We start from the raw sequence: 110,516 nt of genomic DNA on the forward strand, positions 1-110,516 counted from the left end.
TGGAGACCACTTGCCTGAAGCCTCTTTGGCGGCCGAATCCAAGCTGCTAATCATCTGATCTTCGGATCATCTGCCTCCTCTGCCTGCTAGAGGATTTGGATTTCGACTCCACGGGGTAATTAATCCCTATTTTTTATATATATATATTAGCAAATGTACTTAAAAATCTATATATATGTATGTGTTTTTAAGCTTTACAGTTATAAAATAGAATACAATACATACGCACCTTGCAGTTAGCATTTTTCCTGTACTATGGGCCAAAATGGCAAATCCTTGCTAATTAACATTGATTGCAAGTAAAGTGTTGACATTTTATAGGCCAAATATATTGGAATAGTGCTCACTGTACGGGACGCACTCGCTGAATGCATTTGAGTGGCTGCAAGCTTTTTGACAGCCACTTTCCCCAAAATATCCACCCTGCAGCAACAGTGCAAAGTGAAAAGTGAGAAGAAAGTGGCTGCCAGGGCTGGGCAATCTACATTCAAGAAGTTTTGTAGTCAACTGGAGGACTAAGTCAACTGGAGGCTCTATATTCTGGTAAATTTGATTTGTGCGCATAAGAAATTATTCAAGCCGTGATATTAAAAAAATGTTTGGAGAATTTGTCAAATGCAGTTTTCTTATAAATTCCCATCAAAACGTTAATTAATTAATTAATTAATTAATTTGTTTAGAGCTTACACGTTTTCTTGGGAACATATAATTTCGGCATAAATAGTTCACAAAATAAGTGGAAATAGGTAAACGTATTCCAAAATTTGCTTTTAAAAAAATATCTGCGAAACAAACCATTTTGCAATTAATTAATTTAAATATGCTTTGTATAATGTATCCCTTCCGGTTATACTCTGCGGTTTGGTGCACTTAATCCAACCCAGAAGAATTTTTTTGAAAAAAAATGTTGTTTTGTGCGCAGTGACTGTGTATTACTCATACGTACCGTTGCCTTTAATAAAACAGTTACTTCACGGATTGAAATTCTGTTTTTGGAGAGCGTCACAAAAAAGATGATTTACAGATGATCGCGATAACTTATCGATACTATCGGCACTCGCCCCGACTGGTCAGCTGACCGATCTTGCTGACCAACACTGGCAACCCTTGTGCGCGCATATTTAAAAACTAAATGTATATTTGAGATCTACATAAGGTTTACGCTTCAGTGGCTGAGGTTAAGGTTCACGCCTTCAGTGGCTGAGATTAAGGTTTGTAAGAGAGAGTGAAAGAAGGTGAGGCACCTTAAGCGTCCTCACAATTCTTAAAGAACATGGTTCGGTGCCAATAATTGGTTCTTAAATATTTCTTTGAAAGCAGTTTTAAGATTTTATTTAATGGAGTTATGGGTGATTGAATTCAAGTACCTCATTTCCCATACAAATTTTGTTTGAACTACCTACATTTTCTTGTATTATCTCAAGTTGGTAACAAATTGGAAAAACATAAGTCCCTTCGCCTTATATTGAGGTTCAAAATTAACTCAAAACTGTTATTTTTCCTAAATTTCTTAGAAAAGTTTATTAATGTTAATTTTTGGTGTAAGATAGTGTAATAATTTTAGGTCACCGACTAAGGAAGAACTTATAAATGACTTGAAAAATTAAATTTAAAAAAGTGACTGATTGGCAGAGACTAGTTTTCATGCTTGATAAGCATGTATTGAAAATTTCAAGGAGAAGATTTATATTTGTAAATTTGGCGATTTCAAAAAAATGTTTATTGTTTCTGGTAATTTTTTTTTAAAATAAAGTAAACGTTTAAAATCTTGAAAAAATTAATTTTTTTATTTAATATCTTTATCTGACAAATAATAAATCATTTCTGAATTCGTAAAGAAATCACACAACAATTGGTTTTATCATAAGAGTAACCGTTTTAGGTATATATAACAAAATTAAAATATGAGATTTTCTTTAAGGAACCCCTAAAAAAGCTACAAGTGGCATATATATATATCATGTCAGTATCGACGATTACAATATATGAATTATATCTTTGGTTTCGGCCCTCATTCCTTTAAAGCCCGTAAATCCGGATAGAGTGCTCCTGCATTTATATAGTGAGATTCCGATCTACGCAAGTCCCGTTTGTAGTCGCTAACCACGGCTTCTCCTGTACGTTTGACCATTTTCTTGGCGATCCCCTTGGGAGTAATGTAGTTTACGTTCTGGCTAACCACAAAAACGTTTCCCACCGTGTCGAAGGTGCCACTGGCCAGATTTCCCGCCGGCTGTCCATATCTGCAATTAAACATGAACAGTTAAAAATTGTTTCAGGAAAATATTTTTAAGGAAAATAAAATATTCGGTATTATCTTCATTAATAATGTTAACAAGAAAGGAAAAAAAGCTTGAAACTTTCCCAAAAGTTGTCTTTCTATTGCAGGTAGTATAAAAGTCGGAACGAGCCGGATCGGGCGACTATATCATAAAGCTTTTTTAAAAAATTATAACTTTGTCGTTTTTAATTTTTTTTTGTTCTTTGAGATTTGGTAATATTTAAACATTATAAAATTACGGTTTTAATTAAATAAAAATCGGACAACAATGTCATATACCTGCCATGGCAAAATGCAGCCCAAAATTGACATAGCTTCATTGTTTTTAGTAATATTGAAATCGAAATGTAGTCGATTTGTAATAACTGCAGGGGTATATAAACTTCGGATTGCTGAAGTTTGCTTCCTTTCTTGTTTCTTCTTAACTAGATATTTATTATTTTCTTTAATATTTAAAGAATCACGACAGAAATCTGGATCTATACAGTAAAAGTCAATGCATCCTTTGAAAAACACTAGAAATTTGACATACTAACTTGGAAAAAATTCAATGGTTTTGCGTTTTTAAAAACTTAAGTCTCAGAGGGGAAAAATAATAACTTTTCTCTTATTTTCGATCGCTAGTTATCCTGCTCCGATTCAGCATAGAGACTCGACCACATATGTATGTAATACGATGTCATAGTTTGAACGAGTTCAAGTAAATAATTGTTTACCCCAAAAATAAATAAATTTTGCAACAGAAGTAAGCATTTCCTTGCCCTATATTATTACTGACTTCAGATAAACTTACTTGTGTTCAATTATCTTGACGGAGTTTTGGCTCAGGCTGCAACCGAGGATCTTGGCCGATGTCTCAAGGCCATCGAATACGGTGCTGACACCTTCGACGGCTCCGGCTGCGATGGTGAAGGCTCCCTCCATAGTGCTATTCGCCTCACTGCTGTCGTAGCCGAATCCTTTCTGCAGCAGCTTGGAGCCCTGCTCCTGGATGTGAGGCGCCAGGTAGCGACCCACTGCCATCGAAGCAGTGCCCACCTTTCCAGCTATCCAACCAGTCATTCCGGCTGCCGCATGCGTCACCTTCTGAGCCACTTCAACTACATAAATATGCAAATATTACAGTTGGAATTAGATCAGTTATTAGCAAATACTTTAAATAATTATAGTTTTTATTTGAAACTAGGGTCTTAAAGTTATGTTGAAACCATTTTTTTATCAACGCACTGCAATTTTGAGATTCTTAAAAAAGACTTTAAATAAAAAAACTAAGCTATATTCTTTAAATGTCATTAAATTAAAAATAAAAAGTGCAAAAATAAATTGTCTACGTGCTTCATTATAATTAGAGGTCTAAATACCATCGTTTCTATTCAATATTACAATTTGTTAGTGAAAGTTAATGTTTCTAAAAAAGGTAGTTAATATTTGTAATATTAAATCCTTTTCACTTAATGGTGAAAATATCAGTTATAAAGCGAATAAACTCGATACCTGTGCAAATACGTATTTTCTTGTTAAATAATATGTTAATATGTTTCTTTTATCTTTGGCACTTATGTTACCTGAAGTCTGGACAGAGCTGGGCACTTGGGTGGGAGCATCGGTGGCGGCTGGCGTCATCTTGGAAATAAGATACGGGGTACTCCTGAGCATGAGGCCTCCCGTCTTCTCGGCGCCCTTCACCAGATTTCGAGCAATGAAATCGGCCGCACCCACAATGTGTCTGGACACCTGCTCCGAACCGGAAGCGGAATCTGAAGCAAAACCAGCACGTTGGGAGGTCGGAGATTTCAACTGCTCCACCGTACCAGCCAGTACAGCCTCTAATAGGTCGAGGAAGAACTGTTGGAGGTCCTGCAAATCTTCCTCCGTTCTCAGCGAAGGCTGGCCCTCCTTCGTCAGCATTAAACCAAATGCATTTCCCGGTTGCTGGCACTCCATGTCAGGGAAGATGAAGGCTCCATACTCTGTGCGATAACAGTTGGTGATCGAGGGAACCAGAGGGTAGAGCCAAATCATTCCGGTCTCTTCATTCGGCATGGAGCATTGGATGAAGTAGATGCCACTGAGGTACTTCCACTCACCACCCACGGTGCACATAACCAGCGACATAGTGGACGCCCCACCTATAGATGTAACAGTTCCGCTGGCTTCAATTCGGTAGATTTTCACCTGGGCACTGAAGAGCTCATCCAGCAAGGCATGGGAATCCCGAACCGCCAAAAGCTCCCTCAATCCTGCAGCTAGCTCTCTGTAAGTTTTTGGTGTTCCGCTAGCATTGGCTATGTCGTAATGCGTGGAAGGGTTCTCCGCCAGCAAAGGTTTCTTTGCATCCACTTCCGTTCGATTTTCCTCTCTGGCCTCCAGGGCTGTGTCATCAATGGGTTGGTTCTGGGATCGCAAAACCTTTAGATGGTAGCTGACTTCCGTCTTTGCGCTCTTGAGTTTTTGTATAAGCGCACAGGCATCGTTCCACTCGGTCTGCACGGCATCAATCTCATCCGGAAGACCTACGGGAATGCCGAAAGTGTCTTCTATCATATTTAGGGCCAACTCATAGGCCTCGATGGCCTGTCCCTGGGATTCCTGCTCCTCATGGCTGACGGCCACCTCAACCTGGGTCATCGCCGCTTTGTAGGCTTCTTTGATGCCGGCATAGGCTTCCAGGAATTCCTTCTCCTCCGACATTACGGCTTTGAATATCTAGGGGATAAACATAAATTCTAAAACCTATTATTTCGTTTCGTTATTTCGTTATTTCTAACCGGAAAATCAAAATATTTATTAAATGCATGTCATCAACTGCAAACATTAAACCTCTTCTAAATCATTTTTATTCTGAGAAATGAGCAGAAAGCTTTAGTGGATATAAGCCCTGTTATGTTTTTGAGGTAAATTTAGTGACTCCTACCTCTAAAATTGTTTTAACAATTTTAAAGACATATTTCCATAAATAACTGATAACTTTCTTCGTAATGTAAAAATGCACATATTTGTATAAATACCTGATAACTTTCTTTGTAATGTAAGAATTCATAATCTTATTAAATTGTTTTAAAATGGGCGAAAAGCTACCGAAATCTCTAGAGATTTTAAATTACTTATTTATGAATTCATTGGATTTCAATAGTCCAAATGATATATGATGGAGACCACATTAAATGTTTCACAATATTCCTTTAATACATCTTGATTTTTCATGATTTTAATGGAAACCCACTTGCTGGCAGAGATTCATCCTGACGTGGCGGGAAACGAAAGTCAACTAAAAGGGCCAGTGATGTCCACCTTTTGTGGTCAAAATGCGTCATACAATCGGTCGGAAGACAGCCTCTTCATCTTCCTTCCTCCCAAATAGAGTGGGGCAGCTGCTCGAAATTGAATTGTGGCCAACGAAATTGCTTCCGCTTCTCCGCCTTCGCGCGGATTTTTCACGCCCACCTGTTGCACTCACCTTTGGGTTTTATGTCTGACTGAGAGGTGCTGCGAAAGTCTGTCCGATTGATACAGATCTATGCACTTTGCCCACTAAGTCATCACTAGATAAATCATCAAGTTAATGGACACGTTCTCTTCTAATAAGTATTTCGTCATCAATTTAATATGACGATTTCTTTGTTCCTGCTTATCAAATGAATTGATTTTTATGTCAACTTGTATTTAAATTCTTTTTATTCGAGCCATGGAATGTTAAGAGTTTTTTACACTTTTTGTTTTGATTCGCTTATTTTCCTTGAATATGCCATCAGCTGTTTAGAAGGCCTATACATGTTCAGGGTGACCAATGCATTATTTGTATGTCAGACAGTCGTACGACTCTTGTTCGAATTTAATATCATAAAAAAATCAAACATTGCAATTCGAATATTATTAAATGTTCCATTTGTTTTTTTTGAGATGGAGTCTAATAGCTTGGCAAATCTTTCTTATTTTTATATTCTCATCATCTAAGGTCCTCGCTTAGGAAAGCCAATCGTGCAGTTTTTCCTGCCGAACAGGTGCTATCCCCAAAATCAGAGGATGTCAAACAATTTCCCAAAGCCCTACCTAACATTCCCGCCAAGTTCAATTTTGTTATAAGTAGTGAAAAATTATTAAAGAAAGAACAGTAATTAAAAATCACCCAACCCCATATATATATTTTTTTTAACTTAAATGTTTAGGATCTAAGAAAGGTGGCTGTCCGTACCCAATAATTGTTCCAAAATTAAAAATTGAATTATAAACATTAATTTAACTCGCTTAAGACCTTTTTGGGTTTTGAGGATCAATTAATTCCGCCCACGTCAATTGAGTATAAGCATTGATTGAACAAAATATAAAAGTAACGTGTACGTGCCATGGATTTAACTAAGCGCATATTTATATGAAATGCTGGCGACTGGAAGAACATCAAAGGTCTGAGATATGTATTTATGATACGTGCGAAAGCAATTAAAAAACGCAGACTCGGTTTCAATTAAAATTTCGTTTTACGTGTTATTTATTTCGTTCTTTTTATCATTTTTAAAATACAATAAATGTTATTCCTTTAAATATTTTTGTGGACTCTGATTTGAATGCACAAAATTACATTTCGTTCGATTCGGACAAGGTTCACATCCTGTTTTTTTTTGCAGGGAGAGGGGCGGCCGTGTGGGCCGAATATACACACATATGTATAAACATATGAAAAATTGAGTAACGAAAATAATCTATTGGAATTTGTGTGTGGTTGCGATGGCATTGGGAACCGATTCATACAACATGTCAAATTCTAACGAGGGGCAGACTTTTGTCTTCGGGAGAAGATTTTTTGATTGAAATCACAATATATATAGAATTATATACCCGGATAACTCTATCGTACACATAAATATAAGTATGCGTGTATGTATGTTTTTAACGTATAGTTTATAATGCATTTGCGACGACAATTTCGGTCAGATGAAAAATAATGATAACGAGTAGCTGAAGCTTCCATCCTTCCTTCCTTGCCAAGGTCGCCGGGACTGGATTGGGTCTGGAGAGGCGTGGTATTCCGATCCCTTAGGCGTTCGGCACGTTTGCCAACTCCCGATAGGCATCCTGCAGGGCCTGTTGCTGCTCTGGGCTGAGGGTGCTAGCACAAGCGGCCATCACGTCCGGATTGGATTCCACCTGCTTGACGATGGTGAGCATGCGTGTGCCGGTGGCGCTCTGCGCATCCAACACTTTGGTGCAGAAGGCCTCAGCGATGATGGAGACGATGCGCGGCAGATTGCAGTTGTTGGCCCCAAGGATTACCGGGTGGTTGCCCTCGATCAGGTCGCACAGGTAGCCATAGATGTGGGCTGCCTCCTCCGGATCCTCAGACACCGGCAGCCAAGAGAACCATCCTGCGATCAGCTCGTCCACGTTGGTCAGCGCCGACTTGTTGTATTTGAGAATCTTGGCAAAGGCCGAGATCGCATTCTCTGTCGCATTGATGTTCTCAATTTCGCGGGACTTGGGATCGTTGATGACCTGCACCAGTAGTGGAATGATCTGGGCGCACGTGAGTGCGAATTGCTCGCCGGCGTACTGGCCGAGCACTCCGCATCCGTAGGCAGCGGCCTGGCGCACTTCCGGGGACTTATCGCCCACGTACTGCAGCAGAGCTGGCGTAAAAATCTGCTGGTAAGGAGCGCAAGCAGGTCCGCAAAATTCTGCCAAGAAACGAAGAAAGAGTTTGTTAATTTAAAGTCAACTCAAAATGTGTACAAAACAAATTTTGGGAAAAGCTTAAAAACACTCCACTATTACATATATGGTACAAAATACGAAGATTTTCAGATAACTATGCCAACCTACTTACCGATCAGATCATCGAATACGCAAACGCCCCACTGACGATCGGCGACAGGTCGGCTGGGCTCCAGAAGCTTGACAAAGTGCGGAGCCACCTGTTCAAAGGCGGGCAAGAACTGTGCCTTGTTCGTCTGGAAAAGAGCATGTGTGATGTCTACGATTTTGGAAAGGATGTAAACATCAGTATCGTCCTGCTCGGCGAGCTCCTCCTCAACGCCGTCGTCGTAGTCCTCCTCGTTGCGGGCCGCCAAACGTTTATCAGCCCGCTCGAAATGCTCCAAAACATACTTGTTAATAATCTCCAGAACCTGCTTCATGGCATCCTCGTTAAGGCAATTAGGTCCCAGGGTCTCAATGCATTTGGCCAACGAGTTCAGCAGCTCCGACTGCACTTCTGGCTCCGGTTCCGTGTTGATCACCTTTAGCAGCTCCGGGCAGATGAACAACCACATTCCCTCCAGATACTGCGGACCCTTGATCTTTGCACAGTCGAGAAGGTAAGGCAACGACTCAGCAGCCGCTGTGCGGACACCGTCGTGGAAGTAGAACTTAAGCATGGGCAGCATTTGACGCACCACCTCCTCGGCGTATTCGGCAAATCCTTCCTTCAGTTCCCTAGCATAACAGACCAGCATCTCACAGGCGGAAGCCTTATCATCCATGCCTGCGGTGCGAATAGCAAAGTTCTGCTGCTCTCCAAGATTAATGAAAGACCAGTCCACATCTCCCTCAATATCCTCCACCTCGTCGTTGTCCAGCATCGCTACCTCGGGCTTCATGGTGGCTGTTCGCATCACGGGACCCATAACGACGGGCAGATATTGCTCGAATTGCTTGCCAAGGATTTTGCACATGCGGGCCCAGGCAGTGATCAGGTAGGAGGTCTGCGGATCATCATCAGCTAGCTCTCCTCCCTCGGTATGGTTGACCAACAGCATGTCCATGATCTCGCCGGCATCGCCGATGAACTTTTCCCGGCCCACCGCTAATCCTATCAAGCTGACGCACTCGATAGTCTTGCCACGCAGCATGCGTAGATCGTCCGAGTTGGCATTCTGGATGATGAACTTGAGGCATGGCATAAGGCGATCGTAGTAGGCCACGAACTCTGCTTCGCAGGTATCCGCCACTGAAGCAATGGTGGTCACCACCTGCTCCAGAACCAACTTGTTCCCCTTCTCCACCAGCTCAGTGAATTTCGAGTTTAGAATAGTCTCCAGCTTGGACATAATCCCGTCCAGGTAGCGTGTCAGTATGTTTTTCGGGCAGTCCTCGCTGAAGTTTACCAGAGCGGCACCGGCGTGCGCTTGCACTCGGGGATTATCCACGTCATCCAAGAGGGACAACAAACCAGGAATCACCTGGAAAACAATGGGAAATATGCTTATAACTTTTTTACAAAAACTTTTACAGGCTAATTAAATATATAATATTAAAATTCTGAACCTTAAATAAATATTTCATTTTTTTTAATAAAAAAAAGTTTAATACGAAAAATAAACACATGTCTTGCATTTGAAATAGTAAGGCTCGTGTGAAAAAAGTAAATATTTTACAACAGTCTTGTTTATTTACACGTAATACCTTGTTTACATATTGTTCGTGTTGTCTGTTTGTAAATATCGCATTAAAGACACCAAACTGTAGACAGATTTCCAATTAACTTCTGCCAAATATATATCAAAACAATTAAATATACAAATAACACAAAGATCAGAAAATATGCTTAATGATCTAATAATACCATAATTTTTATACGAATATTGTATTGACGGGGATAAATTGGGGATTTCTTTTAATGTTAATTGTTAAACAAAAAACAATACATAAATTAGGTATATAACCCCCAACGGTTAATATTAAATAAATTAATTCTGGGATAATTCAAATAAAACTTACCTGGCTGTGGAACTTCTTCTCAAAGGTCGGTGCAAAGTCAGTGGACATTTGGCCGATGGCGTTGCAGGCGGCGTAGCGAACGCGGGCATGGGGATCTCTCAGGAAGTTCAAGACTGCGGACATGACCTCATCTAAAATGGCCTCCATCTGCTTGTGGCAGCCCTCACCGATAGCCGAAATGGCCATGAGGGCGGCGAAGCGATGCTTCCAATCAGCATGGCCCAACATAGCCGGCAGAGCGTTCATTACGTGCGGAAGAACCACCTTTCCTCCCAAACCGCAGGCGAGGCGATCTAGCGAGGACTCGGCGATTACGTTGTTGTCGCTGTGATCGTCTTCATCGACCACATCCGCGGTGGACCAGTTTTCGTCCTCGTCCAAATCGGTCATCATATGCAGTATCAGCGGAATCAGAGCCACGATGTATTTATCCGCCCGCTTGCGCACCATCGCAGGGGCGTTCTCAGCAAGCGAGACCATAACCTCCAGGACGAGGTGCCGCCAGCTGTCCTCGAAGTCCTGCGAGCTAAACACCTTCATGCAGACCTCAAAAATAAACTCCAACTGGGGGCGCAGGAACTTCGGGCAGTTCTCGGTCATCTCGATGAGGAGCTTCAGCAGACTCTGATCGTCCTGGGCCTCGATTGTCTCCCCAGTTATATGGATCATGCGAGGCAGCATATCCGCAAAGTGCTTGTAGATGGCCGTCTCCTTCTCTTTGTCATGGTAGAGAATGAAAGCTCCGACGGCTCGCACAGCCTGCACGCGGACTTCCGGGTCAGAACTAGCGTCCATGCTCTTGGCCAGCATCTGCTTGATCAGATCGATGTACTGAGTTTCCTGATTTCCAAATATCGAAGGCACACTGGAGAAGATCCGCAGTGCCGATTCCTGCAGTTGGGGCGTCGGCGAGTTGGCGCACTGAAAGAGGAACTGCAGGATGTCCGGCCATTGGTTGTTACACTCCTCGTCAATAAGATTCCTGGCAACCTCGGCCACCACCTCGCAGATCTTACGCCTTAACTGCGGAGTCACCTCCTGCTGCACGGCCAGAAGGATCTGCTGAAGCAGCTGGTTTTGCGACTCAGCGGGAATCTGAGAGGGGGGATTATTAGAAAGAGTTTCAGGCGGAGTTTTGAGGCTGTTTTTGCTTACCTCTTTGTAGAACTCCGCGAACTCGGTGGTGAACAGACGTCGCAGAAGCACGGCGGCCATCTGTCGCGCTTCCTCCGATTGCTGGCCATTTTGGATGTTGCCCAGGAGGTGCGTCACCTTCAGTTCCCTTGCAAGGTTGTTGTATGCTTCCTGGTATCGAAAAATACATAGAAATGGGACCCCCTTGAGTTAGTGGTTTGTGATTGAGTTTTTTTTCATATAAGAATAAGCCCAAAATGTATACGAGGTATCAAAACCTATGAACCACAGAAAATACAATTCAAGAGAAATATTTTACCGAAAATTCGTTATGTACGGGATTCTAGACTAATTATTAATTTTATTACTCACAATATCCGCAACGGAGAATTGCTTACAATATATACAGTATTGACAGTCTTGCACTCATCGAGCGATAAGATAAATTTGCCATATAACAAAAGTGTATATTTTATTTTATTTCACAGGTTATAAACTTACAAACAGAGTTTATACAGTCAATAAAGTCGAAATATATGTTCAGTGTAGCTAAAGTACAGAAATGTTCATATTTTAGTACTCTAGGTACATGTTATTTAATTAATTTAGTTTGAAGTTATTTTAATATTCTAAAAAAAAATTTTAATATAACTTCAGAAGCAGATCACTGTGAGGTGATTTTTATAGAAAATATTTATATGTCTTTTTTTAAGTTAATAAAAATTGAAATTTATTTATTTATGTGTTGGGAATAAGGTGTTATTTATATTGCACTTTGTATTGTAGAGTATTTTGGATGTTTATTATGGTTTTTGATTTGTGGTATTTTTACCTCTGAATAATTGTGAGTTTTAAATATCATTAGCACTGGGTACTGTTTTCTTTGATTTGATCACGATTAAATCGATGGTGAAAACAGGAGTGATAACCGTGAATATATGTATTTCATTGTATAAAATATTTAATGATGAATTTATTTATATAACTATAAATTGTAGGACTGATCAACTATATTGTATTTTCTCATAGGAGGATACAACTTTTTTAAAGAAAATCGAATTTGACTAAGGCTTCGGTAACGATGAAAAGTGAGTCCGCTTTGGGAACTGTTACCCCATCAGGGTAAGTGGAAGCGGCGGTACCATGCCTGCCATCTTCCCAAGGTCAGCGGAGTGGGTGGGGTGCGGTGGGTGGGGCGGTGCCATGTGGCGCCGGAACGAAACAACGGAATCCGACCGCCTTATCAACCGACAGACAGATTGCATTTCCCAGACCGTGTGTCATGGATTTCGCACCTGCTCTTTGTTTCCGTTTGGCGGCGGTGTTCCAGTGGAAAATCATGTGGCGGCCATGCAAATTGTACAATTTCGTTTCGATTTTGCCTCGTTTGCTTGCTTCCTCGCACTGTCCGTCGTATGTCGCTCTCCCTCGCACACATGCGAATGTCGACAGCAAAGCGGAGGGCGAAAACACGTTTTGTACGATGATTCAGATTCGTCAGAAATTTCGGCCAAAAGATTCGCATGCCTGGGTCTGGGGAAATATCTTATAGATGGCAGCTGGCCCCCGAAATCCGCCGTGTGTTCTATATGCACATTTGCGAATTGCGCATCGAAAATTCGAGGCAATATGTTTTACGGCGATCCCCCGCCCCACCCCAAGGCATAGAATAATGTGACTTACCTCCGCCTGCTGGCGCACGTCGTTGTCCGTGGACAAAAGAGACACCAGGAGCTGCTGGAACTGAGCCTGATCCGCTGCCATCTTATCCTGTCTGATTCCAAGTGAAACGAAACACAAGCGTTCGCGGAAACCACGATTTTCTCTTCAGTCTTCACGCGACGGCGGCCGCCTAAAAAAGAGCAGAACAACTGGCTGGGTTGCCAAAGGGTCGCAAATTCGCGCACTGCACTTTTAAATCCGCTTTCTCCGCGACTTTTTTTTTGGGGTCTGATCGATGTTGGGTGGTGGCGATTCAGTTAATTTTTTGATTTTTGCTTGGTTTATCCAAAGTTTTATGGAATTTTTGTGGCACGATGGAGGCTTGCTGAGGCGCCTGTGGCAACACTGCTCTGCTTTTATCTTTATCGATAGCTCCCGATTGCATTTGGCGCCCAAGCGACCGCCTAATAGAGGTGCAGCAACATCGATGAAAACATCGATGCATCGATGTTTTTGAAATTTTTCTAAATCATCGATGTTTTTTTTCAACCATCGATGTTTCAGTGACGTCACTATCAAGAGAAAAAGGCAAAGGAGAGGTACGTAAAACGGCAGAAAGAAGTGGCAAAAAAATTTCTATGTGTCCCTGCCACTTCCTGCGAGTCAGAAAGAGCCTTCAGCAAGGCGGGGCAAATTATTTCTGACCGCAGGACGCGCCTAAAGGCTGATGTTGTTGACCAACTTATGTTTATTAACAAAAACCACATTTTTTTAAAAAATGTTTAGCTTAATTTAAGAAATGATCTCCTTTTTTGAAACCAGTGAATAAATGTTTTGTTTTTCTATTTTTAATACAACCACAAGTGTGCATTTTAATAATTTAAAAAAATATTTTTTTAATTTTTAAAAACATCGATGTTTCATCGATGTTTTGGGTGAAAAACATCGAGAACATCGATGGGTCCATACATCGATGTTTTTGCACCTCTACCGCCTAAACTAGTGATGCCAGTTAATTATCGAACTTATCGAAATGGCTAAAAAAAAGCTATATTTAAAATTTGAATAGAAGAAGTTCGTGACAGTCAATTACCGCGTGCAGCAATCACTTAAAAAATCTAAGGATAAATAAAATTAAATCACTTTATTTTCATGTAAGACATATGAATATATATATTTAAATAAATAAACCGAATTTGGATTCTAATTGTTATGAATTTTCATCGTCCCATAAAAAGTTGCCTTCCTATTAAAGATATACACTTTTGTGTGGGCTTATAAGGCCTGAATAGTTACACTAATTTCTGAAATTAAATAGTCAATTTATTCCAGAAATAAATGTTTTGTTTTCCGCTATAACTGAATTAAAAAAAGTACGTAAAAAAGTAGGATTGTCGCCTGTTTTTTTATTATTGCCTATTTTTTTTTTATACCCTTGCAGAGGGTATTATAATTTTGGTCAAAAGTGTGCAACGCAGTGAAGGAGACCTCTCTGACCCTATAAAGTATACATATTCTTGATCAGGATCGCGTCCTGAGTTGATATAAGCATGTCTGTCTCTCAGTTTTAAAGATATCGAATTGAAACTATGCACACACCCTTCTTTCCTTTGCACGCAGTATATAAGTCGGAACGGCTGGGATCGGCCGACTTTATCCTATAGCCGCCATATAACTGATTGATCGGAAATGCCATAACTTTGGTGTTTGGGTTTCAACAAGCTATATATTCGATAATACATTTTTTTGAACTTAGCACCAATTTTACCTCAAAATGCACATCCTAACCTTTAAAATTCTTTTTTAGTTTTTTAAATACGATTAGAACTGTAAAGTTTCTGTAAATAACTATTCTTATTTTGGTTTGGGCGTTAAGGGGTTCCATTTTCACACTTTTAGGTTAGAATATATCTGGGTGCTGGAGCCATTTTGGCACCGGATTTGGATTCAGCGCGAAAAATTCCATGAGAAAAAGTGGGTCCAGTTTTTGGGTCCGGGATTTTCTAAAATTAGTTTGACTTGTGTTATTCATATGATGCACTCTTAATACTCATAAAAAATCCTAACTTCCTAACTTTAAAAACATCAAAAAGCTGGAGCAATTTTGGCACAGGATTTGGATTCAGCGCGAAAAATTGCATAAGAAAAAAAAAGTGTGTCCAGTTTTTGGGTCTAATAATTTACAGAATATTCTGCAAGGGTATATCAACTTCGGCTCCGCCCGAAGATAGCTTTCCTTTCTTGTTTATCTTCTGGTTAACAGATCTCGGTCATTAATATTTAATTTTCCTTAAAAGATAACCATTGTGAACTTTCCCATACACGCTTTAAAGATAGGTTCGTTAGAGATCGACCCAATTTGAACGAGTTGGTAAAACTGACCAATAAACTGTACTTTTAAAAATACACACATTAGTACACAATTAACGATCCCCCCGTAAATAAATTTTATACGGATTTTATAAACTTGGGAAAACGGTTATTATTAAGCAAAAAACGATTAAAAAAAGGGTACCATACAAAAATATTTAGTGTGATTGTCTTAATCAGAAAGCAGGGCCGTCGAGACCCACACCGGGCCCCGGGACATGAAATTTTATAGTTGATTTTCTTAAAAAATCAGAAATTGTTTCAATCGATATATCAAAATAAACAAAAATAGGATGCTCAGATCGAATGGGTCGGACTTTTTGTTTTATCTTTATCAATTTTTCTTAACATCTACATTTTCGAAAAAAAAATTCTCGCTGCCCTCCCCTCTCATCGGGACTGTCAGGAAGTTCAGAAAATTGAACTTTAATAACTGAAGTAAATTGTTGGTTTTATAATTGGTTAAATACGAAGTTCTTTTGGCCTTTTTTATTTCATCAGTAATAATAACTCCAGTCAAAAGTTTGCTAAGCAGGGAAGGAAAATTCAACGAAAAATCGAACTTAAAGGCTCGATGCTTAATCGATTGAAATAATTAATTTTTTAAGAGCTCCTTTTTGCCGTAGATAAAGTCCTAAATTGTAACACCTTTACTCTACAGTGTGTACTTTTTATACCCTTGCAGAGGGTATTATAATTTTGGTCAAAAGTGTGCAACGCAGTGAAGGAGACATCTCCGACCCTATAAAGTATATGTATATATTCTTGATCAGGATCACCTCCTGAGTTGATATAGCCATGTCCGTCTGTCTGTCCGTCTGTCTGTTTCTACGCAAACTAGTCTCTCAGTTTTAAAACTATCGAATTGAAACTTTGCACACAGCCTTCTTTCCTTTGCACGCAGTATATAAGTCGGAACGGCCGGGGTTTTATATTTGCCCAATCAATCCTACCTACCAAATTTCATAAGGATCGGCCGACTTTATCCTATAGCTGCCATATAACTGATTGATCGGAAATGCCATAACTTTGGTGTTTGTAACTAACTGATTGATCGGAAATGCCATAACTTTGGTGTTTGTTAAGCTAGGTTGGGATTTTCTATGGGTTTTATTTTTGGCCAATCAATCGGACCTACCAAATTTTATAAGGATCGGCCGACTATATCCTATAGCTGCCATATAACTGAACGATTGGAAATGGCATAAATTTGGTGTTTTTAAAGTTAGGAAGTTGAGATTTTTTATGAGTATCATATGCATCATATGAATAATTTTGGAGAATATAATTTACAGAGTATTCTGCAAGGGTATATCAACTTCGGCTCCGCCCGAAGTTAGCTTTCCTTTCTCGTTAAATATCTGAATGGAATTCCATTGAATAAAAATATTTAAATTGTAATATAATTTTTAATAAAATAAAAACTTATTTGCCGCTCAAAAAACAAGTATTAATTTACAAAAGCACGAACATCCAAAAACAACAAATGGGGCTCTCTTATTTATCCGACACCTTGACAAGGCGCTTCAGATTGGTGAAGAGCCGCAAAGTGAAATGGTAAATCATCTCCACCATGCTTAAGATGGAGAACCCCATAAACAAACCGAATATACCACCACAATTTGCCAAGAACTCGGTCATACCGTACAGTTCCGATCGCTTGGAAGTGATGAACTGGCTTTCTTTAAAATATATTGACAGGCGGGACATCTGCGAGCCGGGATACTCCTGAAGGAAGTCGGTGTCGCCCTCAGCCAACAGCATTTCCTCCAGATCGAAGTTGGCCTGTGAGATCTCCGTGTTGTACACAAGCGATGTGCAGGCGGGCATGCAATTACAGGCAGATTCAGTGCCCCGAGAATCCTCTCGACCGGCATTGAGAGATCTTACCCTTTTGAATTCCCTGACCAACAGCTGCCTTTCCGCCCGATCGTAGCAATGGATCTTATCCTCACTGCACACGGGCATATCCATGTTCCTTGGCATCGAGAACTTCACGCAACCGCACTTGGTCAAAGTGAAATTGGCCAGGCACTCCAGCTGGCAATTGGATTCGGTGTAAACCTTGAAGAAGCGCAGCGATCGCTCGTGGCTAAGGAAGCACTGCCTTCGAATCGGATGGTACTCGGCGATGCCCGTAGACATGGTGATCATGCTCGGCTTTACTGCGATCAACACCTCCTTGCCCATAGGAATGCGCACGAACTGCTTGGACACCTGCGGCACATCATCGGGAGCATGGAGCAGCACCTGGAGTACAAAAAAAAAAGCTATCATTCTACGTGTATTTGAATAGAAATTTAAATCTCGGCACAAGAACATTATCATTTTAAAACTGTTGGGAAAGGAAAACCCCCAAGAGAAATACGTTAATGGAGATTATAAATTTTAACCATTCTCACGAGTACATATTTTTTGAGCAGTGTATTGTTAGAGTAGTGGAAATAGTGGAAATACTAAAAAGTTTCCTATAATACCCGAAAAGAGCATGTGGCAGGTTGAATTAAACTTCCACTCGAACAGTCAAAAACTCATAATCTTTAAAGAATTGAAGAGTCAGTCTTTTCTAGGGTAAAATATATATTTGTTAATCAATAAACTTTGTGATAGAGAAAAAAAACTATTGACCTAGAATTTTAGAGGTCGGACCATACACAAGAGCGTGCAAATAATATTTTAAAAAAATATATATTTAATACAAAGATAAGATAATGATACGCCTTTATATCATCCATAAATTCTACCTTAAATCCTTGCACAGGTCCTCGGCAGGCATAGTCAACTTCCTGCCTAAAGCTTTGAAGAGCCAGAAAAATGCCAGATCGAGCTCCGGCACTCAGAACCCTTGCCGGAAAGGTTTCCACATCAGTACTGGGTGCATAGCCCGTTTCTAGAGTCCAGGGCGGGTGACGCAAGCTTATGTTTTCCATCTCCAAGGGCTCCCCGCTATGCCGGTGCTGATAGGTGCCCTCTCGATATATTTCGGAGGCACGCAGCCCATTGAAGGTAAAGCAGATGCCCTCCTCCGTAAGAGTCTTTCGGAAAAACTTCTCGCACTCACCGAAGCGACTCAGCCAGCGGCAGTAGAAGAAATACCGATCAAACTGGGGCAGCATCCTTTCCAAAACTTCGAAGTAGTCCAAGTCGGCGCCGGCAATCAAGGGCATGTCCTCGTCGATGATTTGGGTGTTGCACACGTGCAGGAGTGTACGGAACTCCTCCATCTCCAAGGCGGTAACATTTTGGGGCTTAAACACTCGCGAAGCTCGCTTTTCCTCGCTGAACTGGCTGTAGAGGTCCGCATACGTGGTTTCCTTACCTATTTAATAAATAATAATAATTAATAATAAAATAATTTGTATAATTTAATTAGACAAAGCTTTAGAAACGATTTTAATTGTTTACCTAAATTAAGACTAATTTTCTTACGGAAAACTTTCTCAACTAACCTTTCTGCTTTAAGACACGCTTGGTTTCCGAGCAAACAGTGACCGCCGGGAAAGGGATGCTCCACACGGGGGTCGATTTCTCTGCGAAACTGACGATGACGGGCTGTCAAGTGATAGAAGTCAATAATATTTTTTAATGGATTAAGCCAGCGAAAGCTTATTCGGACGGCTATTTATCCACTTTATTTTTATACCCATGCAGAGGGTATTTTAATTTTAGTAAAAAGTTTGCAACGCTGTAAAGGAGACATTTCCGACCCTATAGTAATATATTCTATATATATAGTATATATATTTCTTGATCAGCATCACCAGGAGAGTCGATCTAGCCATGTCCGTCTGTCCGTCCGTCTGTCCGTTCGTCCGTCTCTCCGCCCGTCCGTCCGTTCCTACACAAACTAGTCCCTCAGTTTAAAAGCTTTCTGCTTAAAACTTTCCCAAAAGTTGTCTTTCTATTGCAGGTAGTATATAGGTCGGAACGAGCCGGATCGGGCGTCTATATCATATAGCTCCCATAGGAACAATAGGAATAAAAATTCAAAACAAGAAAGGAAAGCTAACTTCGGGCGGAGCCGAATATACCCTTGCATGATATGCTGTAAATTTTATTCTCCAAAATTATTTATATGATGCATTCTTAATACTCGGCCGATCCTTATGAAATTTGGTATGTCGGATTGATTGGCCAAATATAAAACCCATAGAGAATCCCAACTTCCTAACTTTATAAACACCAAAGTTATGGCATTTCCGATCAATCAGTTATATGGCGGCTATAGGATATAGTCGGCCGATCCGACTTATATACTGCGTGCAAAGGAAAGAAGGGTGTGTGCAAAGTTTCAATTCGATTTCTTAAAAACTGAGAGACTATTTCGCGTAGAAACAGACAGCCGACAGACGGACATGCTTATATCAACTCAGGAGTATATAAACTTCTGCTTGCCGAAGTTAGCTTCCTTTCTTGTTTAGTTTTTACTTTCGATCAAAATGAGTTTAAAATTAACTCTGAAATCTCACCGTTTCGGTCCACTTTGTGTAGGCACTGACAATCAGCGTGGAGCAGCCATAAATCGAGATCAGAAACGCGAACAGCCAGAAGATCCGCTCGCGCATGGGCCGCTCCCGCTCACCCAGATATTGCACCCCGTGGATGGAGGTATTCTCGCAGTACTCGTGGTACGTGGTGATGAAACCCTCGCAGGAGGCGGAGCCCAGCTTTCTCTTCTTCTTGGCGGTCAGGTCGATGGACACACTTTTGCCCTCCAGATCGGACTCGGACATAGTCAGACTGGTGTGTATTCCACTCTTGACGCGCACAATTAACAAATTGGAAGCATGAAATAAATAGCACGAAGCAGAAAAAGTGCAAAGCACACAAAAAACGAATTCGAAGCGTGAAATAGGTCGAGGTAAAAAAGTGCAAAACAAACATTTTACCGTTAGTCGGTAAAGCTGCCAGACTGTCCGCTTTTTTTTATTTTATATCTTCGAAATTTCTTTCCTATTCCGTGTAACACACAAATATTTTCCTGATGAAAGGTTTTTGTTTTTTTTTTTGAAATAAAATCACAAAGAAATCCGATATTATAAAATTAAAAATTGGTTTTTTGATATGATGTATTTAAAAAATGTAAATATATAAATGCACAAATCGGAAGTAATCGTTTTATATCAATTTGATCTATTAAAATCTCAATTAAAACCCAGCTTTGAAGCCCTTTAGCCATATTACGATAAATACTAAAATACCTCGGCTGTTCTGCGTGAGTGTTTCCGTGCGTGACTTATTTTTGTACCGTTTTTGCCATCGCTAGAAACGACGCCAGAATTATATCAATATTATTAAAAATGGTTACGAGAACTTGCGCGTACAAAGATTGCGAATATTACTATGCCCTCCACGACAACGGGCACACCAAGCAAAGAACCCTGTTCGCCTTTCCCAAACAACCGGAAAGGGCTCGAGTGTGGCGGGTAAATGGGAGGGTGCATCCGAAGATTCCCCAGAACCAGCTGTTTATGTGCTCCAGTCACTTCGACCGCAAGTTCATATCCTCTTCGAAGCAGCGAACGCTCCTTGTGGGCGAGGCGCTGCCATTTCCGTACGAGGAAAGGGATCCCGTACCCGAAGCGGACCTCCAACAAGTAGCCTCAACGTCGCAGGAGAGCTACTATATAAATTTGAGCGATGATGAACTGAGCATTAATACCGTGGACACCACCTCAATCACCAAAACTGTTGATCCAGATCGTAAGTATAAACCTTTTCACACGCTATAGAAAAGGATCCACATAACAAAGCCTCAATAAGTTTTTGGGCCATAGGAGAATTGAAGTAGACTTTGGTTTTTAAACGAATACTTTTAAAAAGTATAAATGATATTAATCCTTTTTTAACCGGAAAAAATATTGTTTAATATTTTTTAAGTAGATATTGATTTTTGATATTAACGTTTATAATTTTCAGTTGACCTTGACATCGAACCGCCACCCGCCAAATGCCCCAAGATGCCGTCTATTGTCCTTTCTAAAAAGGACACTTCTAAGGCGCACCCCTGTCCGGCTGCGAAACCTGTTAGTATTGAAGAGGATAACATGGAGACCATCGATACCTCCGAAGTGACCGTATTTAATTTTAAGGGCGAAGAATTTGTGCAAATGTCCATGGAGTATTATATGAGTGAAAAGCGGAGAATGAACGATCTTCTAAAGAATTACAAAAACGCTCTAAGTAGCATTAAAAAACAATTGTCCGAGCTGGACCTTTAACCGAAATAATAGTAGAAAATTCCATCAACTCACTGACTGGATTTTATTTGGGATACGCACCTGATTAATTTATTTTATAGTACTTAAAGAACATACCAACTGATAAATATAAATACTAATTGTAAAAAGTAATTTCTAAATATATAAATTAATGTTCATTATAATTGATTTTAAAGTGGAATTAAAACCTTTTCCTCAACATCTTTGTATTTTGTATTCATGATTGTCTATATCCGTTTTCGTTGTATTTAGATGGAAGTATAAATATCAGAATCCATTCTTTGAATAAGATTTGAAACTTTTTAGTTTTATATGGACTTTCAATTATAACCATAAAGTGATTTTGTGTTTTTCGACCAAAAGCGAACAATTTGTGTTTCAGATTAATCACACATTTATAACTAAAAATAATTATTACTCAAGAAACATGGAATATAGGGCACTTTACTAAAGCTAAAATCATAATAGCGAACAGACTTAAAAATGATTTGTTTTATACGAAAACTAATGTAGTAGAATTACCAATCAATCGCTCAGTTCCGTGACATCTTCCACTTCGCTATCGACATCAATTCCATCGCTGAGATCCTCATCCTGATCCTGCAGTTCTTCGGGGATGCCTAACAAGAGGCGTTTGCGCTGAAGCAACGCTGCCCAGCTGAGACGGGTCTCGCAAAGCGGACACACTCCTCCAACTGGGATATAGTGACCTGGCTCATCGCTCAGCAGATAATTCGCTAGGCACAGCATGTGGCAGGTGAGCCGACAGGTAGGATTTGTACATCCCAGGCGGGATCGTTCCGGCTGCTCGATTCGCTGCATACACAGATGACACTCTAGGGCCCAAGCCACAGGAGCAGGAGCCACTGAATCATCACCTCTCTTACGTTGTGAGGCACTTATGGAGACCTTACCACTCACAATATCCATGTAGCTAGGGAGCGGCACATCAAATGCCCTCTCATAGTCCGTTTCTAGCCAGCGAACGGTGAGGGGCAATCTATTCCAAGGACCCACCCCCAGCATCCGGCTGAGGATCCTGAAGTTGTAGTCAAAGAACGTCTCCTTGGGCACTTTGCGCCTTAACTCAGGGTACATTTTAAGTCTGGTGGATAGCGAGGGCTGTTGCCAAGCCCACTCGAACTGGAGTGCTACTATGTTATTCGGGAATCCATGCACAATCATTACCATCTGCCAAGGCCCCTTGCGGCTGGTTTTCCTCGCGCCGCCAAAGTCGCACCCGAGATTATGCTGCCGAATCCGGCGTTTTGGGTTCACGGTAAAACCCACGTAGCACTTTCCCCGGTATCGAGAGTCCAAACTCTGACTGCAGAGCAAATAAACGCCGTAAAAGTGACCCTTGAAGGCGACGGCTTCCACCTGCTCTGAAACTGCATCCTGTGGGGCTGTGGATTCATGAACATGTAGGTGTATTAATGCAAGATCTTTAAAATCTGAAACATACATAGAATCAACCACAAAAGGAGTCGACAGCGAACCGAAGCAATGACATAATATTTTTATATTAAAACCCTTTCTAATTTAATTAGGGGCTTTGCATTACAGAAAACATAATAGTTGTTTTGGTTTCCTTTGTCACTAGGCGGTTGTGGAGATAAGGGCTAAGAAAATAACTTCATAGAATAATAAAACGGTGTAGGATGTTCCATCCAATTGGTAACTAGAAAGAAGACTATTTTCACGCCGTTTGAAAACCATCGATCACTTACTTTTTCTAGATCTTGCAGTTCTGGACGTTGAAACGGACAATTGATGGTCACGTAAAAATGTTCTTCATAAAGTCGAAAACGGCTTTTACTGTACGAGTAGCGGGTAAACAAATGTTATTTCAATCAAGTATTATAAAATACAAAAAAAAGGCTAAGCCTAGACCTTAGTGTCTGGAATAAAAACTATTTTATTCCTGGTTCTTAGACTATTTTATTGGTAAACTCTTAGTTGCCAGCGCTAGTTTAACTCTAGTTTTATGTTGGCCCCTGTGGAAAGGCCATTGATTTGTTGCTGCTGCTGTTGGGGGTTCCCCGCCTGAGCTTGAACTGGCTGCAATGCAGTGGCCGTCTGTTGGCAATCCGCCGTAGCTGCTGCTCCATTTACGTTGGGCGTGGCTGCCGCTGCTTCACCTCCCGTTGCAGCCTCGACCCCGTTAGCCTGCTGCTGTTGCTGCTGTTGTTGCTGCTGGGCGGCCGTCACATTCTCGATCAGTTTGATCCGCTTGCGAGTGTAGTGCTGCCACTGGAGAATGGCTTGGTCATCAATGAACTTGCAACACTGCGAATTGACGATCTCGCGGCGGAAGTGCTCGTACTGCAGCAAGTCGAGGAAGTAGAGGCACATTGGGTACATGAGGTATTTGGCATAATCCGGCTCCTTCCAGTACTGCAGATACTTCAGGTAGTTGATGAACGACTGGTCCTTGAAAAATCCGCGCTGGGCGAGGACTGGCAGAAGGAATTTCTAGGTTAGATAGGTCTTGCTTGAGAACTAAGGCAATGTTGAGGGCAAACACGGCACTAATAATATCTGATTGATCTATGTTAAAGTCAAATCAAAGCCATACTATAACGACTTCAGAAATTATAGAGACAAATAAAGTACGTATATGAGAAAGAAGCTAAAAATAAAGTTTGTACATATAATTTGTTGAAATGAAATAGAATATCTGCCTAAAACTAAATTTTTCCCAAAAATCAACACAATTATCTTTTCATGTAGTTAGAATCTGAAGTGAATTTGCATGCTGGAAGCAGAAAGGTGCCATCAACAAAAATAGCGGTAATTTTAAAATTATTAAAATGTTTCCCTACATTGGGAATACAATTTTAGAAGTTTAACTTAGACATTCCCTAAAACTTTTTTGAACTGAGAATTGGTAGTTGGTTTCGATTGAAAACACTTCCCCCAACTTCGAAGGTGTTATGAACATAAGGAACGTACAATTGAGATAGTTGGGGTTGGACAGGCACTGCACGAACTCCAGCTCGATCTGCCAGCGTCGCCTCTGCTGCTCCTCTGACTCGATCGCAGCTGCGGAATAGATATGGAAAGTATTAGTCCTGTAGGAATGCGCACATTACTCAGTAGCTCTAAGAAGATTTTTGCATGCCAAGCGGGTGTCAGTAGGTGTTAGGTTGCAATGCAATAGTGCGTGTGGATTGGCGTGTACTTACTCTTACCCTTTCCGTACATTTTGGCCATTTTGGACTTGTCTTTGGAAAGGGTCTCGTTGGTTCGGTATTTGCGTCTATTCAGTTTCGGTGTCGGGTTGGGTTTCTTGTTTTTCTTTCAGTGTGCTATATGGATGTGGCTGTGTGTACTGGTGCACCATCGAATTGGAAACGAAAAGTCACAGTAAACAATAACACACAAATAATAATAATAATAATAATAATAATATGCACTGGCTAAAGCAACAACAAAATGTATGGGACGCGCGGCAAATGACTGAGGCAGAAGAAAACAACGAAAATACGGATCAAAGGTAAACTCAGGGCACGAAAAATGGTCGACCAGATGGCTGGGCGCGGGCGGTAGGCTGTCGCTCCTTTTGTGTTTGTGATTTCTTGTGGGAAAGCAGTTAAATTCAGGTTTTAATTCTGTCTACAAACCGTAGGAGTTCATTTGGATTGCTGATGGCCGGCGACAACCCTACTTCTGCGGCTGTCAGAGTTGCCTATTAGCAGAAGTTCATTTAACATACTGAAATGTAGTATATTTTTATTTGGTATACTTCTTGATTTCGTGTAAATTTAGTATACATTTTTTGAAGAAACCTCCATCAGAATATGTTCCGAACTAAATTATGCAGTTCACAAAAATTCACTTCAAATCTCGAAATGCCTTAATAAAAAACTAGATAACTAATCAATGCACAATGTTGACTTGCTGTAAGCCGATGATGATTACTTTATTGTCAACAAAAAAATAAATTACAAAAAAACATTCTCTTTTAAAATTTAAATTTAAAGGAACAAATTTTATGTTTTGATTTCAACATAGCGCTATATCGCTAAGAATATAGTTAACCTTAGAAGCTTCACTATATCAACATAAATAGAATAAACGCCGATGCATGTCGTGATATTAATTATTAAAAGTAAAAATAAGGTATTATAAATTATGTAGAAAATCAACAAATCAATATTTGAGTTTTTTAAATATCTAGTATTTTAAAACTACCTAGCGACTACCCCTAATGTGATGCGCATTGAATATAGTATTTTTAGAAGCCACGACAATCGCATTCGTGAAAATCACTCCATGCCTGATTTCTTTGTCAGCCAGACGCTAGAAAAAAACTAAAAATTCGACTGATAAACATATCTCATCGGAACAAAACCACTAAAAAAACAATACTCGAAGAAAAACACATCTAAAGAGCAATAAAGTTTATTTAACAACTCTCTGCGCAGAAAAAGTACATGAATTACTCACGTCTGTTTTAAGGCCGAGGAAGAAACGAAGCTACGAATCTACGACGCAAAAGGCGTGAAAAATGTGAGTAGAAATGGAAATCTATTTTGGTTTATGTAATTAAGGTGCACATAAATAAAAATGACCCCGTTTTTAAGAAGTGATTCAACCTCCCACAGCAAAAATTTCATTATGGCGACTATAATTAGATTACAGTAGGATCTGTTAGAAAGCAACCCTAAATTTGAGTATGTATACAGCAGCCGTTGAAATAATAGAACCAAATATGGGTTTTTTGAAAGATGGCTATGGTGTAAGTTTATTATTTTGCTTATTGCATATTTCTATAACTACTATGTTTTTTATTCCTAGATACAAAAATGGTTAAAATATGTTTTATTTTATATACATATCTGCGTATGCATAAATAATATAAATTAGGGACCCTATGTTAAAATGTTTTGATCTGAGGGTTGTAACTATGGACACATCTGTGTTTAGGGGGAGGTTAAAGGTTTACCTACTGTTCGAACTGTTTTCCTGCAAGCAGCTGCAGATTTATTGGTGGATTTGGGAAATGGTTTGCTTGCGTGAGCTTAGCGTTAATGGATGTCAGCTGGCGTTACCTGTCCTTGGGCCACGCTTTGGTCCTTTTTTACTTACCTGCCTGCCTACAAAACTCATTGCATTTCTCTTTGTCCTTACAGTATCAAACCGGTTTTCGGAGAAGAAACACATCTACAGGACCGTTAAAGTGTCAAGCGGAAAACAGTGAAAACAGACAGATTTAAAGGATAAATTTATTGAAAGAATACCAAAGGAATTATGAACACTGGGATCTCCCTGAACGAACGCTTCACGCAGATGCAGTCGAAGCAGCAGCCGCAGGGACGCGGTCGCAGCCGCTCCCGGAGCAGGAGCCGCCGCATCGTGGACAGCGGCGCTGGGAATCCAGGAGTTTCGGCAGCCAACTCCCGCCTGCTGCAGGAGTTCAAGCGTCGTCACACCGTCCAGACGGCCCTCAAGCTGAAGCGCGTACGTGTCCCCCCAAAAAACCGAATATTACAAACAGACACCAGAGGAATCCGACCAGATCCGTAGGACAGGTCGAAGCCTGGCAGCAGTGGCTTGGAATAATCCGGAGGAGATGGAGTCGGAACCGGCTGTCGAGCCCAAGTGCGCCTTCTGCGTGGTCCCCCAACACCCTCCAGCCTCTCAGACTCTCTATCTCTATCTCCTTTGAACTTGAACTCCAACACTGTGCAGCAGCGTACTGAAACCAAAACTTCCTACACAACCTTATGCCTCCTTACAGAGAAGCTTACGGACCACCGGCGTGAGCGGACGTGGAGCCCGCGTTGGCGGCGTCAAGTCGCTGCGCCTGGCGCCCAACGGAAAGCCCATGCGGTCCAACAACGTGACCAGGGTAGCAACGTAAGCATCTCGTCTCTAATCGCGCTCAAGCTTTCCCAATCCACTGCAACATCTCTGTACTTCTTCGTTAATCGCCCAGGATGCGTGCCGATCTAGTGGCCAGCGCCAGTGTGGGCCGCAATCGCCGCAGCGGCAGCAGCACCCGCCGCTTTCCCGCTTCCGGCGGAGGCGGCGGTGGCCTTCGTCAGCGACTAGGGCAGCGCCGTTCCTCAGTAGGCGGTGCAGCCGAGCGCGTAGAACGCCGTCAGCGACAGCAGCAGCAGTATCAGCAGCATCAGCAGCAAGCCCCACGTGGACGTTCCCGCTCGCGATCCCGCTCGCGTCTCCCTCAACCGCAGCGTGTGGACAGAGGTCGCTCCCAGAGCCGTGGACGCAGCGTAGGGCGTTCCCAGAGCCGTAATCGCGATCGCTCCGCTCAAGGACGAGTCCCGGTGAAACAGCGCCTTTCGGTCAAGCATCGCCTCGGCGTGCGTCCCGGCCAGGGAAACAACCAGGGCAACCAGGCCAAGAACCCAAGACAGCGCCGTTCATCAAGCCAACTACGAGGCGTGGCTGGCGGGCGAGTCGAGAAGCGTCGTAACGCAAAGATTCCTCAAAAGAAGGGAGTCTCCGCCTCGATTGCCGGACGCCAGGGACGACCACGCGGAAGGTATGTGGAGTGCCTATTCTAAAATTACTACATGTTTACGGAGGACAGAATAACGAAACTATTGAAAAGTTAAAACAATCTATGAGATCACAAAGATGTGAAAAGGACAGTGTAGGCGAATGCGATATTTCACGCTGAAGTGAATAAATTTGCATGATTTAATGACAATTCTATATTGAGAAAAGGTTCTAACGGTCGATACGATACTTCTTGTAATAATTTTGGTTTAAAGCTCCAAGAATTCAGAATACATTTGGCCAAAGTGGCATTTTAAAACAATATAAGTTTAACTTGAATATTTATATGGGTAATCTTTTTCAGCTGAAGAAATACTCATCAATACATTTTATTTCAGATCTGCTCTTAGGAACGCTGCTGCTGGCGGAGGGGCTGCCAAAAACTCTGCTCCGGCGCGTCGCTCACGCTCGCGCAATCGCGCAGCCGTCGCTGCTGCTGCCGCTGCCACCGCTGCCGCTCCGGGCCGGGCTAATCCTCGCCAGCGACGTGGACGCAGTGCGGGCGCTGCCAAGGGCAACAACATCAGCAACAACAACAAAAATGGTAAAACCAACAAAAACGGAAAGGGCAAGGCGGCAAACGGTGGCAAACAGGCCCCGCAGCAACAGGCTCGAAGGGGACGCAGTCGTAGTCGTAACCCTGCAGGTAAAAGCGCGACAAGTGGCCAGGAGACCAACCGGACCGGATCTGGGCATCGGCACTTGAAAAACAAAATTGTTCATTTTTCCAATCCCCATTCCCTTTGAACTCTTATTTATAATGATGTATTTCTCTCACTATTAGGCAAACCACAGCGGTCTGAGGTGAAACGCGAGGATCTTGACATGGAATTGGATCAGTACATGTCCACCACTAAGTCTGAGATGGACTACTTGCTTAAGTAAAATCAAATAGAGTGGACCAAAATTTAAGCCAATAAGATGAATAGAAGGAAGAGGATAATTGAAAGCTACCACCGGCTATAGACAGAATATGTTTCTCTCATCGCACTAAGTTACCGCCTAGTTGATAGTTATTTTTAAGCCTTAAAACCGCATTATAAAAGCGCCCATAAAGCGTCTCTTAAACTTAAAAATGTTTTCGTGTACATATGGCAAGCTGTAAAACTCTAAGTAAATCTGGCCGATAAATGTAATGTTAATCGCATTTTCGAAATACAAATTAATTATTGCTCATCTTAAAAAGTAATGAAAAAAAGCGTTTTAATGGATACTGATATTTGTTGGTAAACAATTTGGTTTTGAAAATCGTATTTATAGTTTATGTAGTTGAATATCATATTTTTCATTCACGGCCAATGTTTATCGAATTAGTGTTACTGATTTATTTGCTTTGCAAACATAACAAGAGAGAACGCTATAGTCGGATGCCCCGACTATCAGATACCCGTTACTCAGGTAAAGGGAGTGCGAGGGAGATGGAGATAGAAACTTTGATCACGCATAACTTTTTAACGAATGGTCCGATTTGAAAAATTTCTTCTACATTTCGATAGGTATTGATAAATACAATAAAACTGCATTTTTACTTTTCCGAAATATTTAAATTTTTAAAATCGTATATAAGCGATTGTGGGCGTTAAAGGGGGCGTGGCACCATTTTGAAACAAACTTGCGCTGCGTAGGAACTTCTAAAATCTACATGCAAAATGTCAATCTTCTAGCTTTTATAGTTTCCGAGATCTCAGCGTTCATACGGACAGACAGACGGACAGACAGACGGACAGACGGACATGGCTAGATCGACTCGGCTAGTGATCCTGATCAAGAATATATATACTTTATAGGGTCGGAAACGCTTCCTTCTAGCTGTTACATACTTTTGCACGAATACAATATACCCTTTTACTCTACGAGTAACGGGTATAAAAATAATACACCATTCCAGCCACAATTTTCTTTATTGAATTTTTTAGAGATAGTCATAACTGTTACAACTTAAATAATATAGGTATATTTTTGTTTTTCAATTTTATTTCATAATTAACGATGACGGAAGCTAACTTCGGCAAGCCGAAGTTTTAATACCCTTGCAGACTTTGACGAAATTGCTAAAAGTGAAAAAGTAGCGAAAGGAATAAGGTATACATAAGTAAACTAGATTTGCATCGTTTCAAGTCAATTGCTTTTATACTGCAAAAATGTCATATACAAATAAAAAAAAAGGGATACTTTCGCAGCCTTTAACAATTTTTCCTATCTCCTTTAAGATATAGACTTCCGAGCGGCAAGCGCTTTTACCCTAATCAAGATATGCGTAAATAAATAAGAATTGGAAAATTTTATGTTAGTAGCTTACACACTGCGCGAAATATTCTGATAATCATCAAATTTGGACCGATTTCACCCTATTGTTCCTATGGGAGCTATAGGATATAGACGTCCGATCGGCACGCGCTTTCACCTTGATCAATGTATGCATAAAAAAATAGGATTTGGAAAGATTTATGTCAATAGCTTGTATACTGCGTGAAATATCCTAAAAATCATTAAATTTTAACCGATTTTACCCTTTTGTTCCTATGGGAGCTATAGGATATAGACGTCCGATCGTCACGCGCTTTTACTCTGATCAAGGTACGCATAAAAAAATAAGATTTGGAAAGATTTATGTCAATAGCTTTTACACTGCGCGAAATATCTTCCATTCTTGCAAGTTATATCCGATTGTTCCTATGGGAGCTATAGGATATAGACATCCGATCGGGGCGGTTTTCAAACTTGATCTGCGTACACTTGTTTTAGGACGACTGTTAAAGTTTCAGATCGCTAGCTTTTAAACTGAGCTCGCAAACGGTATTGAAACAGACGGACAGACGGACAGACGGACATGGCTATATCGACTCCCCTATTGATCCTGATCAAGAATATATATACTTTATAGGGTCGGAAACGTCTCCTTCACTGCGTTACAAACTTCTGACCAAAATTATAATACCCTCTGCAAGGGTATAAAAATCATTCCAATTATATGGGCCACTTAATTCAAAATATCGGCAATCACCAATTTTCTTATTCCTTTGGACCTGTGGGTGATAAAAAATAAACTTGGATCTTTACTCAGAAGTACCAAATATTATAGAAAATTATAATTGGTTCGTAAAATTGTTTGGCCGTATTTTTTTTTAATTTAAAAAAAATTCAACACACCTCAAGAATTTTTCATTGCTTGGTTTTATGATTAAGAAAGGTAATCTTTCCCAGTGTGCACTGGTATATATAAATGCGTGTAAGAAACATAGGGTATATACAACCTTGTGTACACAACCCTCCCACTTCCAATGATATTACCGATCTGCAATATTTAGAAACAAAAATTTTAATTCTACCCGTCAACATTCATAATAGAAATTAAGAAAGTTTTTTTTCAATCAGTGGTCGAATTGTTAATTTAATTCGGTGTCATAATTGGTATACTCATTAAGCTTAAAGTTTTGTCTTGTAAATTAATATCACTATAGTTTTTATCTAAATCATTGGTAGAGTTGCTTTTGATTATTGAACATTAGTATATAACTTTGATTTTGTGTGTAATAAGGTTCGATTTATTACTTTTCGATTAGTTTTTCTTCTTAGGGAGACTAAAAAATGTGTAACAAAAGATGTAATATTATTGCAAGGCTAGAAGATAGTCTTAAACAACAATATTTCACCCTACACCATTTGTTAGCCAGAATTGACAGAATCATGTTTACGACTGTTTACCGGTCCTTCATTGATGTCTAGAAAGTTTTATATTGATGTCGATCTTTTCTTTGTGCACTGCATCTTTGTTGTTTTATTTCTCTATTATTGGTGCTTGTGTAAATTTTTATAATCAATAAACTCCGTTATGAAATTCTTTTATTCGGTAAGGAATCCAGGACTAACTCAATCTTAATCATTAAACTCCGTTCTGAAATCCTTTTATTGGGTAAGCAATCCCGGACCAACTCAATCCTAATCAAGGCTCATTAGATATTAAGTAGCCAAATACAACCGGTCAATGCGATTAGTTGTCAGCGGTAATCAACCGCAACTGGCAAAACAAACCAATCTGCTCTACCCGTCACTCAACACCACCCAAAAATCACCTATCCACCCGAAAACGGAAGGCAATCCGCTAATTAACACAAAATGGTCATTTGTTTCCTTGCTAATTGCCTTGGCTAGGTGGGAGGACAAGTGAGGACATATCCTGCTTTCCTCCTGGGATCCTCGTCATTAACCCGTTGTTGCTTGTCAGCTGTTTGAAAGCATTTAACAAATTATAAGCAATTAGGAAGTGTTGCTTTGTCCGAATATTATACTTTTTAGCTACAAGTTGAGCACGATTTAATGGCCGACGCACAGTGGGGAATAGTTGCAAAAAGAACAATATCAATGGTAAACTCTAAAAAATATGGAGAATATGCTTTGTTATCTGTATTTCTTTATGAGGAATTTTATTCACAGAAGAAATACAATATTGTCGGATGGAAAATATATAGTTGTATACAAGTCTCTGTCATTCTGAATCAGCACAAGACCTCTAAACAAATTTTTTAAAAAATATAGATTGCTGAACACGTTCTTATCATCAAGGAAAAGACAAATTAAGGATCCTTCCAACATGTTTGCCTTATCTCCAATTCATTTATTATACCCTTGCAGAGGGTATTATAATTTTGGTCAAAAGTGTGCAACGACCCTATAAAGTATATATATTCTTGATCAGGATCACCTCCTGAGTTGATATAGCCATGTCCGTCTGTCCGTCTGTTCGTCTGTCTGTCCGTCTGTCTGTCCGTCTGTCTGTCCGTCTGTCTGTCCGTCTGTCTGTTTCTACGCGAACTAGTCTCTCAGTTTTAAAGATATCGAATTGAAACTTTGCATACACCCTTCTTTCCTTTGCACGCAGTATATATGTCGGAACGGCCGGGATCGGCCGACTATATCCAAAGCTGCCATATAACTGATTGATCGGAAATGCAATAACTTTGGTGTTTGTAAAGTTAGGAAATTGGGATTTTCTATGGGTTTTATATTTGGCCAATCAATACGACCTGCCAAATTCAAAAGTGTCAAAAGTGTGCAACGCAGTGAAGGAGACATCTCCGACCCTATAAAGTATATATATTCTTGATCAGGATCACCTCCTGAGTTGATATAGCCATGTCCGTCTGTCCGTCTGTCTGTCCGTCTGTCTGTCCGTCTGTCTGTCCGTCTGTCTGTCCGTCTGTCTGTCCGTCTGTCTGTCCGTCTGTCTGTCCGTCTGTCTGTCCGTCTGTCTGTCCGTCTGTCTGTTTCTACGCGAACTAGTCTCTCAGTTTTAAAGATATCGAATTGAAACTTTGCACACACCCTTCTTTCCTTTGCACGCAGTATATAAGTCGGAACGGCCGGGATCGGCCGACTATATCCTATAGCTGCCATATAACTGATTGATCGGAAATGCCATAACTCTGCTGTTTGTTAAGTTAGGAAGTTGAGACTTTCTATGGGTTTTATATTTGGCCAATCAATCTGACGTACCAAATTTCATAAGGATCGGCCGACTATATCCTATAGCTGCTATAGAACTGATTGATCGGAAATGCCATAACTTTCGTGTTTGTAAAGTTAGGAAGTTGGGATTTTCTATGGGTTTTATATTTGGCCAATTAATCCTACCTACCAAATTTCATAAGGATCGGCCGACTATATCTTATAGCTGCCATATAACTGATTGATCGGAAATGCCATAACTTTGGTGTTTGTTAAGTTAGAAAGTTGGGATTTTCTATGGGTTTTATTTTTACCCAATCAATTCGACATATCAAATTTCATAAGGATCGGCCGACTATATCCTGTAGCTGCCATATAACTGAACGATTGGAAATGCCATAACTTTGGTGTTTTTAAAGTTAGGAAGGTGGGATTTTTTATGAGTATTAAGAATGCATCATATGAATAATTTTGGAGAATATAATTTGCAGAATATTCTGCAAGGGTATTTCAACTTCGGCTCCGCCCGAAGTTAGCTTTCCTTTCTTGTTTTTACTCTGCATAAGGTTAAGTCATGAGAAGGGCTGGAATCATATTATTTCTATTAGATATACCTTCTTCTAAGAATAAATGCAAACTTTAACAAGCCGAAGCTTATATACCCTTGCAGCCGTTACAGAAATAAAATATTCTATATACTGATTTCAATCCTTAAATTTTCCGATCAATCTTTCGATCGTTTCTGTGGCATCAATAGTCGTCCGATTTTAACAAAAGTAAAACTGTAATTCTGTTATCGTTAAAAATGACTATAACTCGTAATATACCGATTGTTACTATGGCTGCTATATTGATTAATGAACGGAAATGTGTCCTTCTAGACTCTGCAAGGACATAAAAATAAGATATAGTCGTGGATATTCTCTTGTTTAATAACCGTTGCTTAAACGTATTCGTAATTTTCGTTAGTATTAGGTAAAGTTGCCATTACATTTTCAGGCATGGTAGTTGTGAATGGCTTTTGAGACCGTTAACTTTAAACTGCCGTTTTAACTTGAGTTGAGAATGGAGTGAAAACAGGAAATCGTCCCAGCGGCGCGGCTGAAAAAACCAATTTGACTAATCTGCACAGGCTACACAGAAAAGGTTGCAAAGTCCTGATGGGCAGGTGGCGACGACTTAAGACTTTCCTCTTTCGGGCATCGGAAAGCAAATTTGCGGTGGTTAAATCGCTTGCTGAATGTCTAAGCAAACAAGAAATGACCCTAAATTCGACAGGCCGTAGTTTACATACCCTTACTGATAAAAAACTAAGACGAATATAATGTAGTTATGTCAATTAAACGATGGTTCCTACGGTAACTATATGTTATAGTAGTCCAAATTTGATTAAACTAAAGTCCGATCCTGAAATTAAAAATTGGTTTTTTGGGAAAGTCTAATCCGAATTGTTTTAGAACTAAGAGACTACATTAAGTAGAAAGACGGACAGGCGTACGTGTTTAGATTGAATTGGCTATTGATCGTGATCAAAAATATATACATATGTACTTGACGGTGTGAAATGTCTCTCTTTCTGTGGTCCAAACTTTCAACTAAAAAGTTAATGCCCTCTGCTAGAGTAACAAAACTACACAGCTGAGTGCTTCCCGGTCTCAAAAGAGATTATAAACATATTAAGAATCGCAAAATAAATGTAAATTCTGAGCCGTTTAAAATTTGTGTCGTGTGGTTATTTCTATTAAAATAAAACATATTCTCCTAGTTTTAAACGTTTTTTTAAAGAAACAAAAGTCTTATTTTAAGAAATTTTATGTCTGTCTAAACATATTTAGTTACTGTCATCAACAATTTTTCAAATGACCTTTGTATTGGGCCACGCTGTTTGCTAAAAAAGCGAAAATATATTGAATGTCAGGCGGTGCCACACATAAAGTATTTATATTATGTGTTACTTTACGAATAATTTTAATGCCACTCTCTTAAAAATGTACTTCATTGAATTTGACAAATCTGTTTATAGATTAAAACAACTGTTTTGGTTGTTTTCAAATAATCAGTGTTTTGCAATCCTTGTTTTGATAAAGAACCCTAAAAATTTTTATTTTCTTTAAAAAATTTGTATTGTTTTACTTTTAAAATTGGGTATGGCTATACCATATTTTATGATGCATACAATACAATGATACAATATTTCGTTTCAGTCTACTAGAAACGAATATATAAACCTATATTTGCTTGAAATTGCTTGTGAAAAGAACCATGTAGACATTCCAATAAAATTTGTCAATGTCAAATTCAAATACTATAGAATAACTCGACTTAGAATACAAAAATATATTATTTAATTTTCGGTGTATTTGAATTTGTAAGTACACAAATGTATTATTTTGTGTTTTGATAAAATTTAAATGCGTCACCGAATTTTAAATGGTGGTAGACAATCACAATTTCTTTATTTGTGCAAGTAAGTAAATTACATTCAGCTGCGACCCGCTCCCGACCATCCATTGCACCCGGCTTTAGATGTTAATCAACGCTCTTGAGGCCGCGGGACCGAGAAAGTGCAAAAGTAAACAGCAAAATACCAGCGGTGCAATCAATTTCATGGTGAACTAAGACAGCTCTAAGCCATAAACAACAGTCAGTCAGCGGCAACTTAATTGTGGTTCCCAACTTTGTTGTCACCGCCGTTTGGCCCAAGTCTGTATTTCGAGTGGCTTTCGCGAACTCAGCGTTTCGAGTTCCTGGTGCCAATGTGCTCCCGAAGGCGAAGGCATTCAACACGGCGAAACACAGTGGCAACTGCAACTTAAAGCACTCGTCCATAACAGATTCAGTTATCCTCGATCTATATTTTATGCTTCAGTTGACAAACGATTTATGCAGAATATATTTTTTTCCACCAACTAAAAGATACCTAAAGTTCATTAACGCGCGTTTTTGTACAAATTTTGAGAATTTTTAATTTTAACCCTACTTTTAACTAACCAAAAGGACCAAATTTCTATGTTTGTTTATAAAACTTATTTGTCTTCGTTAAAAATCCTTTCCGACCATATTAAGAATATAATATATATTTGGGGTTTTTAAAGACGTGCATGAATACAAAAAAAAAATGGGGATTGGGTATCCAAACAATTTTGTTCATTAAATTACAATTTCATTGTTTGATGACATTATTGCAACCATAAATAACCGTAATGGTAAAGAAACTTTCTTCACTATCATCTAATTTAAAATTGTCGGCATTTATCTGAAAGATGGTCCCAGCAATGAATTTTACTAATGTTTCCATGTCTGCATTTTTAATATACGAGATGTTTTAAGTTTTTAAAGAATTTGTATATCCCTTACATATATCTACATTTTTTTAAATATACATTGAAGTCTTCGATTATTGAGTAAGAAACAGGAAAGAGAATGGAAAGGGGAAAGCAAGATATTCCGTTGTGCATTAAATTCAGGACAACAATGCAATTTTCATGACATTTATGAGCAGCGAACACACTGGCACCCCGCGATTATTGAAGCCACCACCAAAGTTTAATGCGGTTGTCAAGTAACCAAAGCTGACAGAAGTGGGGTGTTTGCGTTTGTGTGGGTGAAAAGCTCAAATGGAAGGAAGTTATGACGTAAAGCACTTAAGTCCGCCTAAAACTCTCATATCTTGATTAGATACGCTTCGGGGCTGACATTTTGGGGTTGCACTAAAATCCCGTATTATTTGTTGCCAACTCAGCCTTCGACACGGCTGATGTCTCCTGAAAATGCAGCTAAAGTCCATACTTGATTCTTAACAATAGAATTATTATGTTTTCTCTTTTATTTCTGTCTGGTTTTATTCGACTTAATCGCTCAGTATACTGCATCGGAGTTGTAAAGCAGCATATTGGCTCTGAAGTAGTCTTGATTATGGCTACCAGATATTCTGGAATGTGCAACCGATTTGGGAACCTGAAAATAACGTCCCACCTCGTCCTTCGATGACTTGGTTTCTTCAATAGTCGGGAAAGAAAAAAAATTTTAAAGAATACGTATTGCGGTTCATATTTATTTATCAAGTTTTGAAATTCATGTTCTTGAACGGTTAGCTTACTTACTACGGAAAGACACATACACACAGGATGAACTAAAGGAACAGCAATGCTGTGTGGGCAATTTAAATATACCTTAAGGGTGGGTTAGAAATCCAATTCCTTTCTAAACAAATTCATCGCTTTCTAATGACTACCAAACGAATTTGCCATATTTAATTTCAATGATTTATAATAAGTTAAACCTAGTACTACATTTAGTTTTCTATTGTTTTTCAACAAATGTTCTTTGTTTTTGACTTAGGAATAGAGCGATGATTAAAGCTAGAATGTTGGCATGGAAATGAAACACAGTCAATATTGCACTCACTAACTCTCACTTAACCTCTCCCTATTTTTTCTTCCTTTTACATATGGTACAATGATATGTGATGTGTTTTAAGTTAAGTATTTTGCTTTATAGGTCCTACAAAAGTCGTCAATTTGATTGTTATTATTTTTTGGAAAGTTTTGCATGAATCTCCCTGAAGTAAGTGTTTCCTTTGATTAACAGCTTGTAATATTAGTTGACCGTTTGTGTTTGGCTGTTTCGTCGGTTTAAATTCGTATCTATTTAGCATGTAACCAATGGTGGCTCAGCACTCGTCATCGGTGATCGTGTAGCTTCCTCTAAACTCGCTCAATGGCGTCGCGTTTGCGGTGGATGGCGTCATGAGCGGCGCCCCCTGAAAGGAAATGGCCAGCGGGAGGGCCGAGGGGGCGCACAGGCTCAGGGCGCTTCGTCCTTCGGTAACGGAACGGAAGCGCAGCGGGCGGCCGGAACTGCAATTGGATGATAATAACTGGGTTATTGGCTTCGCCTTCAAAAACTATTTTAAGTCAATAGGATTATAGTTGAAATTCACAGGCTTATAGATAACAACTATTTTTTATCTACCAGAAATCACTGTATATAATTTCGCTTCCTTAGGCTTTCTTTAAGGTAAAACGTTAAAGTACTTTTGTGTAAAACACTTTTATAGACAAATATACTTTGCACTGGAAGATACATGGGCATCTGAGATTATCTGGGATTAGACCACTTTCAGTAAAAAGGGGAAAGGGAGGCTCCTAGAAGGTAAACAAAATAAATTCAAGTGATTTTAAGGTTTTACATTTCAATGCTTGCACAGACATTGTTTTAAACCAATTTAAAGTAACAAACTTTTCTTTCTTCCTTTAGCTCAACAATATTCCCTGTAATTTAGTCTGACAGAGCTGGATTTCTAATCGCTGCTCATTCATTTACTGCTACATACACACTCTTTGCCTCCGCCATTTGGCTTGATTCCACTGCCAAAGTAAAAATCCCTTAAAATCAATCATTCGTCACGTTGCACATTAATCCCCAGCACAATGCACTCCCCAGAGCAATAAATTGTGTCCAATTCCCCGTGTCGCTTGGCTGCATTCCTTCTCCCTCCCCAACTCACCGTTCGCAGTTGCACTTGAGCAGGCGGATGAAGGCCGCCCGGAACGTGCGATTGAAAATGGTGTAGATGATTGGATTGATCGTCGAGGAGACGTAGCCTAGCCAGAGACAAGTGTTCACCACGTGCTCGGGCACCTGGCACTCGGGACATGCGGCAAATATGATGTTCAGGATGAAGAACGGCGACCAGCACAGGACGAAGGTGAAGAACACCAGTCCGAGCACCTTGGTGGCCTTCTGCTCTGTGGCAACCGCATTGGCCGACAAGCTGTTCCGCTTGCTGCGATTGTTTAGGAATCTGCAAGGAAAGATTCGTCAAAACAGCTTTCAATAAACAGAAAAAGAATAAAGAAAGTAATATTGTCCGCTGTGTGGTTACATCGTAATTTAATGTTAGGCTGATCAGTCCAACTTAAGCTCGATGTATTTGAACATTTATCTAATCGAGTTAAATAATTATTATAACCTTGTTTTAAAAAAAGGAGTTTTTTAATTTAAAGGTCATTTCTTTCTTAAAAATGCTAAAGCTTGAAAACGCTTCCGCGCTTTAGATTTAAAATTAATGTATTTTACAAATAAAATCTTCTATGCGATTCTTTTTTGTTTAATTTACTGAAAACAAATTTGTTAATCAAAAGCGTAAGCTTGTAAAATTCCTCAAGTCCGAAATATAGTGACTTAATGTTTAAGTTCCTTGAAATTGCTGCACTCCACAACGCATACATTGTTTTCTTAGTTTCGAAGTTTTTTCGAGAACGTAATTATATTCCCCAGCATCACTCACCGTAAATTTAGGGTGGGCGTGGCAACGCGGTTTAATGCAAACTTAAAGGGCCGCATTTTGTGGCGCTGTCGTTCGTCAGGGTTTGAAGCCGGGGGCCTTCCCTGCTCCACCAGATGATTGCCTCCAGCTCCCTGACTCTGGCCGAGACTCAGAGTCGGGCCCTGGATGGTGGCGATTTTCATCATGCTGGTGCCTCCAGGAGTTGTGCAGCTCGTTGTCGCAGTTGATGAGCCATTGCCACCGCCTCCTCCTTCCGTCCCTCCACCAGCCCCACTCCCTCCACCTCCAGCTCCACTTCCATTGCCACTTCCATTAGGCGGGTAACCCAATTGTGGCTGGGAGATGCTGACACGCACAGAGGCCCGTCGATTTGGATGGCTGTTGGATGATGGAAAACGAAAAATATATCCAATTTAAAGGGGTCCGAAGACAAAAATTTAGAAATATATATATTTTTAATTTTAAAGCCTCAAAATTGGTTTAATTTTGCTAAAATACTCGTATTAAAACATTTATTTTGAGGTTTATGGTTTAATCAAAATCCACTCCTACTATAGTTATTTATAATGGGTAAAAATTGGGGTATGTTATTTGAAATTGGTCAACTAGTGTTATTAAAACATTTATACTAATTTGTGTTTTCGAATTATTTTCTGTGCAGTGTAGTGTGGCTTTACAAAGTCGTTAGCTCTTTATTTTTTAAGCTAATATGATCTTAGAAACACCTTGTCGCAGATGGCAATATAATTTGGTAAAAGGCAAAAATAGGCAAATTCTGAAAACTGTCGTTAATATCCCATGTGCCGGAAATATTGAGTGTGCATACTTCGTTGTTATTTACAAAATTATTCAAAATATTCGAAAACTTAATAAACTGAAATGGAAAACAATTGAATGCAACTTATTTTATTAAACGTAACAAGCATTGAGTACAATATGGCGTTGCAAATACTTTATTTAAATAAATAAAATAGCCATATAGTTTTTTTCCTCTGTGCAAAAAGCATTGCATATTCAAATTGTTTTCTTATATCGCCGAGCGAGTGTATGATATTAGATTAAAGTCTTTCGATTGCTGGGACCCTTCCGAATCCGAGACCAAACTGATAAAATTGGCTTCTAATGTAATGATGGCTTGGAGGAGGATTTTGGGAGACCGAAGCACACCGGGAGCTAAATGTAATGAATTTCTGCTGCTTGGGACCTCAGAGCCGCCCTCACCAAAATTTGTTTGCTTGTGTATTCTTGTTGATTTTGGATCTGGCAATTTAGCTAAATGCTTTGTTTGCGAGATAGGCGAATGCAAGTGGAAATAAAATGGAAGCAAAGGTGCCTATTAAATTAGAGTTATGTTAGTGCGACAGTAAAGGCGCAAATAATGTAACGCCTAATTTTAGCTAATACCATATAGAGGAATAGTTTGTATAAAAGATATGAACGAACTTAAAGCTTTTAATTATAACATACCAAATATTGTTATTGTGCATAAAGAGATTATTTTTACTTTTATATTATCACTTTAAATAGAAATGATATTGTACATTCCATTTTTTTCAGTGTTTTCGGAAAATAGACATTAAAGTTGAAACAAGAGAGAACGCTATAGTCGGGTGCCCCGACTATCAGATACCCGTTACTCAGGTAAAGGGAGTGCGAGGGAGATGGAGATAGAAATTTTGATCACGCATAACTTTTTAACGAATGGTCCGATTTGAAAAATTTCTTCTACATTTCGATAGGTATTGATAAACACAATAAAACTGCATTTTTACTTTTCCGAAATATTTAAATTTTTAAAATCGTATATAAGCGATTGTGGGCGTTAAAGGGGGCGTGGCACCTTTTTGAAACAAACTTGCGCTGCGTAGGAACTCCTAGAATCTGCATGCAAAATGCCAATCTTCTAGCTTTTATAGTTTCCGAGATCTCAGCGTTCATACGGACAGACAGACGGACAGACAGACGGGCAGACAGACGGACAGACGGACAGACGGACATGGCTATATCGACTCGGCTAGTGACCCTGATCAAGAATATATATACTTTATAGGGTCGGAAACGCTTCCTTCTAGCTGTTACATACTTTTGCACGAATACAATATACCCTTTTACTCTACGAGTAACGGGTATAAAAATTAAAATGTTGATCAATAATATGTGATTGGTGTCATTTCGTTGGCTTTTAAATATTTTTCTCCAAACAGAGTTTTCCAAGCAGAGTTATTAGAAAAGAAGTGAGACTATATATTAACATATATTTCAACATTTATATAGTCACGACTTCACCTTAAGAAAGAAATATTCAAAAATAATATATTTGCACCTTGCCATGTTGTAAAGGAATTAAAAAAAAACAAATGGTAATTCAAAAATGTTTAAAGTCTTTATTTTTTATTCATCGTGGTCAAAATTTTACATGTACACACATCTATTTATTGAAAAGGTATAATTTCATTATTTTTATTTTGATTTTTTATTGAATTAAATGAAATTAAGTTTTAAAATGTCTGATTTAGATGACCGGACTTGCGCTTGTGACCCATGGAAATGTAGCAACAAATGCAACGTTTAACTTATTTGCGTTATTTTTCACCGTTCTCTTAACAATTAAAATAAGCAAGGGCCATGACTTAAAAACTATTGCTGGCTCAGCGAATAAAACAAAAAGTTTTTCAATTTCTGCCCGGTCGGGAGAGAGTGGCGCCCAAGCGGCGTCAAATGTCCAACTTATAATTTGTAAAGGTACAACGTTTTCCGTCTGAACTCCTTCGTTTTTTAGTACAATGGCACAAAAAAGTTGTTATATTTCCCACGGGCTTGGCGATTCTACCTGAGGCCCTTGGCCCATTAGAAATTCATACATTTATCCGGCCACTTGTTCGTCACACGAAAAATGCCAAAAACGAGGAGCGCATAATCGCGACATTTATTACCTTTTTCCCGGCTTAAGTCGAGGACTTATCTCGCCCGTCGCTTTGGTTATGGTAAAATGCTGCTGACAACCAGCAGGCAAAGTCATCTGCGAATTTCTGTGGCACTTGGCTGCACTTTGCTTTTATTTCGAAAGCTTTTGGGGGTTCTTTTTGTGGATTTTGCCTGCATGTCTGGACTGCTGGCAACAATGTCGGATGCGACATTTTTCCTTTCTTGCGGTTTCCCTTTTTGCATTTTATGCAGTATTTATTGTTCCAACAACAACAATGTGGCAGCAGCTGAAGTGGTGCGACAAACGGTTTCGTGTTTTCATGTTTTTTTTATCCCGCTGCACCACATGACGTATGAGTGATTTATGTCCAAGCCGCCATGCGCGCCAGATTACGTATATGTCATGTTGTGCGAGTCTTGTGAATGTGCATTTAATTGCCCGAAGACATATAATTGATTGTCCTCTGCAGTGGTAGGGGACTAAATTTACTCTAATATGCCTTCTTGAAATCATTTTAGAGTACTTGTATATACATTATAATTTATTAAGTTATTGGAAATAAAATATTTAGTTTTTGTAATTAATCTGCTACTTATTAACCAACAAATCCATTTCCTTTAAAGCTGTGTATAGTTTTTTCTTGTAGTTTTTATTTCTTCCCTACATATTAAATGCTGTAAAATTATACTTAAAAGAAACTAGTAACAAAAGATACTTTGAATGATGGCAAAATCTTTCTCCCTAAAACTTTCCGCCTAGCGGAAGTTAAAGCATAATATAACAAATGTAATAAATTTGAAAGCATTGTTGTGCACAGAAGCTAACACTAGTAGCAAGCCGATGTTTTTACACTCTTGCAGCTATAACAACTATTTTAAAAACTTTATATCGATTTTTAGCTTGTATAATTAAAATAAATGTTATCGATCAGTTCTTTAGCAGCTTTATCATATATGATTATGTAAAACTTAAAACATATTTCTGACACTTAAAGTTATAACGATATTTATATTTTTTCCTAATAGTTTGCGGATAGATCTCAAACAGCCGATATTTATGTTTTTCTATTTTTATTAAATTAAAGATATAATGTATATTTAAGAATATAAAAAATGTGTATATCTCGGATTGTTTTTGTGGCAGCTATCATATATAGCTTTTCCGAAATGTATACTACTACTCGCTACATGTATCGCTACATTTAAATTTCTTTCTTGTTTTATAATTTATCTTATTTGGGAATATTACTGTATCAGAAAGTATTAGCGTAGTTTAATCTGTAGTGTATCCAACATATTCCTTGGTCTTATTATTTTTGATTGTTAGTTTGTTTCTGGAGGAGAATTGGGAGTCGCTTACATTTGTCTTTACTGGTGGCAATGTTGCCGAGCCTCAATAGCTTTCAATTTAATGGATAAATTGAAATCGTGGTCAAGGCAAAATTTAAATTCGATATTTGCTCAAATCGATTAGCACTTTGATTTTTAATCTACAAGCTTTCACCCCAATGAACTCAAGGCGAGTAAGTCACTTGAAACGAGATATTTAATGAAGAAACCCAATTTAAAGCCAGGCTACGCCTTTTGTAATGTATAATTATTTAATGGTTATACCCAAAATTATTCACTCACAAAAAACTGAAGACCAAGGTAAAGTATGTTATGAAACAGTTCAGTTTGATATATAATTCTATGTAGATTTATTTTGAAGTTGTCCTAAGAATATTACCATCATAAACCACGATAAGTCGCCACACCAGTAATTAACTTTTGAAGTGTTATCCACTCACCTGTCCATTAGGTTGGGATTGCCGCCGTGTTTGCGCCAGAAGCTGCTCGAGTGCGACTTGTTGGTGGAGTGGCAGCTCGAGGCGGGTGACGACGAGTGCCGCAAGATGCCGCCGCCAGAGAACCGGAAGCTGCTGCGGGCGGTGGTGGCACCCCTGGACCCACTTCCTCCGACTCCCCCACTGCCATTGGCCACATTGCGGAAACTGACCGTGCCGATGCTCCTGCAACTCGTCGTTCGCTGCTGCATCAAAGGACGTTCGGCGGGCTCTACGCTGTTTCCCCTGGTAGCACCCCCCCCGTAGAACCGCTCCCTCTTCCATTCCTCCCCCCGCGTGATTAAAGTTGCGATTGCCGTCGCCCATTGACAGGAATTTGTTATTGCCACTGGAAAAGCTGCTGTGCATCTGCAACTGTTGCTGGCTGTGCTGCGACCTAATGGTGAATCGTCCACCCAGCCTGAAAAACGCAAATTACAGGTAAACATATTTAACTTTGTGTGGTTATATAAATAATTAATTAAAAAAGTTTTTTATAAAAATAATTGTGAGTGTAAGGAGGCTTTAGAATGCATTCGGCCGCATTTACAGGATTTGGAAATTTTAGCTAAGGCTGAAATTTATTTGGAAGAGATTTTTGGGAATCTTAAGAATGTTTTTAGATAGGTATGAATTTTAGTTTTCGTAATTTGGTTTCAAAAATAACATTTGAAATTGATTGAAATGATTCACATGTTTTTGAGTGTAGAGCAAGCTGGATGAATTGGTTGGATGAATTGGTGGTTGATTGAGTTATGGCTAATTTGCGCTTGGTCGAATTTCGATTGACCTTTGGCAGCCAATTAGTGGCAGAAATAGCAGTGTTTAAAAGAGAAAGCGCAATAACGATTTAAGCCCTTGAGTCTGTGACGGAAATTTAGTTGCCGCCCAGAGAATCGTTGTGTTGAGAGGGTAATAGAGGAAATAATTTTTAAAAATGTTTTATTTTGTATTTTTTTCTATTTGTATTTTTAAGTAAAAGTTTGTTTTAGAGACGATTTGAGATCAATTCCTTTTTTTAATCTAAATTTTTATAACTAAATAGCTTAATTATTTATTTTTAGCACTTTTAATTTGATGGGAAGCCTTAAGCCGATTATTGCAACACTTTTAATAATAACAATATGCAACAATCTGTGGAAATTAGTCAAGGATCTTATTCGCTAGAGCCCTTACCTGCGAAACAGTTCACTTTCCGGATGCTCGGCGGCAAAACGGGCCTTCTTCCGGAGGAGGGGAATGGTCAGAGCGTATGTGGTGACCATCATTAGCATGGGGATGTAGAAAGCCACCAGAGACCCAAAAACAAAGAAAGCTCGGTTGTTGATTACACAGACATTGGGCTCGGGCATAATGTTTTTCTCGTTGACCAGACCTGAGTACCCGAAAAATAAATTCATGAATAACTTTCAAGCCTTCCCAACTTCTTATAATTTACCCAGCACTGTTATCGAGCTGGATACCATCATGGCCATCACCCAGACAATAGCAATCTTAATACCAGCCAATCGTTTTGTAGATCGATGCCTCGATCCCAATGGATTCCTTATGCCCAGATAGCGTCCCAAACTTATGAAGCACATGTGCAGGATGCTCGACGAGCAGGCCAGCACGTCGCAGGTCACATAAATGTTGCACCAGGTAAAGCCAAGAGGCCAATAACCTGAAAAATATAATTTAAAAAACTCAATGTGTTTAGTTTAGCTAATCTTAGCTTCTAATATTAATTAATTTACCGAATTAAAAGTGTAATTAGAAATAAGGGATATTAAGGTATTAAAAAAATTGGCTGTTTCAAAAAGTTAGAAATGAGCATAGCCGAGTTGATTTTGTTTTCTATTTCTTTGCGAAAATAATTAATAATATTATTGTGTTCTGTATATGTTAATAAATAATCAAAGATAATAAAGATGTAATAAATAGTCAAATACAACAAATTTGGGTTCATTTGCTTTTCTAATAACTTTTTTATGCGGGCCAACAGTAAACAGTTGTACTCACACTTACTTACACTTATGATAAAGTCGTCTGATTTTTATAAAACTCAAACCATATTTCTTAAATTGTTAAAAAATTATATATCTCCGATTATCTATAAACTCGTTATGTTAAGAATTAAGGAAGTTATATTTTTTTCCCCGATAGTTTCTTTGGGAGCTATATGACGTAGTGGACTTATGAACTGCAAAAGAATGAAACAAAAACGCAAAGAAATCCAAAAACGGTCTTTTTATAGATAATTTAATTATACCCGTTACTCTTAGAGTAAAAGGGTATATTGTATTCGTGCAAAAGTATATAACAGCTAGAAGGAAGCGTTTCCGACCCTATAAAGTATATATATTCTTGATCAGGGTCACTAGCCGAGTCGATATAGCCATGTCCGTCTGTCCGTCTGTCTGTCTGTCCGTATGAACGCTGAGATCTCGGAAACTATAAAAGCAAGAAGATTGGCATTTTGCATGCAGATTCTAGGAGTTCCTACGCAGCGCAAGTTTGTTTCAAAATGGTGCCACGCCCCCTTTGACTCCCACAATCGCTAATATACGATTTTAAAAATTTAAATATTTCGGAAAAGTAAAAATGCAGTTTTATTGTGTTTATCAATACCTATCGAAATGTAGAAGACATTTTTCAAATCGGACCATTCGTTAAAAAGTTATGCGTGATCAAAGTTTCTAACTCCATCTCCCTCGCACTCCCTTTACCTGAGTAACGGGTATCTGATAGTCGGGGCACCCGACTATAGCGTTCTCTCTTGTTATACCCTTGCAGAGGGTATTATAATTTTGGTCTAAAGTGTGCAACGCAGTGAAGGAGACATCTCCGACCCTATAAAGTATATATATTCTTGATCAGGATCACCTCCTGAGTTGATATAGCCATGTCCGTCTGTCCGTCTGTGCGTCTGTCCGTCTGTCCGTCTGTCTGTCCGTCTGTCTGTTTCTACGCGAACTAGTCTCTCAGTTTTAAAAATATCGAATTGAAACTTTGCACACACCCTTCTTTCCTTTGCACGCAGTATATAAGTCGGAACGGCCGGGATCGGCCGACTATATCCTATAGCTGCCATATAACTGATTGATCGGAAATGCCATAACTTTGGTGTTTGTAAAGTTAGGAGGTTGGGATTTTCTATGGGTTTTATTTTTAGCCAATCAATCCGACCTACCAAATTTCATAAGGATCGGCCGACTATATCCTATAGCTGCCATATAACTGATTGATCGGAAATGCTATAACTTTGGTGTTTGTAAAGTTAGGAAGTTGGGATTTTCTATGGGTTTTATTTTTAGCCAATCAGTCAGACCTATCAAATTTCATAAGGATCGGCCGACTATATCTTATAGCTGCCATATAACTGAACGATTGGAAATGCCATAACTTTGGTGTTTTTAAAGTTAGGAAGTTGGGATTTTTTATGAGTATTCAGAATGCATCATATGAATAATTTTGGAGAATATAATTTACAGAGTATTCTGCAAGGGTATATCAACTTCGGCTCCGCCCGAAGTTAGCTTTCCTTTCTTGTTTTTTTAATAAAAACTTTGGGTTGCTGAAGTTTGGTTCTTTTCTTGTTTTATATGAGATTTGTTCCCAAATACATATATATAATACCAAATAAGACCCTTTTTAAGGCAGTTGTCATCATAAATACACATTTGGTTATTGGTTTCCCTAATCCATCAAATCTTCTTTTATTATATGTACATGTGGTGAAGTGTCCCTTTAATTTGGATTCATTTCGTGCTGTGGGTTAATTGCTTAACACTAGACTGACCCATTCACCTTGACATCAATAGACGGCTGGCATTCCAACGGACTCGGGCTCTCAATGTGAAAGCCACTACAAAAACTCGATGGCTGCCCTGTCGGGAGTCGAATTCAGTATTAATTAGTACAAATTGCGCTTAAATGCGTTGGGTGTTGGATATTCGAGTGCTGCTGATGGGTGTGATGGGCTTTTACACGCTGCTTGGCCAGAGACAGGACATGAGGGTCCTTTTGGCCAAACAAAGGCAGTCAAACAGGAGTTGGGGCATTGCCATCGGGGGTGATCATCATGTCGTATTTAGTTTTATATGCTTGTCACTGACACACACAGACGGAAAATGTGTGAGGAAGTTGTCAGTATGTTTATTACGCATACGCCATGTGGCGAGCTTAGCAAGATGGCAAACTCAAGTGGCAGATGCAGAAACAAATACAGCTGCGGTCAATATAGTAGCTAAAGAACTCAATCAATAAAAGGAGATTGTTTTGGTTATATACTATAACATTATTATAGATTATAGCATTAATTAGAGAAGTATCGCATCAATTTCGCATAAGAGTCACACCTTTATATAAGTTGACTCATTTAAATTGACATATTTAATCAATAATAGATTTCTTTTCGCATTCAAGTACTATTTATGGCGAAAGTAATACAAATATATTTACATAGATTTATAAGTTTAAAATGTTAAAATGTTTATCCCCATAAGCATTCCGTCACATCTAATCACAATTTGAAAACGGTAAGAATAATATAAAAAGCTCTTGTACGTATTTTAATATATAAGCATAACGTAAACAGTTTGGGAACAGTTTGGAATGCGGCTAAAAAAATCTGTTTTAAAGTAAAATCAAAGCGCTTGGAGTGTGGGCAAAAACACACTGCCCTGACCGAACAATAACCAATGTTTATATAAACTAAAATAAATTTAAGACCTCCGACTGGCCCCCTTTTTGGATTAATTGTTGGCAAAGGCTCGAGTCGCTGTTTTTGTTATTGTTGCCGTCTGAGCTAAAACCACACTTAGGGCTTTTAGTTACATTTAGTTTACAGTTTTCGTCGACTTTTCAACACAGCACTCACACAAAAAAACACACACACAAGCGGAAAAACAGACCCTTCCCTCAGACCTAAAACAGCGAATGTGCTTTAAATAGGTCGGAATAAGTAAATGCAAAATAAAACAAGAAAGGAAAGCTAACTTCGGGCGGAGCCGAAGTTGATATACCCTTGCAGAATACTCTGTAAATTATATTCTCCAAAATTATTCATATGATGCATTCTTAATACTCATAAAAAATCCCAACTTCCTAACTTTAAACACACCAAAGTTATGGCATTTCCAATCGTTCAGCTATATGGCAGCTATAGGATATAGTCGACCGATCTTTATGAAGTTTGGTAGGTCGGATTGATTGGCCGAAAATAAAACCCATAGAAAATCCCAACTTCCTAACTTAACAAACACCAAAGTTATGGCATTTCCAATCGTTCAGTTATATGGCAGCTATAGGATATAGTCGGCCGATCCTTATGAAATTTGATAGGTCTGACTGATTGGCTAAAAATAAAACCCATAGAAAATCCCAACTTCCTAACTTTACAAACACCAAAGTTATAGCATTTCCGATCAATCAGTTATATGGCAGCTATAGGATATAGTCGGCCGATCCTTATGAAATTTGGTAGGTCGGATTGATTGGCTAAAAATAAAACCCATAGAAAATCCCAACCTCCTAACTTTACAAACACCAAAGTTATGGCATTTCCGATCAATCAGTTATATGGCAGCTATAGGATATAGTCGGCCGATCCCGGCCGTTCCGACATATATACTGCGTGCAAAGGAAATAAGGGTGTGTGCAAAGTTTGAACTCGATAGCTTTAAAACTGAGAGACTAGTTTGCGTAGAAACAGACAGACGGACAGACGGACAGACGAACAGACGGACAGACGGACATGGCTATATCAACTCAGGAGGTGATCCTGATCAAGAATATATATACTTTATAGGGTCGGAGATGTCTCCTTCACTGCGTTGCACACTTTTGACCAAAATTATAATACCCTCTGCAAGGGTATAAAAAAATCGAAGAAGAACGTTGTTGAATGCCCTGACCGTAAAACACACGACAAATTATAGAAATATTTTTGGCCATATTTTTATTAATTATTAATATTTACTTAACTTTTAAACTATATTTGTGCACAAATCATTATTGTCTCCCGACTCCCTCTTGTTTTTAAATAGATAGCTAGAACAATTTCCATTCCAAATTTTAGTTTGGTGCTCCTTTTTAAAAACAAAGTACTTGTTTGCTTAATGTCTTTATCAGGATCAATGGTATAGTAGAATGTGGAGATCTGGATTAATAAAAATAGCTTATATTGCGGCGTAAAATTTTCGAAACCAGTTGCACTAGTTTGAATTGATTGTCCTGCAAATATATATGGTGTTTTTGCCAGCCTTGTTAATTCATTTTAATTTTAAAAGAATATGCCCTAAACCTTATATGTCTTTAAATAAAATTAACACCGATGTTGCTAATGTGCTCAGTTCAGGTATAGGATCTACATATAATGATGAATACACCCTTAATTTATGCGAACGTTTGATCTGTTTTCACTACGTTGAACTCACTTTTGGTCACGTTAAAAAATGTGAAGGGTGGGTCAAACCTTATTTTGGGGCTTATCAGTGTCAGTGTCATATGCAAATTAGAGGGGCTACATCAATATGAAAGCTTTTACATATTTTGAGGGCAATGGGGTGGGTCTTAATTTTTTTAATTTTAAAGATTTTAATGAAAGCTGTCTTAAAAAAAATCACAAAAATTATTTAATCTTATAGTTAGTCACTCCAAAAAAAGTAATCCTTTCTCGCTATATGCAAAAACTCCCTTTATAGAACCAATTACTGAAATATGTATATTAAAAAGAAATTTACCCAAGCATCTCAATAAAAACAAGAAAGGAAAGCTAACTTCGGGCGGAGCCGAAGTTGATATACCCTTGCAGAATACTCTGTAAATTATATTCTCCAAAATTATTCATATGATGCATTCTTAATACTCATAAAAAATCCCAACTTCCTAACTTTAAAAACACCAAAGTTATGGCATTTCCAATCGTTCAGTTATATGGCAGCTATAAGATATAGTCGGCCGATCCTTATGAAATTTGGTATGTCGGATTGATTGGCCAAAAATAAAATCCATAGAAAATCCCAACTTCTTAACTTTACAAACACCAAAGTTATGGCACTTCCGATCAATCAGTTATATGGCAGCTATAAGATATAGTCAGCCGATCCTTATGAAATTCGGTATGTCGGATTGATTGGCCAAAAATAAAACCCATAGAAAGTCCCAACTTCTTATCTTTAAAAACACCAAAGTTATGGCTTTTCCGATCGTTCAGTTATATGGCAGCTATATGATATAGTCGCCCGATCCGGCTCGTTCCGACTTATATACTACCTGCAATAGAAAGACAACTTTTGGGAAAGTTTCGAGCAGATAGCTTTAAAACTGAGGGACTAGTTTGCGTAGAAACGGACGGACAGACGGACAGACTGACAGACGGACAGACGGACAGACGGACGGACAGACGGACGGACAGACGGACAGACGGACATGGCTAGATCGACTCTCCTGGTGATGCTGATCAAGAATATATATACTTTAAAGGGTCGGAAATGTCTCCTTCACTGCGTTGCAAACTTTTGACTGAAATTATAATACCCTCTGCAAGGGTATAATAAATTATTCTATAAACGGCTTAAATAATTTTTTCGGCAGCTTTATGATCTTTATAAAATTAAAATGTTCTTATGACAGCTAAATGACTACTTGCAACAGAATGAAGACTTTATGGGAAAGTTTCATCCGAAAGGCTTTAAAATCGGAATAAGCCACAAGCATAAAAGTTTTGTTTAACTACAATATGGGTACTTCTGAGTTTCGCAATTTTCGGTCTCGGCAATCCTTCGGACGGACTTTTTTCAACACGACTCTTAATGCTGAAAATGCACTTTATATCTAAGGGACTGCTTCCCGAGTAGAGAAAGCTTATATTAGAGTAAGGGGTATAAAACGAGAGCGAAAAAATCCTTATTCAAACATCAACAAGCAGAGTCACGCGTTTGTCATACTCGTTTGTTGCTTCCGAAACTTTGGATTTTGTTACACGGAGAAAATAAGTTATACATACATACGAGCAAAGTTAAGTAAGTGTTTTTAAAATTTGTGGTCTATAAATACCGACGGTGTACAAAGAAATTGTAAAATAAGTCACACTTAACTTTAGCTTAGTTTGATCGTGAATGCAATCATGGTAATACAATTATTTTTTTAGAAACGTAATTTTTCGTTATTTTTCTCGGTGCAGCACTACTGCATTGTGCTGTGAGTGTAATTGAGCCAAAGCGGAAGCAGACAACGAGGCTAACAACTCATGACAATGGGCGAGGCGGAAGGGGGCGTGGCAGCCGGCTGGAGATGAGCATAGGGTGGAGGAAATGGCGTCGAAATAATTCATGTGCAAATGCATTAGTCGCTGACTTGCATTGCCACTTGATTGCTGAAGTACACTCGAAGAAGCCAAGTGAACGATAAAAAGTTTGCTTAAAGGAAGTCGGAATAAAAGCTACTTAATGTATTTTAAAGGGATATATTTCGAGCTTTTGTAAAATACTGTTTTTAAATTGTTTAAGATCTATAACTTGGTAGTGCTGAAACTTGGTGGTGTTGTAAATACTGTTGCTAAAATGTTTAAGTTAATAGGCACATTTTAAAGCTTCCTTCGGCTTTAAGATTCACTTACCTAAAAAAGCTGGTATGGCTCCCATGGGCATCACGAACAGACTAACCAGCAAATCGGCTATTGCCAGTGAAAACAGGAAGTAGTTGGTGACATTCTGCAGCTTCCGATCCAATGCAACCGCCAGGCAGACGAGGATGTTGCCCAAGCCTCCTGCAAATATGAAGAAGACCACGAACAGGAATAGCCAATCGTAGCCGTGCGGACTGTAGTCCAGAAAGCTCCTGGTAACCCCAATATCGGCTGATGTGGCTGCGGTGGAGGCAACTGTCGTTGTGGTCAGTGCTGTGTAGTTGGACAGAACCATGTCCAAACTGGTGCTGGTGCCATTCAAAATGCCAAAGGTTTCGTTGCCGGGGTCCATTAGCTCGCTTAGGTTAAGGAAGGACCAAAGGCCGTCGGTCAGCTCGATTTGATACGCCTCCAGTAGGCTATCGTTTGAAGGGTGCTCCTCCGCACCCTCGAGCTGCCGAAATGGCTTCCTCTGGTGCTGCTGCAAATGACAGAGGAATGGTTCCTGAGGGTGCCCCAGCTCACATTGCAATACATCCTCTCCGTTCTCGCAGCTCGAACTATCACTGAGTGTATCACTCGCATTATCACTGAGGGCCTCGTTGATTGCCAGTCGAAATTGCTCGTACGCCTCGTGTGGCACTTGCAACAGTCGCGCCTTCAGCCTCAACGTGCAGCTTTCAGACAATGGACTCTCCCCATCGCATCTATAGGATGCCGTCTGCTCCGCTTCATCGAATGTTTGCCGAGCACACTGGAATGTGTTGTTGCTGCCGTTGATGAGGATGTTGCTGGTGGGCAGGATGTGGTTGCTGTTGCTGCTGGTGTTGCTGCTTTCGCAGTTAATAAACGGCCGCCAGACCTCAGGCCAAGCCGTCTCTTCCAGTCGACAATTGAAGTGTCGCTGGAAGAATGTTGCTGTTGTGTCTGATGCATTTGCTGTTGCTGTTGGTTGTGTTGCTGTTGTTGTTGCTGCTGTCGTTGGTCCATGACCAGAGTAGCTTTGCATCTCCATTTCATTCTAAAGCTGTGCGGCTCCCTCCACGACAGCAACGACTCGCAGAAGTCGCTGTTGTTGAGTGCAAAGTAATTGCCTGCAACAAAAAAATGGGGAATGTTGGTTATTTACAGCCAGTTGGGTACTCTCAATTTGATTAACATGTTTAGTCACTTTGGGGATTGGGGACACTTTGTTTTGTATACAAAGAAAGGGAACAAACCTCCGAATATTTATTTAAAATTATAGCAAAATTGCTATATCCACTTTCCGGTACATTTTTTAGATAGTTTCTTAATTCTATAAGATATAGTAGAGAGAGTAGCTTGCGTAAAAACCGATAGACGGACATGGCTAGATCGACTTCAATGGTGATGCTGATCAAGAATATATTTTATTGTTATACTTTACATAAAAATTTTTAATGTTGAACCTGTAAGTTCAAAATACCGTCTACATAATAGCTCAAAATGTTATAAATCAACAGATTTCTGTGATCTAAAAACGAATGAGCCACGAAAAGAATTAATAAACAAGAGAGAACGCTATAGTCGGGTGCCCCGACTATCAGATACCCGTTACTCAGGTAAAGGGAGTGCGAGGGAGATGGAGATAGAAACTTTGATCACGCATAACTTTTTAACGAATGGTCCGATTTGAAAAATTTCTTCTACATTTCGATAGGTATTGATAAACACAATAATACTGCATTTTTACTTTTCCGAAATATTTAAATTTCTAAAATCGTATACAAGCGATTGTGGGCGTTAAAGGGGGTGTGGCACCTTTTTGAAACAAACTTGCGCTGCGTAGGAACTCCTAGAATCTGCATGCAAAATGCCAATCTTCTAGCTTTTATAGTTTCCGAGATCTCAGCGTTCATACGGACAGACAGACGGACAGACGGACATGGCTATATCGACTCGGCTAGTGACCCTGATCAAGAATATATATACTTTATAGGGTCGGAAACGCTTCCTTCTAGCTGTTACATACTTTTGCACGAATACAATATACCCTTTTACTCTACGAGTAACGGGTATAAAAAGATTGGCATCAAAATTTAAAAATTGCAGTTTTAAATATTTTTGTTGCATTAATAACAGCCGAAAGGATTCTAAATTCTTCATGAATAGCTATAGTCCGGAATATAATACAAATAATAAGAAAAGGAGGTAAGATGTAGTTCCTCATCCAATGACAGAAATTTTCTACAAGGAAAAAATGGAAATACATTTGTATTGAACGTATTCAATATATTCGAATATCGAATAAACTTTTTTTTTGATAACTCAATAGATACCTAAATTTTAAAATTAAATGTAATTGAGTAATGATTTTTATCGGCAGAAAAAGTTTTTTAGTGGAAAAAAAAATATTGCATCAACTTCAAAAAGCTTGTATTTTTTGTCATTTTTTGTGAAACTAATATAACGAAATGGATGTTAGACCAATTATGGGAATTTCCCGAGTGGCCATTTCACAGAAAGTCTTCATCAGCGGCATGAACAAAATGGAAAATATAGCTGGCATATTTTCCAATACGTGTTTGTGCGTTCCTGTCAATAGATGACAGCTGAAGAGTTGAGCTCGATGGGATGCATCAGATGATGATGATGTCGATGTCGATAACGCCGATGCTGATGCCTGTGACGATGGCAGTGTCAACAAGAGCTGGCGACTCGATTTGAATTCGCTTTAAATGGCGCGGCCAACAAAGGGTCCCACGCTCATGGGTCTCCCTTTGACCTTCTGCCAAACATCCGCCCACTCCCCCTCCCCACTCCAAAAACCTTGAATGCGGCTTTTGTGCTTGTGTCAGTGCCAAATTCAGCCGTCAACCGCGAGCTTCTAAAATGTGGTTCCCACTTTCTTTTTTTTGGTTTTTTGTTTTCATTGGCGGCCTGCACAAATTTGTTGTCGCCACTGATAATGAGTCTCGTTCACACATACATGCACCCGGGTAAAAAGTTAATTAAAAATACTGCAGACCCAAAAGATTTATGCAAGCACTGCGGCCGGGCAGTTTCATGCCGTTCACTCTATGCGAACCAAAGATAAATTTAAATTATGTTCCTAAAATTTGTCAAATAATTGTTAGCAAATTTGTTTGTCAATGCAATAGCAAATACAAAAATGTGGGTCTCACGATTATATGTTCTGTATGCCAATTAAACCAAGTCAAAAAAACGCGTATAAATAATAAACGATTAAAAATAGTTATGAAAATGCGAGGGCCGTGTGGTAAGAGCCCATTTTTGCATATACTATAATGAAGCGCTTTAAAAATTCAGACAGAATATTCTATATACTGTGTAATGCATGACAAAACGTTTTTCGTAATCAATTTTGATTGATACCATTTTATAAAGCTGTAATATTTAACTAGTTTGCTTCCCAACTTTCAAGGAGCTGTACAACACAATGGTTTTGATCAACTAAGGGTGCCAAAGGCTTTTTGGCTCAGTCTGAGTCTGCCAGTAAAAACGGTGAAGGATTTAGTTTCGTTGAGGTTTTTGGATGGACAGCAACCGTAAGGAGGTAAGACTCAAATTCTCGGATAATCACAGAAAATCCTAATATGTCTTTTAATATAGATAACAGGAACTTGACTACAAGTCTGGTGTATCGAATGATCCTTGCCAGGTATTTCATCGAAAATTGATTTTGTTGCAACAGATCTAAAAATAAGTCTGACCCGTAACATAGTAAATTTAATATCGTTTTCGATGTGGGGCAAAGCTTTAAAAGTATTTTTTAAAATTTAATTTGTTTTTTATTTTTAAGAAAAATAAAACTAACGGAATAAAAAAACAATATAACATTAATAAACACGTTTGTCATGTAAAATAATGTCTCTATAAATATATATTAGTACTTGGACTTTTAGCTAGCTCAAGTTTCGTGAAAATATTTACATTTTTGAAATTGCATTTGTTTTCACTATCCAGTATTTTACAGCCCCAAATTTTTTCTAGTATCATATAGTTAAACATATTTTTAAATAAAAAAGGAAGCTTATCGTTTCTGAAAATGTGCAACCTGACGTTTCAGTGAAGCGTTATTATTCGATAGGATTTGTCGCTGGGTAGCGCTTGCCCCTAGAAGGCCCCAAAAGTGGGCCAACCACACACATGACTAAGATAAACACTGCAAGGTGACGGAAGGGAAGGGAGGGGGTCCCTTATGCATATGAAATGCGCTTTGACAGTGCACTTTGCCGACTTAATTTGAGTGGCGACGTGGATGCAGCATATGTATGTACATGTATATCCTCGTAACGAGGAGCTTTAATGATGTCGCTGCAATTTAAAGTCGGGGCTTGTGTTTGAGGGAGGAGTCGCTTTAATCATACACAACGCCTTTGTTTCGGTGTGAATGCTAGTGAAAGTGCAGAAGAAGATACATTTATGCATCTGAGAGCCAAACTAGTGCAATAATTAAAGTCTCTGTTTGTTGATGGAGTGTGTGGTAAAATGAATGATGTCGTCCTCCGTCTCTCGAAAAAGCAAAGCCTTAGAGCAATGCCAAGATGAGGTTCTATTCAAAGACTGAATTAACTGTTAACGGTTTGGCCAATATTGAAACACAAACTTATTATAAGTGGACTTTTTCAAAATTCTGTGTTAAAAAAGGAATACATTTTTTCAACGGAAGTCGGTTGTTATAAAAGCAAACTTCGGGTAAATCAAAACAAATTTACAGTTAAAATACTGCGAAATATTTATTTATTTGGGATTAAAAATGGTAAATGTATAAGTAACAAGAAAGGAAAGCTAACTTCGGGCGGAGCCGAAGTTGAAATACCCTTGCAGAATATTCTGCAAATTATATTCTCCAAAATTATTCATATGATGCATTCTTAATACTCATAAAAAATCCCAACTTCCTAACTTTAAAAACACCAAAGTTATGGCATTTCCAATCGTTCAGTTATATGGCAGCTATAGGATATAGTCGGCCGATCCTTATGAAATTTGATAGGTTGGATTGATTGGTTAAAAATAGAACCCATAGAAAATCCCAACTTCCTAACTTAACAAAAACCAAAGTTGTGGCATTTCCGATCAATCAGTTATATGGTGGCTATAGGATATAGTCGGCCGATCCTTATGAAATTTGGTAGTTCGGATTGATAGGCCAAATATAACACCCATAGAAAATCCCAACTTCCTAACTTCACAAACACCAAAGTTATGGCATTTCCGATCAATCAGTTATATGGCAGCTATAGGATATAGTCGGCCGATCTTTATGAAATTTGGTAGGTCGGATTGATTGGCCAAATATAAAACCCATATAAAATTCCAACTTCCTAACTTAACAAACAGCAGAGTTATGGCATTTCCGATCAATCAGTTATATGGCAGCTATAGGATATAGTCGGCCGATCCCGGCCGTTCCGACTTATATACTGCGTGCAAAGGAAAGAAGGGTGTGTGCAAAGTTTCAATTCGATATCTTTAAAACTGAGAGACTAGTTCGCGTAGAAACAGACAGACGGACAGACAGACGGACAGACAGACGGACAGACGGACAGACGGACAGACGGACAGACGGACAGACGGACATGGCTATATCAACTCAGGAGGTGATCCTGATCAAGAATATATATACTTTATAGGGTCGGAGATGTCTCCTTCACTGCGTTGCACACTTTTGACCAAAATTAAAATACCCTCTGCAAGGGTATAAAAAGGAACACCAAAGTATTTTGATACAACAAATTAAGTTCGGACTAAAAAAAGGAAAAAAACTACAGTAGAGTACCTCGATTATAAGATACTTATTACTTAGCTAGGCAATTTTAAAATAAATAGGACTCAGCTGATTGGACATTTTGACAAAAAAAATCGAGATTTCTGTAGCGCCATATGCCGAACTGCAGAGCAAGACCTCTTCTTTACCCTCTTTAAATTCTTCAAAATTAATGAAAAAACGTTTTGCTATGGAAGAAATTAAAATATATGACCTCGAGTTTAATAACTAACTTCAATTATAACTTCTAATAAAACGGCTCGATTTGAAAAGTTGATGGTGTGTAGATAAATATTGACCATACCGTATACCATATATATACATATTCCATGTATGTCCCAGGGGACTTGCGCTGCGTATGTGTTTCTTGAATCTGCATCCTCAATCCCAAATCTGTAGCTTTTATTGTTTCAAATTTCAATCAAGTGTTGTATACGATTAGATAAAAGTACGTTTTGTGGTTTCGAAGTATGCCAGTAATTTCTCAGTGATTTAAAGTAAAAAACGTCCTGGTTTAAAACCAGATTTAAAAATTTTATTGAATAAAAAAAATATTATTTCGTGGCATTAGAAGTTTTAATGTTACGATAATTTTGAAAGTTATTTTGAAAATTTAACATAAAATCTGCTAAATCAACTCATTAGGCTCAGAACAGCAGGTTTGCATACTTTTAATAGTTTTTTGCTGACCTTGAGTTATTACATGTTGTTTATCTTCTTACTAATGATACTATATTTGATACGGGAAGATTTCACTTAATTTTTCACCTCATTATAATGAGAGAGTGTTACCATCAGAGAAAAGAGATTCGCGGCGGCAGGCAACTGAGTAGAAAAACTTTTAAGACAACAAACTTTGTTGGTTCGTGACTGCAACAAACACTGCAAAAGCAAGTGAGAAAAACAGCATAAAAATAGACAAGCCAGGAAAAATAATATTTGCTTGAAATTCAATATTTGTTTGAGGTCTTATCGGTCGAGTGATGTGCATAGTATCGATTAAGAGTGAAATAAAACTTTTCCAGTTGATCTGTGACAAGCAACTTAGGCCCTATCTTGTGTATTTCTCCGACTGAGTAACCAACTGTGTTAACATTGTTTTTTGTTTTGTTAGTGTCATTATCCATGGTTGCTGTGGTTGCTGCTGTCATCACTCGTGTGTGGCTTAATTTGCGGTTCATTATGCAATTAATTATTAACGGAGCGTTGCATTTTTCATTTTTTTCATACCTTAGAATTTTTTTCGTTTAAATTTCACTTCATTTATAGACAACATTTAATGCTTACTTATTTTACGAGTCGTAATTTTTACTGGCCCTTAATATTCAAGCAGCCGTATCGTATGAATTACAATTTAACTTTGCTGCCGTAACAGAAAACTTGAGCTCTTGAAAATATGATTCATGAATATTACTTACAGTAGCAGTAACACTTGAAGACAAGAATTAATTGGAAGATGTTCTGCGTTTTGCGATTTGTCAAAAACGTCTCCGACTTCCCATTCCTCGTCATCAATTACTTCCTGTCCGACAATCAAGTGGGCAACCAAAATGTGGCAAGAGAACTTTATTAAGCTTTAGCTTTTTGGCCATTTATAACTCACCCTTCCTAATAAAATAAAATGAAAAGAGATAGCATGGAGAAAAATTGCCACTACATTTTAAACCGTTTTTCTCATTTTTAATATTTAATTTAAAAAATATGTGCTCACAAGACAAAATAAAATTTAATTTTTTCAATGTACCAGAACAAGTTTCCGTCCTCTGATTTTATATAAATCAGTCTTAAAATCTAAAACCAATCTTAATGTCAAGGTATCCACATCCTAGGCCTTGGATATATTGTCTGTCTGGTATTTGTTTTGTATCAAAAAAATTAAAAAAGTAATTTTTTTACAGGAGGCATTTTTTTAAAAATTTGATTAAACATTTCTGTAAGATATCAACACAATATTTAGACCAGTTATTCGTAAAGTAAAATCTCTAATGCAATGTGTCACGATAATAATTCAAATACACTTAAAAAATGCTTGGCCACAGAAAAAATGTAATATTTTTATTTCGTTAATTAGGCAGCAGTTAGCACCAAAATGTTCTAAAGGTGTTTTAAGAGCTAGGGTAGTTTAAAATAAAATCGATAATAAAATATAAACAAATCACTTCCATAATGATAAGAAATACGCGTAAGAATCTCGATAGTCCAGGTTACAAAAATTTGCGGGTCTATTCTTACGAAAATTATTCGCACATAATTTCTTTGGGTGTAATAGGGGAAAAAGAGAAGGGATGGGTTTCGGGAGGAATGGACCCCTTGTACCAATGTTCTCGCCTGGCATGCAGTTAATGAAGAGAAATGGCCAAAAGTGTTTTATAAATGTTTATGTTCAAATTGCGTAGGCTGCTCTCGTGGGGTATGTTAACAAAGTGATGTTGCACAAATTTAAACGTTTTTCCTAATTATCCGAAAAAATGAAATATTTTTAAGATTTTTTAGTTTTTTTTCATGTTTAACTTTTAAAAATACGATTTAGCTATTTATTCCATCTGAGATTGAGATATGGCTATTGAGATATGGGTAAAAAAATAATTTTAAAAAACAATCTTAAAAAATTATTAAAAATATTTCATTTTTTTAAATAAAAAGTATAACCCATGTTATTGACAGTATTTTAGATTGAAAATAGCGCATGTCTTATCTGTCTTAAGTTAAGGATTCTTTTAAATGCACGACGTGACAAACAAAAACTATGCATCCGAACTATGTAAAATACTGTTCGGAACAATCAAATCATTGATGATTCTTTAACCGACATGTTTCTAATCATTTAAATTAAAGAAAGAAGAAAACGATTTTATTGTATATACCATTTCTGTGATTTACAAAAAATACAATGAGTGGCTTTGGACAATTTCTGTGTAAGATAGTGTGAAAAGTATTTGTAGATTATTCTTCATCAAGGAGTATTCTATATCAACAGTACGCCTGCTAGTCCGTCTATTTGACCAACAGGAATTATAAAATAAATGGGAGTATTTCAACATTTTATTAAATTAAAAACATTTTTAATTTTGTAGTGTACTATTTTATTTAAGAGTATTTTAAGTGCCGTCTTGGAATTCGCAATGAGTTTTTATCGTTGTGCTTTTGCTCGAACCCATGGCTTCCCTTGTTGCTATTGTCGCCTTGTTATTTGCGGTTGTTTGCGGAAGTGCGCATCAATAAAAGTTCGTTTATTACATTTTTGCGGTATTTCGGGTATTTTTTGTGGCCAGTCTGCCTCTCACGCATTTTTCTAATAACTTGCACGCTTTAATGGCAATGCCAGCTATTAGATATAGAGCAGTGAAGAATACAACCTTATTGTCCCCTTCCACGAATATATACAGGGAGATATATGTCTGGTCATTAATCTGACTGGCCCAAAATGTAAATGAACTACATAGAAGAGTGCACTAACTTCAAAAATATTCGTTTTTCTCTTAGTCCGATCCAAGTATTCTAGGCACGTTGCACACCGAAACAAATGAACGCGAAACCGAGACAAATAAGCCATACGTAAATGCAACGTGCATTGAACTGTGTGCTGCCCCGTTTTTTGCATGTTTTATTCTCTTGCAGGGCGGGTATAAAATTATTGAAAAAGCCGGTTTTGTTCGAAGATTAAGCAACTAGAAAGAGAAATAAAGCTAACATTTGCAAAACTTTTTTTTGGCAACGTTAGCTTAAGATAAAACAAATTTAATTTCCTTTATCAAACTGCTGTCACTTGTGAGGGCAAAAAAACATTTGCAATAAAACAACGCTATATAGTCGTTTATCCGATTGCTACTCAGTGACAATAGAAGTTAACTGTTCCAGGCTAAAAACAAGTCATAAGAGATATTGATACAATAGATAAATAAGAATTGGAGGAGTTCGTAGAATAAAATGTACAAAAATCTGCCAATTCCTCCAACAGCTCTGAAAATTTGAATCTGTTTTTGCAGTTTTGCCTTTCAGTTCGCAGCATATTTTGAAGGTCATTGAGTATCGACATAATCGATTTAAGCGTTCTTTCTTGTTCTATCTATGCTGAACATAAAAATTGCATCGGCTTATTGACAGCCATCTACGATCTGGCTAGTTAATCGAATAGTTCAATCAAAAATCAGATAGTGCCAGATATCACCAGAGACTCTGACATTGGGCGCTAATATCTACTGCACTTGACCTAGCAGCCACTTAGTTTTGTATAAATGTGATGGGTTTCCATTTTTTAGTTTTGCTCATAGCATTAATTGAATTTGCATAAATAATTGCAAAAACTTTATGTTGGCCAAAGGTGAGAGACTAATTCAATATTAAAAATCCCATTTCCCATGGAAACAAAAACTTCTGACATTTGGCAAGTTTTCTTTTTTTTAGTCTGGCCTGTGGAAACATTTGTTGTGCAGATTTATGGCTGCACATGTAGAACCGCATTACAACGTGAGCACAGTTAAAAACAAAGATCTAAGAAAAAAATAAGTGGGAATATGATTGTGGAATGTTTGTACCCGTTACTCGTAGAGTAAAAGGGTATATTGTATTCGTGCAAAAGTATGTAACAGGTAGAAGGAAGCGTTTCCGACCCTATAAAGTATATATATTCTTGTTCAGGATCACTAGCCGAGTCGATCTAGCCATGTCCGTCTGTCCGTCTGTCCGTCTGTCTGTCCGTCTGTCTGTCCGTATGAACGCTGAGATCTCGGAAACTATAAAAGCTAGAAGATTGGCATTTTGCATGCAGATTCTAGGAGTTCCTACGCAGCGCAAGTTTGTTTCAAAAAGGTGCCACGCCCCCTTTAACGCCCACAATCGCTTGTATACGATTTTAAAAATTTAAATATTTCGGAAAAGTAAAAATGCAGTTTTATTGTGTTTATCAATACCTATCGAAATGTAGAAGAAATTTTTCAAATCGGACCATTCGTTAAAAAGTTATGCGTGATCAAAGTTTCTATCTCCATCTCCCTCGCACTCCCTTTACCTGAGTAACGGGTATCTGATAGTCGGGGCACCCGACTATAGCGTTCTCTCTTGTTTTCTACTAAAAAGTGCTCCTTGCAGCTTAAATTCTGGAACACTTTAAAAAAAATATAATAATAGTTGTAATATTATATGTGACTAAATTGCAATATATTCATATCGTCATAAATTCCCTGGAAATTGCAATCTAAACTATGTGTTAAAAATGTTGATTTGGTTCTTCTATAATGGGGTATTTCTAATTTCTTACCTGTCTTTTTATACCCTTGCAGAGGGTATTATAATTTTGGTCAAAAGTGTGCAACGCAGTGAAGGAGACATCTCCGACCCTATAAAGTATATATATTCTTGATCAGGATCACCTCCTGAGTTGATATAGCCATGTCCGTCTGTCCGTCTGTCCGTCTGTCCGTCTGTCTGTCCGTCTGTCTGTTTCTACGCGAACTAGTCTCTCAGTTTTGAAGATATCGAATTGAAACTTTGCACACACCCTTCTTTCCTTTGCACGCAGTATATAAGTCGGAACGGCCGGGATCGGCCGACTATATCCTATAGCTGCCATATAACTGAACGATCGGAAATGCCATAACTTTGGTGTTTGTAAAGTTAGGAAGTTGGGATTTTCTGTGGGTTTTGAATTTGGCTAATCAATCCGACATGCCGAATTTCATAAGGATCGGCCGACTATATCCTATAGCTGCCATATAACTGATTGATCGGAAATGCCATAACTTTGGTGTTTGTAAAGTTAGAATGTTGGCATTTTCTATGGGTGTTATATTTGGCCAGCCAATCCGACCTACCAAATTTCATAAGGATCGGCCGACTATATCCTATAGCTGCCATATAACTGAACGATTGGAAATGTCATAACTTTGGTGTTGTTAAAGTTAGGAAGTTGGGATTTTTTATGAGTATTAAGAATGCATCATTTGAATAATTTTGGAGAATATAATTTACAGAGTATTCTGCAAGGGTATATCAACTTCGGCTCCGCCCGAAGTTAGCTTTCCTTTCTTGTTTGCCTTCACAAAGAATGCTTTCTCTTGATCATTAGGCAAATCACAAGTTTAATAAAACTGTTACTCAATGCTAAAACTTTTTGCAAGATATTTGTAAAATTAACAAAATACAAACAGTATTATTTGTTTTTGTATCAAAATAGGTAAACTTCAAAAAATATACACTTATTTTGATAGGTCCAAATAATAAGTTATAGTTTTTTTTATTACATTTGTGTTATAAAATGTGTCAAAATGTATTAAGATCTCCGCTAACTTTTACTTGTAATTATTTAAATTCGACATTTTTTTTGTATTTTTTAGTTCTTACAAGAAAACGGGTCAAAAGCGGAAAAAACAAAAAAATTTATGTAATATTTTACATATAAGCACAAGTTGAAATGAGCTTTTTATTAGAATTACTTTCGATATTTATTTGTATGAAAATGAATTTGGTTGAAACTCTAGTAGTGTAACCCTATGTGTTGTGATATGTTGCCCCTAGCTATGCAATTTACTTGGATGGCAAGTGTAAGTTCCACTAATGCACATTGAGCTAGACATTGTGGCGCAAAGTAGTTCAAGGCAGCCGTAGAGCCCCAAGACCGTGTAAGTCTTGTGTTGGTTTTTCCTTTACCAAAAAGACCTACCTGTCCCAAAAGCAACCCCAAGCCCTGCCTTTCACTCCCACTTTGGCCACTCACTTAGCAGAGCATTTTCACCTGCGATGCGTTTATAATGGAAGGCAGGCAGGTATGAAAAGCTGCGAGCGACATATCGCGCATACGTCTCGTTGTGCTGAGAAGTAGTTATCCACGAACAAATATACCGGAGGAGGATGAGCATGTGCGCGGGTGAAGAAGCGTTCGGGACGTGTTTGTTTTTTATTTATGCATGTTTCACTTTCTGGCTTTCGTGCTTTTCATGTTGTCGTTCATTTGTTTGACGACTCTTGTTTGCTGGCAATCAGCCAAGGCTTATAGAAGAACAAAATAAGCCAAATAAAACGTTTGAACAACTAATTGCTGCTGAATTGTGTTCGGGAAATATAATTATATTTTATTTCGAATTCCGGCGATTAGACATAATTGAATACATTAGCTTGGTGTTTCTTGAGCCCATGGAAAATAGTTGATATAGATAGACAGATTCAAAATCGCGTCAGGCATTAAAATAAATTATTTTTAGGTGGGTCTAATGTGGATTTTTAGTATTTTTGGATGACCTAGAAGTCCTGGGTTCACCGGAGCCCTCTGGATCCACCCTTATTTTGGATATTTCGGCGTTCTGTCTGGCAAACACGAATCGGTGATACCGTCTGGCCAAATTGGAGCACTGCAGGGGTTCGTTGGGGTACCGTTGATAGCAGTGGATCAGTTCCTCCTCGAACTTTCCGATCTCGCCCTCACACTCCTTTGCCCATTTTACGGGCTTACCAAAGAGCTCTTGAACCCGCTGCAAGGATCTTCCGAATTCCGTTTCCTCGACCTCCAGGGAGCGCTTTTTCCAGGACTTGGCCACTGGAACTGGCTGCATGTCCTGAACTTCCCTTGGTTTGTGTTGCATCGTATTGGGAACGTCGGAACCTGACCCTAATTTGTTCTTCTGTTTACATTTCTCGCAGAGGGTGGAACCCAATTTACTGTTTTTGGCGGTGGCCTGATCAATTCTTTCCACCACATCTCGAGTAATCTCAAATGCCATCGGATTGGCCATCTGCACCGTCTGCGGCTTGCTGTTGTTGGCACCCATTGCCGAACAATTGCTGGGAGTTTGCTTTTACTTTCAGTTTATATTTTATGCTCCCTTTTGGAGTGACGGATAATTTGAAACATTTGACCAGAAATGCAAAGGCATTTCATGAGCTTTGGGGGGCATCACCCCGATTTTTTTTTTAATTTATGAAATCATATCATCTGACTACGAATGAGAATGTTGGCACTAAATAATTATGGTCCTCTTTATTTTAATAAAAACTTATTGTATTTCAACCCCGCTGGCTTATCGAATACTACTTGACAGTCCTCTTGGCATTTCCACTTCTTTCATTTCGTCTATTCAATTGTCTATTTTGCACAATTATTCCATAAGATTTCTCAGCTTAAATTCTAAAATTATCTTATGTTAGACGGCCATGTTACCTATCCAATTCTGAAGTACTACTGACGAACTAAGCCACACGACATACACTTTGGACTTCTATCCTTCTTTCTAAATAAATATAAATAATTATGGAAATATACCATATACCCATGAAGCATATATTTGAGAATGTCTAATTATAATTGTAAATGTATAGTCAGATCTATTAATTGCAAAGATATGCTTTACGCACCTTGGTTACCTTTTGTAACTTATACTTCCTAGTATATTAAGCCCATTTTTTGCAACTGGTACACATGTTCTGCGACGCGCTTTGAGTACGTTTTTTTTGTTTAATAGAAAAGAAAAGTAAACTGTGGCAGCCATATAAGGTTGCAACTTAGGCACGTGCCCGCTTCCATTTGCCCCGTTTTCTACTCAGGTAACACTCGTTTGCTGCGTCTTAATTGTGCTGTCAATCATTTTGCATATTTGCACAGATCCAACCAAAAATAATATATGCGCGTAAAAAGTTAAATAAAATTAAATATTTTTTTGATGGTCAAGCGGAAACACAGCAAAATGTAATGGGAAATAAATTTAAATATATGCAAAATGAGTACAATGGGGATGCTGAATAAATGCGTTCGGTCAAATGACAAATCATGTAAAATTGCTGAGAGGTCGCTCTTTTTGAATAATATTTATTGATTGTTGATACTTGAATGCTCGTGAGCAATTTACACAGCAGCCAATTAAATGATAAAGCAGAAAGGAGGGAGAGATGTTTCAAATGCCCGTTTGGCATAAGAATGTTTCAACAATTGCTCAAAGTCAACGGGCAAAACGATTAATTACGGACGTCAGCTTATTGATCGAGTAAATATCAGAGGCGTTGAGAACTTGTTGTATTTAGTCATTTCAGAACTAAACACAAATTTTTTTGCTTAAGGCAATTTTGAAGAGCTAGAATTTTTGAGAATGATCCAAAGAAAATATGCTCTAAATTTGTATTTATGTTGTGTAGGGTTTTCATTATATCTTGTTCAAAGCATAAGAGTTGCTTCAGGTAGAATTTTTTTTGCAATGCGGAGAGCAGACAACATTGAATATATAGTCAAAGCGTAAGGTGAAATAAATTTATAAGACAAGGAGAAATAATGACTGAATTTAAATGCATGCAGGACGCGATTCGGTTATTTTAAGTTTCTGGTTGGCCTGTAGAAAATCTATAAATCTAAATATGACCTAATAAATAGAATAGCATCGGCTCCGGAGAAAGACTAATGCCTATACTTTGGCTGGATTTATTTATTTTGGTTGCCGCACGCTAAACTAAGCATAAAGACAATGACGGAGTGGTCAAAATATTTAAACTATTTGATTTGCCGAACAAAATATGGATTGTGTTGATGGAGTCTTTTTATGTGTGTAGTAAGTGCGCTGATCAATTGCCATATGAGAGATTCCAATTTATCCATCAATATAAAATGCTTTTGTACATCTATAATTGTTTTCTGAATGAACTAGAATTTTAGATAAACATGGTACGGAAATAAATTCAATGAAAATAAGCGATGTACATACAAAATCAGCGGAAGAAAAACAATGAGTTAAATCAATTAATTTGAGAGGAGAAAGGTAAAAAAGGTTATAATAAATGGGTAATGAATCAAAAAATTTAACAAACTTGCTATTACTAACACGATGTAATAAACATGTAACGAATAAAATCATTGATGATGAACTGCTGGGTTTTTCGCTATTTATAAAAATGTCTCATATTTCGTTAGTATAAGCCATTAAAGAGCGTTCTAATTTGCGGTTAACCTCAGGCATTGGCAAAGCCCTTGAAATGTATGCCACCCTTCCTCATTTACCAGCTTTCTGCAATGTTAATGGCTTACACTTGAGTCGAAAGTGGCATAACTCTAATGCCTGTTGCTGACAGATCCTCGAACTTGGCTTAAACACCTCAGAAGCAGAAGAGCGAGAAACAACAAAATTACCTTCATGTAATCAGCGGCAGTTTATGTTTGTTCGGTCCACTAAACTTTTACGGCCGTTCCACTTATCTGGCTGAATTTGTCTACGGACCACACAGAAAATGACTTTCGCTCCATCTTAATGACAGCTGGTCTGATAGCAGGTCCTGTACCTTAGGCCGGCATAATTTCAGCATGTCCTTTATGTTTCATTAAAACTTTACGCACATCAGCAGCAGCGGTAGCAAAAAGCTTAATAGTTTAATTTCCCGACAAGAAACCGAAAACCCCAGTAAAGCACAAATGAAAAAAAGGTAGAGGCACCCAAACAAAAGGTAGAAACAAAAGGTAACCAAAACAAAGAGAAATGGCAAACATTTGGTTTTAGGTTTCTTGGTAATAAATCTTCTTTTTCTGCTGACATGTGAGTAATCATGTGCGAGTTGGGGTTAGATCCCTGATAGAAAGGGAAAAGAGCAAGAGACAGAAAAGGGTGAGGAGATTTGATTTAAAGTTCACTTTTTAATGAGTGCTCCTTAGATTGGATTTACTTTTTCTTATTTGATAAACGAAAAATAATTATTTTTGCTTCTACGATTCGAGCAAATAACATTGAGAAAATTTACATTTAATTTCGTAATCAGTGCCATTTTAATGCTCAACCCGAAGTGAGCTTGTTTTGGTTTCCGTTTGCTCTTTTCTTCCGGTGGACTTTATTTACTTTATTTATATTAGCCATGGCCACCAAGCACATACTAACACATACTACATACGAAAACTACACAAATGCGACTTTAAAGATTTTTAAAAATTATTTTCCATTTGCTGCCATGTTTGCCTTCATTGTATTTAACTTTTGCTTTACTACAACTAAATTGAATAAACTGAACCGTCACTTACATTTAGCTAACGCTGCTGAAAAAAAATTTGTACTGAAAAGATGTTTTTCGTTGCGAAATATGTTTCAAAAGAAATTTCTTTAACCTGCATTTCAAAATTGTACGAAACGTTTTCATTTTAAATAAAATAACAGATAACGATTTTAATACGATATATTACTTACGTTATTTTATAATTTTCAATGATTTGTTAAATTATACATCCATGTGATACAAATCTAATTAATTTTTTTTAATAACACTTTTTTTTTAAACTTTATTATTAAATAAATACACTTAGTTATATTACCCAATATTTCACATTTTAATCTTATTAAAAAGCTCCAGCTGCATTAATAATTTTCCTTGTTTTTTATAGCAACTTTAACCTAAGCCCGCATATCGCAATCGCGCTGCAACTGCAGGTGTGTTTTTATTATTTGAACAATTTTTTTTTAAACTTTTTTTGTGTTTTTTTTATTACTTGTTTTTACTTCAGTTATGTTAGAATTGCAGTTGACAGATGTTGAATAGCAATCATTTTGTACTAGTATAGTATATTTATAACAATTTTGTAAGTCCAGGAACGGCGTTTAAAATGGTTTAATTTATTATGTTATACATTATAAGTTTTTTTTAATTCCACATTTAATGATGATTTTTTTCTATTGAGACGATTTGATGAGTCGAATATTTTGTTGGTAGTGTGGAGAGAACGCTTTGAGGGCGAACGCAACGCGGCAAAATTTCAAAACAAACTGATTGTGTGAATTTTCCAAACTGGTCCACTGAGTCTGAAAAGCAAGTGGAAAACAGCAGCAGCGACTTCGTCGACGGCATCAACACAGTTCGCTCTCTTAAATTTGCCCCCGAGTTGCGAAACGCTCTCTTGTCCCGAACAGTGGGAAATTTTCCTGATTTTGTTTGGGAAATTCAGCGTGGAAATTGCTGCCTTTTCTTGCTCCACTGCGAATGGATGTGAGAAGTTGGCCACGTGCTTTGGCTCCTTGGCTGTCAACATTTGGTACGTGATTCTGGCGCTAGTCCATCGCCTCCCCGAATAGTCCGTATTTTATGAATGAATTATATACCTACGGAATGCAGGAACTGAGCATAAAAAGTAATTATTGTTACTTTGAGAGCCTTCTACGACTGGGCAATATATTTTGTGGAGATATTAAGAAATTTACCTAAATTTGAACTTAAAAAAACTATTAAAATTAAATATTATTAAAACTATTAAAATTTGGATTTTGTTTTTTATTATTATTGTGCAATTTCAAGGAATAACAATTTTAAACCAAAATTTTCAGGTCGAGCCAAACCGCAATTATTTTGATTTTTATTCGCTTAACAAACTAAGTTTTTGAAGTAAATTAATTTGCGACTCTCAACACAAATATTTATTTCATTAAATTAATGTGTAATAAAGAATTTAAAGTGTTTGATTTGACTTCTTTGAGCTATTCAGTTCCAAATAATTTATTTCAGATCCACACAAATTTCGTTACCGTTTTATGATGTTCTGCCTCATCAATAAGGTGATTCTTATTTTATATTTTAAATGCAAATTATTGAAACGTGCATTGGTTTCCTTATTTAAGTGGCCAACGGAAAATAACTGAGTGTGTCAAAGAAAAATAAATACATGAAAAGAACATATTTATACATACATGTTCATGTACATGTCAAGCACGTGGTTCGAATCTTAAGGAAGTTAACATATTCTCAATTCCTTACAACTGTATTTTATGGCGCACACAGATTTTACTGGACTGCTGACAGAGTCCTTTTGAAAAATTGCTATTGACAGGTGGCAGGAATTTCCTGTTTGCAACTATTACCGAGAATACTAAATTTGGCCATAACTTCTGTGTGATCACGTATGGATATGGTCTATTGAATGTTTACCCTCCTGATCGAATCGAGCTGCTAAACTTATCCGCATCATCGTGCACATCAGCCCTACGTGCCTTCCCTTCAGCTGTTTACCCAAATTGTGGCCACATCCTCTGAAACTGTGGTCCTTCCCCCCTCTTAACGTTTGGCTACACTTTCGATGCCAGAAGGGGTCACAAAAACTGTTAGTGATGCAATGCAACGATTTAAGCAGATCCAGATAAAAATGTCGATGTAACAGATTGTAATCCTCATCGCGCCCAGCTAGGAAACATTACGTTGATAATTAGTGGACCATAAAATTTCAACTAGATCTTTAAAATGTCTTTAAACTTCAAAATCTGTTGTTACTGAGATATTAGTTTATAATTGCAGCCTTTTGGTCGAAAGTACATTTTTTAATAATTCAATTCAAGCCTAATTTTTGAAAGGATTTTTTTTCTATGTTTAGTTTATAACCAGATAAACACATTTAATTTTTTACTTATACAATCAAATTATCTCTTCCAACCAAATTCGTTTGGAATAGAGTTGTACATAAATTCAAATTCCAAAAGAATTTGTTTGGATGAAGTTCATGTGTTTTCTACCTGGTACGTGCTTCCCCGAGTCTGTAATTCAAGTTCATGTCAAATTGCATTTGAAAACCAATAGCAAAGCTGCAAAACAGACATCAACAATGCGATACGGCTGAGAGCAAGTTTTATTTTCTTATTTTTCCGGCTATAAAAGTTATTTAGTTCACAGATGAGGGGACTTAAGTTATTCATGTCTTCATTCCGCCATGTAATGCCAGTATTATTAAGAATTTGCGACTAAGCTAATGGAGTTTCCATTTCAAGTGGTTTTAAAAAGGTAGGATGAGGACCGCAGCTTCTGTTCTCAAAAGTCTTTGCTCTTGTTTTTTTTTACAGATTTAACAACCAACTGGTGAGCTAATGGCCGACGGGAGACCTATTTAAATGGTTAGCTTTGTGGCGTCAGATGTTATTAAGTGTCAAAAAGGCAGACCGTTATTCTTTAAAAGATAAAATTCTATGTTTAAGTTTTTCTAAGTTAACCTAGTAACTGTCTGCAATTTAAATCTTAAAGACTTCTTCAGGTTTATGTCACTCTCATTAAGCATTGCTTTAATAAAGCGAGTAAGGTTTTTATTTAAGCTTTCTGAGAAGTTTTTATTCCTCCAATTAAATAACTTTTTCACGATTTTTGGCTACCTTTGTAATCTTCATGCAGTCAATAATACCGCTGAAAGCCCAAAAAGTTATGTAAAATATTTATTTAATAAGCACACCGGAATTGAGTAAGATGCCAAAACAGGAACAAACTTGGCGAAGTGCGCGTGCGAATTTAATAATAAAGTTAAGATACTCGTACTAAACAGAATACCGTGAGACGAGCGTTGGATAAAGTTATCTGGGGCAAAAAACTTGTTCATAGACGAAAATAGACTTGAAGAAAAAGGATGGTAAACTGGCGAGGGCATTAATTTGATAATTCTAAACACTGCACATTACTCATACGCACCATTAAACAATCTATGTTCTATTTTGTTTTAACTGCTGCTTGTTGGTTAAATGACCCAAAAGTAGACAACAAAAACCGAGTAAAGTAGCTTAAGCTCCCTAATCATCGGCATTAAAAGCAATTGCTTGCGTACAGCGAGCAACTCCGGGTCTGATTTTATCTTACTGTGTTTGGTCTTGGCTAACCTGCAGGCTATTTACTGGCAACGCCATCATGGTTAAGTGTCAATATAAATATTTGCATATTTGTAGTGAGATGGCTACATGCATACACTTATCTGTAATATACTAACTAATTTTCTTTAAACAAAAAATTACTATAATGACATTAATACACTAATGTCCTTTAAAGCCTTGGCGTTTGAACACAATCTGATTTCTCAGATTAGAATTTGACTTATGAGAACAGGTCTATTTGTCAGAAAGCCCAAATAGCAAATCAATTGTGTGAAAAAATAAAAACTCAGACCGGTTTAAAACATCTGAGAAATAATCGGACAAAAACACGTCAAAAACAAGAGAGAACGCTATAGTCGAGTGCCTCGACTATTAGATACCCGTTACTCAGCTAAACAACTTAATATAAATATGCCTTCTTGTATGTTTTTCGCCGCTCGAATTAGCACCTTGGCCAGCTGTTCCAAAGTCATCCGTTAGATGGCGCTACGGGCCATGAAAGGCGGAAATGTAGGCGCTAGCCAGGCTTAAGCGTTTATTGTGTTTTTGGGCGTTAGAGTGGGCGTGGCAAACTTTTATTAGGCCAATCGATAGGTATTGACGAAATAAATACATATCAATTATCAGCCACAGCTTGTGGCTTGTGGGCGTCAGAGGGGGCGTGGCACCATTTTGAAACAAACTTGCGCTGCGTAGGAACTCCTAAAATCTACATGCAAAATGCCAATCTTCTAGGTTTTATAGTTTCCGAGATCTCAGCGTTCATACGGACAGACAGACGGACAGACAGACGGACAGACGGACATGGCTAGATCGACTCGGCTAGTGATCCTGAACAAGAATATATATACTTAATAGGGTCGGAAACGCTTCCTTCTACCTGTTACATACTTTTGCACGAATACAATATACCCTTTTACTCTACGAGTAACGGGTATAATCATATTGTGTAACGAGCGCATTGGATTCCTTTAATGGATTATAAATAGGTTATTACAAATCAACTTGTGATATCTACTATATTTATCTATCTACTGTCTTGTATGGCTCTATCTATTGCTTTGAGCCAATATGTCAAAATGTGCCTACTCAATCGCCATTAAATGCGATAAAGTTTGCAGGAAAAAGAATAAATTTGGTTGGCTATTGTACTAATAAAACTTATTCAGAACTCAGGAAGCTTTTCATGCCAACTCTTTAACCTGCTTCTCTGCGTTTTGTTTTCCCTTCAGTTATTAATATTGTGCTCAAATTCTCCATGGTTAATTAAGAAAGTTTCCAATCGAGAAGTAAAGTCGCAGAAAACACTGAAAATATATAAGTAAATAGAAACTTTTCCTTTCCAAAAGTAAATTAAGTTTGTCCTGGTACTATTGGTTCAAAAAAAAGAAAAAATTCTTTATTAAGTCAGTTTTCTTATTTTTTGCGTTTAAAAAGCCATTAAAATCCGTACCAAAACCTGCACCAATAAAAGGATGAATGAGAAGGCAACGAAATGAGAGACCACAGCAAACCAATCGAAAGCCGATATGTTTTGTATGGGTCTTCATTTGCATGAAAAGCACAAAGAAACCGCAATCACACATGCAAACACCATTACATCCCCGAATTCCATATGTGTGTTTTCAAAGGAGCATCCTCGGGCGAGCAACAGGACTTAATGAAATCGAAACAAAAATCTAAAGCATCGCGAAATAAAAAGAACAAAACAGGAAAGGGTGAGTCGACTAAAAGATACCGGTCATTCAAAGAATGTTGATAGAAAACTTCATCCGAAATTCCCCACCGTTTAAACATTTAGATGCTGAGCAGTTTTCGGAGTCAGATAATGTTTTAAATGCTCGAGCATGGGAATAGATGTACGTTTTAATATATATATATAGTTTCCGATATTTGTACAACTTATAAGGGAATTTTGTTTTTTGGGTGTACTATTGCCAACGTTTTAATTTTGCAAGTAAGGGGTATGAACGTATTAGGCCTAATGGAAAATGTATTATATCAAATTACTTTCTCAAAATTGTAGCCAAAGAAAGATAAGACAAAAATACTTTGAGCTGAAAGATTTATATTATCATTTGGAATTAAAATCGATAAATAATGGAAATTAAATAAATCAGACAAGGCATCCGACCATCGAATGTGCACAAATCTGATTGTTTATTGATTTATATTTTATTTCTAAGGGAATTATTGTTTAATTTAGTTGTATCCCTTTGGGACTTTTTCCTATATTATAGTTGCGCGCGACTCCTTTTATCGTTAATTTACGCTATTGACATTCAATTTCCTTCGGCAAGTAGGAAATTTTTCATTCTAATGGCCTATAAACGCCTAACGCCTTTGATGGTCAGGTGTAGACCTGTGTTTTGAGTTTTACCTTGGATATTGGAGCTAATAAAAAATGAAACACTGAAAGTCAATTCGCCATTATAAATAGTTTAAGAGACTAGAAAGGTCTTAATACACACCTTTAAGCAACAATAAAAAGTAAAATAAAATTTGCTGAAATGCGTACAAAGATTTTTTTCACATTCTTAGGCGTTGTGACATAAAATTTCCGTTGACAAGAGGGAAATGGGCCAAGACAATGGCTAATGAAGGCCTTGCGTTATCTTAAAGTTTCCGACGGCCAGGTTTGGCTGAATTTTTAAACGCTTGCAGAGAGTATTGTAATTTTAGAAAAATAGTGTTCTTAGAGTAACAAGACAAAAAGGATATAAGAGAATTTCTCCATTAAAAAATGTACTCCTATTTTCTAATTTTTTAATTATCAGAGCACGCCATATTAAGATTTATTTAGCTTAACGAACAAAATATGTGGCAAAGCAAAAGGCATCGAGCGCCAATTAACAGCTGGATGTCTACTGAACTAACCAAACAAGCCAAAAAGTTGGCTTAAAAACCACCCAATGAGTGAAAAATGGACACTGTGGATCCAGGGTTTGGTTTTGCTGCAAATACTTTTCAGAGCACATATATTTTTGTGGCATTCCTTTTGATTACGAAATACATAGCTATTTAATTCGAGGTAAAAAATACTGCGACACTATTCTAAAGAGATTTAATGACTTAAACATGTGTGACTTCAATGCAAGTGAAAGGCAAATGAGATTAATAACATTGTTTACTTAAATTACCATATAGCAAATAAATACAAAAAGGAAATATATTTGCCGCCAGTTCGCTGATGAATTTCCCGATGATCATCTATCAAGTTAAACTGCTTTAGCATCCATCTATTTCTTAAAACTAACCGCATATCGTTTGTTTTTACAGACAGGCAGTCTGCAACAAGCCGGAAAAAAGCCAAACAACCAACCAAACTTCTTATTATTTAATAGCCTTGTGATATGAGCGAACGAAACGAGCCAAGTTGACCTTTTTTACAAATTTATGTTCTCTTTAACATGAGCATAAAATATTTGTTGCTCTTCAAGTTTTACTACCAGATGTGATTTTTAGAGGGCCGTAAATTTCAAAGTCAAGTAAATTTCGACAGGGAACTACGGTTTAAAATAAACTTTATTAAACTAAATGTTTTTTATCAGTAAAAGTAATAATTAACAGTTGGTTTCTCAACTTAAGTGGTAAAAGAGGAAAAAAGAGAGGAAATAGAAACTTTCACTGCACTTACTTGTTTTAATTGATTTCTTTTGTTTCCTTATCTATCGCAGTAATCATTCGGCGATTGTGGCAAAACAAGTCACTCTATTTTTATCTTCATTTCCTTATTTTATAGCTTGTGGGAACTCAGTTATTAAATACCCATACTAGAGTTGTCACTTGTGTTTAGAGTTCAGCCTCTCCTGTCAAAAGTCACATTATAGATTTTAGAAAGTATATTAATGGTCGGGTTGTCACTTACACACAGCCATGGATAAATCCAGTTGAATTAATTTATGAAATGGGTTTAATTAACTATGTTTTCAACTTTCTGACTTTATTTGTGGGCACTTAATGGTTTACTCATTTAAAATAATTATTTGCTGCCGCAGATCAAAGATTTACGTGTGGGTCCTGGACGTGTATCATTAACCTCATTAATGAACAAAATATTTGTGATTGTCATTGCAAATTAAATTTCATAATTGAAATTGTATGGCAAAGATGAAAAGTCTGCCTGCTTTTGTATTCCATTCGCTTTTCATTAAGAGCTTAAACGGAAATGTGCTTAAAAGGATACAACACACAAACACAGTCTAAGAAAAACTTTAGTATTTCGTACAAAATTTTCAAATTATATAAGTTTTAGAGCCCATAATTTTAATTTTTAAATAGCATGCTATTGTAAATATTTTGCCAAATAGTTCAACTTCTCTAAGTTTTTTAATGTTAGAATGTATATTATAAGTGTACAAATAATATAATATTGTAATATTGTTCCTTTAACTATCTATATTTATATCTAAATACTTTGCTCCTGTTATTTCTAATGCTTTTATAGAAGCTAACAAGAAATTAACCCTGTTGACTAACTAATACAACTATTCCTGGTTTTAAAGCTGTACTCAGAAGTTTTTCTCTGTGTACGACACACACATACTTCGTGACGTACAGTTTTTAATAACTTCATGAGCGGGACATAAAAATGATTATTGTTAATTTTGCACGTCGGGGACGATAATGAAAAGTAAAATGCCGCAAATTGAATCACTGTGCGGTGAATTCAGTTTAATGCGCTTTATGCACATGTAACCCATGTGGGAGTCATGTGTTGGTGCTTGTGCGGGTATCTGCGAGGTAATAAAGTAAACCAGCGACAGTTTGTGTCGCACATTGTTGTACGGCATCCGTTCTGATTTCCCCGAGGCACCGAAGTAGATTTACCGGGACAAAGGCGGGGCGAAAAAATAAGAGCCACCTTTGTACGACAGTCATTATCCTGCATGCAAACTCCGAATGAATAAATGCCCGCACTTGTTCTCTTAAAAATCAGCAAAACATAAAAATATACATTTATTTGCATAAGCTGAGAGCCTGGCAGGATAATGCCCTTGCCGCATGATCCCAACCATAATTTAGCTGATAGCCGAAACCCAAGGCTGCTGACACTGCGGCTCAGCAGTTGCGCGTAAAATTAAAAGCCAATATGGGGCATAAAATCCGCAAACGTAGCAACCTTATGCGGGCTTAAAGGACACTGGTAGCCTACACACACCCAGACACTCACTTTCACCGTTTTGGAACAGCAATATTGTATCGCTACAAAGTATTGCAACGTTGGGTGGATAGGGAAGACCATGGACCCAGGAGTCGCTTTTGATTGCCGCCTGCCACTTGATACCAACAACAAGGGAGCACGAGTCGGGTGTTGCGACTGTAAAATGCCCTACACTCTGTCTGTAAAAGTTTTCGAAGTCAATAGATTTGTTCCTTCCACATTACGATTCAAAATGTGATTCGCTTAGCAGGTTTTTATAAAGAAAGCCTTTGTTTCTCAGTTAAAGGAGTCAAAGTGGTATGTTGTCAGTCTTTCTGTGTCTAATATAGATAGATAATAGATAATATTTGAGCTAAATAAGTAAACATATTTTTTATTCACAGTCAAAATTCCATAACTTGAACTTCCTGAATCAATTTCTCTTCAATAGGATAGTGATTTTATATCTCAAAGACTCCATAGCTCGAGTTCTTTTTCGTGGCAGAAGCCATCACTTTGCCGTTTTTAATCCTTCCCTACAAAAATGAAGTATACCCCTTAAACTAAAAAGTACAGGGTATGAAAACAGCGGGGAGGGCGAGCCGTCGCGTGCTGCTGTGTGCTATTATTCCCACGGGTTCTTAGACAATATTTGCCTAGCACACACACCTGCCTTCCTCTCCGCTTCCTGCTACAAAGTTCAAAGCAAAGGTGAGGCACACGGCTCGTATCAAATATTGGCACACAGTCCCCGCGTTTCGCAGGAAGTTGAGCTATTTAGTTACGAGCTTGCGCATATATTTATGTTTATATTCATATTGATACACGAGCGCGTATGGCATGACATCCCACTCACTCATTAAATGCGTATTGACATTTATATCTCTCCTGCGCTTTGGGAAATTCAATTCGGTTGTCGTGAGGATGAGAAAGGAGAGGTCAAGCGTGTAGTTTTCAAAATTATTCATAGCCAACAGAGCGGTACATTTACTTTTGTCTGGGTACATGTTGGCAACACAATTGGGTTTTACCCAAACAAGAAAAATAGAAGAGAAAAAGAAGAAAGTACACTTCGTTTAAAAAAGTATGTATGTAAACATATAAAATATTAGTTGTACATCTATATCTCCAGTTAAATTTTTGGACAAGCAACGATGTTTTTTGGGTTTGTTCTTTTATTTCAAATACATTTTCCGATTTGTAGTCCGATTTTTATAAAATTAAATATAATAGTAATAATATTATATTTCACGCTTGTTATCTTTCAAATTTTACAAATTGAATACATTTTTAACGGTAAATATGTTTATAGGTATGTTTCTTAGGAATGTAAGTCACTCAGCTCCACCGAACTTCTCCTGAACAAATAAATTTTAAATTATTGAAATACGTTTGTGGATATTCTTAAAATTAAAAGCCGAGTGTTCGATTTGTGGTTTACCTTCTTCTTGAATGTTAAACTGTGTTTTGAAAAAGACGATCCATTTGATTTACTTACTTATATGTTGACTTAAGCTTGGTGTAAAGATGACCATAAATGTGTAGGTTCAAAATTCTACAATTTAGAATAGTACATACAACGAAAGTCTTATTTAAATGATATGTTTGGTGCTGCACAAAACTACAAAACAAACGAAATAGACTTGTGCATGTAAATTGACGAAAGCCCAAGAAACATCGCATTGTGAACGACTTACACATTGATGTTTCCTAAATTCCCAATTCGCATACTTCCTACAAATTTATAGATACTCTTCAGCTTATGAATCGGCCTCTTACCTTGATTGATTTCCACTCACTCGCAGTTTATCTCATCGCGGTGGCATCTGTGACAAAAATTCCTCCTCCTGCTCGACTTGGATCCCAACCCATTCCCGTGAATGGCCCAGAGGAGATTAACGCTTCTCGCTAGAATGCGGGTAATTTGGGAAGGAAAACGCGGAGATCCTTGAGAAAACTCACGACGCGACTGGCTTGTAAATACTGTAAATAAGTCGGTGCGAATGAGGCTGTTGCTGCTCTTGTGGCTGATGCTTCAGCTGTTCATGTTGCCGGTGAAGGCGGCTGGCTGACAGGCTGAGATTTATTACCTGGCATGGAGCTGGCTAACGCTAATAGCCCGGGGCTTCTCAGTGAGCCTTGTTATTGTTTTAAATGCTTACGAAAATTCTGGGGAATTCCAGCACGTGTCCTGCGAGAGCAGCAGCTGCTCGACGGAATTTATTCTATGGCATCATGTGACGACGCCTCGAAGTCTGGCCCATTTCGCTGTCCTGTTACCGACTCGGGTATTAATTAAATTTCCTATCGACTTTAAGACGCCCTTGAGGACGATAAGAGTCAACGGGAGGGACTCCACTCTCAGCTGGGAAAAGATCCTTTCGCTTGATTGACAACTTGTTTTGTTCATCATTTTTGCAGCACCCAGCTACTGTCTGTCTGCCATTGTCAAAGTTTTTCCCTTTCTGTCCGCAATCCAATCACGTCCTGGTTGTGCCACAAGTCAAATTCCATTAACGAAATTCCTCCAAATATTTGCAAACGCATGCCAGCGGTTTCGACTGGGGGAAGGCTTTCCTGTATGCTTCAAATTCTGTGTCTGCATCTTCATTTTCATAATTTTGCATGATGCCACATGTGACTGGAGCAAAGCGACGGACGAAGGACTCAGGGTCGAATCAAACCTACAGAACCTTCCACTTATGCAAATTTCCTCTGCAACTAAAAATCTACCAAACTGTGAGACTATAATGAAGTTTCTAAAATTCAGTAATCAGTTACGTTACATTTACTTAGCTTTGAATAGTGGACTTATTTATTTAAAAGGTATTATACAATTCAAGATAAAATTTTAATTAACTGAGTTTCTTTTTGCTTATGAATACAAATTTACTTAAACTGTTGAATTAATTTGTGTGAACCTCATGAAATCTGTATCCAAGAATGATATTTTGCATGATTCGATTCAAGAAGCCCCTTCTTTCTTTTAGACATTCTCATATTTCTTAACTACCTTACCTATGCAGACATTTGACACGTTTTTGTTAGATGCTTCCATTTTGTCACTTTTTTTTACATTTTATTTTGAAAGAAAGCGTAGTTTTGATATGGCGGTTATTGGAGGTTATCAAAAATTAGGTTTATGGCAACTTTTTATGTAGCTTTGCAACAGTTTAATATAACTCAATGCATTTTTTTCTGTTTTACTTAGTGCTAATACAAACTTAACAAGAGAGAACGCTATAGTCGGGTGCCCCGACTATCAGATACCCGTTACTCAGGTAAAGGGAGTGCGAGGGAGATGGAGATAGAAACTTTGATCACGCATAACTTTTTAACGAATGGTCCGATTTGAAAAATTTCTTCTACATTTCGATAGGTATTGATAAACACAATAAAACTGCATTTTTACTTTTCCGAAATATTTAAATTTTTAAAATCGTATATAAGCGATTATGGGCGTTAAAGGGGGCGTGGCACCTTTTTGAAACAAACTTGCGCTGCGTAGGAACTTCTAAAATCTACATGCAAAATGCCAATCTTCTAGCTTTTATAATTTCCGAGATCTCAGCGTTCATACGGACAGACAGACAGACAGACAGACAGACGGACAGACAGACGGACTGACGGACATGGCTAGATCGGAAATGCCATAACTTTGGTGTTTGTAAAGTTGGAAAGTTAAGATTATCTATGGGTTTTATTTTTGGCCTTTCAATCTGACCTACCGAATTTCATGAGAATCGGCCGACTATATCCTATAGCTGCCATATAACTGAAAGATCGGAAATGCCATAACTTTGGTGTTTTTATACCCGTTACTCGTAGAGTAAAAGGGTATATTGTATTCGTGCAAAAGTATGTAACAGCTAGAAGGAAGCGTTTCCGACCCTATAAAGTATATATATTCTTGATCAGGGTCACTAGCCGAGTCGATATAGCCATGTCCGTCTGTCCGTCTGTCTGTCCGTCTGTCCGTCGGTCTGTCCGTCTGTCTGTCCGTATGAACGCTGAGATCTCGGAAACTATAAAAGCTAGAAGATTGGCATTTTGCATGCAGATTCTAGGAGTTCCTACGCAGCGCAAGTTTGTTTCAAAAAGGTGCCACGCCCCCTTTAACGCCCATAATCGCTTATATACGATTTTAAAAATTTAAATATTTCGGAAAAGTAAAAATGCAGTTTTATTGTGTTTATCAATACCTATCGAAATGTAGAAGAAATTTTTCAAATCGGACCATTCGTTAAAAAGTTATGCGTGATCAAAGTTTCTATCTCCATCTCCCTCGCACTCCCTTTACCTGAGTAACGGGTATCTGATAGTCGGGGCACCCGACTATAGCGTTCTCTCTTGTTATACCCTTGCAGAGGGTATTATAATTTTGGTCAAAAGTGTGCAACGCAGTGAAGGAGACATCTCCGACCCTATAAAGTATATATATTCTTGATCAGGATCACCTCCTGAGTTGATATAGCCATGTCCGTCTGTCCGTCTGTCCGTCTGTCCGTCTGTCCGTCTGTCTGTCCGTCTGTCTGTCCGTCTGTCTGTCCGTCTGTCTGTTTCTACGCGAACTAGTCTCTCAGTTTTAAAGATATCGAATTGAAACTTTGCACACACCCTTCTTTCCTTTGCACGCAGTATATAAGTCGGAACGGCCGGGATCGGCCGACTATATCCTATAGCTGCCATATAACTGAACGATCGGGAATGCCATAACTTTGGTGTTTTTAAAGTTAGAAAGTTGGGATTTTCTATGGGTTTTACATTTGGCCAATCAATTTGACGTACCAAATTTTATAAGGATCGGCCGACTATATCCTATAGCTGCCATATAACTGAACGATCGGAAATGCCACAACTTTGGTGTTTGTAAAGTTAGGAAGTTGGGATTTTCTATGGGTTTTACATTTGGCCAATCAATTTGACGTACCAAATTTTAAAAGGATCGGCCGACTATATCCTATAGCTGCCATATAACTGATTAATCGGAAATGCCATAACTTTGGTGTTTGTAAAGTTAGGAAGTTGGGATTTTCTATGGGTTTTATTTTTGGCCAATCAATCCGACCTACCAAACTTCATAAGGATCGGCCGACTATATCCTATATCTGCCATATAACTGAACGATTGGAAATGCCATAACTTTGGTGTTTTTAAAGTTAGGAAGTTGGGATTTTTTATGAGTATTAAGAATGCATCATATGAATAATTTTGGGGAATATATTTTACAGAGTATTCTGCAAGGGTATATCAACTTCGGCTCCGCCCGAAGTTAGCTTTCCTTTCTTGTTTCTTTTAGACTATCTTACTTACTTACTATCTGTCTTAACTACCTTACTTTTGCCGACATTTGACACGTTTTTGTTAGATGCTTCCATTTTGTCACTTTTTTATACCCTTGCAGAGGGTATTATAATTTTGGTCGAAAGTGTGCAACGCAGTGAAGGAGACATCTCCGACCCTATAAAGTATATATATTCTTGATCAGGATCACCTCCTGAGTTGATATAGCCATGTCCGTCTGTCTGTCCGTCTGTCTGTTTCTACGCAAACTAGTCTTTCAGTTTTAAAGCTATCGAGTTCAAACTTTGCACACACCCTTATTTCCTTTGCACGCAGTATATATGTCGGAACGGCCGGGATCGGCCGACTATATCCTATAGCTGCCATATAACTGATTGATCGGAAATGCCATAACTTTGGTATTTGTAAAGTTAGGAAGTTGGGATTTTCTATGGGTTTTATTTTTAGCCAATCAATCCGACCTACCAAACTTCATAAGGATCGGTTGACTATATCCTATAGCTGCCATATAGCTGAACGATTGGAAATGCCATAACTTTGGTATTTGTAAAGTTAGGAAGTTGGGATTTTCTATGGGTTTTATTTTTAGCCAATCAATCCGACCTACCAAACTTCATAAGGATCGGTTGACTATATCCTATAGCTGCCATATAGCTGAACGATTGGAAATGCCATAACTTTGGTGTTTTTAAAGTTAGGAAGTTGGGATTTTTTATGAGTATTAAGAATGCATCATATGAATAATTTTGGAGAATATAATTTACAGAGTATTCTGCAAGGGTATATCAACTTCGGCTCCGCCCGAAGTTAGCTTTCCTTTCTTGTTTACATTTAATTTTGAAAGAAAGCGTAGTTTTGATATGGCGGTTATTGGAGGTTATCAAAAATTAGGTTTATGGCAACTTTTTATGTAGCTTTGCAATGGTTTAAAATAACTCAATGCATTTTTTTCTGTTTTACTTAGTGCTAATACAAACTTAAAAGTAATAAGTTCAACATTTTGTCATATGAACTTGAAAAAATATAAGCTAAAGTAATTTTCATGTGATAACATAAGTATTTTGACAAGTACATTTTAATATGGATAAAAAAGTTTAAACTTAAAAAAAGTAAAGGAAAAAAAATAATTTTGTAAAATATATAATTTCTTTTAGTTTCAATAACTTTTTGCAGGCGTCGCGGTACTGAATCGATTAAATTTTGGATGATCTCTGTAGATATCTCTTCCCAAAGGGAAGTGACCTCAGAAATTTTTTCCTCTCTGGTTTTATGGAACGATACTGTTCTTTTACGTTTCATAAGTGACCAGACGTTTTCAATTATATTTAAATCTGGACTTTGACCAATGAGCCTGTTTCCAGAAGTAAATGCATTATCATTTAGAACCCGTAAATATTGGCCAGTGACAGGAACGAAGTCACCCAGTCCATTATACGCCACACATCCCCAAAATATCGCTGAGCCTCCACCATAGCTTCTGCTTTTGTGCCATTGGTGATCTTACAAAAAATTGTTATACCCGTTACTCGTAGAGTAAAAGGGTATATTGTATTCGTGCAAAAGTATGTAACAGGTAGAAGGAAGCGTTTCCGACCCTATAAAGTATATATATTCTTGTTCAGGATCACTAGCCGAGTCGATCTAGCCATGTCTGTCTGTCCGTCTGTCTGTCTGTCCGTATGAACGCTGAGATCTCGGAAACTATAAAAGCGAGAAGATTGGCATTTTGCATGTAGATTTTAGGAGTTCCTACGCAGCGCAAGTTTGTTTCAAAATGGTGCCACGCCCCCTCTGACGCCCACAAGGCACAAGCTGTGGCCACAGTTTTGATGATATTATGAAAATTTTAATTGATATGTATTTGTTTCGTCAATAAATATCGATTGGCCTAATAAAAGTTTGCCACGCCCACTCTAACGCCCAAAAACCCATTAAACGCTTAAGCCTGGCTAGCGCCTACATTTCCGCCTTTCATGGCGCCATCTAACGGATGACTTTGGAACAGCTGGCCAAGGTGCTCAACAGAGTCAACGACAATTCTCGATAAGGGTTTCTATTAAAGGAAATTGCGATGGCTTTCATTTGTCAATACCTAACTATATCCCAGGAACTATGCAAAACAAATCTAGTTAGCCAAATTGGAGGTCTGAGTCAAAAAAAAAAAAAAAAAAAACAAGAAAGGAAAGCTAACTTCGGGCGGAGCCGAAGTTGATATACCCTTGCAGAATACTCTGTATATTATATTCTCCAAAATTATTCATATGATGCATTCTTAATACTTATAAAATATCCCAACTTCCTAACTTTAAGAACACCAAAGTTATGGCATTTCCGATCGTTCAGTTATATGGCAGCTATAGGATATAGTCGGCCGATCCCGGCCGTTCCGACATATATACTGCGTGCAAAGGAAATAAGGGTGTGTGCAAAGTTTGAACTCGATAGCTTTAAAACTGAGAGACTAGTTTGCGTAGAAACAGACAGACAGACAGACAGACGGACAGACGGACATGGCTATATCAACTCAGGAGGTGATCCTGATCAAGAATATATATACTTTATAGGGTCGGAGATGTCTCCTTCACTGCGTTGCACACTTTTGACCAAAATTATAATACCCTCTAGGAGTAAAAGGGAGGGAATAAAAACACAAGAAGGCATATTTATATTAAGTTTTTTAGCTGAGTAACGGGTATCTAATAGTCGAGGCACTCGACTATAGCGTTCTCTCTTGTTATACCCTTGCGGAGGGTATTATAATTTTGGTCAAAAGTGTGCGACGCAGTGAAGGAGACATCTCCGACCCTATAAAGTGTATATATTCTTGATCAGGATCACCTCCTGAGTTGATATAGCCATGTCCGTCTGTCCGTCTGTCTGTCCGTCTGTCTGTTTCTAAGCAAACTAGTCTCTCAGTTTTAAAGATATCGAACTGAAACTTTGCACACACTCTTCTTTCCTTTGCACGCAGTATATATGTCGAAACGGCCGGGATCGGCCGACTATATCCTATAGCTGCCATATAACTGATTTATCGGAAATGCCATAACTTTGGTGTTTGTTAAGTTAGGAAGTTGGGATTTTCTATGGGTTTTATTTTTGGCCAATCAATCCGACCTATTAAATTTCATAAGAATCGGCCGACTATATCCTATAGCTGCCATATAACTGATTGATCGGAAATGCCATATCTTTGGTGTTGGTTAAGTTAGGAAGTTGGGATTTTCTATGGGTTTTATTTTTGGACAATCAATCCGACCTACCAAATTTCATAAGGATCGGCCGACTATATCCTATAGCTGCCATATAGCTGAACGATTGGAAATGCCATAACTTTGGTGTTTTTAAAGTTAGGAAGTTGGGATTTTTTATGAGTATTAAGAATGCATCATATGAAAAATTTTGGAGAATATAATGTACATAATATTCTGCAAGGGTATATCAACTTCGGCTCCGCCCGAAGTTAGCTTTCCTTTCCTAACTTCCTAACTTTAACAAGAGATAACGCTATAGTCGGGTGCCCCCACTATCAGATACCCGTTACTCAGGTAAAGGGAGTGCGAGGGAGATGGAGATAGAAACTTTGATCAACTTTTTAACGAATAGTCCGATTTGAAAAATTTCTTCTACATTTCGATAGGTATTGATAAACACAATAAAACTGCATTTTTACTTTTCGTATATAAGCGATTGTGGGCGTTAAAGGGGGCGTTGCACCTTTTTGAAACAAACTTGCGCTGCGTAGGAACTCCTAGAATCTGCATGCAAAATGCCAATCTTCTAGCTTTTATAGTTTCCGAGATCTCAGCGTTCATACGGACGGACAGACGGACAGACGGACATGGCTATATCGACTCGGCTAGTGACCCTGATCAAGAATATATATACTTTATGGGGTCGGAAACGCTTCATTCTTGCTGTTACATACTTTTGCACAAATACAATATACCCTTTTACTCTACGAGTAACGGGTATAAAAACACCAAAGTTATGGCATTTCCAATCGTTCAGTAATATGGCAGCTATAGGATATAGTCGGCCGATCCTTATGAAATTTGGTAGTAAAATCCATAGAAAATCTTAACTTCCTAACTTAACAAACACCAAAGTTATGGCATTTCCGATCAATCATTTATATGGCGGCTATAGGATATAGTCGGCCGATCCTTATGGTAGGTAGGATTAATTGGCCAAATATAAAACCCATAGAAAATCCCAACTTCCTAACTTTACAAACACCCAAGCTATGGCATTTCCGATCAATCAGTTATATGGCGGCTATAGGATATAGTCGTCCGTAAATTTATAGAATATTCTGCAAGGGTATTTTAACTTCGGCTCCGCCCGATGTTAGCTTTTCTTTCTTGTTCATGGCTTAATTATTTCTTAATTCAGTCAAAATAAAATAATTAAAAAACACAAAAAGTGCGTACAGAAATCGTATTTATAAAAGGTAAAAAATAAGAAAATTCTTCTGCTTTTTATTGTTCTGCAAATAACCTTAATTTAGTATGGGCAGGAATTTCGTCGAAACAACTTGTTCTCAAAAATGTAGATTTTTGCTTTGGCTTTAAAAATGTATGTGCAGTATGGACGTGGCAGCATTGGCAGCAAATACATGTAATTTAAATTGAACAAAAACTTAGTAGCTTTATTATAATAGGATTAAAAATATAGTGTATAACACAGCGTGGATAATTTCCATGAAAAATTGGAGCTGGTGCAAGCATTAATGGATATTTCTTAGAAAAATAGTTCAAGTCTTGGTCAGAATTTTGCCAACCAAATAAACTATCACCCGCCAAGTGGTAATCGTTTAATTTTAAAGCAAGAACTCATTTTGTAGTCATCATTTTTCAATTTTCCCATTTTTAGTATTTTATAATTTTATTTGAAACTGCCAAAATTGATTTGGGCCTGCTGGCAATTTGTTGTCTCTACGTCGAAAATAGTTAAGTGCGGGCACCTGCGGTTTTGTATTGAAGTGTGCATTTTTGTGGATTTGCATAATCAATTGGAACGTACTGCAATTAAACACTTAATTCGATCCAACTAAAATAATTAAAGAACACACAAAATGCGGACAGAAATCGAATTTATATGTATATGTTTGGTGTGTTTTGTTACAGTTACTATTTTTAAAAGTAACACAAAATGTCGATTTCGTTGTTTGTAATCATTCCAAATCCCACTTATGGAAACATTGAAATAAAAACCTTTCTTTTGTCAAAACTTACAATCTAGAAATCTATTGTTAAAATTTTAATTTGGGTCCATTGTAATATTGGTGGGAAACGGTATTTGTTTTGTGATATTTTAAAACCCATTAATTTAAAAGCTTGCTCCGCCGAGCGGAGAAAAAATCTGAATTGAAATTTATTTACAGACTTTAAGGCGCCAATTCGCGCTTTTTTCTTGACATAAGAGAAAGAAACTTTTTCCGTTGCTCTCCACACTACATTTATTCCACTTCCTCTAGCCTCATAATCTCGTGGAAATCTCGTTGGGCTCGAGTGGTCTTTATTCCTATTCCCAGGACCCTTTTTCCAACACATTCGGTTCATTCATGCAGCTCGATTGGATTCAAACGTCGTCGTGCAGGATGTTTGTCCTGTCCTACAGAGTTGCCAAATGGCTTAAAGCGCTTAAAGAGGAAAGCTGCACTAAAACAATAAATTACTATGTGATTTGAAGGCAAATTCTTTGTTTTACCTTAAGAGATTTGTTTTTAGCTTTTTTAAAATTGAAAAGGTCTCGGTGAAATCCAATTTTCAAAAATTAGTTTTCTAATTTTCGAATTCATTAAACTTTTTTGTGCTATTTTGTTCCTCGGGAATACTTGTTATTTCTTAGGCGTACAAACAGCGTTTATATTAACTTCCAGCAAAGTCATTTATTAGTTACCAACATTTTATTTAGTAACGTTGAAATTAAGAATGAATTTGAATGTCCTATCTTTGAGTGTAGTTCAGTGGTGACGGCGTTGTATTCTGTGGCGAGGAGGTGGGGCTGTAGTCATTAGCATACTTGAGCAACTGCAGCATACATAAAATGCACTTAATTGTGCCTGGCCATCAACGTGCTGGCACTTGATGAGGGCTGTGTGTTGCCACCGTGGACGCAGAACAAAAAAATAATGCGGGGGCGCCAGACAGCCACCCAGCCACCCACTGCTGAAGGCCATTCGCACACAGGGACAGTCGGCACAGCTTTAAATGTTTCATAACTGGCCCTGGTCTAGCCCGTGTCCTGGGGCGAATAAATGGCAAATGAAGGCTTTAAAAATGGACGCTGCACGACAGAAACGTATTTCAATTATTGAAGTCAGTTGCAAGCGCTATGCACAATGTTTCTACCAGATGTCATCACCATAATGTAGCATGTGGCTGGCAAAATGCGATGCGCTCAAATGAAGCAAACGATTTTCGCTAACAATTTCATTTACATAAATCATTTGCACGTCAAGGTGTGCAGGGCGAAGCGTTGGTATTCCTGTTGCGAGTGCGGCTGCTTCTGACTGGCAGCCTTTTCGACGGGAACACGCAGCACCATGACATGGTCGAAATTATGATTTATGAATTTTCCTTCCCAGTGGCAGGTGATGGACCGAAAGTTGGCTTATACTCTGTCTGGATTAGGAGTTGGTTGAGGTTTAAATTGTTAAAGGCATCTGACTTGAAGGCTCGAGCTGGCAAGCAAAGGGAAGGGTCATGCACGGCGGAAAACTAGTATACAGATTTAATTACCATATTCTAGTTTGGCATATTCAAAAATCACTTACTTCTTGCCTTAAATTTAGACAGAAATATATTAAAAAACAAATTGTTCTACTATAAGACTGTCTAAAATGTTAAGGAGATATGATTGACTGCATTTAAAACATATATATTGTATTTAATAACAATGGCGTTACATTAGCAATTCATTTAGCATAAGCAATTTACGTTTTTAATAGGGAACAATAACGTCATTGCATAGAAATACATTTTATGTATGTAAGTCTGTGCACCTAATTATTTGTTCCTTCTACTTCAGAAATATTTTTCTTACAAACTCTTTCTTAAAGAGGCCGTATTAAATTGTGCGATTTTTAGTTTTTCAGTGTTGTATTTCCAAATGTAAGATAACATTGTCTTGCAATAATAATGACTAAATTTCCGGTTTCGAAAAGGGTTTAAGTTAGATGATCTACCCTTTGAATCTAAGATGTAATACATTTTAAGAGTATTTTTTATTTCAGGAATAATTATATTAATTAATACTTAAGATACGTTTTGCCTCAACGTAGGATGTTGAGTGTCTATTTAGTCTGGGACAATTCAATTTGTGCATTTTGGCAACCGCAGACCCAACCCTAAACTACAGGCTCCTGCGTCGAACTCCGATTATAATTCACCGCACGTGAGCCGAGGCTTTAGCATGGACCCACACGTCCTGGGACAGGACTAAGAATAAAGGCAGCTGGGCCAACTTTAGTGATGCGAGGGAGATCGAAAAAGTTTTAAGCTTACTCCTGCGGTTCTTGTTTATTTGGGTGTAGTTTACTGTTTAGTTCGAGGTCCGGTTTCGGCCACCGTTCGCTCCTCCTGTTGCCGTATTATTTTAATGTGAAAAGTTTAATGAGTATGTAAATATTTATTGTTGAACAATTTGCCTAAATCCCGTTCGTGGCGAATGACAATATTTTTTGACAGCCGTGTTTCGGGCTAGTGTTTGCATTGTCCCCGTATAAACATTTTATTAAGCCGGGATAAAGGAAATCCTTTACTAATTTGTGCATGTGTTAATTGCTTTGACCAAAACTAACCCAAAGTTCATAGGACGACTTTTAACTGCTGACCGGGCAGAAAATTCCAGTTGGAATTTTACTTCTTTGCACAATTTACCCAGAACAATTACAAGGAAATTTTCTGTCCTCTCTGACAAATCAAATGCGAAACAATGACGACAAGAGTGAGATCCTTTTCAGGTTTTTGGGATTCGGAGCACATATCCTGGCTTTCCATGGCGAGTCCGTGGTCAGCTCTCCAAAATTAAAGTTCTGGAACAGCAGTTACCTTTTCGGCCAGGTTTCATTTGCATTTCACATTTAGTCCGTCAGAGATACAGGGGTCACAATTTGAAGTTGGCGTTAGTGCTGACAGCAGCCATCTTAAAACAAAACAAATCAACCAAAAGCGGCACAATTTTTTAGAATACAAAAATAAATATATAAATAACTTAAATATTTCAGAAAATTTCTAGCCCGTAAAAATGCTCTCTTTACTTCACCATTTGATCACAGTTAGTGTAAGTCATACATTTCCGGAAAACCTCTCTTTAATTATTAAAATGAATAGCGATATTAAGTCGATTTAAGCACTGAAAAAACAAAAGTTGCATGTTAAGTTTCCCAAGTCCAGCCGTGTTCTGTTTTTTGTGTGGCATGCTAATTTTAAAATAAATATCTCAATATACTTTCTTTTTGAAAAAAAAAAAAATTCTGCGGCTTGTGAATAAAAATTGATTGTATAGATCAGTGAACCAATTTCGCTATACTCTTTCATCCTGACAAAAGCGGCAAGGAATTTTAATTGCAGGAAATCTGACTACATATGAAATAGCATTTATTTATTCATATCAATTTCCATCAAACCGCCTATCGCAATAAAATTGAAAAAAACTCACAAGCAACAAAATTGGACTGAAATAAAGAATCAGAGCTTTGAAACTGGTATAAAAAAGTATTGAATATGCGTAAAATTGTTTGTTAATTAGCTTCTTTTTAAAAGAAATAGATTTCTATAGAGGGAATGTTTGATTTTATTTACGTCAATGACCATATGGCAGCACTAGTTGGGCTGTTTTTATACCTGTTAAACAGAGAGTAAGTTGGGTATATTGTATCCCAGAAAAGTTAGGATATTAAAAATGTATATGTAAAGCGTTTCCCAATGTATTGGTTCACTTCTTTCCCACCCGAAAATCACGTTGCCACATACTTTGCGGGAATTGCTCTCATAGTTGGAGCAGTTGACTAAAGCGTTATTTCTGGTTTGAAATTTGATTTAGTGGGCTAGAGTCTGGCGGAACTACCTTACGTGCGGTTCATTGGGAAAAACTTTCCCCCGAGTGTCCAGAAAACAAACAAGTGCAAACTTTCCAGTAAGTTGCACGTAACAGATTTACTTACTCTTTCACACTTTCAAAAGCACAAACACGCACGGAAGGATGGGCCACAGCTTGCCGAAATAAACATTGACATGCACTTAAAACTTGGTCTACAACTGCGTAAATAAACCGCTGAGGAAAGGACAGCCCCTTGTTCTTTGGAAAATGACATGCACACATTAGCCGCAAGATTTACGAGCCACATTCCGATCGAGTGTGTGTTTGGAAATGCAATTTAGCAGTCTTGCGGAAAAAAGGTTGCAAATTACGAATTACGAGTTTTAGCATTGGCAGGACCAACTTCTGAAAACACGACACACACCTGGCAGAAAGTGGAGCCTTAAAGGTTAATTGGCCACTTAATTGGATGCTGAGGTTTTCAGAACACAGAAACATATTGCATTTTTAATATGTTCTTTTCACTTTTTAAATAAATAAATAAACAAGAAAGGAAAGCAAACTTCGGGCGGAGCCGAAGTTGAAATACCCTTGCAGAATATTCTGTAAATTATATTCTCCAAAATTATTTATATGATGCATTCTTAATACTGATAAAAAATCCCAACTTCCTAACTTTAAAAACACCAAAGTTATGGCATTTCCAATCGTTCAGCTATATGGCAGCTATAAGATATAGTCGGCCGATCCTTATGAAGTTTGGTAGGTCGGATTGATTGGCCAAAAATAAAACCCATAGAAAATCCCAACTTCCTAACTTAAAAAACACCAAAGTTATGGCATTTCCGATCGTTCAGTTATATGGCAGCTATATGATATAGTGGCCCGATCCGGCTCGTTCCGACTTATATACTACCTGCAATAGAAAGACAACTTTTGGGAAAGTTTCAAGCAGATAGCTTTAAAACTGAGGGAGTAGTTTGCGTAGAAACGGACGGACGGACAGACGGACAGACGGACGGACAGACGGACATGGCTAGATCGACTCTCCTGGTGATGCTGATCAAGAATATATATACTTTATAGGGTCGGAAATGTCTCCTTCACTGCGTTGCAAACTTTTGACTGAAACTATAATACCCTCTGCAAGGGTATAATAATTCCAAGTCTTGATACAAACAAAGAGAAATAGGATGGCAAAGAAAAGTGATAACATAAAAAATTTTAATTTTTCTCTGGGTACTTGTCATAACTAATAGTAAAGCAAAATAATTTAATACTACTTTGAATACAAACTGAAGGGCGAATGATTTAAGGCTTTTGCAGCATGATCCTCCTGCCAGCATACACACTGCGGATACGTAATAACTGGATGTTTGGCCTGCAGCCACTGGTGCTTATTTTCCGACCGTAACAAGCCTGTTAGAGACTGATAATGCTGCTTATTACGCATAAGCAAAGTGCAACGCCAGACCATCAATGCAATTAAATAAAGCCCCGACGCACACAAAGGCCCTGCAATTTGGCCAGTAATTGAATCGCTGTCAAACAAGCGGCAAACAATGGCATCGTCAACAATTATGCCGCCTACTTGTTGCCCCGGGCCAGGACATGGGATCGGAATCAGAAATCTGTTTATTATGCACAACGATTTGCAACTTTGGTCAGTCGGCGGCACTTAACCGCTGGTCTGGCAAAAATTTTAATGCCTTTTTGGTGTGCCCCAACTAGCCAATGGGCTTATAGGTATTAAGCTTAATTAGCCAGCCCAAAACGTTTACTTATTTTAATTGCTTTAAAAATGCTGGCTGAGTTTAAGTTCTTTTTAATGTCCACAAATTTATTTGGTCATTTAAAAATCTCACCCAATTTTTAAAACATTTATATTAGATATGCTGCCCAATTTTGCCCAAAACTTTTGTCTTACATCCGTTCACACATTGTAAATCAAATGCAAGTTATTTGCACTCTCAGCCCAAGGTTTGCTCAAAAGCTATTTGCCTTAAACCAAATTAATTGGAATTTATTTTAGTTTATTTATTATTTCAATATTTCCTCATTTAATCAACAAAAAATGCATTCATTAGAATGTTGAAGGATTTGGTGTTAGCAGTAAATCAATGATGACTCTTAGTTTGCAACGACGTACACAATTTACCTTTGTTCAGGTAATCCCTTTACCTGTCAATAACAATAAACGGATTTTCGTCTGTGTTTCGTTAGGAATTATTGCACACGATAATTTTTGTTGACAAAGGGCTCCTCTGAGGGCCTTTTGGCCTGGCCTGAATTGAATTGATTGAATTTTGTGTAAATTGCGCTCAAGTAATTGAATCTTCTGTGCGCTGCATAATTAGTTTAGCTCGGGCAGGTGTTTGTGTTTGTATTCGGAGGCAGCTTAGGTTTCTGCCAGAGCCACAGCAGCCACAGAAACAAATACAGTTTATTCGAAAATTAACAGGGATATTTAACGGGGAACGAACTGTGACAGTGTCAGCGTGTCAGGATAATAAGCCAGGACACGGACACCGAATCGAACGGCCTAACCGACTATGCCCATAAGAGCCGTCAGTGTGGTGTCACAACTGTCCCACGAAAATCTGTTGAAAAGTGCAAAAAATGCGATGGAGCCATTGAGGTACAACTACCGGAATTGTCAAGTGTGCGCAGGCAGGAAAAAACGCTGGCAATGAAATGAATAATGTATGCGTGGGTGGCCCTTCCTTTCCCCCGCGTCCCTCACTCTCCCCCGACCATACCTGAATACGCTTTTATGCACAAATTACCTGTCACTTGTGCTTACGAATGCGTGTAGTGGTGCACGCCCACGCGAACGCACACTCCCGCTCACACCCACACTCGCAGTCACACACTCGTAAGCGACTTGGTCGAAACTTTTTTCGGGGGCTTGCAGGCTCGCAGGACCAAAGGAGCAGAGGACTGGAGGTGCGAAAGTGGCAAAGTGGAGGGACCAGGACAGACACTTGTGGCAGCTGCTCTGCCATAAATCTGCACTAACGGAGAGGGATAAATTTATGCTCCGCATTTGCCTGCTGATGCTGGCCAAGACCCTTTCCCTTTCCCTCACTTCCCCTTATTTACTGGCTGTGCAACTGTGCGTGCGAACGCTTAATTAACACGCAATCATCAAAATGCCCGCACCCATAAGTGCAGATGCACATTGAAAAAAACCGTACGAAGGATACGAAATATTAGGACAAGTTGGCATCAAAGCGAAAGTGTGTTAATGTCAGATTTGATTTATGTTAGGGGGCTAATAATAACATAGGTAATTGGCACTGTGTTTGCAACATTGATGTAAAACAAAGTGCCTAATTCTGCTAATTATTTTGATATTCGCATGTAATTTAATTACACTTTTAGTGGTAGTGTTCAATTTCTATTCGTAAATATATGAAGACCATTATTTTACTTTGTTATAATGTACTTATTTTCAATACAGCACATTGCATTTTTTGTGTTTTGATGTCAATGCGAATGTGTGGGCGATAAGAGCCGGGTTAGCGCTACAGAGCGTTACTGCGTTCACTGGCCCCTGAATTATACCTGGTCCGAGTTCGTGATGATTAGGGCAATGACTAACTTTGTGGACTCAAGGGCGACTACCACAAGGGGCATTTTAGTTTTTTCGGTTTTTACTATTGTAAAGACTATGGAAGACCAGAAAGGAAGCAAACTTCGGCAAGAACAACAATAAAAAATTAAAATCAACAAAGTAATCATTTTTTTGAATTGTTTTTTCCGATTGTGCCTATCGGAGCTATATCATATATAGTCGCCCGTTCCGGCTTGTTTCGACTTATATACTACCTGCAATAGAAAGACAACTTTTGGGATAGTTTCAAGCATATAGCTTTAAAACTGAGGGACTTGTTTGCGTAGAAACGGGCAGACGAACAGACGGACATGCTTATATTAACTCAGGACGTGATCCTGATCAAGAATATATATATTTTAAAGGGTCGGAGATGTCTGCATTGCACACTTCTGACCAAAATTATAATACCCTATGCAAGTGTATAAATATCTATACTTTATAGGGTCAGAAATGTCACCTTCACCGCGCTTTCACTGAAATTATAATACCCTCTGCAAGGGTATAAAATCGGGCGACTATATCATATAAGTCCCATAGGAACAACCGGAAAAAACAATTCAATTCAATTATAACTTTGTTGTTTTTATTTTTTCTTTTTGTTGTTCTTTGGAATTAGGTAATATTTAAATATTATGGAATTACCTGTTTTAATTAAATTTAAATCTGACAACAATATCATATAGCTGCAAAATGCTATATGCAAAATGCAGCGAAAAATCGACATAGCCTAATTGTTTTTAGTAATATAGGCATAGAATTGCATAGATTTTGCACTGGCATTCGAAACATATCAAAGTGAACGCAAAGTATAATTTCTCATACATTTTTTCTTGCGTAGCTGTCATATTAAAAATGGGAATATTAATATTAAATCGACATAACCTCTATGTTTTTTAGCATATATCCATAATAATTAATATATAGTCCATTTATTGTAATAATATAAGTTTTTTTTTTAAATGCAAAGATGTATAAATTGTGGCTTGCCAAGTTGACCACCTTCTTGTTATTCTTTAAAATATCTCTAGTAAGCCACAATTTGTTTTTGCATGCGATTGTACAAAAGTTAAACACCATTATAATTATTTTGGTTCGTACTTATTTGGTGTGGCTGAAAATAATAAATATTTCTGAAACACTTTTTTTAGTGTAACATCATTAGGCATGGCCGTAAAAATCCATATAAATATAAGCCAATTATGTTACCGAGTGTTCGGAAAGTGGTCCGCCATGCCGGCCAATTGGTCAGAGTAATGAATGGCAACAAACCCGGCCCCTTCCTCAATCGAATGGGCGTGCCAAGTGGTCGAAGTCAAAATATACCCACAAGTGGTTATTTGAGCTATAAATAATTCTCAGGTTTGTGGGCTTGCATCGCATATCCATATCGTGCCTAACCATCAAATACCTCCGAGCCTTTTCAAGGAAGTGTTAGTATGGATAAGTGATTTTAGGGGACGGAGAACTGAAAATGGCAATAAATATTGAAAATGAATAACCACATGCTGTTTGCCTTGTGTACCTAAAAAAGTTTTAGAACGAAAAATTCAAGAAAGTGGCAGGCTGAAAATTAAATCTATAAACCTCCTTTTCTCTTGAGACTCTAGAAAGAAGATGCATAATTGCAGCTATTGAGTTATTTTCCCTTTTTTTGGGTTTGCCTTTTCTTCTTAAGAATCAGAAGTTCGCAAGAAAGGAAACCCCCAATACACCACCAATTCCGACAGTCCGTTTCAACACCAACACGGCAACAACATTTAGAAAAGGAAAACGATTTTTTTCGTAAACGTTTAGTGTCATGCTTGAAAAAGTTCAGAAATATAGTTTATACCGTTTTCTCTTAGATTAAAAGGGTATATTGTATTCGTTGGAAATTATATAACAGGTATATATATATATTCTTCATTAAGGGGGTATAAACCTTTTTCATTTTCAAAAAATCAAAAATTTTTTTTGTGCTTTATCTTAAAGAACAACTTTTTGAAAACATTTCCCCAAATTTTCATAGAGATTTAAGCAGTGGCAAGAAAGTTACAGCGCTCCTAGCCGCGCGCCTTGTCCCCGCCCAAGCCCAAACTTAAAGCTTTAAACGCGAATATCTCAAAATACTGAACCGATTTTTTTCAAATTTTTTTTTTAAATGTTTGTAATGAATGTTATGAGTACTTGAAAGATCGATTTTTTTTATAAAAAATTTTATTTCGCCAAAATAGATACTTTTGTAAGAATCCTAGCGTTCAAAAACTTCATTTTTGCATAAAACGTTCCCGTATGCACAAAAAAAAAAACTTTAAAACGTTCGTTCAAGTAACCAATGAAATATTTTTATTTTTACGGTTTTAGTTAACCCGTTCGTCCTGGGGAATTATCACCGCAAGGCTCTTCGAAAAAAAAGGCGTTTAAGGGAAAAAGACACCCCTTAAAAACTATTAAATATATTTTCACACATTTTTGCATAAACATTGTCAACAATCTAAACTTTCAGAAAATATAATCATTCGTTAAATAAAAAAAAATTGTTACATACATAAAAAAAATCAAAACTTTCCTATTTTTTTGACAAAAAAAGGTATATACCCCCTTAATAAATGAATAAACAAATCCTATAGGATCAGTTAGGACCGAGTCTATAAAGTCTGTATTAACGAAATCTTGGAAACTACAAGAGCTAGAGACACACCTAAAGTAGGACAGTAGTAATAGGACATATTAAATATTGAATATGAAGTCACTGCATTTCTGAAAAAGTGGGTTATATATTTGAGAGAGCGGAAAAGAGAGAGAGAACTGTCAGCGAGGGCGGGAGTGCTGCTCGCTTTTAGCTTGTGGTGCTTACACTACTGTTCGGTAGATGGCGCTTCCTAAAATATTGATTACGAAGTTACTGCATTTTTGAAAACGTGGGTTATATATTTGAGAGAGCGGAAGAGAGAGAGAAAACTGTCAGCGAGGGCGGGTGTGCTGCTCGCTATCAGCTTGTGGTGTTTGCACTACAGTTCGGTAGATGGCGCTTCCTAAAATATTGATTATGAAGTCACTGCATTTTTGAAAACGTGGGTTATATATTTGAGAGAGCGGAAAAGAGAGAGAAAACTGTCAGCGAGGGCGGGAGTGCTGCTCGCTTTCAGCTTGTGGTGCTTACACTACTGTTCGGTAAATAACGCTTCCTAAAATATTGATTACGAAGTCACTGCATTTTTGAAAACGTGGGTTATATATTTGAGAGAGCGGAAGAGAGAGAGAAAACTGTCAGCGAGGGCGGGTGTACTGCTCGCTATCAGCTTGTTGTGTTTGCAATACAGTTCGGTAGATGACGCTTCCTAAAATATTGATCATGAAGTCACTGCATTTTTCAAAAAGTGGGTTATATATTTGAAAGATCGGAAGAGAGCCAGAAAACTATAAGCGTGGGCGGGGGTGCTGCTCGCTATCAGCTTGTGGTGCTTGCACTACTGCACTATGGGGTTTTTGACCTGTTTTTGTGGCATTAATTAATAACTCGGTCAGTTTTGGAGATATCGACATGAATAAGTGCAACAAAAGCAAAAGGAAAAAATTCCATCATACTCAAAACTCATCGGCAGCCACGGATACATATCGACTATCAATTCGCCAGTTTGTAGGCAAAATGATTCGAATTTGTCCAAATTGACGGACAACTTATATTATAAATCATTTGTTCATCAAACATTGTATAGCCTTTTCTTGCTCAAGCTGGCCCTTCTCGCTATTCCAAACAGCAACCAAGTCGGCGTTGGAGAAAGTGAGGTTATCTAAGAAAAATTCAAATTGCACCAATAGTGCGGAAAAGTGCACAATAAGACTAACAGCTTTTTGATCAGAATTGACAACGCTACAACATACACTTGGACGCACTGAAAACTAATACAAACTTCTATTTCAAAACTCTTCCCAAAGTTGAAATTTGTTCCTTAAATTTATGCTAAAAGTGCATTCATAAAATAACAAAATGTTACTATAACCACTCACAATTTAAACAATTAATAGATTCAACATATAGTACAAACCTGTGAGATCAGTTTCCATTTGTTTTTTTCTTTTCAAATGGTGTTTTACACGAATAAATTAATTTCACAGAACGCTTCGAAAAAATTGCAAACTTAGCGCAGGTGCTTTCGGATGCAACAGCTGACTTTACAGCTGTTCTGCTAACATATGCTGTTAAGTATTAACCTTTTGAGTATGAGGCATAACAGTTTGATGTTCTGTTAATGCATTCCCATTTTTTTTTTTTAATTAGAGCACTTTTTAAAAATGCCTAAATGCCACATAAAGTGGTCAAAAACCCCATAGTGTACTGTTCGGTAGATGGCGCTTCCTAAAATATTGATTATGTCACTGCATTTTTGAAAACGTTGGTTATTTATGTTTGAGAGAGCGGAAGAGAGCGAGGGGGTGCGGGGGTGCTGCTCGATATTAGCTTGTGGTGTTTGCACTACCGTTCGGTAGGTGGCGCTTCTTAAAATTTTCGAAATGCGCAAACAGCTGGGTCCTATTTATACCCTTTCAGAGGGTATTATAATTTTGGTCAAAAGTGTGCAACGCAGTGAAGGAGACATCTCCGACCCTATAAAGTATATATATTCTTGATCAGGATCACCTCCTGAGTTGATATAAGCATGTCCGTCTGTCCGTCTGTCTGTTTCTACGCAAACTAGTCTCTCAGTTTTGAAGATAATTTAAAGAAACTTTGCACACACCCTTATTTCCTTTGCACGCAGTATATAAGTCGGAACGGCCGGGAACGGCCGACTATATCCTATGGCTGCCATATAACTGATTGATCCGAAATGCCATAACTTTGGTGTTTGTAAAGTTAGGAAGTTGGGCTTTTCTATAGGTTTTATATTTGGCCAATCAATCCGACTTACCAAATGTCATAAGGATCGGCCGACTATATCCTATAGCCGCCATATAACTGATTGATCGGAAATGCCATAACTTTGGTGTTTGTAAAGTTAGGAAGTTGGGATTTTCTATGGGTTTTATTTTTGGCCAATCAATCGGACCTACCAAATTTCATAAGGATCGGCCGACTATATCCTATAGCTGCCATATAACTGAACGATTGGAAATGCCATAACTTTGGTGATTTTAAAGTTAGGAAGTTGGGATTTTTTATGAGTATTAAGAATGCATCATATGAATAATTTTGGAGAATATAATTTACAGAGTATTCTGCAAGGGTATATCAACTTCGGCTCCGCCCGAAGTTAGCTTTCCTTTCTTGTTTATTTTGAAACTAGTTGGCTGAGTAAAGGGTATCTTATAGTCGAGGCACTCGAGTATAATGTTTCTCTTTGTTATACCCATGCAGAGGTTAATATAATTTCCGTCAAGAGTTTGTGAAACAGTGAAGGGCACATTACCGAAATTAAAAAGTATATATAGTTTTAGTTTTATAAAAATTGGACGACTGTATTATATAGCTGACGTAAGATCAATCGAAAATCTGAAATATAGTAGTTTTTAATGATTTTTGAATTACGATTCTATTTTTTTTTAATCGGACGACTATATCAATCCTACCATAGCAACGAACGAAAAATTGATGGGAAAATCGACCTAGCTTCATTGTTTTTTCGATATATAGAATTTTTAGTTGTAACTTGAACCGAAATCTGCTTCCTTTTTTGTCTTTTTTTAGTTAAGAGCCCCATATGGTGCCCAACCCTTTTTGTTTGCGAAAGAGTGGTTTTGTTTTAATTAAATACAACTGCAATTATTTTTAAATTTCCATTGTCTGCATCTTTACCAGGAAAATATTTAGTATTGTTTTCACATTTCACAGAACATTAAATGCAGTCTTAAAACTTTTCCGTGGCATATTAACCCTGCCGCTTCGCCGTAGATTTTAATTTGCAATTTTCCATCTAAAAAGCCCAGCAAAAGTTTTCCCCCTGCAGCGTTTGCAACGCTTTGCTGCAACTTTGTGATGCATGCAATTACATAATTCAATTAAAAAGTTGACAATGTAAACGGGTTGCTAGGGTCTGAAAATGTCAATGAACAATTCAATTAAACGTAACGCATACGCCGCTATCAGAGAAAAAGGGAGAAAACTGCAGGGAAATATAGAATTATAGGAGTTCTGGGAAGTGTGGTGCTGTGAGCACTTTCGAACAAAGCACGAATATGAACGGATATTAATGATGGCCTGGGGAGGCGGAAAAGAAAGGGATCCCCGGACAGGAAGGCCCCAAGGCGGGCCGAAATCAGGAAACAACATTGAACATAATTAATTATGCCAGCAATTACTCGGACAAGGACCTCGCACAGGCACGTGCCTGCTCCGCTTTTAGTCCACCTGTCAGCGTTCGTGTTGATGACAAATTAAGGCGAGTCTCAAATTGAATGCAAATCATTTATAGAACTCGCGGCCTAAATCGATCAATGCCCATCAACAATAAATTCGTTGACCTTTTTGATTGCGCCATGAACAGGATTGGGCCTTAGACTTGGGCATCATTGTCATCCGCCTAGCTGCTCCCAGGCTGGAGCCATTTCAATTCGCCTAAAAGCCATGGAAATCCATTGAAGAATCACCAGAAGATGTCCCTATCAACGCTTGTCTTTGAACTTTCTCTTTTTGTGCTGACTGCAAAAACTTTTGTCGCTGCGAATTGTCGACAAGTTTTTGCCTTCCACCCTTTGTCCTTGCGACTTGGCATTGGCGTAATGAAAGTCTTTGGGAATGAAAATATGTCCGGCCATTGGAAATAAGCCAACAGAATTTTAATAGCAAAAAATGTTTATAAATGCAATCAGCCAAGTGACAGTGAAAACTTTATGGCCAAATACTACAACCCCTACCGGTATTTTTGAAGTATAGTGTGCACATTTGCAGGCGTCTTCTCGGTTATATAAAGGTAATTGCTAGAACTCTCTGGCTTCCTAGCTGTTCAATATTGTCTCGACGTCTTTTGCATGGAATATGTAAAAACGATGCAAGAGAATTGTTGCGCATTTATTTTTCATGGCGAACGGGAGCAAACATGGCTGAAAGGAACTGCACTGAAAAGAAGTTGTAAGTTATTGAATTAGATTGGGAAAATTATAAAATCCCAACGAAATATTTAAATAATATTCTCATAAGCTTTAATTTAAATAGCCTTACCAATATTGGAAGGTGTAAAAAAGTTTTTTATTTTATAAGCGTTGTTAGTAATAAGAAAGGAAGTTCCTTTGTAATCGTGTTCAAGTATTTTATATTATTTGCAATGTCATCTCAGCTATAAGGGCTTTTTAATTTAGTTAAGTTTGCATAAACCCGGCATCTTAAAGGGAAATCACCTATAACCGAAATTGTTTAGTGACAATTCTTTTTTTTGTAGGTAGTATACATAGCTATGCATAGACAGGAGTTTTAGGTGTTAGAGTTCTTATTTAAAAACTTCTATCTTTTCAAGATTTGGCGAATAAAATAAAATGTTGAAGTATGTTTTGTCAGTGTACATTTTCACTACGATTTAAAAGCCCGTAAATGCAGAGAAATTTTTATGCATTTTAAATTGTATTCCATAAGTTTATTATGACCCTAAAAAGGTATCCTTTTTCACTTTTGATTGAAATAATAGTCTGCGACTGCGGGATGCTTGGCTCCTTTAAAAGCCAATCAAAATACCCATTTCCCCAGGTAGATTGCAAAACTTTTCACAAGTCATGGCAAACATGAAACTGTCAGGGATTCTGTACGCATATTCATACATTTGTTACGCTGCACATTTGACTTTGAGTTTGGCTTGATAAACATGGCACCGGAAGCAATTATATCTGGGTCATGCACCCAAAAAAACGGAAAACATCGTTCAGACTCCATCCCTGTGACCATTAATGTCAAGGACACTCTGTGTCAGGCGCCCTTCGCACCAACACCGAACAGCGTTATGGTCCTTGATGGAAATGGTACTCCCAGCTCTTCACAGAACGACATAGACAGAAAAAAGATAAACTAAATGCGTTACTGGAGCATTGGCTGAATGTTAGATTGCTGGACAAACTTTGAACTGACGTTGCCATATCTATTGATCCCCAAGTCCTGCCTGTATCTGATTCTGATTCTTTGTGCACATGGCAAATTATAACCGTCTGCCAATATGACAAGCCTATCAATTGAGCTCCGTCTGGGATTTGGCGGCCCCGAAGTATATCTCAATTATAGTGACCTTCTTCTGCTGATTGACCCAAAGCAGAATTTAGGTGGCAGGGAGGCGCAAATTGTGTTTATTGTTACGTTTATTATAGGAATTTCGCTGAGTCAGTGCTGCTTTCCCCAAAGTTTATTTTGGTTCATTTACACGAGTGTCACAAATAATAATGTTATGAAGAAGAACATGCTGACTTCTGCTAATTGGACCCATGGAGTTTTCCTTTTCAGCAAATATAGTTTTTATTTGATATATTATGACTAAAATGACGAACTCAAATCCAAAATTTCAACCGCTTTAGGTTTTTAAAAGCTTCAAAACAGCATATTCAAATAAAAAAAAATATATATTAAAGGTGTAAGAGGTAAAAAATATTATTCCGTTTGACAAGATTTAGTTTATTAAGGCCATAAAGTTTTTATTTTAAGATTTCAAAGCAATTTAAGTACAAACTAGAAAGGAAAGCTAACTTCGGACGGAGCCGAAGTTGATATACCCTTGCAGAATACTCTGTAAATTATATTCTCCAAAATTATTCATATGATGCATTCTTAATACTCATAAAAAATCCCAACTTCCTAACTTTAAAATCACCAAAGTTATGGCATTTCCAATCGTTCAGTTATATGGCAGCTATAGGATATAGTCGGCCGATCCTTATGAAGTTTGGTAGGTCGGATTGATTGGCCAAAAATAAAACCCATAGAATATCCCAACTTCCTAACTTTACAAACACCAAAGTTATGGCGTTTCCGATCGTTCAGTTATATGGCAGCTATAGGATATAGTCAGCCGATCCCGGCCGTTCCGACTTATATACTGCGTGCAAAGGAAAGAAGGGTGTGTGCAAAGTTTCAATTCTTCTTTAAAACTGAGAGACTAGTTTGCGTAGAAACAGACAGACGGACAGACTCACATGCTTATATCAACTCAGGAGGTGATCCTGATGAAGAATATATATACTTTATAGGGTCGGAGATCTCTTCTTCACTGCGTTGCACATTTTTGACCAAAATTATAAGGCAGAGGGTAGCCAGGGTATAATTAAATCCGTAGACCGTTATAAGTAATATACAGCAGCGGCTGACGGGAAATTCTCTCTTAGTAAACTTACCCTCTTTTCAGATTTGGCTCTTAAATAATGGTTAAACAAAGCAAGGAAATTTTGTTCTCTTGACAGTTGGCTTATATTTAATATTTATGAATGGAACTTTTACGGCTTGCTAAAGGCAATGGATATTGTTAAATTTTTTTTGCCATGTTATTTATGTGGAAAGTAGTTCATAATATACTTCATTTTAATGAATTATATTCAATTAGAAGCTTAGAAAAGAGATAAGGTGTTAATGAATTTATATTTATTAAATATTATACAAGATAAGCTTTTAGTTAATGATATATATTAGAATGTTTTTAAAACATCAAAGAAATCATAAAAAGTATAAAATCAACTTTCGAAACTAATAATAATAAGTAAGTAATGAGTAAGTTATCCGTAAGCTTAAACATAATTTTATAAAATTAAATTATTTACAAGAATGGAAACTTTAGTTTTGCTTTCGGTTGAGTTTCTGAACTTGGATGTTTTTCTTTTTTTTTGGGGATGGGGTGCCCTGCAAAAGTTTCAATTGAAAATATAAACAATGTAAATTCGAGCTAACAAATAAATTTATTTAAGATTTTCATCGAGTTAACTTATTTCGAACGCTAAGACAATGTCGCTAACTTTCCGTCTTAAATGGTTGGTACCACCCCAAATCCACCCTATCATATTTGATGCCTCATTTTTATGGGTTCTACAGTTGCAGCTGTTCGAGTTAGTAAATTATGGTGTCGTGCAGGAATTTCCCGGTTGTTATGAGAGGGGTGCTCCTAAACCCCTTTGGTATCGTCCTGGTCCACCCGCAATTACGTGTTGCCCCAGCATTACACACTGACCACTGTCTAGCCAAGGATGGAATGGACTCTCATTGTTGAGCCCAGTCGTAAAAATTCCGCAATGTTGATTTTAATATAACCCTAATGGGGTGCAATAAAAAGCCACGTTAGGCAAAGGGAATAGTTGCAGTTAATGGGATCTCCATTGGTTAAAATAATACTCTATTTATGCATATCACATGTATTAACCAAGTTCATAGGGTTCATATCCACAGATCCACAGGAAACAGAAATTCAGCCATATAAAATAAAGGTGGTTTCTACTAAACTTTTGTCATCCAAAAAAAGTGAAAAAAATCAAATAAAAGGACGAATACTATTTATACCCGTTACTCGTAGAGTAAAGTATGTAACAAGTGGAAGGAAGCGTTTCCGACCCTATAAAGTATTCTTGTTCAGGATCACTAGCCGAGTCGATCTAGCCATGTCCGTCTGTCCGTCTGTCTGTCCGTCTGTCCGTCCGTATGAACGCTGAGATCTCGGAAACTATAAAAGCTAGAAGATTGGCATTTTGCATGTAGGTTTTAGGAGTTCCTACGCAGCGCAAGTTTGATTCAAAATGGTGCCATGCCCCCTCTGACACCCACAAGCCACAAGCTGTGGCCACAGTTTTGATAATATTATGAAAATTTTAATTGATATGTATTTGTTTCGTCAATAAATATCGATTGGCCTAATAAAAGTTTGCCACGCCCACTCTAACGCCCAAAAACCCATTAAACGCTTAAGCCTGGCTAGCGCCTACATTCCCGCCTTTCATGGCGCCATCTAACGGATGACTTTGGAACTGCTGGCCAAGGTGCTTAACAGAGTCAACGTTAATTCTCGTTAAGGATTTCTGGATAGCTGAGTAACGGGTATCTAATAGTCGAGGCACTCGACTATAGCGTTCTCTCTTGTTATACCCTTGCAGAGGGTATTATAATTTTGGTCAAAAGTGTGCAACGCAGTGAAGGAGACATCTCCGACCCTATAAAGTATATATATTCTTGATCAGGATCACCTCCTGAGTTGATATAGCAATGTCCGTCTGTCCGTCTGTCTGTTTCTACGCAAACTAGTCTCTCAGTTTTAAAGCTATCGAGTTGAAACTTTGCACACACCCTTCTTTCCTTTGCACGCAATATATATGTCGGAACGGCCGGGATCGGCCGACTATATCCTATAGCTGCCATATAACTGATTGATCGGAAATGCCATAACTTTGGTGTTTGTAAAGTTAGGAAGTTGGAATTTTCTATGGGTTTTTATATTTGGCCAATCAATCCGACCTACCAAATTTCATAAGGATCGGCCGACTATATCTTATAGCTGTCATATAACTGATTGATCGGAAATGCCATAACTTTGGTATTTGTTAAGTTAGGAAGTTGGGATTTTCTATGGGTTTTATTTTTGGCCAATCAATGCAATCGGTTGACTATATCCTATAGCTGCCATATAACTGATTGATCTGAAATGCCATAACTTTGGTGTTTGTAAAGTTAGGAAGTTGGGATTTTCTATGGGTTTTATTTTTGGCCAATCAATCCGACCTACCAAAGTTCATAAGGATCGGCCGACTATATCTTATAGCTGCCATATAACTGAACGATTGGAAATGCTATAACTTTGGTGTTTTTAAAGTTAGGAAGTTGGGATTTTTTATGAGTATTAAGAACGCATCATATGAATAATTTTGGAGAATATAATTTACAGAGTATTCTGCAAGGGTATATCAACTTCGGCTCCGCCCGAAGTTAGCTTTCCTTTCTTGTTTACATATTAATTTTTAACTAATTGAAAAAAGTTTTGAAAATAAGATCTTCTGCATCAGTGTTGCATGCGGTCGGACTCTAAAAACGATAATCTTATTACCGTCGTTGCATTGTCCAATATATTTAATATGCAATCGCTCGTCGATCCAAATCTTTTATCGCAAATAACTTACTCTTCTTATTGCCGTTAATTAATTAATAATTAATTCATTACTTCCTCCCAAAGTTTCCCAGTACTATCGAAGATTTCCCATTTTAATCAAAAAGGAAGTTTCTATACATTAGCAGCTATTATTTCTGAAATTGATTAAAAAAATCTTATATCTTGGAGTATATGCATATATATAAAGTAACAGTTATAAATATATTTCAATTTTTTTGAAATAGTAAATTTTTAAGAATGGATTAAATATATAATTGTACATATGTATGTAATTTATTTTGAAGGTATAAAAAAGCCTATTTTTATAACAAACCATTCCTTTGATTTGACGAACGTTAAGATATTTTTATGTAAATTCTATAGATATTGCGATCCATCGAGGACATTTTATTCGTTCCTATTCACTAACAGTTTTAAAGTAATATAAGAGAATAGTGCGTATTTTGACCATTTGCGCAACTTTGCTTTAAAATAGTTTGGGTTTTAAAATTTAATCGCCTTGCAAAATCACTTCAACATAAATAAAACTCTATAAATATCTGATAGCTTTTAAACAAACCGGTTCTGTAACTGTATTCCTTTTTCCGTTTAGATTTGTTCTTCTCGAGAGGTGAAAAGTTTTTAAAAAAGTTTTGCCTTAAAATATTATTATTAAGTATTATTTACATGACATTTAGTAATTTTATTTCAAGTCGGTGATTTTTATAAAAGGTGTGTTACGATGTCCAGCATTATGTCTTGTCCATGTTCGTATGAACGTCGAGATCTCGGAAACTGTACTCAGCGCAAGAATATTATTATTTACTTCGCCTACAAATCGAGAAACTTTGTTTATTCGATCTACCAAATTGAACAAATATTTCAGAAGTTATTAAGAAAAAACTGTTTGCACAGTTTTATTACAATTAATTATACTGCCAATACTTTAATATTTAAACAACAAAATACTTGAAAAAAAATATAATATTTGTAAAATGCATTTAAATGGGCCATGAAAGCAAAAAATCATTAAAAAAGTTTTGCCTTAAAATATTATTATTAAGTATTATTTACATGACATTTAGTAATTTTATTTCAAGTCGGTGATTTTTATAAAAGGTGTGTTACGATGTCCAGCATTATGTCTTGTCCATGTTCGTATGAACGTCGAGATCTCGGAAACTGTACTCAGCGCAAGAATATTATTATTTACTTCGCCTACAAATCGAGAAACTTTGTTTATTCGATCTACCAAATTGAACAAATATTTCAGAAGTTATTAAGAAAAAACTGTTTGCACAGTTTTATTACAATTAATTATACTGCCAATACTTTAATATTTAAACAACAAAATACTTGAAAAAAAATATAATATTTGTAAAATGCATTTAAATGGGCCATGAAAGCAAAAAATCATTAAAAAATTTGGAATTTTAAGTCAAGGCAAGAGCCATAATTACAGACGAATATTAATAAATTTATTGGGTGCCTGAGTGAAATTAATTAAAAAAGTTTTTCAATAAGACGACCAGAGCAAATAAACTGGTCAAGGTACGGCTGCTGAAAATGAGTTCAGCAATAAAGACCTCAGATAACGCACTTGATGACCGGTAAGGGCAGACACTGAAGCTTTATTCATAAAGGCATTCCGGCCGGTATATATTTATGTTTCCAGTACCAACTAAAAGGCACCAACAATAGGCTGCATCGACTAATCGAGATACCCTCGACGATATTAGACTACTTTTTTAGCCAAAAGTAAACATTCTGTCAGCAGCCAATTTAAAGCATTAAACTTTAGGTTTGTCAGTCCTTTTTATTAACGTTCTTATTATAAATCGATCTGTAAGCAAAAGAAATAACAAAATTGCAGAACTTTAACACAAAGAAAAAATTCAAAAATTAGATCAGTCGCATACCAATTATATAATCTTCAGCAAACCCCACTGATATTTTCGAACAAATCACTGCGGTCTTTTCCCATATTAGATTATTATGCTGAACATCTCCGACATGCTGTATTAATATGGTATATTTAATAACAGGATAACATTTTTAAAATGATTATATAATCATGTA

General features: G+C 37.8%; 9 protein-coding genes across 12 annotated transcripts; 2 read left to right on the forward strand and 7 right to left on the reverse strand.

Moving 5' to 3' along the window:
• Window positions 1–1,766: 1,766 nt before the first annotated feature.
• LOC108038577 (protein spartin) lies at window positions 1,767–6,017 on the reverse strand. Of its 3 annotated transcripts, none has more exons than XM_017115407.2 (4): window positions 5,739–6,017; window positions 3,847–4,987; window positions 3,075–3,381; window positions 1,767–2,243 (listed from the first exon to the last, which is right to left on the reverse strand). In XM_017115407.2, exons 2-4 carry the CDS (start codon window positions 4,970–4,972, stop codon window positions 2,012–2,014), a joined length of 1,665 nt encoding a protein of 554 aa, XP_016970896.1. In that variant the 5' UTR covers window positions 4,973–4,987; window positions 5,739–6,017; the 3' UTR covers window positions 1,767–2,011. The 3 variants fall into 3 exon arrangements, with proteins under 3 accessions (XP_016970896.1, XP_016970898.1, XP_016970895.1); XM_017115409.2 differs by having other exon boundaries at window positions 3,847–5,007; XM_017115406.1 differs by lacking the exon at window positions 5,739–6,017 and adding an exon at window positions 5,505–5,522.
• A 720-nt stretch (window positions 6,018–6,737) lies between these two features.
• On the reverse strand, window positions 6,738–13,193 carry LOC108038576 (importin-5). The gene is made up of 5 exons (XM_017115405.2): window positions 12,809–13,193; window positions 11,147–11,296; window positions 9,992–11,086; window positions 8,100–9,453; window positions 6,738–7,950 (listed from the first exon to the last, which is right to left on the reverse strand). The coding sequence occupies exons 1-5, from the start codon at window positions 12,887–12,889 to the stop codon at window positions 7,313–7,315; spliced, it is 3,318 nt and encodes a 1,105-aa protein (XP_016970894.1). The 5' UTR covers window positions 12,890–13,193; the 3' UTR covers window positions 6,738–7,312.
• Window positions 13,194–16,552: 3,359 nt separating this feature from the next.
• Window positions 16,553–20,417, reverse strand: LOC108038201 (pickpocket protein 28). Its single transcript, XM_044457100.1, has 5 exons — window positions 20,406–20,417; window positions 19,627–20,061; window positions 18,607–18,709; window positions 17,902–18,476; window positions 16,553–17,407 (listed from the first exon to the last, which is right to left on the reverse strand). Exons 1-5 carry the CDS (start codon window positions 20,415–20,417, stop codon window positions 16,655–16,657), a joined length of 1,878 nt encoding a protein of 625 aa, XP_044313035.1. The 3' UTR covers window positions 16,553–16,654.
• On the forward strand, window positions 20,391–21,481 carry LOC123037261. Its single transcript, XM_044457158.1, has 2 exons — window positions 20,391–20,860; window positions 21,077–21,481. Exons 1-2 carry the CDS (start codon window positions 20,458–20,460, stop codon window positions 21,376–21,378), a joined length of 705 nt encoding a protein of 234 aa, XP_044313093.1. The 5' UTR covers window positions 20,391–20,457; the 3' UTR covers window positions 21,379–21,481.
• Window positions 21,482–21,547: 66 nt separating this feature from the next.
• Window positions 21,548–25,069, reverse strand: LOC108041475 (structure-specific endonuclease subunit SLX1 homolog). The gene is made up of 2 exons (XM_017119410.2): window positions 25,005–25,069; window positions 21,548–22,784 (listed from the first exon to the last, which is right to left on the reverse strand). Exons 1-2 carry the CDS (start codon window positions 25,015–25,017, stop codon window positions 21,904–21,906), a joined length of 894 nt encoding a protein of 297 aa, XP_016974899.1. The 5' UTR covers window positions 25,018–25,069; the 3' UTR covers window positions 21,548–21,903.
• LOC108041476 (mediator of RNA polymerase II transcription subunit 31) lies at window positions 23,273–25,086 on the reverse strand. Of its 2 annotated transcripts, XM_017119411.1 has the most exons (4): window positions 25,005–25,086; window positions 24,567–24,712; window positions 24,334–24,423; window positions 23,273–23,837 (listed from the first exon to the last, which is right to left on the reverse strand). In XM_017119411.1, the coding sequence occupies exons 2-4, from the start codon at window positions 24,592–24,594 to the stop codon at window positions 23,347–23,349; spliced, it is 609 nt and encodes a 202-aa protein (XP_016974900.1). In that variant the 5' UTR covers window positions 24,595–24,712; window positions 25,005–25,086; the 3' UTR covers window positions 23,273–23,346. The 2 variants fall into 2 exon arrangements, with proteins under 2 accessions (XP_016974900.1, XP_016974901.1); XM_017119412.1 differs by lacking the exon at window positions 24,567–24,712 and having other exon boundaries at window positions 25,005–25,070.
• Window positions 25,087–25,623: 537 nt separating this feature from the next.
• On the forward strand, window positions 25,624–29,106 carry LOC108041474 (serine/arginine repetitive matrix protein 2). The gene is made up of 6 exons (XM_017119409.1): window positions 25,624–25,893; window positions 26,517–26,844; window positions 27,125–27,243; window positions 27,323–27,892; window positions 28,248–28,555; window positions 28,694–29,106. Exons 2-6 carry the CDS (start codon window positions 26,635–26,637, stop codon window positions 28,792–28,794), a joined length of 1,308 nt encoding a protein of 435 aa, XP_016974898.1. The 5' UTR covers window positions 25,624–25,893; window positions 26,517–26,634; the 3' UTR covers window positions 28,795–29,106.
• An 8,282-nt stretch (window positions 29,107–37,388) lies between these two features.
• LOC108041473 (5-hydroxytryptamine receptor 2B) lies at window positions 37,389–70,487 on the reverse strand. The gene is given in 10 exon segments (XM_044457203.1): window positions 37,389–38,213; window positions 38,864–39,160; window positions 39,647–40,024; window positions 44,362–44,660; window positions 44,662–44,818; window positions 45,574–45,772; window positions 45,836–46,060; window positions 53,000–54,102; window positions 69,902–69,955; window positions 70,027–70,487. Coding segments are annotated over 8 exon segments (2,766 nt in total). The 5' UTR covers window positions 54,024–54,102; window positions 69,902–69,955; window positions 70,027–70,487; the 3' UTR covers window positions 37,389–38,026.
• On the reverse strand, window positions 65,826–66,590 carry LOC108038569. Its single transcript, XM_017115395.2, has one exon. It carries the CDS (start codon window positions 66,521–66,523, stop codon window positions 65,966–65,968), a length of 558 nt encoding a protein of 185 aa, XP_016970884.2. The 5' UTR covers window positions 66,524–66,590; the 3' UTR covers window positions 65,826–65,965.
• Window positions 70,488–110,516: the final 40,029 nt, after the last annotated feature.

Source organism: Drosophila rhopaloa, unplaced genomic scaffold (assembly GCF_018152115.1).
Source record: "Drosophila rhopaloa isolate 14029-0021.01 unplaced genomic scaffold, ASM1815211v1 contig_155, whole genome shotgun sequence".
NCBI lineage: Eukaryota > Metazoa > Arthropoda > Insecta > Diptera > Drosophilidae > Drosophila > Drosophila rhopaloa.

Bases quoted from the DNA above. Each gene is read 5' to 3' on its own strand.
- LOC108038577 (XM_017115406.1), bottom strand. The intron at 3,382-3,846 runs GTAACATAAGTG...ATATTTATGTAG, and splicing joins CAGCTCTGTCCAGACTTCAG to TTGAAGTGGCTCAGAAGGTG. The intron at 2,244-3,074 runs GTAAGTTTATCT...GTTTAATTGCAG, and splicing joins GTCAAGATAATTGAACACAA to ATATGGACAGCCGGCGGGAA.
- LOC108041474 (XM_017119409.1), top strand. From the start codon at position 26,635: ATGAACACTGGGATCTCCCTGAACGAACGCTTCACGCAGATGCAGTCG. The intron at 27,893-28,247 runs GTATGTGGAGTG...ATTTTATTTCAG, and splicing joins CAGGGACGACCACGCGGAAG to ATCTGCTCTTAGGAACGCTG. The intron at 28,556-28,693 runs GTAAAAGCGCGA...TCTCACTATTAG, and splicing joins TCGTAGTCGTAACCCTGCAG to GCAAACCACAGCGGTCTGAG.
- LOC108038201 (XM_044457100.1), bottom strand. The intron at 18,710-19,626 runs GTGAGATTTCAG...ATCACTTGACAG, and splicing joins ACACAAAGTGGACCGAAACG to CCCGTCATCGTCAGTTTCGC. The intron at 18,477-18,606 runs GTTAGTTGAGAA...TTTATTAAATAG, and splicing joins GCGTGTCTTAAAGCAGAAAG to GTAAGGAAACCACGTATGCG.
- LOC108038569 (XM_017115395.2), bottom strand. From the start codon at position 66,523: ATGGGTGCCAACAACAGCAAGCCGCAGACGGTGCAGATGGCCAATCCG.
- LOC123037261 (XM_044457158.1), top strand. From the start codon at position 20,458: ATGGTTACGAGAACTTGCGCGTACAAAGATTGCGAATATTACTATGCC. The intron at 20,861-21,076 runs GTAAGTATAAAC...TATAATTTTCAG, and splicing joins CAAAACTGTTGATCCAGATC to TTGACCTTGACATCGAACCG.
- LOC108041476 (XM_017119411.1), bottom strand. From the start codon at position 24,594: ATGGCCAAAATGTACGGAAAGGGTAAGA. The intron at 24,424-24,566 runs GTAAGTACACGC...TCTATTCCGCAG, and splicing joins AATGTACGGAAAGGGTAAGA to CTGCGATCGAGTCAGAGGAG. The intron at 23,838-24,333 runs GTACGTTCCTTA...TCCTTCTGCCAG, and splicing joins CAACCCCAACTATCTCAATT to TCCTCGCCCAGCGCGGATTT.
- LOC108038576 (XM_017115405.2), bottom strand. From the start codon at position 12,889: ATGGCAGCGGATCAGGCTCAGTTCCAGCAGCTCCTGGTGTCTCTTTTG. The intron at 11,087-11,146 runs GTAAGCAAAAAC...CCCCCCTCTCAG, and splicing joins TCGCGGAGTTCTACAAAGAG to ATTCCCGCTGAGTCGCAAAA. The intron at 7,951-8,099 runs GTAAGTAGGTTG...GTTTCTTGGCAG, and splicing joins CGTATTCGATGATCTGATCG to AATTTTGCGGACCTGCTTGC.